This window comes from Dromaius novaehollandiae, chromosome 6, assembly GCF_036370855.1.
Source record: "Dromaius novaehollandiae isolate bDroNov1 chromosome 6, bDroNov1.hap1, whole genome shotgun sequence".
NCBI classification, from domain to species: Eukaryota; Metazoa; Chordata; class Aves; order Casuariiformes; family Dromaiidae; genus Dromaius; species Dromaius novaehollandiae.
Genome location: NC_088103.1, coordinates 48018478 through 48162656, shown reverse-complemented (window position 1 = coordinate 48162656; position 144179 = coordinate 48018478). Strand labels below are relative to the sequence as shown.

At 42.4% G+C, this 144179-nt stretch overlaps 2 protein-coding genes and 1 long non-coding RNA gene across 4 annotated transcripts; 1 reads left to right on the top strand and 2 right to left on the bottom strand.

The window, feature by feature from the left end:
• Positions 1-84253: 84253 nt before the first annotated feature.
• GLRX3 (glutaredoxin 3) lies at positions 84254-109117 on the bottom strand. Its single transcript, XM_026115894.2, has 11 exons — positions 108945-109117; positions 104090-104198; positions 101073-101147; positions 100251-100452; positions 92254-92426; positions 92102-92163; positions 89289-89346; positions 87384-87436; positions 86163-86202; positions 85988-86080; positions 84254-84533 (listed from the first exon to the last, which is right to left on the bottom strand). The coding sequence occupies exons 1-11, from the start codon at positions 109022-109024 to the stop codon at positions 84483-84485; spliced, it is 996 nt and encodes a 331-aa protein (XP_025971679.2). The 5' UTR covers positions 109025-109117; the 3' UTR covers positions 84254-84482.
• Positions 109118-109568: 451 nt separating this feature from the next.
• Positions 109569-118409, bottom strand: LOC112992687 (uncharacterized). 2 transcript variants are annotated; one of them, XR_010389810.1, is made up of 5 exons: positions 118238-118409; positions 112582-118005; positions 111526-111567; positions 110193-110294; positions 109569-109946 (listed from the first exon to the last, which is right to left on the bottom strand). It is a non-coding gene; the product is annotated as an uncharacterized LOC112992687 (long non-coding RNA). The 2 variants fall into 2 exon arrangements; XR_003261592.2 differs by lacking the exon at positions 111526-111567.
• C6H10orf143 (chromosome 6 C10orf143 homolog) lies at positions 118392-132043 on the top strand. Its single transcript, XM_064514407.1, has 4 exons — positions 118392-118574; positions 122943-123083; positions 123200-123265; positions 127031-132043. Exons 1-4 carry the CDS (start codon positions 118494-118496, stop codon positions 127058-127060), a joined length of 318 nt encoding a protein of 105 aa, XP_064370477.1. The 5' UTR covers positions 118392-118493; the 3' UTR covers positions 127061-132043.
• Positions 132044-144179: the final 12136 nt, after the last annotated feature.

The following is a 144179-nucleotide window of genomic DNA, read 5'->3' as shown; positions in this document are numbered from 1 at the left end:
TACATGTTACAATTATTTGGTTGTATCACTGTAAATATATAAGCAGTATATCAAAAGAGACCTGATGTTTACTGCTTTCTTCTCAGGTTGCTTTTCCCAGTGGAGCTTCCAAGCAGGTCTGAGGTGCATTTAAGAAATCCAAATTATGGACTAAATTAATAAATACATAAAATTATTCCAAGTGAAAAAACTACATTTTTGGGTTCACCTAGCACAGCCTTCCTAAGAAAAATCAGTCAGCTCCAAGAAGGAACCACATAGCTCCAAAGCGCAGCTGCAGCACTGAGCTCACTCCGACGTGGCTGAGAAACGGCCAAGCCTACCAGCCTCCAAGCAGGTCAGGCCTGGATTCAGAGCTTGGATATTTGATCCCAGCGATTTATTCAGAGCCTCAAGGAAGGCCACAGATGGATGGTTTAAGATCTCCCTCTTTACGACGCCGCAGGAGCACCAGGTGGGCTTAACCCTTGCTACGACGCGCTTCTTCACCGGAGCTGGAACCTGCAGCGATTTTATCAGGTCGCAAAGGGTCGAACAGGCGTTACAGCGGGAGTCGGGAAATTACCTCCATACGCAGATAATTTCCATTTTAGAACGCAGCCCAAGCAAAGTGGCGCTTACAGCCCTGGAGAAATTCGGGTAGTATCTCTAACTCCAAGTCAAGCTTTGACTCTCTGAGTCAAAGCTCACTCTCAACAAGAACTTGCAGTTCATCCTGGTTTGCCCCTTGAGAGTTTAAGTAGATAGCAAATAATTTAGTTTATTTAAGAATTAAGTTGAATATGGGACTAAGTAAATTAGTTACAGATAGCTGGGATCGATGTGTACAAGCATCAAGGAAGACCATAACAGGCAGAATTCCCTAAGATTAACTTGTGAGTATAGATCAAGTACAGTTAAGAGAATTTCTCCTCCAGAATTGAATTCTCTCTCTTACGCAGCATTAACTGGATATTGCAAAGACAAATTTCAGTAGAAAAATCCATTGTATTTCAATGTTTATTTAGCAGGGGCAAATGTGCTAAGACTCCTAAGCAAAACAAGAGCAGAGAGCTTCTGAAATAAGAGATTTCCAAATAAAGGACTTTTTAAGTTAAAATAGGTAAACTAATATGGATTCCAAAGATGTATGCTTAAAGACAGAGAAATTCTCAGCTCAGGAGAACCTAGCTACCACTTAGTTTCTGGTCAAAAAAAGAATCATTCAAGACGAGATGAGTTCATGAATGCATATGAATTCATAAATTGTATACTTTACAGCAATCTCTGCTAGGCTCACACATAAAAACCTAATAGTGTAGGTAGAAACCCCTAAAGTAGAGAGCAATGCATCGGTAGCAGAAATATTCTTTCCCACAAAGTTGCCAAAACTTCTTTTGAGAACAGACACACTTTCCATACTTCCACACCAACTTGAATCAAGATCCCTTTATGGAAAGTTTTGGTGGAACCTTTCTCCTTATTTCTGGAGCAAAAGGCTCAGTTAAATCAGAGGTTTATTTCAATCAGCTCTATCCCATATACGTATCAACTTCAGAGCTTCAGAAAGTGCCAAAAGGGAAGCAGAATGCCACCATTTATTTCAAAAGTGGCAGTCACTGAAAAGGCAAATCACGCAGATCTCCCCCAAAACTCATGACTGCCCATGCGAAGCTCTACAGGGTAAAACAGGAAAGATCCAGCACTTCCATTTCAGAACATTGACAAATCTCCAGTCTTACCTTTGCCTTTGGTTTCCTTTTTGTTTTTTACCCCAACAGCAAGCATGCACCACAGAACTATATCTTAAAATATCCTTGATTTGTTTGGGGGGATTTTTTTTCCCTCTTTTAACGTCTTACTCTGGACAGAAACATCTGAACTTTGTTTTCTTCTTTATGAGGCATTTTAGCAATGTTTTTTTTCTTCTAAATAGAGAAAACTCCAGTTGCAGTTATTTGTGGAAACAAACTAGGTTACTTCATGTCTGCCTTTGGATATTATATCAGTGCAATTAAGTGTTCAGACTCTCCCAGTTCCACAACTGGAACACAAATAACTGCTGGAAAAACAGAGAAGAGGAGTAGCAAATGCTTTCTCCAATAGCCTCTGCGGTTTTCAGAGCACTTCCAAGTGCCCATTTAGCCCAGTGAGCACTGAGAGCATTCCCGGGCTGTATCTTAATACATTGGACTGGTATTTATCTAGCCAAATTTTCTGTGTGTGACTTAGCAGAAAAAGAAAAGCCCTCACCAAACTGCCTCTAGAGAATATGTCCTCAAAACCATCTATCACTTAGAAAAGTTCATACCTACTTAGGAAAGTTGCTTTGAATCACATCTCACATAAAACTGTTCCATCATCACTGACCTTCCATCTCAAATCCCTCCTTTGGTTGGGTCTCAGAAATCTACAGAAACTGCAATCTACAAAATTCATGTTCTCTTCCATCAATTCTCTTATCCAGCATTCAGCTCGTGGTATTCAAATCTCATTTTCTCTGGGTATTTTATCACAGCAAGGGCTAGCAGAATAATACAATTAGGTCCAACGACCAGGAGTGCAGCACACAGAAGACAATGACATCTAATTTACTAATACAGCTATATAAGTGCTTTTCACTGCAGTCTTGGCAGACAAACCAGGAACTCAACCCAAGATCTCCAGCAGGGCTGCAGAAATAATTGATTTTTCAGTTCAGTAGCCAAACTGGAAGAGAAAATAGCCTGAAATGACCCAAAATGTTTGTTGTTGTTTTTTTCATTAAAGTAAAACACTGGGTGAGGATATGGTACTTCTCCTTTACCCAGTGGCCCAGCGCTGAGGTTTTTCATCCAAGAGGTAGGATGCAACTGCCCAACTCATCTGCCCCTGCAAGAGGAAGGCTCTCACCACCACCTCGTGATGTATTTGGAAGCAGGCTGCTCTCATTCTCTCACTGCTCTTTCCACGGGCTATTTAACTACCCACAAGAAGAGAAACACAGGTGTCCTTCCACCCACATAAAATGTCCAGCCACTAGATGATTGAATTACTCTTGGCGTTTAAGCGTTTTGCACCAAGTGAAGTACGAATAGCAGAGCTGTCTACCTCGAGGACTGGAGAGCACGATGGTTGAGACACTCTCCTGAGAGCTGAGCAGCGGTTTCAAATCCCTTAGGCTGAACACAGACACTGAGCGTGTCCCAAATAAAAACAGAGCCTTCCACTGCCTGGGACCCAGGCCAGTAACGATGCCTAGGGAAAAGCGTAAGAACAGGGAAATCCTGGGCTTTTACTTCTCTAGAGTACTCGCTCAGCCTCCAGCTATGAGCAGCATGGGGACTGCCTTAGCCAAACTGTTCCTTTCTCATCCCGAGGCCTTCGATGGGTACCCGTCCTGGTGCCTTCACCAGTTCAGAACTCCTCAGCCATTCGCAAAGTTGCTCTTAGCCCCTAGCTAAGGGGGCAGCCTTCCCCTCCTGAACGTAGAGTCTAGACCCTGGAAAGAAAAATACATCACGATTTTTCAAAATTTGACCCAAATTTCTGATTTTCAGGTAATCAACAGCCACATTTTTCAAGTTTTGGAATACCTGCCAACATGCGACAGCTCCAATGGCCGCTGTCTATCTGGAGCTGTGACAAAGCCAGGTCTCCAGCAGCCAAGTCCAGGAGGGAGCTCTGCATCGACCCGTTCACCATTCGGGCCACGTGCAAGCAAGAGAAGGCGGCGATGGCACAGGTGTGCATCGGCTTCCCAGGGACAACCGTAGTCCGTCAACCAATGCATCTGGTAGGCAGGCAGACCGGTACAAAGCAGCTCAAAGGATTTCCATTAACAGTGAAAAGATCTTCTAATTGAAGCCAAATACGTGTGTTCATTTCAACAATTAGGCCAAGCGATTGTTTTGAGTTGGATTTTAGTCACATTGTTTAATTGTAGATAGTAGAAGACTACTAACACTACAGAATAAAAATGATCTCTATTGTGAATCAGAAACAGTAGAGATGCAAATTACTATATATTTATTTAGAAATGTAATTTTCTGTAATATTAAAAAAGACATGCTTGCACAATTATTGAATATGTTCATTGAAGCACTTTCTAAAACCTAAACAAGTCAAACCTTTTATAGGGTTATAAAATGCCTTAAAGATCTCATAGGAAATTCAAGAAAACATATTCAACACAATACAAAAGAGTCAAGCTGTATTATGGCTATGGATATTTCAAAAGTACATGTACATTTTAATTAATCCCATTAATTTTTACAGGATTGCCTGCTTGTTTAACCTCGAAAGAAAGCAGCTTTCTGTAAGGAAATGAAATTTTAAGCTTTAAAGTATGTTTTTACACTAACAAGTGTGGAAAAACACAGGACATTTCTTGATGCATTGAAACCCTGATTTGCTTTTCTCATATTTCTTCACAGCAGTGATGGCAACCTTAGCATTATATACAGCAGGCAAGGACTATGCTATGCAGTACATGAAATATCTACTCATTTTATTATAGCTCTACTGAGGGAGCTACGTTTGAGGTTAATATGACAATCGGATGAACAGTATTTCCAGCTTCTTACAACTCTGGAGTGATAGTTCTTTCCAGATGGCATCTGTGTATCAAGCCCAAGATTGCAGGCTCCAAAAATTCAAAAAATATTCATTTCTTTTGCTGAATTGTACTCAGAGAAAAAAAAAATGTGGATTCCTTAGTTTTTCTTATAAATGGCTTTATTTACTTTCAAAGCTGAATTTAAGCGTAAGATTGTGAGTTCTTTAACATTAACCGCTCTTACTATCTGTAAACATTCGCTCTCCTCTAGGTTCCTCCACTAACTTACACAGGCAATTTCAGCTCTAAAAAAATATGATACTGTCTACAGCATGGCCATACACAAAACCAGAGTCACCATCTGAAAATCCACACGCTTCGTCAGGCTCAATGCCATTCCAAAAGACGCTGACTAAAGGCATGTAATCCTGTGGAAAGCAATAAATGAGGTATATCCAGGTGTTATTGTACCCAAACTGTAAGGAGATAACCTTCGGAGATTCCTTACGTTCCCAAATCCACACCTAGCAGAAGCAGTATCAGCTCTGCCTCAGCTATTCCTCATTTGTCTAGGAAAATTTCTATGGACGGTGACACTAAACTTCTCCAGATATCCTAGCGCTTAACCATCCTTCTTGTCAGAAAGAGCTTCTCTCAAAGTCTAAACTGAACATTCCTTATGGCAGCTCAGGCCTTTTACTCCTTGCAGCATCCACCACAGGCTTGAAGAGAAGTTTATCCCTTTCTTTCTGCAGCTACCACATGTATTTTAAGCCTTATGTTTGCTCCTCAGTCTCTACTTCTCCCTGGACTAAGTAACTCCAATTCTGTCAGTCTTTTCTTGCAGGTCAACTTTTCTAGACCTCAAATCATACTCTGACCTCTTTTGGACTCTAACACATCCAAATCTTTCTTGAAGTGAGTACTCTAACTTGGTCTCATATTTTATCAGAATCCGTCTCAGCACTCAAGAGTTAAAGACCGATTTATACATCCTAAAGAAATAATGTGTATTTAGCTTCATGGTTTTCTTCATTTTTCATTGCTTGTCAAAATTTCCTACGTTTAGTGCACTTATTAATGCTCGTTTCCACTCGATGAGCAAACAATGCAGAATTTTTGGTCAATTAAATAATTACTTGTAGTTCATAAGTATTATTTCAGACATACAGAAATTATACTGAGTGGTATGGGATAATTTCTCAAAGAACATTTTCACAAAGAAAAAGGTGCAAGAGCCTTATATAAAACCAGGTTAAGTTTGTTGCAAGATTTTTTTTTTTTTTTTTCTGAAAGATATTCATCCTTTCAGTTCACAGGGCACCATAAAAAAGTTTCAGGACTAAGACTGAAGGCTCAGCTTTCTCCTGGACACCGTATTCACCATTTTCACAGAAACACACATACATAACATCATACAATGTAGGTTAGTTAGCCAGACTTTAAAACCTTGGTATTTTATTTATGCATGCGCATACTGACATCACAGACAATGACAATACAGTGCAGGGCTCTTTTCCTAGAGATAGCACAAATCATGGCAAAATCCAACAGATCAAACCTTTTTTCCGAGTTCGCTGGCCTCCAGAACCTATGTGTGACTATCAAAAGAAAATCATAATCCACAATATTCTATGAAATCAAGACCGTTTTATTTAAAACAACTAAGCGGTTTTGCATATGTTTGCTTGTAAAAACCCTAACAATGAAAATACACAAATGCATTGCATTTTTTCCTGCTAAATATCCTTCCCAAAAATATAAATAATGATAATAAACTAACATCTCCAGGCAAAATGAAAAGGAAGCTTGAAAAGACTGCCATAGAGTGGCAGCACCATGTATCAGGAAAAACACCTAATAGCATAGGAAAAGATAACAACATGGCTTGTCATCTGTAATTAGGTGCTATGTATTAGAGTATGTGTTTTTCTGCCAACGAAAGTGTGTATTCTGTTTTTTTCACTGAACAAAAGAGATGCTAGAGAATGGCTAAATCGCATCACCTGCAAAGTTTCACACAGCGGCACGCAGCAGCGTTGCTTCTACTCAACCAAATGGCACGAGCATTTCACCAGTGTCCGGCAAGGGATTCTTGCTTCCATCAGGTGACGGCAACAGGAACAGAGATCGATCTGGCAGATACGGAGAAGACTCGAACCCCGAGCCAGCGATACGGTGACCGCCGCGATCTGCAGCCTCGGCTGGCAGCGCAAACGCTCGCGTGGCCACGGCGCTGAGTCCCAAGATGATAATGAACTCGCAAGCAAGGACAGCGCTGGACCTGTTCCGGGAAGAGAGCTTTCAACGCAATTAGATGACCGTGTAAACTTTAAACCTCAGCAGTCTCTCAGGGCTCTTCAGATATTGCAGGATTATTTCATAATCCCTTGGTATTTTTGTACTTCTACAACCTGAACACCGCAATGGTATTAGCAGGAATGAAGGAAAAACTCAGCACGGCCTGATCCTAAGCTCAGCCAACCTGTAGAAGTCACCCAGTAGACATCAACATCGAGTTTGTGCATGCAAAGAGTAAAAACTAACCAACAGCACTGAAAACCAAACGCTGAATTTTCAGTGGTGCAAGGGAAAACACACCAGAGAAGCTTTACGCTCCCCTGCAGACCGTCAGCAGACCCAAGCCCCAGGACTGACTCGGGGCACGTTTGCAGAGAGGGGCGAAGGAGCCGGATGCCAGGCCTGGCTGAGCCCCCTCTGCCACCCCGCAACGTCACCGCTCCCCGGCACTTGTCAGCTGAAACGGCGCTGGAGCCGCGAGCGTCCCGCGTCCAGCTTCGCCGCGATGCTCCGGACGCGGAAGGAGGGAGCACGGCATCACAGAGCAAAGCGGGCAAACAGCACGGCAAAACCACCGCTCTTACAGGCTATCGAGCTGCACGTAAACAAAAGCCTGTTTTCAACGAGCAGCTTCTTCCTTGTTCTTCTTAATGGCACAGTTTAAACTATTTGATAACGGGTATATACCACCCATACGGCAGCTACGCTGTAGCAGCAGAGAGGCTAATTTTTCGGACAGCTCAAGAAAGCAGAAGTTTATTTTAATGAAGAAACCCGTCTCTTTCCCTTAGGGCACTGCTTGGCAGAGATCAACAGTCCACAGAAAACAGATGGTCAGCAATTTAATAACGACCTGGCACACTCGACACGCTACCTGCTAGGATGGGGATCTGTGACAAAAAGCTAAAAATTACACGGCATAATGGATAGGAGAGGTTCGAACATTCAAATACATTTGCAGAACAGCTAATTAGATCTTAAGTAGCTGAAATACTTGACTGTGAGGTCTTTCTGGACCCTTGGCGCACAGGCAGACCTACACAAGCAAACAATATGATTTAAGCATTTACTGGAAATTATTTAAGGCTCACAGTTTCGACAGCAGTAGGGAAGTGGAAACATAAGCAACACAAATAAAGTGTAGATAAAGCTCATTACAAAGCCAGAATAAAGCTAAGCATTCCCAATAATCCAGCAAATTTTTAAAATACAGCACATGGTTTCATTGGCATTGAAGTAAAGCAGTCAGAAATAACCACCTGGAACAGAAAAGCAAAAAGCAATGGTGAAAAGAAAGAAGGGCAGAACAAGCATACTAGAAATACGCAGGAGGAAGATACCAGACAAAGCAGCCAATATGCAGATAAAACATCAAGATCAGAACAATAATAAATATGATCAATTTTAGGCAGGACAGAATATATTTTCTTAATAGCTTAATTCTCCTCACAAGCTTAAGAACAGCACGAGTTAGAGCTTGCCCAGCGAGATGCAAGTCACCATGCACTCCAGCCAAGACGAGTCGGTAACTTCAGCCAAGGCAACACAATAGAGTTGTCAGCCCCAGATGTCTCCTCCGATTATTTTTGGTCTGCTCACAAAAGAGTTACACCATACACCGAATGGATTTTTTTTTTTCCAAATTGAGACATTCTCATAGTATCATATCCGAGATCTCTTTCCAACACAGGAGGATCCTTATCTTGAGCCCTGGGTAATACCAGGCCTTGAGGTCGTCTTCTTTCACTGTTGGTATAGTAGGGAGAGCATTGTGCATCATCAGTGTAGTAGCCAGGCAGTTACAGCCAGAAAAGGTGAGATTTTAGGTTATTACACCTCCAGTAAGTAGCACTAGCCTACTCCAGGTCCAGTGCCCACACATACGCAGTTACCAGGACGGTTTTAGCTGAGTAACAGTTAACGAGACATTTCAAAACTAACCTGCTCTGAAACGATGGGTTTTGCCTAAGCCGGCTTCCCCGGGTTCTTATGGGCTGCCGAACACCATCGCAGATGTTTGCAGCAGCTGTGCACAGCTTCAGACGCTCAGCTTTAGCAATTTCAACTCCCCACTGATACATTTATATAATGGGAAGAAGAAGGGGTGCTAGCAAGCATTGCTTGGGCAGATGTCTAAGGAGCATTTTCCATTTTTTTTTCTTACTTCTGGCAAGCCGGCACTTCAAAATTTCATCTGTTTTATCCCCTACAGAAGGTCATCACGGAAGAAGCTTAGAACGAAAAAATCATCCTCTATCAATTCACTTTCATTAATACTGGTGCAACTGTTCAGCACTTTTAATGCATGATTTGGGAAAGAGTTACGGAGCAGTTCTTTGGCCCAGACCGCAGAGGTGCCTCTGCACGGGGACTCCGCCGGCTGCCCGGCTCCGGAAAGGGAATGCCGAGCCTGAGCCAGGCGCTCGGCGCAGCCACGTGCGAGCACCAAGCACGTAGTGTCCCAAGCACCCTGCGCCGGGATATACCCCCAGCGGGAACAGCCAAGCCAGGAGGAGGTCAGAGTTTGAAATTACGCCGTTTCCCGAATCTTAGGCAAAAGAAACACAAGATTCCTGCAACCAGTGCGAGAGCGAGCAAGGAAGATTCAGGAATTAAGTATTGTCAGCAGACATGAATTAAATGCCTGTGTGACATCGCTTTGGAGCCCAAAACCACTCTCTGCAAAGAGGTACTTAAATCACAGCCCTGAGTACAGCAGCTGGCCGGCTCTTCTTTATTGGTGGTAGCTGCCTTTTCTACAATATAATATAATAGGCTAATGGTGAGAGCAGTTGCCAGGGAAGAGGGACAATAAAATAAAGCCGAGCCAATGCTGAAGGAGAAATGTAATATTCATGAGACTAAAGAGACAGGAAAGAGGGAAACCAGGCTCTGCAGCTTAGTCGAATGGGCCTCCGGGAGCGGGGATGCCGGCCTGCGCCCTTCTCCTCCAGGCAGAAACGCCAGGTTGAGTATCCACAGCCTGGAAAGGACACGGAACTGAGGTCTTTTATTACCATGGCAAGTGCTCTAATCACTAGACTGTTATGTGGTCATGTGATAGTATTCTGTATTTTTATAGTATACACTTATATAAATTATATGTGTGTATAACTCTGTAAAAAATATATAGAAAATTCAGTAATGTTTGGAATGAAGCAGCTGAGCTTTGTGCTGTTCTCAAAGCTGCTGGTGTTGCAGAGCATCTATCACACTGGGCCCTCAGGGCTAAACCTTAGAAAGGAAAAATTGCAAAAATCCTTAACCTTGGTATGTGACAAAATACTCACCTCAACTACACAGCGAGAGTCCTGGATGCATCCAGTAGCCAGACATTAAACTCTCGCGAAACTGTAAACACTGGGAGTGAGAGTACATTTACACTACGCAGTGCTGCAAAAGCGTTAAGAGTGCTAATGAACTCAGAGCTAATCAACAGGACAAATCCATCTTAACAGCAAACGGATGCCTGAGCTCCACGTGCACACGCACAGCAAGCCGGTCTCCTCCTGCCATGCGTGCAGAGAGAAAAAACTGGGTCTAGGTCCAGCTTTGAACTGCAAATCAGGGCAAGGAGCTACGGCCGGGTACCGGTGCTGCACTATCACGGAAGTTAACCAGGCCCAAACTGGGCGCGAATCCTGAGTTCGTACGTTCAACTCCACTGTAAGCCCTAAAAACAACTGCTTCTCTCCATTTTCAGTTCCTTGCCCAAAGCTCCTAAAACAACATACGGGGATTTGGGAGCCCCATTTGAAACAAATTGTTTTAATTAAAATAGTAATTTTCAGCCCCAAGAGATGTAAACTATTAAAGAGTTGCCAGGAGGGAGATATACTAATGGAGAGCAATGAGCAATTATAGCCAATCTGCTGCAGATTCTTAGAGAAAAACACACTGGAATAACTAAAGCAGCTATTTGCCAATTGACCATTTATCACTATAGACAGCATTTAACGGTACACAGGTTTTTCCTTCCATAAGGCTCACCAAGTGCACTTCATTTTCTTACAAGTCATCAAGTCATTTTGATATAAGACAGGAGATGTGCAAAAGCAAATGGAAGAAACGAATCTCCTCTCCATTACATAGTTCTTCACCACCTGAAATAATAAGAGCGCAGAGATCAAGGAAGGCGGACAAAAATGTTTTTTTTCATGAAAGTGAAACCTCTCTCTTCAGAATATTCTGCTTTTTTTCTAGCAGATGTCTGGTATTTTAGGAAGAGTACTTCATTTGGGATATACCAGACTTAAGGAATACTTGGAAAACAAGGAACAGGTGATGGTGTTAGAGCCAAAGAGCTGAGGCTCTTGAGCAGATAAGGAAAGTAACTGCTTGGGGCAGGGAAGGGAGGTGAGGAGCTCACCATTGAACCAACTGGGGAAATCTGTCTGGCCTGAACCAAGCTTATGTTCCAGTTTCTCACACAAAGTCAAAATGCATTTCATCCATCCCCCCAAAACGGTCATGTGCTTCCCAGAATAGGCAAGTGGGAGCAAAAGGGAAAGTCTTCCTCCTTCCATTCTTCTCAAGCTAATGCAATATTGAGAAGATGGGGGACAAAGGCCCCCCAGTTGCATCCCAACTAACACTAGACAACAAATAGCTAACACTAGAACTGAACCAGAGACCGAACCAGATGTTTCTCCTTGCAGGTGAGTGCCCAAGCCATCCCACTTCACGGCTACAACGGGGGGATCATATCCACCCCCAACAAAGACGGCAGACAGCGTACCAGCCTAAAACAACCTCTACTCACGAGCCTCCTGACACAGGTCCTGCCAGCTAGCAGTCTCCAAAGCACTTCCCAGGCACCGTTTGCTGTTCGGCAGGCAAAATGGCTCAAGGGCAATGCCTAAATGGCAGTTCGCACAGAGCCACCGTGTTTTGACGGCAAGACTGTTCACACAAGACAAGCTGTGCCGCACCGTTTGCCTCCAAGCCCAAAATTGTTCCTGGGAAAGTTTAATTTACTAGTGTAGATGTATCCTTAATCTGTGGGCCAAATATCTCTATCATTTTTTTCCCCTCTCTTCCAAACAAAGGAGTCAAAGATCTCCAAAAAATGCTGCAAAAGCAGAATGTAATTTTCTCTTCTCAACAGAATATCTCCTTACACACAATTCTGCGTGCATGAAAACAGCACTGTCTCTAGCTCCTGGTAAGAAGGAAGCAGGGTTTCCCAATTAAAAAAATTAGTTCTGTCAAGAAGCATCACCTGGGTCTAGTATCTTGAGTCCTAAGCAGAGCACAGTTTGTTCAGACTGACTTTATCTGATGGTTTTGAGTAAAACCCATAGTTATGCAGAAATTCCGCCCTCCCCCAGATCACAACACGTTAAAAAAATAAAATGAAATGCAAGAACAGTGATACCTTAGGCACGTTCTCTGAGAGCCACCTGGCTTTTTTCCTAACTTAACCTTTACTGCTTTCATTTCTTATTCCGGACTGTAGTCAAATTCACAGAAGAATAGAACCTCAGAAGACAAAAATCGCTTGCAATTTCAAAGGTCCTTATTTTTGTTCAATACTTTTTTCATCTTTAAAGACTGAATCTATGCCACAAAGGTCATTTGAAGGAATTTAACTTAGGTTCCAAGTTATGGAACACTTCCTATTGCAAAGAAATATTGGCCTTTTGTTGTTGTGGCTGTTTTTAATAGGTTCAAGTATATAGCCATTCGCAGCTGCAATAACATAAAAAGAATATGATCAGCTAGAAATCAACAGTACAAAAAGACTAACATCCAAAAAGAAAAAAAAATTGCATTTTGCAGTCTGGTCTGAAAACTGAGCTACCAAAGTACATCTCCACATTTATGAGCGGTGTTACTGCTGGTCTTGGAGAGGCACTGAAGGGACTGCTTATCACTGAATTTTTACGCCACCTGAAGAGCCCATCAACTGCCATTCACTTCTGCAGTGAAGCAGGACACCTGTTAAAAATAACTGTATTGACATAAGTTCCAAAAGTCTTCAAGTGCAAATGTGGGGTGCGTACATGTATATGAATGTATGCGTAAGTATTTTCATACACAGATAAGTACATACGTGTTTGTACACACTGACTCACTTTACATCTCCAAAATTCGCTAGACTTACCATACTCAACTAACTGAAGATAATCATCTTGCATAAGAAGGCAGCAGATTTCACTTCGAGATGGAAGAAGATGAGAAAAGCTTTCACTTTGGATGGCGTTATCTTTACTGAAACAACCCTGGACAACCTATGTTTGGAAGGCAAAAGTAAAAATAAGTGAAAAGTAGTGTTTTTAGTATGCAAAACTTATTCCCACTGTTGAAAACAAATCAGTTTAATACTGAAAAAGAAAGCACATTAGCAAGCACAAAGCTTCCTGAAAAAAAAATTTCCAGAAGAAAAACTCCATCTTTTTCAGTAAATAACAATTCAACATGCCTCATTTTTCTATTAAGGAATAGCAGAGAATCTGCCTCTGCCACCCACAGACACCATGGAGAAGCACATTGCTCCAAGGAAGACGTATTCACGTCAGTGTGGTGACCTACTAGAGATATCATCAAGATGAAAAGTGTAATTCTTTTTTATAATTCCCTTCTCGCTTGATCCAACCCTCATTAAATCAAGAAGAACGTTAACCATACACTTAAGAATGTGTTGCATTAGGCCTTTTTTCAGGAATGCAGGCATTGTTTATTAATAACTGCATCGTTTGATTCTCCTGGGTAATAAAGGCTAGCAGATGACACTGACTGTATTTCACTCGTAGCTATATTGTAATAATTAAATAATATTAAGTAGAAGTACTGAGGACAGAATCACTGGAGAAATGAAGATTCTTGAAAGAATTCCACTGAAGGATGTTTAAACAGACATTCCACAAGGACAAGGAGATAAATTAAGTTTTCCCTTGGCAGTCTCTGCGACAACTGGAGAATACTAAATAGAGCGCGTAAGGGACGTGTTGTAGCAAAATGTTTTGCCTTATTTTTAATTTAAATGTAGCTATATAGATGAAGAGCCTAGAGGCATCAACCATTGCCAGTCAGAGCTTATATAATGAGTAGGTGCGCTGGAATCACCACTGCGCAGAACTGCTTGAGTCATCTCTGGATGATTCTTTTCCGGTACAGGCATGTGCAAAGCTGGGTGGGTTTTTTCTTCTAAAAATATGATTTCTCTTTGCCAAAGAAACTCTTTGAAGCAGTCCAAATAGCCTTTGAAGTTAAAATAGAGAAGTCATTTCATATTCATACATCCATTTTGCCTCCTGGTTCCCGAAAAAGAAATCATATAGCATAGTGAAAGACTTACCTAATGAAATAAGTGTACTCATCTCAGGACATCAGAAGCATTCAAGCAAACAATGTTCATTAAAAGGGAAGTGTGCAAATATAAGATACTATGATGCTAACTGCCATATTGGGAAATCAAGTTTAACTATTTCAGATGGACTGCTACAATCCGAAAGTCAGACTGCTGCAACGTTCCTGATAATGTCTGAAGCATTAATGGCTCAGTAAATACAAAGCACATGCTTGTGTTACACGATTGTCCTTACATAATTTTAACAAATCTAACTTAGGTTAAGTGCATGTTTCTTTGCTAAGTCGCAAAGACTATTAAAAACTCATGGAAGGGGTAGATACCATCCCATGCATTAGCAGCATGTTTTTAAAGCTGTTCTTTCCTTTCTTCCATCTCCATAATGTATTTCTCTCCTTGACAACATTTCCTACGTGTCTCCTATGTCAAAGATTTTCCCATGTATACCTTTCCAGAGCCTCAGAAACATCAGAATGTCTCATCTCACTTAAAAACTAAAAGCTTTGCAGTTTTCCTCTGTGGAATGATGAAAAATCCCAGAGGTTCAAGAAAACAATCAGTAAATACAAGCTCCTACTGCCATAAAATACAATTTGTTAAATACAAACAATCGCTAATGGAAAGTGTTTTACTGCTGCAAGTACAAGACTGCTTGAAAGATGGTATGATGTCAATAACAAAGCAGTAAAAGCAGTAGCACATATATATATTGGGGCAGGGCTGAATGGAAGGCATGCTTTGCTATTTTTGTATACCTTCTCCAAGAGTTGCATCTTTTCTGTTTATCTATCTACAGTACAGAAAGTCACATCTGCCTTCAACCTCTACTTGACTCTGGCAAGAGTTTCTTCTTATTCTACAACCTACCATTTTCTTCTCTTCAAAGATCACATAAAAAGACCAGCTAAAGTTTTAACCTGACTTGAATATTTTAAAGCCTTTTTTTTAATGATTCTTCTAAGCTAAGAAAAATTTGTTATCGTCCGGATACTTTCATCCCTTTTTACGCATTCTGGATTTTTGGGAAGAAGGACACAGTCTTCTTGAAAAAAATGGCACATACAGCAGGTGACAGAAATACTCATAAATCTGTATTTATACTGGAAGTAAAGCTAATTCACCAGAGATGATTTACTGAACGTTAAATGCTTAGGTTTTATTAACATTGGGAAGGAATATATTTTATGTTCAAATATTTAAATATTCATAGAAAGCACATGCAAAATTATTATTAATATTAGGTATTCAATTACTTCATGCTATCTCAAAATTCATTTAACAAATTTTTTGCCTGCAGAACAATGTGTTACCAAAGTCTGAGACTTGTACTCTGCTGATGAATCCCGTGAATTTGATGGCTTTATTCAGAGTGTAAGTGAAGGAATGTATGCATTTCTTAAAGCAATGGACTGGGGAGCAGTGCAGATTTGGAGCACTGGTTTCTTAACCACAGCACGTAAGGGAGCTTCAAAGATTAAAATTAGTTATTGGCTTAAACAGAAGAGCAGCATAGAGCAAATACCAGCTCCAGCAAAGGGTTTCTCAAAGACATACTCCATTTCCACGCTAGCCAGCCCTCCAGCAGCACCATCTCCTCCCACAGAAGTCCTTCCCCAAAATTCACTTCCAACGCCTCGCGAGAGCCCAGGTAGGGCCAGGCTTGCTGAATGGTCACGTAATGCTAAGACGAAAACCTAACTCCTGTGTCGCCCATGTAACAGCCATCGGGAAGCCAGAGCACTGCGATTAGTCCAGTATAATGCGTTCTCCTAAGAGGAGGAGGAGGATACAGGGAAGAAGATGACGACCTACAGCTCCTCCAAACGAGCAGGAGCTACAGCATCAACTTTCAGGGTATTCCGATCATTTGCACTAAATCTGTGAACATGAGAAGTAAAGATTTGTGACGCTCGCGCAGTCACTGTGATCACAGTTTCTGTCATTCCTAATGGATGCCAGCACGAAGGTGGAAGATGAAAGTAAACTGCAGACAACGTGAGCTGCTTCAGCGAGCTTATTAAAAACAGCAACAAAAAGTAATCATATAGGGTATTCAAGCAAGAGCGTGAACATTAAGACAGTGCTCTGCAAAACGAGGTAGGAAATTTTTTTTTACAAACATAGTCACTTACCATCTCCCAGGTTTCAGATTACCAAAACTACCAGGACACAGAAAGAAAGTCTTCTATACACAGAGTGCCGATGCACCCAAATTATTTTTATTTTATTCCAACCCAAAAATAATGTTATCATCAACAAAGTTCACCTTTTCAAGCCATATTGCTTTGTGGGATTATGCTGGAGGACTGGAGAGCACGCTCGTTCATCTTATTTTATTTAAATTGATCGTTATCTACCTAGCTGTCTTAGTTAGCCAGTCACAATGCTACTTTATTTCTCAGAACTTAAATAAAGAAAATGTTTCTATTTTGTAAATTATAGTTCTGAAATTTATAGTGCTATTTCAAATGCTGTTACCTCTCACTAAAATCAAATCAAATACACACATTAATGGTAAACCAGCACATCTGATGCAACCCTCCAAATGCGAAAAGGAGGAAACTCCACGAGACCTGTTAGGCACAACCTAAGTGTTATTGCAAAGATGAAGGATGTGTATATCAAGGCATGATACAGTCGCAGGGTAGGACTTCTTTTTTCTCACCCAAAAAGCACCCCAAGAGTTATTAATGTACCATCTATCGTCAGACAGGCAAGAGGTGGGTAAACTTCCACTCTCAGAACCACTGAAGGCTCCTATCATTTCCCCGTTCCTAATGTGTTTTGCTTTAAACTGTGAAAAACAACCATTGCATTTCATTAGTTCTGTATTTCATAAGCCTGCTAACAGATTTTCAGCAACGGGCTCGAGAGTAAAATATTTTTAATTGTGCAAGTTTAACCCAATGGTGAGCTAAAATGTTATAAAGCTTTATGAAGGAGCAAGGAACTAGCAGCTGTAGAAAAATCACAGAGGTACTTTCAGATTTGCACTTAGCTTAGCCGCGTATGAGCAAACAGCCTTTAGCAAAGTTTTTCTGGTTTACAATTTAACTGAGAAATTAGCTGCAGAAAATACTGATCTGAGTCTTGAGGAATACATATTTACTTTTCTACAGATTCCCTACCAATATTTTGATGAAGCGACTACCAAAAGCACAAGTGCAGGAGGCAAAATTTAATCCGTATTAAACCAGTGAAGAAGAGAAACCCAGGCTGTTTTTCTTCTCCCCAGCGTGTCGTCCTCTTCCACTTCCCACTTCCACAACTCGGCGTTGCACCACCAAGCAACCTGTGACAGAAGCTTTTATGGAAGCTGCAGTCAACTGGGACGGGACCAACTTAAAATGCTTCCTGGGTGTGACTTGTATTTTAGAGGACCTAAAATGAACTTTAGATTTTATGCTCACCTTCCTATTAAATAACGTGGGAAATTTAACACAGATTAATGCATGTACATACATTTTAATTCATGCTTTGTGGATACCTAAGAAACATCAGTGGCATATTAACTTATCCTACTTTTAACAAAAAGAGCCACAGACACATTTGCAATTATTCTGCAATTACATGCAAATTACTTTACGTGCTAATTGCTCTGACAGGTGCCTAACAGCTTCTCCAGACATGGGGTGAAAGTCAACCCGTTATTTTGCCTGACCCCCTTCTGCCTCCCTGAAAGCAATGGAAATAGTAAGTGCCGAGAACAAGCTGCTGCGCCGGAGGGCTTTTTCCTCAGCACACACACATGCACATGCACACATACACACACACGCTCGCTCCTTCTTCCCCGGCCGCTGCACAGCACCCAATTTCCACCCCGTCCTCCTCCAGCCGCCCGTCACGCGGTTGTTTTTTTTGACAACCGCTCCTTGAGTGAAAGGAGCGATCCGCTGTTTCCGAGAGATCCTGGCCACAAATCTCCAAGATTATTGAGGCTAATAAACCGTGTATAAACGGGTATAAATGGGTATAAACCGTGGCAACATTTTCCACTGAAGACAGATTTATCAATGCAGCTGGAGTGTGCACAAAACATAATTTTATACCCTACGTACAAGCTTACCGCGGCTCGGTGTGGGACAGGACAGGACAGTGCCATTCGCTCCCTGCAGTGTCACCAGTGCCCGTCTGAGAGCGGGGACACTGAGGCAGGCGTCAGGACACGCTCCAAGACCTGGTCTTCAGACTACCAGGACAACATTTTTCCGCTCTGAAGGCAGAGTGCAGCTGAATAGGGCAAAATAAATGTGGTTTCCATGCTGTCAGAGAGAGGAAACCTAGAAAAAATACAGAGGACGGTTTAGTCCATTTTGGACTGTTTCACTCCTACAGCATCACCTCTGCTGTGTGACCCGTCTGGCAGCTCTGGTTGCCGGACCGGATTGCCCGTTTTGGCCCGTTTCTGCTCCTGCCTGTGCCCCAGCCTGGTGATGCTCCTCACACCTGCAAGAGCTCCCCGGCCGTAGGTGCGGTTACGGTGCTTATTCAAAGCCCAGCAAGGAAAAACCCTCTCCGAATGCAAAGGCAGCAGGGAACAACTGAGTTTTAATGCTGAAACTTTTAAATGAGCTTTGCCTCTATCATGCTCCTTTTCAGATGCTTGGTAGGCTACACGTGTTCAGAGCAAGGGCCATTTTAATTTGCCAGACTTGCCCAAGTTATCCCACCGCTTGGGAACACCACATAACCTGAACTAATTATTCGCTTTTACTAGGATTTCTTAGAAAGAAAGTATGAAAAAGGAAAAAATATCTTTGGAAGAGATAATGTAGTGGTATCTTCCTTACTCAGGTAACAGCATTTTCTAATTAAATGAGGCAAATGTAAAAATCAGGGAGATCAGGAATTGATGCTAACTCAGAACTAGCAATGAAAATCAGACACCTTTCCTAGTGACACCTTCAGAACCAAAATTTCACTTTTTTTTTTTTTAAGAGTATTTATTGTGGTGTAGAGAAACACAGTGGACCTGCCCAGAATGGCAGCAGCCACCAGCATAAGGATTTGTGTAAAATGGGAGTTGTTCCCTTTCGCTTTCACGTACAGACACCGACTTCAGAACTGGAAAGACATGTTCATTTCTGCCTTAAACTGCAAATTAAGCTAAACAGACCTAGGGAGGTACCCAAGCTCCTAAACGAGACCTGAAGGCATTTAGGCTTTAGGTGAAGCAGTATGAGTATCTCTAACGCTTACGCTGAATCTTCACACTGTGCAGTCTATTCGTACTAGGTCTCAGGTTTGGACGAGCACTTCTTCACATCCCTTGCACTTGGGGCTTCGGAGAGGAGACAGAAGAAAGCCATGGGGACCATAAGGGCATGGGAAGAACCACCAGGAGCAGAGATATTCCAGGTCTGCGACACCCTTCTCTATCCGCAGTGGAAGGTCCTTCTCTTGTCCGCGTAAGCCAGCACATGACGTGGAAACCACACGTTTATACGACCATTCAGCCGGTGTGCAAGACCCACGATGCAATGCACAGAGGTTATGAAATGATTAAAACCAGCAGACATCTCCTCAGCTGTAGTTCACCAGTGACAAACTTTACAGAAGAGGCAACAATTTGCACCAGCTGCAGAGCTAAAGCTCCTCACTGCTGTTGTTCAATGAAAATCTTCAAATAATTAAGCTGATCTTTAATCATTAGACTTAGCTATAATGCTATTAGAGGTGTGAGCAAGCCATGCGGTAGGAACTCCCCTGCCCAAGTCACTTCTGACTGTGTCTGCAAGTAACTAAGCAAAACCAGAGAAGAAACAGCCACTGCAGTAACTAAAAGCCAGCAAGTGCCATTTCAATTAACACAAAGTGCTGTGCCTTCCTTCCCAGAAAACCAGTCTCCTGAGTACTTCACTCCTACAGCCCTTTTCAAATTGAAATTTTATGCACATAGTATAATATGAACCCCCATATGTTTAATATAGTCTCACTGTTAAAATGCTTTTCAGACTTGTTTGCAAACACTACGATTCTGAAAAGCAAATGCCAAGTCTTGCATTTAAATGAGAATATTGCCTGTAAAATTGTGACCCTTGTTTTATATATAGACATTCACAGCTGTTAGCCAAGATTATCTATACATCCCAAGGTGTATTTCATCTGAAATGCAAAGTATTTCTTTATTGTACGTATGGTTAGCTGGGAACACAACGTGTTTGTTTCCCTGTGTCTGAGAACTATTTTGCATGACTTTCAGATATTTAGAGGTGATTTACAGCTTATGTATTCACATCATGGGTAGATAAACAGGAAAACTGTACTGTGTATGATAATTACTATCTTCCACATCTGCTTTATCCTAAAGATAATCTTATATAAAAGTAATTCCATCTCAATTATTGCGAGTGACCTGATTTTATTTTCTTTCAATTTTTTACTTTCGGTGACCCAAGTTTCAGCTTTTATATTAGGCATAAACAGACTCTATAGCTATATCAACTGGTCACTTACTTGGAAAGATAAACTATAACAAGTCCTATTACTATATTGCACATCATATTCTTCATAAATGGAAAGTCAGACATTGACCATTATTGTCTTACAAGAAATACCAATTTTATGGATAATTTGACGTGTGAAATTCAGTTCAGTCTATCTCCACACTGTAATTAGGAAGGGCAACAGCCACTCCGTAAGCGTACTCCCATTAATGTTAATGTGGGCAGCTACACCAGTGAGAGCAGGGAAGGTACAGCCGCAGACTTGAGTACAGTCTGCGCACTAAAGCCATCAAGATCTCGTTGCAAAAGAAGACTTGCACTAAGCAAGCTGGACTAAGGCCGGCTGGCTATGCTTAACCAGCTGCAGTCGAAATGCATGTGTGCAGACCTGCCACTTGACAGCAGATGCAGGGGACACGGCACAGATGTGCGCTGGATGGCAGCGCTGCCCGCCAGGGCCACCAAGGGGTAGGTCAGTCCCCTGCAGCCGTGCAGTAAGGGCCTTCAAACACAAGAACTATTCGGTTTCATGAGAAAAAAAAGAGAGCAACTCTTTCACCACAAAAATTTAAATGGTCAACCTAAAGCAAAAATCCTCCTAAAAAAACTTGCCTTCTTTTTATTGGGGGGGGGATAAGAGGATGCAGAAGATAGCAGAACAAAGTCATTGAATCTACAGCCCTCCCCGAGTGCCCTGAAGCACATCTTTCTTTGAAAATTATTCGGACTTGCTTCAAAACTCTTGCAATTAACTCTATCCATCATTAATTACAGTACTTATGAAAAGCATTTGAGTGACACTGCTGATGACCCAAGACCTTTTTTGCAGGAAATGTGCACAGCTGGCAAATACTGGGATATGTATTTCATTAATTTATGCAACTGTGTCCAAAACCAAAAATAAGTATTCTAAATATATTTGAAATAATGTTGACCGGTTCTCATTCTTACTTGGAGAATTACCTTGCATTGCTGTTCTGTCTGGTAGTCTTCCTACCAGCTCAGTCTTAATACTGACTAAGTGAATGAAACTATGATACATTTCAATTGTGTCGAGTTCGGAACATTTTGTTTCCAATTTCCTCCTCGCAGCCTTGTTTATGCTTTGCGTATTAGTATTCAGCAGTTGAGCAGAATTGCCAAGCTCACTCCAGGGACTTCTAATGGCTCTGAAAAGCCTGGTCTTTGTTCCTAACGTATTAATAGATAAGCGCTGTGAAGCATTCACTAATAGCTTGTCTTTGGCTCAACATTAAGTAAAGATGCAACCGAAACCTTTGCTTCTAGCGCAGCTCTGCTATGCGCCCAAATAGGGTGAGGCTGCCTAAAAACGGCCAACTTGAACACTCGTGGTGACATTGCTGCACTGACCCAGGCTTGCCACTGCAGTGAAGACAATAACCAGAGTCTCCTTCTTAAAGCTCACTGAAATCTTCTTTATTCAGGTCTTTAGTCTGCACTCTGATATCCTCCAGTGTTAACAGTGTGTCTTACCACATGCAGTTGAATGTGCACAGAAGTTATCAAATCCAAGAAACTTTCCAGTTTTTCAGATTAACCAGGTCCCCACTCTCTCCCCACCCTTTCCCTCCTGCTTTACAGCTTCCTCCGGTTTGAGGTTGGCCTGAGAACCTCAGAAGACCTCTTCTACTGCTGTGGATCTCCATCTAGCATTCTGCACTTCTATCAGCAGTTCCACGTATGCTCAAGGCTGGTTTTCTCATGTTCTCCTTAAAAAGCTTTCTTCCGACAGCTGCAACCTTTCTATCATCATCCTCTAATTAGATAATCTGGTGCAAGTATCCTGTGATTAAGCAGCGTTGGAGAAGATCAGAGGTGCAGAAGTTATCGGATGGGAAAGGGGGGAGGACTGTGTACCCGTTCTGTAATTCACTTCTTCCCATCCCTTGCTGTTTCCCCGATTTCCCCCTTTCCCTCCCTACCTCCACAAGCCCTGATTCTGGTTGAAGGCCCATGCCCAACTGGCTTCCACTTTTCTTCTGGCAGGTTCTTCCCGCGTTCCCTCCCCTTTAATCTGCCGAAACACAGGTTTATCCTATCCCTTGCCTAGTCTGTCCTCTCTTGAAGAGGACCCTTGGAAAAGTGGCCAGGTAGCAGCAATGCACTATGCATGTTGACATGACTGCCTTTAGCAAAAAAAGATTTGTGAAGGTGTAGACAAGAACAATTTAATGAGGACATGCATTTTAAGAAAGGATGATTTGCTCCAAGGAAGCAGGAAGCTTTTTTGAAGTGGAATAGTATGGGTAGAAAGCAAGGGAGAAGCATGGATATGAGATCTGCTTGAAATACTATTTCTGAAGAGCAGTTTTAAGACTTTTCCATATGCCTCCCATATACAATACTGTGCAATTAATTAAATCAAGCAAACAGCATTAAAAGTAAAAAGCACTATAGGCACACTTACATTTCCATACGCATAAGAAATGTCCTCTGTAGGAGAAAAAAAAACACTGAAAGGTTCCATTTCATTCAGCCTTTGAAACTCTGAGAGCCCTAATGAAAACTCCTCACCCATCAGCCACCATTCACATTGCTATATACTTTAATATACAAAAACTGAGATTTGTAGCTTAATGGAAACAAGAGCCCACTGAAAACAGGTTGTGGAATTACCATTTTCAGTTTATTCAGATTGCAGTGAGCTACCAAAAAAGCAAACTCTGAAATGCTACCATTTTCCTCAGATGGTAAATATGGCTTTGTTACTGTACCAGTGGTTCCTAAAGTTATATTTTTTTTAATTCACTATAATAATTAGGATAACCACTTCAGATAATGCTTTTGGAATTGGAGACGGCTAAAGGTAATGTACTCACCCGGTCTTTGTAACCTGTAGATATAGATAGATAGATATACACATGGTCCTTCTGGCTATTTGATCAAAGTATCTTAAAATCCATTAAGTATCTACCAGCCTACAGCTTTGGCTGTCACTTTTTAGAAGTCACACGTGCAAGGATCTTCTTTTAATTGTACTATCTTCCCTCCCTCAGAAGATCAGCAACATTTTGTGAACTTGGAGCTGGACATGTGACACAGAGGTATTTAACTTTCACCCAAACAAACTTCCAAGCAAGTTTCCATGCTAGACCAAACCGTATTGCCCTTCCTAAGCTGCAGTGGTTTCACAGCAGCACCCACGCTTTGTAAAACCTGCTGTTGATCAAGAGCCACATAATGAGTTCCAGCACTGTGGCACCGTATTTTGGTACCTGGCACAAGACAGAGCATCCCTCCGACACACGATTCCCACAGCCCAGCGCAGAACCCTGCAGAACTCGAGCGTTTGCTTATAAAAATAAGCTTCGTATCTAAAAAATTACACCAAACTGACCATATTACATTATAAGGATTATGACTGATAACCAACACAGAAATACATTATCCATTGCAGATACTGAGGAGTACTGATACCACCAATACCATCATTAGAAGATGTTGAAAAATGACTACCTATTCCAGTGCTTTCACAGAAATAAAGGCGAGAAAGACAACTCTGGAAGTAGGAAAATCGTACGTAATGGAGAGATTGACAGAAAGGCAGACACAAATTTAAAAAAAACCAGTGACACTAATTAAAGATACCACTATCTTCAGCTCTAAGCAGTGAAAACGGAAACTCTAGGATGCTGATAATCAGAGTTGGAAAAAGAAAAATCAAACAAACCATGGGATTTTAACAGCAATCAGAATTACTCTGAAAAATAAATGCATGTCAAAAGCAACATAAATCAAAAGCATTAACGAGAAAATTAGAGAAGCTGGAGGAACTAGCTGGTAAGTCATTTAAATTTGTCTTTTTGTTTAATGTAAAGGAAAAGAAGTCTGGTAGGGGGTGTCAAAGAATGAATAAAATAGTGAAGTATTATTACAGTAAAACCAGGTAAATGCCACATTGCCATATATCTAGTTTGACTACTGGATAGCCTTCTATATTTCCTACTAGTTATTTAACCAAAAACAAACAAAACGATGTATGTTACTGCCATGTGTGTTCAATAGCATCTACAGGTTTCAGTACCGCTGTAGTAACGTCTATGCAAACATGACAAAAAGACAGTTCCTACACTGAAGGAAGAGCCCTCATCAGTCCCGCCTGCAGCCATATGAATGATTAAAGCATTCAGTATTTTTGCTTTTCCTAATATATCTTAAAATATTCACGCTCTAGCAAAACTCTCTTCTTAAAGAAATACAGAATTATCTAAGTCTGCCCTCAATTATTCAGGCTCAGTTGACATTTTCAGGGAAGAGACTGAGCGAATGACACCTAACTACTACAAAGATACACATAAGCAGGAGTTCAACTTCATGGAAAAGGTTGTCTAGAAGCAGTTGCTATGTAAGAACTGATACCAAAGGTCTGTCTAGAACGACATCCTTCCTTTGGAAACGGCCGCTAGCAGATACCTCCTGACAGTAAGAACAAGGAAAATACGGAATGTTATTTTGCCTCAATGTGTTTTCCCTTTTTGGCATGAATGTTTAATGTTTTTCTGAACCCATTTATACTTTTTGCATTGCACAATGGTTATAAATGCCACAATTTAATTACGAACCATGCGAAAAAGCACTGCCTTTTATTTTTAAACCTTATCTTCTGACCATGTCATTGGGCATCTTCTTATTCCGCTATAGAGAAAGTAAGCGTCTTTTCTCTTCTCCTCACCATCCACACATCCCTAGCACATCTTCTCCTCAAACACCTCCTTTGCAAACAGATGCGGTTGGTCCTACCTGCCTTCCGCGGCAGCCGTTCCACAGCTCTGGCCACCCCTGCCGACCTCACTGCAATTTTCCTAGGCATACCACACCTTCCATTTAGGTGGGTGATAAGAACCGTAAGCAGAGTTAACCACGCAGGCTTACCATAACCACAATGATCAACCAGATAGCTGTGCTTCGCCTTCAGCCCTCCTTCTATGTATTCTTTACCGCGTATCTGCCTTTCGGTCTGTTACTGAACATTAAGCTGTTGTTTCTCAGAGAGGTCCCCACGTGAACCCAGGGCTTTTGCCTGACCGGTAATAGCTCACTTAGCACCTACCAGTGTGTATTTAGAGCTGGTATTACTCCACATTCATCAACAGTGACTTTCAGCTGCCACTCACTCTCACCACCCAAATTGCCCGAGCTCCCAGGATCAGGAAATGCTTTCACAGCTTTTCTCCATCTGCTCTAGATTTTATTATCCTGAATTATGATTCAACAACATCTGCAAAACTTCATTTTTCAGCTTTTTCACATCAATTTTGCATACACAGTCCAGTTCAAAGGAATCCTTGGGGGATCTCGAGGACAGCTTTCCTCCTTTCCCAGTCCTGGCCATCATCTGCTCTTGCGCTTTGTTCTCTATCTTTTGACCACTTTTTAATCCATGAGAGACCGTTCTTATCTGAAGAAAGCTCCGAGTCTTTTGTAAGGGACTTCCTAAAAGTCTTTTTGAAAACCTAGGTTCGCATCAACTGCATCATCCTTGCGCACGTTGCTGGACCGCGTACGGGCGCCCATCGCTACAGCGACAGGACGCCTCGCAACCGGAGAAGTAACGAGCAGCCCCAGAGGCAGCGTGCAGTTCCCTCAGAAGACTAATTTTTGCCCACATCTATTGATAAATAATTCCTGAAGTGTCAACTAGTGAACAACATCTGATAGCACAGAGAAAAATCGGAGTTTTGAGGAGAAATTCTAGTGTATCAGAATAAATGTAACTGAGAACAAAAGGAGAGGGGAACAACTGAAGTTACGGCAACTGCACTGCTCCTTTTGCTCCTGAGAAAGTAAAATTCAAATAGGTCTTCTTCAAATAGGCCCCAAAAGATGGGAAACTTTTAAAGTTTTTTTTCTGTGAACACATTACTTCATTTGCAGTCACGGAAGAACATTTTATTAGCCAAACTGAGAGCTTATTCTTGCATTAATGTGACCATCCAAATTGGACAGTGCTTTGCTGTTCCAGAGTTTCACGCATCCTGAGTCTGTCTCCGTATCCCAAACAAGCTCGATACTCAGACGGGCTCTCGGTGCCTGGGAATGAGCCCTGCCAAGGTCCCTAACGTCACGCAGCATCACCCTCTAGCCAAGCAAGCACGCAACCAAGACACTCAGTCCACTTAAGAAGCCACCAGGCACATCAAATATTTTGCTGAAATGCCAAAGCTTGTTTTCAGTTTCAGCACAATATAGGTTTGCTTTTTTTATGTCTTTTCTTTTTTTTTTTTTTTTTGTACTTTAGATTTTTGGTTTAACATAGAATTGACCAACTTGGGGAAAATCACAAGTTCCTGCAATGTCCTGCCCTTCCCCTCGCCCTCGCCTACTCTGTTACGTGGTTCGATTACTCGGGTTTACGCCCAAGGTGTGGGGAGCGCTCCACGTCAAATCGAGCATTAGCATGGCACGTTCTGTCTACATACGCAGCAGCGGGAGCAAGACAAGTGTTTGTACTTTACTGCGCTAGCAAGCAATCCATTACTGGAATTTTTTGCTGCATCCTTTGTCAAGCCTATCAAATTAAGTAACATGTTCCATTTCTGTATAGCAGACGGAACAGCTTGTCTGAAGCGCAGCTTTAATTACGGTGCTCCAGCATCTCCTCTTGGTGCTGCAGGGTTTTTCTGATGGCAGAACAGGAGGGACTGGACACTAGATCTGAGACGGTGGTGATCCACTTAAGAAAAAAAGAGGGACCCAGCCACCAGCTAAGAATACAGCAGTGTAGAGCCGAGATACAGACACCCAAACGGAAACCCTTTTCCTAGAGGGTTCATCTCCCCCCCACCAAATAACCAGGAACAGCGTTACAAGCGTTGCACTGAGCATACAGTAGCTGGCTTCCTGCTCTCTTCCAGACATAAAGCTCCTTCCAGGAACAGCTTGGGTCACGATTGCAAAATGCTTGAAGAGGAGATATTGCAGAATTAGCCTGCTCCTGAGTGGGCCTCCAGATACGTTCTTCAGGGACTGAAAACCCCAGGCGTCAAAGAAAGATACCCACTAACTTCAACAGATCACAAAGACACATCTGTAACTATAAAATAGCTGCAGATACAATTGCTTGGATGCACTGTTTGTATGGACTGCTTAAAAGACATCTCGAACTATTAAAAATAATTAGGGAGAGCTCCACAGCAAGCTTAGAGGCGACAGGAGCATCCCACCAGCTGGGATGTGCTTTGGAGGTGTTTAGCTCAGACTGGAATACATCTTCTCAGCAGCGAGTCACTGCATTTAAAACAGCTCGTATCTGTGAAAGCTAATCTTGTGATTCAGGCCAAAATGTGTGGCTAGTTTCATCTGAGAAAGAGACAAAAGCATTTAAGAGTAACGTCAGAGTGGCATTTTGTTTTGACACAAATATGCTTTAAATATCTCAACCTAAGTGACAAGTCCAGTGACACATACCCGAGGTACGACGAGGCGGTCGTCCTGAGTAGCAGTAAGAAGAAGACATCAGCTGTGGTGAAGAGAAAGTCCTTTGGCAATGGACAGGACCAGAACAGAAGAACAAAATGACCAATTCTTTATCCCCCATCACTGGAAAAAGAAGGGTGTGCTCTCAAGTCTTAAAAGAATGACCATTTAAAAGTCTGACTTAAGCAGTACTCTGCTGGAGAGTGTTAAGGGAAAAGCTACAAAAACACATTACGGGGTTAGAAATATGACCACAGAGAAAGATTTGCGGAGGTCAAGCTATTTAGTTTATCAAAGAGAAGGTGAAGGGGGAACTTTGATCACAGTTTAGGAACCTTAATGGATAATGAAAATATGATACAGCAAGCACTTCAGTCTGGAGATCAACGTATATCAATTTCCAGGGGCTACAAGCGGAAAATCACCAGACCCGTACAGGAAAAAAGGAACTCTTGAAGTAATGGTGGGGATAATAAATGACTGGAAAAAGTTACCAAAGGTTCTTGCGGATTCTCTGCTGATGGAAATCTTTAAATCAAGACTGACTTTCTCCAGCAGACATGTTCTAGTTCCACCTGAGTTACCAGACCTGAATCAGCTCGGTGAATCCCACAGGCTGTAGTTCATCAAACTAGAACCCTGCTTTTCTATCTGACCTAAAAAAAAAAGCAAAAAAAAAAAAACCCCAAACCACACCACATCCTGGTTAAAAAAAATCCCTGGTTAGAAAGCCACCTCTGCCCAGTGACGTGCCAGCCTTAGCACCCATGCTCTTTCCAGAGCAGTGGCCAGATCTGATGCAACCTAAGCAACAAAAACTGCTGTTTTCGGAAGCCCAGCAGTTCAGAAAGTGCTCGCTTCCCAAGCAGAGGATCCGCCAGCTGCCGTGCTGTCTTCTCCGGGCACACGTCCACCTCCCGAAAGCACGTCTGCTGCACAGACGACAGAGTCGACCGGCTGGGACGCGACATGCTCTGCTAAGGAGGTTTCCCAGAGGTGGCTGCACGATTGGCCATCGCTGGCTCCATCCAACTCAAACTGCATTACGCTTAATTGATTCATTAAGGCAATCACTACTGTCACATCATGTCCTCATTACAAACAACAAACAAATTACTCAAAATATGTTTTCCCTTCTGAGCCACTGTATCCAACATATTAATCAAAAGTTGGTTGGCTGTTTCAATTGCTCATTATCCGCATGCCATTTATATTATAGAAAGCACACAAACAGACAACTTGCATCAGTTGTATATTTTGTTTTTCCCAAATGAGTTTTAAAATTTGTGAATTAAACTATTGGTTGTGCTCTGATTTATCTTGAGAAAGGTCTTCACCAAAAAGATATTTCATCCATGTGCAAATCTGTTTTTTATCCAGCCATTTGAGAGTTTTCAAAAACTCTGCCAAAGGCTATTATTAATGGTAGCAGGCAAAACAAGTAAGAAGAAGCCAAAATTTTCACATTACATACAAGAAAAGTCATTAGTGACTCACACTGACCATAATAAAACCACTATCTAAGAGTGAAAAATGACCGTATATGAAATTCATCTGAACTCAAAATGCTCCCCTTTCCCAAAAAAGTACTTCATGCACCACATCCCATGAGGGATGTGCAAAATTAGCATGTAACTGATGCACTGATGCTAAAGGTGTCATTTTCTTTGTACTGTATCCATCCTAATTTGGTATCCTCTGCTAGTACAGCAGAGGATTAAAGCCTGAAGACTAAATAACAAAGCAATGAAGTTATGGCATGGTAGTTTAAGTCGGAGCAGCTGGGAGAGCTCCCATTAAGTCAGCTCTGTGCTCCTGACCCGTCATGTACCAGCATCCCAGTCCCCAGTTGCATGTCGGCATGGTAGTTTAAAATCTACACAGATTCAACTAGATACTTATAGACATGCCTGAAATGATAGTGATTCCCGACATTTCAAAGATTAGAAAGTTGGAAGAATAGCGCGACTATGCCGTCTAAAGAGGAAACATTAATTCTTTACAGAATTACATCCATGCACTATTTATTTCCTGCCATGAGAGTTTTCATGTTTTCTCAAAATGGGATTCAGCGCAGGGGACGCCTCCTCCAAATCCATCAGGATACCACAGTTTGCCGCAGGTGTCCGTTGGTTTATATGGCTCATCCTACACTGTCTTTACATTAACCTTAACAAGCTAACAGGGGTGCAAAAGGCACCTTTTGTCGGTCCTCCAGGAAGGACCAGAATGCAAACTCCCGCTTACCTTCTGCCCCAGCGTGACAGAACCAACCGCAGTAGCAACCGCAGCCTGGTTCAGACCTCAGTGCGTATGGTCCAGAGGCTTCTGAGGCTCACGCAGGTGTAAGAGGGATTAATCAGCCCATTGGGGCCTGCCACGTGCCTGCCTGGCCACTCAAAGGCCCCAGCCACGAGCCAGAGGGTAAGGTCTGCTCACGATCGACGGCATGGCCGGGGGCCCTACATGACCTAATCAACGGGCAGAAGTGCACGCTGCCCATCGACACCAAGCCAGCGAAGGAGCACGTGCGGCCTGCACGCCTGCCGGGGCCAGGGAAGTTGCACTTCTGCGCCTTTAATGATGTTACGCTGCCATTTTCCAAATTTTCGAGCCAATCTACAGAGGAGCAGAGTGAGAGCGAGGGAGAGAAGTGTCAAGAGGGTGAGCGTGAAAGTATTGCAATAAGGAAGGATGAAATGAAGGATGAAGGAGATGGCCCGACGTGATAGATTGGCTGTCCTATCGATGATGATAGTTTTTCTACAAATCGTCAGAGCTGCTGCCTCGAAGACGGACTGCGCAATCCGTCTTGACGGGAGCGTCACCGTGCCGCCAAAGCGTAACAGGCTGCGGGCGCTGTGGATGCGGCCCAGAAACCACACGGGGAAACAGCTTTGCCCTGCTGGCTCTCATGATGTTTGCCAGTCAGGAATGCCAAATTGTTATTTCCTATCGCCGTATTAGCATCATCACAAATTTAGTATGCCAAGCATTCAAAGGAAATAATTATAGCGAGAACCAGGTCGGTGCCAGCAGATAATTATATTAGTGACACTACTAAGTGCACAATCATGTCATTCTTCACGCTGGCCAGTCAGCAGGTCAGTGGTGACCTCCGAAGTGGCAGCCTGTTTACAAAGCAAGGGTGGAAAACAGGCTGGCTCGCTTGCAACTCATCTAGAACCAGCCACAGCAACCTTTCTTTGCCTTTCCGGGTGATTTCTTGCCTTTCCGGGTGATTTCTTGCCTTCTGTGAAAGAAATACTTGGTCCAGCACGTTGTTTATAAAAATCCTGAAAACATCATCCCTTCATATTCAATGCTTTCTGAGAGAAATAAAGACATAAGAGCTGCTACTTCACGTTATTATTATAAACAAACAAAAATAACAAAACCATAAAGAATTACGGAGTCTACCACTGTTCTTGTCGTTCAAAGGAAGAGAGTAACAAAAAATTGCAAATCCTATAATAAAGCTTTGCTCTAACATTCTTTCTCCAACATAATCCAAATAATAACGCAAAGAAATCCTTCACTGTCGCCAGGGTCCTGTTGTTACTGGACAATACTAAACAATAAAATAGGCAAGTTAAATCAGACTGTAAGGTACCTAGGCAATGGGTGTTGTCCACAAGCAGACGTGTCAATCACACTGCTTGGGGATACAAACCATCTATTCAGGGAGAGGCAAAACCGCTTGCTGAGACCTGCTCTCGGCTCTTCACTTCGATTTCGACGAGACGGATGAGGTTGGGAGGGTGGAAACTTGTATCTTACCCATTTTGCGGTATTTCCTACAACAGCTTCAGCAAGCTTCATCTGAATGCTTAGAAGGACAAACCTAGTATTAGCCCATCAATCCCTAAAACCGATACCTTCAAAATGAGATAGCGATCCTGTAATTCACCTCAGGCACAAGCGAGTTTGCCTTCTACCATCAGCAAAGCTGTCCCCAAATTCAGCACAAATGGGCAAAGATAAAGTTCTTGTGGCATGGAGCCTCCCCGCGCTGCTCCTCCCAGCCCCGCGCGGGCACCAGGCACACCTCAGACACCACTGCCCTGCAGAAGCTGCGCTTGAATTTAGCAATATGAGATCATGGATCATAAGACGACACCATTGCAGCAATCCTAATTGTCACAATATTTTTCTTTGTTAACTATTAATTCATTAAATCATTTAATAGGAATATCAATATTGAGTAGCCCAAAGGCCTGTTTAGCTCATGTATCCCATTTTCAACACTATTCAGCTAGGGAAGAACGTAAGAACAGGGCAACTATGTACCAACGCTTCCCCAGAATACTCTCCCAGTCTCCTGGGGCTTGTAGTATTAGGGATAAGAAATAATTCTTTGTTAATCATATAAGTGTATTCTTTGACCTTTAGAAAACATGTAATTCTTTGGTGCAAGTCACCCTGGACAAGCAACAGAGTAACGCAGAAGTGGATCTGATGCTCTTGTGACAGATCTGTAGCTCCCCCCCTTGCAAATTAAACAGCGTGTTGACAACCACCAAGGTCCTTTCTTGAAAAAAATGAGTCTAATGTCCTTCATGAGTTACAGATTCACAAATATTACTGTAGGCCAGGAAAAACAGCTGAAACCTTGATCCAAATACGTGAAAAAGATTTTTACAATAAGGGTGAGGTAATATAGCTGCTCAAGGGACTTGCTAGAATTCTTTGAAATAAGAAGGAGATTTTGGCAATATAATTTATATAACTTATTCAAACTTTCAAGTATCTTCCACAGAGCATCGTGGAAAAGCATTAAGAAAACAAATTTTCAGAGGGCAACACAAAGATCTTCCACGGTTCAGAATGTAGTTAAGAGAGAAAAAAAATCAGGAGGGGTAAACGGCTGATTTTCAACAAGGCAAACAGAGATGTTTTCCAGAACAAGTACTTGCATTCAATGTACGACCGGTTTTGAAGAATACTTTAGAGATAAATGCGTGTCTTGGCAGAAGTGAGGAATACGTATATTTTCCTTGTCAAACTGACACATTATATGAACCTTCCCTGGTCATATGTGATGAGGAAAATAGTCCTTCATCTTTTTCGACCACCAAAAGATAAAGGAAGCTGAAAGCATAATTTTACAGACTTTTCCTTTTTCTATATAGAAGACATCAAAAACAGACCAGTCATGTAGTAACTGAGCATCGCACCTATGCAGTCTTCATGACCGTAGAGAGCTAACACACCACAGCAAGATTTGTTAAACTCAAGTCTACAGAGAAAGGCTCGGTTGGGACATTCCAACTGCTATTCAAAGAAAAATAACACATGCATGTTAGGAGAAAATATGCTATGACTAATCCGTTTCTTGGAGGAAGAATACATAAAAATACGTGCTACAATACTGTTTGAGTCTACGTGCTACAACTGAGTCATGAAAAGCACCTGATAAAAGTCATTAGCACTGCAATTTTTTATTATGATTACTTTGACCTTCCCTTTGAGAATTATTTCCAAGACAGCTAGCGAGAGAAGGCAAACAAGCCCTGCACACTTGGTAGCTTTCTACTGTTTAGTAGGTAGGACCAAGTTAGAGAACCACACCTCTTGCTCTCAAAACCTAAGGGCCAAAGATAAACCAACATTTTGTAAAAGATAACTGTAAACTGAGTTAAGAAATACCTGCAGGAACAAGATCTACCACCCGCACACAGGCAGACGGCAGTATCCTGGAAAGTGAAGGCACACACACGTGGCAGGGTGTCATTTAGGAGAACACGGGAAGGATCAAGCATAGCTTACTAGGAGTATAAAGCCAAGGAGTTCAAATTGGCATGTTAATTTTTCCTCCAAGAAATACTTAAGCTGAGAATTAAACATTTTGAAAGAACAACTAATTAAATTAGTCTTGCGACTCTGAAGTAAAGCAAACATCTTATTGATTCTGTTTGTGTGAGACAATTCTTTGAAACACCCTGGATTTTGTTAAAATAAATCTTCTCATGTATTGACTAATTTGTTTAGGTCCAAAGAGGCAGTAGTCCCCATCTTCTCAAAACCCCCTTATCACGCTGGAATAAAAAGATTTCAGGTCACTGTCTCCTGTTCCTAGCTGACTTACCTCAACCCGTGCCTCTTCTCTTTGGCTGGCGTCTGGCCTAACTTTAGTATAATACTCACTTCATTAGAAACACTGTCAAATGTGCCGCACATCTGGAGTGCTGTGTCCGATTCTGGACTCCCCAGTACAAGACAGCCATGGGTTCACTGGAGCGAGTCCAGCTAAAGGCCACCAAGATCATTAAGGGACTAGAGCATCTCTCAGATGGGGAGAGGCTGCAGCAACCCCGACTGTTCAGCCTGGAAAAGAAAAGGCTCAGGGGGATCTTATCATTGCATGCAAGGAAAACACAGTTATATTAAGCCAAAACCAATGTCCTTTTAATCCAGAAATATTGTATCACCTTCAAACTTCTGTCAACTACTTATATTTAGAAGCTTTTACTCCATCATTGTCCTGCTGTGCTAGAATGCAATGCCTCCTTGCCAACACGCCTTGAACTATGCAGAGCATGCTGGAATCTGCAAGCTCTAAGTTTCTTCCAAATTATGAAGTTCTTAACATTTTTAGAGAACAAAATACTCTGTGTATACACAGACAGGCAGAAGTTATCATGCTATCCATTAGCAACAACTGTGTTTTTATAAAGCCTTTTGCATTCCACTCCAGGACTCTCCTCAAGCCATTGCTTTAAGTCACTAGACATCCGTTTCACTCTCTTAATCTTCCTCTTGCTTCCTAGCTGCAATGTTTTCATACAGTCTACTGAGGTTACTCTTTGCCTCTTTCATTTGTAATTTTTGTTTGCTTGCTTGTTTAAAATTAGATACAGATAAATATCAGTATTCTCCAAAACCTTCTACTCCTGCAGCTACGGGCAAAAAGCGAGAGGGCAAGAGCAAAAAGACTGGTCACTGCAAGACCAGCAAGGGTGACCACATAAGAAGTCTCCCTGTTGCAATAAAATAAACTATTATTTGCTGTGTCTCTGTCCCTCTGCTACTTCACATGTTGTATAATAGGCAGAGGGCATTTAAAAATAAATAATAGGCTACAAGTGTTCTTGAGTTTTAGTATAAATTTGTATAGAGGTTTCTCAGTAGTCACCAAAATGTCAGTCCTGCTAGGGCCTGTCTTCACAGGATCAGGACACAAGACTAATTTGATGTATTGATGCCTGTAAGTCATGATAAATAAACCAGATTCAGCTCTATTCAGAGCAAAAGTTCAACCTCCCAAAAACACTGAAGTTTCATGAGCGAAATAACATTAGTGACTCAGTAGATGGCAATCTTCTCTTTGCATTAGCATTGGGCAAAAGGCAATCACATATTTCTCTTTGACCACATATATTTCTCATTAGAGAGAAGCTTGTGACCTCCGTGTTTATTAAAGATCCAATAATAGCTTTTAATAGGGAGTTATTAACTGAATTTTGAGCCCTTTCCAATCTAAAATCACATGCCATTTCAGCTGGAAAGAACGTTTTTCTTGTCACTCTTAAAACACTGTGCATCATTAAGATAGACCTCACGATACGCTCATGAGGAAAAAAGGCTTTTTAAAGAAGAGAGAAGTCTAATAAGCAAGTTCTGAACACCCCGAGTCTGCAGGGATTCCATGGCCCTTTATGCGTCGCTTGTACCTAGTAAGCGACCTTTTTCCTTAAACCTTTGAGTAGATAAATAGGGAAAAATTAGCTCTTAAAGGGTATTTAGATACCATTTGACAGAAGCGACCTGGGAGACATCTGACATCAGGTCAGATTTCTCAAGTTTCAGAAAGCAGCAAAACCCTTTTGCCAGTACTGTCTAGTGAGTCAATAACGTGTTCAATCATAAGAAAGGAGCATCTGTCCTGCAAGTCATAACTTGTCAGATAAAATACTCCTTTAGGATCAAAATGAAATTTAGACCTGGAAAGCACATCTAAAATTTCGCTCTTCAACAGGAGGAAGATTACCTGTGCACAGCTATTATCTGAAGCAAGACACTAATGCACTAGCTTGCTCTACTGCGGGAGCAGTGTTTCAGATAATAGCAAGTTTTTGAATGGGCTCTTTCTTCTGCAGGAATGTTTGGAATCTCCCCACGTTTTGGACTCCCCGCTACCAGCCACTGTCACTCAAGCAGACGTGTATTTACTCAACCATAGAAAGCCTGACAAATATCACAGGACTGCTTTCAGGACTGTCACGCTCCCGCATATTTCATCACAATTTCAGCTCTACAGAAATGACACGAAAGACAACACCTCTCGTGCACACGCTGCAGACCTTACGGTGCGACATTTCACTCTCGCCTTTGTTTTTGCAGCTGGTGCATCTTTTGTTTAACGTGCGTTTTACTGGTTAGGTTTTCCTGAGTAACACATGACAGGTAAAAAAATGAATCATATGGATTTGGGATTGTTGTATTCCTCATGTGCAGCATTGCTGCCAGCTGTGTGAAAAGCAAGTGACAGAAGAGCTGCATAAGCGATGCCCTTTCATACCCTACTCTTTACAACAGGTACTGTACAAAGAAACGTTTACTAAGCCGTTGTGTGTATACGTATACATGCATGAGCACATCTCAGCGCCTCTGGTTTCATCTAGAACAGGTTTTTCTTTATATAAAGTTTTCTTAAAGTCTAGTGTCCTAGGACTTTCCAGGTATAGTCCTAAAAAACTCCACGAGTCCTTCACAAGCTTCTCTTTCCATTTAACTCAGCAGGGAGATTCTGTTTTGACTTCATACATGCTCAAGGTTTGGCAGTAAAGCAACAGCTACGTGGATAACCTCCACTAGCAAGGACAATTCTACAGGACACGTCACCATCCTCTTTCTTCCCCTTGTCTCCATCAGTGCTACCAGCTGATCTAAGTTTACCGTGCAGATACCTCCCGATGAGAAAGGCCTTGCAGAGTTTGTATGAATCAGCATAACTGTCTGACCTTAAATTCTCAGAATTCCCATGTATAACATCTGGTACCGAAGGAGTGCCAAGAGAACAGCACGCCCAACAGATGGGATGCTCGTCTGGCAATCAGGAGACCTTCTTTGGGCCTTTAATAAACCATTTCAGCTGTTTCTATTTGCACTTTCACCTTTGGTCGAACAAGATCCTGTGTTGGTAAGTATGCTGAGCTGCAGGACTCCACAGATTGAGAGGAAAGGTAGCAGTCCATGCTCATGGACGAATTTTAATACGGAAAATACAGACCCTGAAGAAAATGGACAACTCTAATGACACGCTGCCAACATGCATGCAGTCCCGAACAGCGCTGAGATATGTCATTTAACAGACTGCTAAAAGTATCAGCAGAACAGGATCTCACAGCATCACCCCCAAATGTTTTCCCAAAGACAAAAGGACCAGCATCATAATGAGAATTGCTACGTAAAGTACGGGCAAGATCTCCTCTGAAGAGACTCATTAATCACCAGCCTGGTGAACTGAGACCGTCCCAGACTCAGCAGCAGGGAAGATGGACAGTTAGGAGACATTGCATTCACATTTCAGTGATCTGCACATCCTGCCATTTTGCCCTACCACTACCAAGACATACAGTCTATTCCCAGACTTTATGCTACTTAAGTTCACAACTATTGCTGAAGTAATTTTCTAAGGTGTTGAGGTCAGCAAAGCGCTAAGAAGAATCAAGACTAATGAGCAAGCCATCACTACTGTAAAATGAGAATTGCTGTAGGGCGATATGGAATACCGTTTTAAAATTGGCCATAAATTTACAACTGCCAAATGTTATCTATTTCATTAAGGGTAAAGTTTTTGGTTTAGCTGTGTTTTTAAAAACTAAAAAAAACATCTTTAGAACTTGGCCCAACCATCTGCAAGCATGTTCTGAACTCAGACTTTGTTCGTAAAGAGAACAAAACCAAAAACTAGAACTTTTAGTTTCAGGTTTTAATTTTTCTTGTACTTCTGGCCCTTAAACGATTTTGGCATCTACTGTCAGCAAATTATGTAGATGTTTTAACTATCAAACAGTGACTTCTCGGAAATTAACGTATTGTGCAGCAAGGGTCCTAGATAAGCAGTTTCTTAGGCTACATTCACAGTTTGGCTTAAAAAAACTGTTACAGCCACAGCTGCTATAATCCAAGCGTAGATCCGGACTAGCAAAAAAGGAAAAGCATTTCAGGTCACTCCGGACAGCTCGCTTTGTCGGGCACTCGTGTCCTCCCCGAAGCGCCGGGCCGCTGCCAGGGAATCCCTTCGGAAGCACAGCCTCTCCAGCCAGGCGACCCAGCCCTTGGGCCACCGCACTGCCCCTCTGACTTGGTTTGAACCGTTTGTGCTGGGCGTCCATCAGAACCGCGTTATACCAGCACAGACGTCCAAGAAGCAATAAAACGTCCTTCTCCAAATGTAGCAAGCGGCGATGACAAGCAAGATCAGGGCAAGTTTCGGTCTCTGACAAAAAGGGTTACTTGCAATAACTGGACTCAAAGATAACAGGTCCTTTAGGAGGAAAAATGATATCATTTCATCTTCAAAAAGTCAAGCAAATCAAAATGTGCTGTATTTTGTCACTGGCCAGTTCTTCCTGGTTTTCTTTGTAATAGCTTTATTTGCTCTGTCGCTGGATTTCTCTCTCAGAACTGACAGACGGTTAATTCTTACACCATTTCTGCTACCTAACTAAATGTCCAAAGTAATTTACAGTCAGTTCAATGGCCAGTCCTTGAATGTCATGAATTAACAGGATTATCCTGATTTTTATTTGCATCCCAGTTTATCTAGATACTTTGGGAATAAACATACTTTATTCGCAAGATGTTGTTCCTCTCCCACCAGTCTCCCCAAAACATAACCTAACTATACACCAGCCTATTTCGTAGAAGAAAAAAGAGGAAAAAAAAACAGGCAAGGGTTTAATGATAAAGTATGTCACTATCCTATGAAAGTAAAGAAAATAGTAATAATCCAGGAAGAAACAAATGGGACGTTTAAAAGAATTTGGTTCATACTAGAGCCTGAAGGAAAAAAGCACAGAGCTTCAGAAGGGGTGGGAATGCCACTCACTAAAACAAAGACTTTGAGACTTACAGGTCTTAATCCAGAAAAGAAGAAAATACTTCCCAGGACTTTTATTTCTCCAGAACCAACAAAAAAAGTCTTAATATTGAGGGTGCAGTCTCAAAATGGTGAGAAACCCTAACAGCCATAATGCATTCTGGCCACAAAAGAGATTGTCTCACAGTATTATGGGATTTAAAACAAGCAAATTTTGTCAGTGGATTTAGCATGATGAATCAGGTAAATTGGAAGCTGAATCATCACTATATCCCCAGGCATCCAACTTAAATCAGAAAGAGAAGGAGAAGCACCTAGGAGATGTTCAGAAAATCGCAGGCACAGACAATATAGAGTGAAAAATCTCACTGATGTGTAGTGTTTCCATCGGGTTTTTTAATGAGACATAGTGTTTGTGAGCTTTAGAGAGATGCAGCCAAAGGACTTCCGAGTCTCGCAGTGGCTAAATCCAATGACAATCAGATCACCCCAAAGCAGATTTAAGGGGAAAAAAGGAAAGAACAGAAAGGACCTCTATGTAAGTGATTAGATAGAAGCAGCAAACTCACAGCTCCACAGATGCCAAAGAAGGGACCTGAAATAACTGCAGCCATAGCAAACTGGGACGGCGGGACACAGGTTTCAGACCTCACCTACCCACTGCCCCAACTGTGGGGGCTTTACAGTAGGTGAAGTCATTTCCATACTCGCCATAGGAGCTTTCTGAACCACACAGATGTTTTCAATCTGTATTCTGGCTATGTTTCTGAGTGGCCGAGGTTAAATTTCCCACAGCAATGCCTTCCCCTAAATCCAGGCAGTTGCTACGTGTGATTCTTTGCCTGCGCACACTGCGTGCAGCATCTCTCCTATGCCTCCCAGACAACTTTCCTGTCCGATTCCGGGACGAAGAAATAACAAACCAACACAACAGCCTAACTGAACATAGGCCGTGTTCTTGAGAAACAACGAAAGGGCAAATCGTGTAACTGCTGCCTCCTCAAGCCGGGCACGGGAGGTTCGGCAGGCTCGCGGCTCGCCTCCCTGGCCAGGAGACACTCCACTCCCTTCGGAGCTACTGAGAAAGAATTAAAAAAGATTTACGCTTCATTGAAAAAAGCAAGATAAACTGACAACCCAAGAACAGCAATCCTTGGATTTAGTCCTTGAAACAGCGAGGGAACATGTTCTCAGTCTGCAACCAGTGGACTCCTTCATGCAGAAGCAATAAAAACACATAAGCACTTCGGTTTGACACTTTTCCTAAGAAGCCTTTTGACCTTCAGCCAAGCATCAGTTCATTAGCAACAGGTCAAGGTCACATAGCATTTTGCTCTGGATTAAATATCACTCTCACTGGAAAGCCGTGGCATTAACATATGTCTTGTAACAGGAAAGGAAGAAAGAGGACAACCGATTAATTATTCCTCTTTCTTCTATCTTTTCTTAAAGATTGTCATGTGAAATGAAAATTCATTTCGAGTGGGAGAGGACAAGCCTCAAGGTAGAGATGGCAGTAAGGGGAAATACAATTCTTGCTTTTCTCCAGAGCTCTGCCCTCCCTTCATTTAGACTGCAGGGAAACCAAAGGAACAATTTTCTTCTGGCTGAACTGACTTTTCATTTCCTTGCAGCCTTCATGGATCACAAGACTTAGTTACTACTAATGCAGACTGCAAACCCACAGGTCATTTCCATACGGACCGGTTCTCGTCTCAATTACAGGTTAATGAAATGTCCTGCGGTAAAGACGGTTTGCACCAGGACAGTGCAAACATAACACATATATATGAACTTCCACTTTTTACTTGCATGTTCTTTGTTTAAAAATAACTACTCATATATTCCTCCCAGGGTTCTTACACAATTATAAAAACTGCTCCGAATGTGTTGCAGCATGAGTTAAACAGGACATTCAAACTTTGGGCTCTGCCATCTTTTCAGGCATGTAAAATTGAAGGATGCTGCATCTGGGCAAAACGATTCCCTGCACTTCCCAGTTTCTCAGCCGATGCCTATGTACCACTCCTTTTCACATTTTGCAAAAAATATCCTCTGGCCTGGTGACAATCTGAGAATGTTTCAAAGCTTTAAAGCAAAATGAACTATTTTATCATTCTTTTAGCACAGTAAAATTACAGCTCTTTCACATTATATTAAGAATGTTTTGACTATTATTTTTATGATAAAAACATTGATATTTCTTCCAGAAAGCTAACAACTTCAAGGATGCAGCAGCTGATGCTCCTGCATGACACATTAATGATCATCTTGATCAGAAGTTATAACCTCGGCTTTTCATGATGCAACTCTTAACGGAAATTTGTTGAATGATACCAGTTTATTATTTAATCATTTCATTATACGTATAGAAATGGATGTGTGTGTTCAGTAATAGCTGAGTGGAGCGTGGTAGAGCAGATAAACACGTTGTAGGTTATCCAAAAAGCATTGTGACCTGCAGATACTTGTCTTCGTATAAGAAACATAAATTTAGAGACAAAAGTCAAACTGACAAGATGTCATATGAGAAACCAAAAAAGCATTTCAAACATAAAGCAAACTAACTGCATTAAACGTACACACAGCCACCAGACACTCCCAAAGTCCCTCACATCTGCTCACACGCACCCCTCGACTATCAGCGAGCAGGGAGCCAGGCCCAAACTGGCTTCGGCATTCGTATCTCACGGAGCCTAGACCAGCTTGGCCTCCCTGCCTCTGCTGTTAAGGATAGAGGCTCCCCATAACATGCCCCACAGAGACCCTTCCATAATTTAAAGGATAAATACATTGCTCTCACCTCCCCATTGGCGAAACATAGGTTTAGCGATTCTGTATCTGAAAATAAACGCTTGAAACTGGAAAACAACACACAATGCAAGAATATATATACATACACACAAAAACATGTATATGTAGCTGTAATATATATATTATTGTATAAGCAAGGAGACAGAACTGGCAGCTAGCGCAAAATTAAAAGGATGTTATCTGCCAAAATAATTGATGGCAACTCTTCTGCTGTAAAAATCGCGTGGTAGATTATACATACCCGCAGCATCTTCCTCGGCATGTCTATTCTGCTGCACACGTATCATGTAACTTCTACCTATACGTGGAAGATGAGCTGCTGCAACGGAGCTGTCGGTTTCCTAACTATTGCTTAAAAAAATCATGTGTGTGTGTTCCAATGTAAAGATGTAATTTAAGACTACAGTTCTTCTGTTTCAAGTTTTATAGGCAAACTCTCAGCACCACCATTGCCACAGTGTGTAGCAACGCGCTGTCTATGAATGTCTCTGATTTCACAGAAAAGAGTTTTATGAAAACCAAGGATTTGTGATTTTTGGAAAAGGGCTTATTACCCCAGTAAACCATCAAACGCAGGAGTACCATAGAGATAAAACTGATTTGAAGGTTGTCAGGACGTTCCTTCAGGTTTTACAAATAGCCCTTGAAGGCGCAAAGAGGCATTCAAGGCTTCACAGTGGAGGCAAGAGGGGATTTTCCCCCCAGTAACACACCACAGCTACTTACAGGCACAAAACAGTACTGAAATTCCTAACTGTGAGAGTCGGTATTTGACACCAAGCCTTCCACAACACCCACGTAGTCTCTAGACTTCAAAAACACCTGACGCTGTTAAATAAAATTTTTCTTTAATTTTGACTACTACCAATTCTAGAAGGTCTCTCATTATATTAATGGTTCTCCTCTATCACTTAAACAGACAGCCGTTTTCTATCAACTCTGTGATCAGAGAGTAAATGATCCTGACAAACCTACTTCATTTTTGATGTCTTTCTACATTATTTTTTTATTACTGAGTTCTGGTTTCAGCAACATCTCTCTGATTTAAAAGTTATCAGTCTGTTTAGTGTACATTATCTTAGGCAGCAGCCAACATAATTTAGTATCCGGCGTGTACACATAGGCATGAACATTTTTGTGCAGGTGTATGCATTTCGTGTACGAGTGATGGCTGCTGTAAAAGCTTTTATCTGCTGGAAGCATGCCTCTGCACCCCGGCACTCCTGACCATCGAGGATACCTACACACAAGGACTGCGTTAGATGTTTTACAGATAAACGTAATGGTCCAAATCTTATTCACTTCTCCGTTATACCAATTCCCATGACAGCAACGTTGAAAAACTTGCCAAACTTGAAGAAAACCAAATTCTTTATATTAGTTTAGAAACAGAACAAAAATAATAAGTAGGTTTCAGGCATGGAGACTGGGAATGTGTAATCCATAAAATGCATATAGAGTACGCTGTGCGTATATGTGAATTTACTTAGTACCTGGTTGTTCGCAGGTTGAACTCCCCATTTTTCACCAAGCGCTTGATGCCAAAATCCCCTTGCAGATTTAGAGGCCTGAGCCTTTCGGTTTCACTCTGGGCTTTAGCTTTCCTCTGAAATGGCAGAAATCTGTTCTTTCATGAGAGCAGAGAAGCTGTACAAATCTCGTGATCTCCTTCTGCATGAACGTTGCCAAATATTGCAAGACTCTCAGCAAAACCACGGCGTTGGCAACTGCATCACACTGAGCAGGGGAGCTAGTGTTACAGGTTACCATAACCTTGAACTGCTGTTTTGTCCCTGTCGCCCTGCTACGCTTTCAGGGACCCCAGCAGCGGTGTGCCTCCACCCAGGCCTCCCCGGATCGCCCTCGGCACGTCTGCAAACCGGGGGGTTTGCTCCTGCCGCGATGCCTCGCTGGAGGCCGGCCAGGAGCCCGACCAGCTTGGGGGGTCGGCCGGGGCAGGGTCTCCACCCCCCGCTCCGTCACTGCAGGCAGCTCAGGAGCTCTCAGCGGGCCAGCCAAGCCCCCGACAGATGCAGAAGCAGGCAGCAGAGCTGAGCCCAGCCTCCGAGCAGCAGCTTAAACCTCCCCTGCGGCGCGGCACACGTCGATGCTGTCCCGACGGTGCCTTCCCGCTGCAGCTGTCACTGCCGGGTTCGCAGCTTGCAAGGCATCTTGCTGCTCTCATCGGGGCTGTTTCCAGCGCTCGTTTTTCTCAGTTCCAGTTATCTCGCTCAGATGCCACGAGTGCTGGCGAGCTGTTCGGACCAAGCACTTGCGGCGTTCAAGCTTCCCGAAAGCAGAGTGGTGCTCAGCCTCCTCCAGAGCCCGGCGAAGCACCGACGTGCGCCCGCTGCCTGGCGAAGCACGAGCGCAGAAGCTGGGTTCAGCAAGGCTGGCCTCTCCCAGGGCCTGGCTTGCACCTCGCCCAGGAGGAGATCCCCAGGGGTCTGAAGAACAAGCCCCAGCTTGGAGGGAGTCCACCCAGGGAGGAACGCAGCTCCGTGGCAGCCCGGTCCCCAGAACGCGGTCAGCGTAACCTGCGATCCCAGAGCGCTGTCACCTACACGGCACGTCCGGGCCGCTCCGTCCTGGCTCCATGCGAGCACGTCTGGAGAGGGAACCGCAACCCCAGAGGCACCGCAAGGCACAGCCGGTATCCAGACGCTTGGAAGGTAGCTGCCTGCAGCTGACCAGCGGGGATAAATCATGTCCGTAAGGAAAAAGCACGAGGGAGGGAGGGAGAATGCAAGGAAGGATGGAATGGAAAAGAGCGTGAGAAGGCACAGAGGAGGTCTGCAGGATGCTGTTGGTGGAGAAGTGTGAAGAAGAGGAGCAGAGTTCAGACAGTGAGCTCAAATTCCTCCGACTTCAGAAAAGACTGAACTAATGGCCATTTTGATAGCAAAGGGGAGGGGAAAGAAAAGAACAAAAACGTTTTTGTAAAACTAAAAACTAGAAAATTTCCAAATTTTGCTTTAAAGAAAAATATCATGGGGTCAATAAAAAATAGAAAGGTTTCAGCTCGGTTTCAGGTGAACTTTTTCTAAAGCCTTAACAAATATAAGGTTGGTTTTCCAGTGAAAAATTCCACTTGGAAACAAAAAATCTGAAGTGTTTCTAAAATGTCAAACAAATGTTTTGGTACTTACGAAGCAAAATACCTCTTTCTTAAACTGATTTTTTTAAAACCTTTTCTCCTCTTTTTTTTCCATTCAAGGCCATTCATCTCCACCTCTTCTTTTCTCCTGAAGTTCTATTTTGGGACAAATTTACAATTTGCCAATAAAATCTCCCCCGGTTCTGAGCTCAGTTCAGCACATCCTTCTCATTCTTCTCCCTCCCATCCTTGTACCCCTTTTTTGGACACCGTTAACAGCGACAGCTCCTGGACCTTCTTCCAGTCAGAGCATCTCCCGGGAAGTCTGCCGTTTCTGTTCTTTCTTAGAAAAGACATTTACACAAGCGTGTGCAACGCAGTCAGCCCACACTCACCACGGACACATCAAAGTAAGCTTTTCAGGGCAAGGACCTCGTGGCCTGCACATTTCAGGCCCCAACATACTGCTGGCACTAAATGAGGTTATTCACAATAAAACGAGAGCCTAAGGACCAGCAGAGAAATTTCAGTGACTGGGGCAAAACAGTAAATTCAGTTACAAAGCACCGTAATCATTATTTACTTACGTCTGTGTGTCAGGTCAAGCTATTGCTGCTGAAGGAGCCTGTGGTTATTCGTACTGCACGTATTTGATGAATTTGGAGTTCAGGTGCTAGCGTGATACCGCTAATGCTCAGTTTGAAGAGCTTCAGTTCAGCTCTGCAGTGACTAGTCCAAAACACCTTCATGCTGGACACGTACTAAGGCACAAACACGAGTCTTCAGAAGAAGCAATGTTTCCCCAGAAAAGCCCACGACCTCCGTGGCAATACATTCCTACCGTTCTAAAATAGCATGTAAATCCTCTTCTGGGGAGCGTCAGCAGCAACAACCAGTGCTCTGCCATTTCTTCCACCATCTCCCATCCCACCGTACAATCTTTGGCTACGAAATTCACAGCTGAAACCCTGCTGCAAGTTGGGATTTCAGCTCTGCAGTGTTAAATTGAGCCCTCACCCTGCTCTGCTGCCTCACGCCCCTCCTCCACGTGCTGACATTTCAGCTCTAATCCAGGCACTAATCCACCTAATCCAGCTCCCAGTGCAGCTGCAGTGCTTACAGCTCAGTTAAACAGGTGAGGTACCACATTCAGTCCTCAGCAGCATTTAGCCAATGACAACTTTTAACAGCACATAGCAAATATTATTTTTGCCACCTAAGAGCTTCATGCCTCCTTACAGGCTGGGAACTCGCTCCTTACTGAAGCTATCCAGCTGGGAAATGGCAGAGACTTTCCTTACGGTGCCTTTTCGGTGCTTCCTGTAACTCGCAAAAAAAACAGTCCTCTCCCGTTGTTTTACACCTAAATTTATGTGCATGCAGAATGTTTTAACAAAGCCACCAAAATACATGTTGATGCTGAGAAACACCTATGCTTTAGCACAAATTAAAATATACACACGCACATTTCTCTTCCGAGCATTCATTTAGCTCTAGAAAACGCGTCGTTTCCCTTTTGTAGGCCACCTCATTTTCCAGCTCCCTATGAAAAAATCAATTTATACTCCACTCCGTTTTTACGGGAACCTATTATTAGCCTTTGTCGGTGTTTATCGCACTGGGAGCTCTTCTCAGGCTTCCTCCCCTGGGTCATTTTAGCAGAGATGCCGTGCAGGGTACCGCCGTCTCTTCTCCAAGCGCAGCCCTCACTCACCGCTGTCCTGGCCTTGGGGTAAGCGGGCCAAGGGGTTAGAAGTCTCTGCATGACCGACCCCCCTTCAGTATTTCTGCCAAACTTTGTCACCTAGTAATTTTATCACTTGTGAGTTTGTATTTAAAATATTATTAAGAATATATATGTTGCGGGGGAGGGATGGAAGAGCTAGCACTGATCATAAGGAATGCCACTAGGAACAGGATTTTGACAGCGTAACTGCTCACCATGTATTATATAATTCTAGTAAAAGTAGTAACGCACACTGCCGAGCAGTTCCAAGTCTGAGCCTCGTGTACTCAGAGCGGGGCTGCTCACCCCAGAGCAGCCTTTGGAGCTCCGCGTAGCTTCTCGTCGATGCAGTCTGTAGATGAAAGCACCTGAGGAAATACGGTGCCGACTGTAAGCTATAAACCAGGAAAATCCATACACAGTGAGGATTTTGTCAAGGAAAAGGGGTTTGTTCTATCTTGCATCTTAGCTTTGTGTTTCTGGAGTAGTTTCCAGGAGCAGAGACTGAAATCCTCCGTCCGGCAGCAGAAGAGCAGGAGCAGCCACGAGCGATGCCATCGTGCGTCCCCGGAAACCTGCCTGCTCTCCAGGCTCCTTGGGGGAGCCAGGACCTTCCTCTGCACAAGCCCGGCAAGTCCCTTCAGAGGCAGCGAAGAGGAACATGTTTGGGATGGACTTCAGCAGTATTATCTTCATCTGAATAAACAGATCATTGCAGGCATGGTATTTTCTGAAATGTTCTGTATTAAAACCTTTGTCTTAATTCATAACCAAAAAAAGCCTGTACCACCCATCGCTCAGTCATTGTGCTACAAGAAGGTCTAAGTTTTACAAACAACTAGTAATGACTTTATAAAACTGTACCGAGAACTAAACAATCCATCATCAATGAATGATTTCTCCAGCTATTGAGTAAATATGTCATCTTGGGAAACCGGGCCGTGACTGCCTTGCAAAGAAGGAGCAGCCACGGACAAAGCAGGGGCTGTCCCTGTGCATCTCCCACCCGTGTGGCCAACCCTCCTGGGGCCGCGGCTCTGAGGGGCTGCCAGCACCATGCCAGGTGCCTGTCGTCTTCAGGACGGCTTCAGTAGATGTGGTAGGAACAGTCTCTCTTCCTAAAGGTGCTGGTGCAGTCTCCAGCCCTTCTCAGTTCCTAACATGAGTCATCTAAACAACTGCCCACCCTTCTCCGGGTTGGGTTACTTGAATAACCAGCATTTAGCACGAAGGCGTTTTCTGTCTGCTGAAGACAAAGAAGAACATCTGAACTTTTCAGCTTAGCACAAAACGTCCCTGGTCAACGCAGAAAGTAGTGACTGAGGCAGTGACTGAATAGCAGGTACCTTTCAGTCCTCTCCCTTTGAGCAGCAACAGCAAGAACAACAACAACAACAAGTGGTGAAGCAGTCGCACTAGTCTGCATAGGAGGAAATAACAGAAAATGGCAAGCAATTCTGAAACAAGCGCTGAGGGATTTTTTTCCAGCTATTAAATCTCTCAAACACATAAAGGGAAAAAACTCCAGCTCCCTCTGGCTAAAAAGGCTTTTTTTGTGGGCCCCTCTATGGTCTGTTCTCCAGTATTTTATAGCACAATCGGAGGGGGGAAGGTCCCTTCCTCCCATAACTATTTACTTTTAGATTTATTTTCTGTCTTTTTATTCACATTCCTCAAATTCACAAGAAAAGCTTTGAATTCAGCACCTTCCGGGGGATTTCATCGCCGCATAACGTGTTCACTACTGCCAACACGGCCACAGAAATCACAAACTGTTGCAGAACTCGGGATTTCGTCAACGCAGAAGGATGGATCAGAGGGTACATACATTTCCAGCGTTCCCGAAGGGAACTCGTCTAGGCTGCCCTGGAAATCCGGGTGGTGATGGAGGCAGCAAAAAACAAGCAAAGAGCGGCTCTCCACTTCAATCACAGCTTTGCAGCGAATATGCCCAAATGCGTATAGTTCCTTGCTACTAAACAAGCCCTACATTTCTCATCAGCTCCAAGGCACTTACATGCTCCTCTCATTACTTTTGCCAGGCTTTTCTGTTTTTTACTGCGCGCTGCTCGTGCGGAGGGAACAGAAAACAACCTCCCCTCCCACCGAGAACACCACGACGAATAGCCCGAGACGGGCTGAATTTGAGCATCCTTGGACAAATCTAATTTCAAAGCGATACGGCAGAAAGGCAGCGGAGTCAAACACGGGAAAGGCTGATGCCAGCTTAGAGTATCGCAAAGACAATCTCATCCAAAGATGAGCTACTTCAGGAGACAGGTACTCAAAAGGAGGAGGAAATGTATTTTTGGTTTATGACAGAACTGTTTTGGGGGCTCTGATATGAGAGCTAAGAAGCGCAAGAAGAGAGAGAGAGAAAAGCATAGAAGTTTCTCTAATTTAAACCTGGGCTTAAAGTGAGCTCTCCCCCTCCTCGCTGTTTTCCAAGCTGACGTTCAAGCATCATCTTTGCACCTACATTCTGGTTCCTGCCCTAATAGCGAATCTTGACTCAGGAAATCTTTTCCCTGAGTTCAGACACTGATTTCCTAGAGAGCAATTTTATTTTTAACTCACATCTCCTGATTCACTTTGTATCCCCTTTAAGACCGGTTCTGCTTCATGCAATGATCTCTGAATTTAAATGATCATTTATCTCAGCTGACACAATCTGTAAAGACAACTCCTTGTAAAAGGCCACCATTTCTGTATCACTCTCCAGAGCAGAGCTGCCAAAGAAAGAAAATTGTCATAACTGTTAACACACCTGCTGAAATTTCTGTATGCTTTTTTTCGGTTCTTTTAAAAAAATGCTTTTGAGACCCTAATGCAGATTGTTTATAGCTTTTACTACGGAGATTAATGTAGGTGCTGATACAACTGTGCTGCTGGTCACGATTAATTATCCTTCTAAAGCAGCTGTGCAGCGCTGGAGCACAGCTCCCTTAGCTCGGTGGACGCTTCCTCCGGACCTGTGCTAGGTGCACTTCATGAAATGGAAGGTCTCTTTTTCCACAGTGCTCACTACAGAACATTTGTCAGTATTCAGGCTCTGCTGCTTCTTGGACTCTTTTTTTTTTTTTTTAAACACGGCCAAAAGACCTAAATCATTCCCTCTGCATTTCCACGACTCAAAAGCAACAGGAAGCATATGCCAAGATTGTTTCTTGTCTTCAATTTTGAAATTACTTCTAAATTGTCACCTCGATTGCCAAGTTTTTGCCCAAAGCAACTTTCTATTGCCATGTTATCAAGTCCGGAAAATAAAACCCTCACAAAAGAGTATTAACAGACCTTTATTTAACCATAACGATGGTTCTGCATCCCATTGTCACACATTTTACCTACAATAAAAAGCTTTCGAGACTGTCTGCAGTACGTTCAGCCTGTATCTCTCTCCTTTCCTGTGCCCAGACTTGCAGGAGGAGGCAAGCTCTCAATTCCCTCCGCAAAAAAACAAAACTCAGAATCCATCAGAAGCCCCAGCAGCTGCACGGTGGACGCTGCTTTAACCCAGCGCTGGCTCCTGGGCGGAGATCACGGCACTGGCTGAATCCACCGCTCTCTATCACGAGCCAAGTGCGCAGAAGGGGCTTGCACGAGAGAGGAGGATAACGGGAAAGCAGCTAAAAGCCATCGCAGAGTTTGTCTAAAGGATCAAAACATATGATGAATGTTTTCCTCAGCATCCTGAAAAGAAAATGCCTTTGGGAAGGGTGGCCCCAGGAGAGCTCTCCTTCTGTTCACACCTCGGTCCTATCTGCTCTTTAAATCCTGCAATACTTCCAGTTTTTCTTTCCTGTTCTCGGGAGACACAAGGTGGGTAAGAAGTCAGATCTCACATCATCCCAGAGGTGAAATAGTCAACTCTCCTGGAAAATCCTTCTCCTGAAAAGCATTCACACTCAGATTTAGGATTTTCCCATCATCTTGGAGAGAATCGTTTCCTGCTGGTTTGTTCTTTTTTTGCCCCTCCAGTTTTTTTAAACTCCTCCATTTGCAAGTGAGTCACAAAGCAGTTAGTACCTTGGCCACGTAAAAGATGCTTTCTCACACGTGCCAGTAAGACTTGCACAGGGAGAATAGAAACTATCTGAGAATACGGCAGCCCCTGCGAATAATGAAGTATTATTACTTTTCTTTGGTTGCCCAAAAGAAATTTCCTCAGAGTACTTCCCACAGAGAACAGCATCTGTTATCCGTTTCAACATCTGAGGAACTAAAACCAATATTTATTTTGATTGTAGCTAACTGCATCACAGGATGCTGGGTGCTCTCCCAGCTATACCTGCCGTAGCTACTTGGCCGGGCAGAATATGCACTATGGAAATAGCGTAAGCTACCGGCCTTCCACACAGCAAGCAAACCAAACACATTACCCCCAAAGGCAAAGTGTTTTCTCAATTTTCTATTCTAGCCTCAAGACGTTCTATCAAGATGGTTGGTCTGCAAATTTTAATTTATGTCAACATTTTTGCAGACTACAGTTACACGGCATCACACTGCATACTTACATGCAGTATGGAGCCAGACCAGGGGGACTAAAATTGCAGATCAGCTTCAGCATTTAATTGGACACGGTAAATGTAATGAATAAAAAAGAGTATGACCATCAAAACAGCAACACTTAGCGCATGATAATCATACTATGGAAAGAGAAAGTGTTAGGAAGGAAGGGCTCCATTAATGAAAAACACTTGTTCATAATGGAAAATTTACTCTAATCCAGACTAGGTCACTGCTCGTGAGAGATCCAGACCCTGGCTCATTAGCTCACCCATGCTTTGACTTGGATAGAGAAAGCCGATCCTACAACCTACCGATATCAACCGAGGAAACTGCTTGCAGCGTGGAAGCAAAACGACCAGAGAAAACACAATGTACGTTTTCATGCTGGGTACAGGAGCTAAGGAGAATGGGCGAAGTAAAGACTTCCAGAAGTTAAGCCTGGAAAGCAGGTGTCCGGAGTGGCCTCTGCGGAGAGCCTTTGCAAGCCGCGGTGCTGCTGCGAAGCGCTAGGGACGGGGAGCAGCGAGGATGCAGACGCAGTGCTGGACTTGGAATGAGGGAAGAGGACCAGCCATGGAGAGGCCGTGCCAGCTCACCAGTGACGGCCCTCGCTAGCAACGTCACTACGGGTAACGATACCAAATTATTAGAACCGGGTTCATTTTCCAAGGGACTGGAGTAGAACAGCACAGGCCACGGGCAACATCAAGAGCAGCATCTTATAGCTTTTTGACTCCTATGCCAAATACTATATACTGTTAATGCATTTTTCTAATCAGCTGGCCAAATATTCTACATGATGTGCAGGCTGACAGTCAATGGATGGATTTTAACCTGTATTTCTCTGGTACTTCCCAAATATAACCACCCCATTCTCTCTCACGTAACAGCGTTTACACCAGTGCAGGCACTGCTGCTGTCTGCAAGAGTTCTTGGGGAACTCATCTCTCAGCAGTCGTTATTGCTACCATCGGAGTAAGAAATATCAAGCAGCAATTTGTTTTTTTAATCTACAACACCTTCCAAAACAGAATGAAGTTGTATTTTTAACACTCCAAGATTGCTCCTGCATCAGCAACGAGAAAACCCCTAGTAGTCTTGAAACTAATGTTTTCATTCTCTAGCAACTCTAACATCTCAGTTGGGGGAAGTAGCAGAGGCATTAATATAAAATACAATACTTGACCAGAAGGAAAACATCTCAAAATTATGTAGAAAAGTCTCTCAAAGGGCACACTGTGATAAAATACATATGTTTAAAAATGAATTATACTTTAATATGTTAACCAGAAACAGAAAAATCAGTAACAGCAATTTTAGTTTGCAACTAAAAAAATAACGTGCTAGAGAGTATGTTTAGAATGCTCGTCTTGCCATCTGGATGTTTGATTATACATTTTTAAAAGCTTGATTTGAATATACACAAAGTATAGGATTTTAAATGGATTTTAAGAATCCAGAGCTGTGCTAATCCCTTTGTTGAACTTTGCTTAGCACGTATATAACTACTCAGCACCATTTTCAAAGATAAACAGTGTATCAGACAAACTAGCAGCTTTTTTGTCATTTTTTAATTTGATGACACTTCATTTTTAGCTCTTTTAGGAACTGGACAGATTATCATATTGTGGTGGGGGTTTTTGTTTGGTTTTTTTTTCGACACCAACTAAAGAGTTTATAAACATTTGTTTTAAATTTAGAATGTCAGTGAAGGCACCGCTCTCTGCTTTCCTTTGGTAGGCTTAAGATATTTCATTGCAAGTAGTACAAATAGAGCAATCATCAATTGCTGTCTCTCTTCATCAGCCCTGTTCCTTAAGGCAAACAGACCTCACCTACCTGTGCTGTCTGTTCTCCCGCTTTTCCCCAACACTCAGCTCACCGTGTCTTTGTTAGTGGTTTACTGCCATATTCACATTTCCCCTTGTATTTCACTGTCTTCCCCACACTGGTTTCCACCTTGCTCTTTAGTAGAGCTACTTGAGATAAATGCTAGCGGAGCAATGTGGTCTGAAGACCACTAAATTAGTCTTCAGATTCGGAACAAAGACTATAGTTAGCATAGTCTATCAAGAAACCGTCACTGCTTTTTTTTGATAACCAACACATTTCATAGTTTTTCAAACAGGCTGAGGGAACTTCCCATGAAGTCAGTTCTCCACGGATTCAGACACCTTCGTTTCTAAAAGCGCAACATGACCTTCTTTTAGCGTTAGTTAACACAGAAGAGGCTAACAGGAACATAAAGATGATGTTTCTTTTCCACAGGTTGGACAGGAAAGAACTATTCCTTTGATCCAGAAAGTTTCCAAACCCTGTGGACTACAAAGAACGAAGGAGATATGTCTGTAATTAAACAGCACAAGAGCCAGCTGATACAAAGACTGTCCTTCAGCAGTCTGAAAAAGATTCCTGCTAACCAAAGTAATAACCACTGGCTTTACAGAAAACAGCATGAAAGTTGGAGCTGATTTTGCTGTACATGTTAATAAAACCAGGCCTCAAAGGGGAGGATATTCACTGAGAACAATTATTCTGTGGTGTTTGATTCCACAAAACTCAAGCTGAGAAGGCAGATCCACAACATGGAACAACTAATACTGAGTTTTTTGCTGAATGTCTTACGAGCACACAGGACAGGTCAGTGACAGATTCTAATACCTGCACTTCAAGGCATGAATGGCAAGGCCACTGCTTCCTTACTCACAGCATTTTCTATCATCTTACAACTCCACCAACCTTAAGCAAGCACTCTTTTCCAAAAGTGCTAATAGAGGAAGACTGAAAACAATGTTAATATTAATGTCTTCTTATCCATTTTCCAAAAGCCTGTTAAAAACACGCATCCCACAAGCATCCTTCCCTAAGAGCAGAGAGACCATGATTGATATTATCTTTGGTAATTTAAAGTTATCTTGAAATCCAAAAGTCAAGGTAGGAGTAGTAAACACTGAAGCAGAAGTTAGGTAGGCAGTGGTGGCTTTAATGCGGGAAGTTGCGGTGAGTTAGAGCAGCACGGACAGAGAAAGCTTTCTTGTAATGCTTGGACAGGCTCTAGCTCGGTAATTTATTCTGTGTTATTCAGACTCTTCCCCCTTCACCACCAGAGTTCCTGAAGGCCCTCCAGGAGTGCATTAAGGGCGATAGTCAACATCTGTCTCAGGCAGTTCATCCCGAAACTGCTTTCAGTCTGGGGAGAGCGCTGACGAACAGATTAGTTGCACCAGGGGAGCCTCGTTGACTCTGAAAGATTATAAATGACACCTCAAAAAGTGGTGAGAGAGAGGGGAAAAAGGAAAGAAACAGAGCAGCGGTGGCCACCGTCACTCAGAACGGAGGGGACGAGCAGCTTAAGAGCTTAGTGTCCGCTGGCACCGGGATCTGCCGGGTAAAAACGGAGACTTACTGCAGCAAGCCATGGGGAAGCATCCCTGGAAAAAAAATGGGGGTAGATACAAACTGTCACACCTTAATAGGTATCACTGGCAGCTGACACTGCCCAAAGACCTGCCTAATGGGCTTAATGTGTCACCACCTTCCAGTGCTTGGTTCTGGGGCAGAGCAGAGGTATGCTCTTGCATGCACCTGTCAGAAAGTACTAACAAAATAGCTCCAAAAGTTTCAACTTTTTGCACTAATGAAAACGTCCTTTCCCTTTTGCTGCTACTGCAGATAATCCACTAGGACACAGCTAGGTCAACACATGATCCACTGATCTCTGCCTAAAAGATATCTTTCCCAAGGCTGTTCATCCAGCAGTTTCCCAACTTAAAACACCCATGACAGGACACATTAACCACAGAACTGGATGGTGGTGGCAAACATTAGAAAAAGCAAAATGTCAGAAGGCCACCAGTGAGCTTGGCCGAAACCAACAGCAGGCTCCAAAACCAGGTTTTGCAGGGAACACCACAGACAAGCATCCCACGAGTAGCCGAGGTGCTACAGCAAATAGAAGGCCACAGCCTCAAGGAATAGTACAGTTTAAATAGCTTCATGAAATGATGCCAAGTTTTGGAATGGTATGCAGAAAAAAGTTGTTAATGACTAGGTGTAAAACATCTAAGGAGATGTAAGGGAAGAACGAGCACCACATGAAAGTGATTGTGTGTGAAGAAACACACTTATAATTACTACTGCAGTGGTGGAACTTAGTGATCCAAAGCATCTTCTTGACCTACTCAGTTTAGTGAGCTGAAGCTTTTTTCTGTCTTTTGCACTTTTTTACTCCTTATTAGCATATTATCTGTATTATCACAACTCACTGTAATGTATGTCTTGGTTTTACAAAAGTTTGGCTAGCGTAAGTTAGAGAGTGAAGTACTATACTATTTAAATAACCCTTCAGTAAATCTTCTTGGTCAGATTAGGAAACAATAAGTTGAATATTTATCTAAGCACTACACATCTGAGCAAGAATGGCAAAATTAACTACTACTATTAGATTTAAAAAAAAAGAAAAAATAACCCATACACATGCTTGTTTGGCTGTTAAAGGAGAAAAATGTCCAGAAGAAATCTCTAATGGAAACTCCCCCAAATCACCCTACCTTCTTTTAGGACAGGAGCAATTCCCAGACCTCTTCTGTTCCAGTCTACTGCACTCACAGGAGCAGCAAGCCTGGGATATTAATATGGATGATTCCTGCCCACTACAGCTTGTCACCTTCCTCCTCTTCTGACTGCAGACTTCTGACAGGAGGGATTGTACTTACCTTTTTTACCAAATCCTCATTAAAACCCTCAATACTCTGCGACTTACTCGTGTTACTGACAATTACCCCTGACAATTATACTTGTCCTGTTGACCTCCCGTGCACTAAGCAACAAGACGTATTCTGCACACAAATGGCCTTTCGATTCTCTAGGTGAAATCAAGCCCATACAAGGAGACTCTAGACAACCTGACTGGGAACCACAAACACATCCAAGTCCGTGATCGACCCTACCAAAGTCAGCCTTACGCATCTGCCAACGTGACACACCAGCTTTATGGCTGAAGTACAGCACCAGCAACACAACTCCAGTCCCTTGCTCACATCTACCAGGACAAAAGAGTCCGTGAATCGTAGTCCTCAGATTTGTTTCACCGATGCTTTCTCTGCAGTAATTTTTTACTCGAGAGATTCAAGGGAGACTGCTGATCGGAAGCACTATCAATTCAAACCAAACCCATCTTGATTCAAGAAAATTCCTTCTTGGGTGAATCCGTCTGGCTGAAAGGTGTGTTTTTCCAAGCTGTCTTTATCGTTGCACCACCACCACAATAGACATGACCAGGTGTCAGCAGACACACTCTGTACTCTGTAGTCCTTCACCTGCACTTCTGGTTTTACACAGTTTAAAAAACAGGAAAGAAAGAAAAACATTCAAAGATAATTCATTAGCCCCTCATTGTAATCCAGAACCTACAGAGTCTAAAGCGAAGTAAAAGTCACTTTATGTACTTGAGGGACAGCACAGCATGCTCTGAAGATGGTCACGTCTTACACTTCCACGTCAGATGATCAGCAAAAGAAGTGAGATACGACAGTCAAAGAGATTTCAGCAATGGATAAAATAAAGAGTGGGGTGACACAGACGGAGGCACAGATTCTGCCCTGTCCCGACCAGTAACACCCTGAGTAGCACTAACGCACGCTTCTTCTGCAAACGCAAGCTCAGCGCTAGCAGGGGCTCACGTGCAGGGAATGCTAACGTTACTGATACCCCAGAATGACAGCGCACGGCAAAGGGCCCCGATCCCGCATCTCAGCAGCCTCACGTTTTCCAGGCACGTTTTGAGGACACTCACCTTGGTCAGCTACCAGCAGGCATGCATCATACTCATCAGCTTTGCTAGGGGCACTCTTTTTTCTTAATAACCCCTTGAAATGTTTTAAAGAAACACGTAGAGCCCATTTTAAAAGTACCACAGCTCCCAAACCTCCTCCGCCTTGCATAGCAGCATCCTGTACCAAAGCACTCTGCTGCACATATCTGGACATTATCTATAGACCCATGAATCAAGTATAATTAGCTTTTATTCTAAACAGGAGCAGGTGCTTTCGAGCTTATTAGTTCACGTGGAATTTGACACAGGAAGTTAGGTTTGTTACGTGCCCAGGAATTCTTCCACCGTATTAACCACCGGTATAAAGCGAGACTGAGTTACTGTACGAGCACTTCAGCATCTGCATGATGTAACGTATTCCAGGCCCTCTGAGAGGTAAATAATTGATAGGAAACCACACATTTTTCATCTTCAGAGCTTTTTTAAATCCTTTTTTAATGTACATTAGAGTATTTCTAGAACACCACAGTGCTAAAGGAGGCAAGTTTTGTTCAGGCAACTAGCTAATCAGCACTGCAGCAGAAGCCATCCCACACTGCACATTTTAATGGGTGCTTAGCAACGTAGTCAAAGCTAGCTTCATTATTACAGTATTTTCCAGAATTATAGCATGTACTAGCAAAGCAGGAAGTTAAATATTAGGTACAAATGCCAAATCAGAGAATTACTTTCAAACTTCTCTGACGAGGGCAAGCCTACAATCAACTAGGATACAGCATAAATACCAGCACACAAGGTACAGCAAAGGCAGATCCTCTGATCTGGGGCAATATTGAGGCTCTGAGAGATGCTGGAAGACTTGCAGACAACTGCAAAAATATCAGAAAGCAGTAAGATTTTCTTCTCTTCCTTTTCCCACTGCCTTGCTCTTTTGGCTTTCTAATCTCTGGTTAGCATGCAGTAAATACTGCAAGACGAAAAACAACAGAAGTAAAGCAAAGTAGGTGAGGAAAGCAGAGCGATGAGGAAAAATGAAGGCCATGTGACAGAGAGAGAAGAAAGTGACAGCTCAGATTTCCTTTGTGGCAGTTTTGTGAAGAAAAAATAGTGTCATACAAAGGATCAACTAGACTCTGCACTTCTGATCAATGCACCCTTCACACAGACTACAAAAAATCTCATAGTATTAGAGGTTCACTCTATGCTCTGTGGGAAACCTAATTACACATACGGTCCCAAAGAAAGTTCTTTCCGCTCAGAACGAATCTCCTTGTGCCTTGCAATTTTTTCCAGAAATTGGTGCATGCAGTGATTCACGCTACATCCAAAGGGACTTCCCACAGTCCTCTGAAAGACAAAACCAGACAACTCAGCTTTCTTTCCAGTTTTCTTGCTTCAACAGTAACAGTTTTAATTAATCAGAGAGGTGGAGTGAAAACTTGCTGAACTGCCAGGCTCAGGGGGTTGGGACCAGCGGCACCAAGGGCAGCTGGAGGCCGGGCACTAGCAGTGTCCCCGGGGGCCAATACTGGGACCAGTACTGTTCAGCATCTTCATACATGACCTGGACACCGGGGCAGAGTAAACCCTCAGCAAGTCTGCAGATGATACAAAACCGCATGCACCAGCGATGCACCCTCAGAGCAGCAAGGCCAACAGCATCCTGGGCTGCATTGGGAAAAACGTTGCCAGCAGGTCAAGGGAAGTGATCCTTCCCTCCGCTCAGCACCAGTGAGGCCACATCTGGACTACTGGGTCCACTGCTAGGCTCCCCAGTACAAGACAGCCATGGGTTCACTGGAGCGAGTCCAGCTAAAGGCCACCAAGATCATTAAGGGACTAGAGCATCTCTCAGGTGGGGAGAGGCTGCAGCAACCCCGACTGTTCAGCCTGGAAAAGAAAAGGCTCAGGGGGATCTTACCAACGCATGCAAGGATCTGAAGGGAGGGTGCAAAGACGACAGAGCCAGACTCTTCTCGGTGGTGCCCAGTCAACACACCAAGTTCCACTTGAACATAGAAGAGCCCATAACTGTGACGGTGGTTGCACCGTGGTGGAAAAGGTTGTCCAAAGAGGCTGTAGCATCTCTGTCCTTGGAGACATTCAAATCCCAACTGGACAGTCCCGGGCAACCCATTCCAGCTGACCCTGCTTGAGCAGGAGGGTTGGACCAGATATCTCCAGAGGTACCTTCCAGCCTCAACTATTCTGTGATTTTACTCCTATGAAATTCATAAAATTTGTGTGGAAAAAGAAGAAATGCAAAATATCAGCCTCTTGAATGACAATTAGTGACTGTGTATTAAAGTCCTGTCTTATTTACATGTACCTTGACAAATAACCTGATCTAATACAGCCTTTACACCAAGATTACTCAGGACGCTATGCTTGTTTCATTTTTCTTTTCCCTCCCATTTTCATTTCTTTTCCTGATTCCTTCCTGCTGCTGTGCAGCACGTAATAGGCCACTGAAGATCCCCAGGCCTCAAACTGACAGAAGGAATATTGCCTTTATACCGCACTTTCCATCCCAAGACTTGGGATTTGGAAGGGTCTGACATGCCGCTGTATTATCGCCCTTACAGCTAGTCAGCTCTCAGCCAAGCATTTACAAACCAGCAAACATTTCCCGCATACAATTTTTCCTCTGCTCTTCGCTGAGTGTTTCTGAACATGCTAGAATAGGTGCAGAAGAGTGAAACTGCTTCTAGTTGGCAGCCTCATAACTGCCTCCATAAAGAGCACGTATACAGAATGATCTCCATATAGGAGTCGAGGCTGGCAGGAAACTGATTCAAAACTCACTAATATTGGAAGTAAAGTAAAATGTAAACAATAAAACACATATTCCACAGAATATTCAAGCTGTTGGTTACAAAAGCGTCTTTTAAGCTACACGACAATTAAAAGATGATCATATCCCACACCTCTCAAAAAAGTTTTTTCAGTGAATGCTATGAATAAATTCCATAATCCTTTCTTTCAGCATCTCAGAGTTATTATCTTGCCCTGTCCAGATGCACAAAACAATAATAAATGGAGCAAGACTGGAATACCAAAAATCCCTGGACACTGTTTTACTGACTCACTGCTACATAATTTTTTGTCCTTCGTATTTGCCATTCAGTTCCTGACTGCACCTATTCCAAGCTTTATACAGGGGAATAAGTGGAGACAAAAGGCTTCCACTAGTGCACACCTCCCGCGGGCAAGGGCACCACCTCCCCAGCCCCAGACTTGGCTCAGACCGAGCTCCTGGAGATCTGCATCCTATTTCTGGAGCTCCGTCTGACTCAAGGCCTCTGATGTGCCAGGAGGAGTTGCTGCAGCTGGTCCTGGCAGCCCTGCCCTACGGCAGGTCACCATCCTTGCTAAGCGCACGCTGTCCTCAGCAGAGGTTTTTAGCCCCTTCTGCACAAACTGCTGCCTCTACTAGCCGCACTCAAGACCTGGCACTTATGGAGGCTTCTCCCTACCATCTGCCGAGAAGGCTTGATGACCCTCTCTAACCAGGACACAGCTGGAACAAAAGCTCAGAGCACCCTTTGATCAGGAATAGCTGACAGAGCTCATTAAAAGCTGCTAGAGCTCACTAAAAAGTCAACACCTCCTGTAGCTACCCTTTCCTGCTGTTCTGACGTTCACGGGAGTCCTCCAATGGTCCCAGAAGTTCCCAGAGCAGAGGATCTAGAAGATCTAGAGGCAGAGCCAGAAACTGCTACACAAACTGGATGCAATGACTGAGTTACATGGGGAAAACAAATCTAATATAAATGCATATTGTTTATTTATTCCATGCATATACACAGAAATGGAGGAAACAGTTCCTTTAGCTACTAATAACCTACCTATCACCATCTATTATCAGTCATTTGGAACTGTAATGGGTAGAGGTGGTTCTTGCAATTAGCCGAATGCAAGACTTTCTACTGCTCCCACGGCTGTCGATGACAGATGACTTTTTAACCAGTTTCAATGGAAGCCAGTCCCAACTTCGAGAACTTACTAAAATGCATGAAAAACTTGAATAGTACCAGAAAATTAAGAGCATCATCTCCTCTAGGATTGTAGTCTATGACATCCCTAGTGCCAGTCCTGTACAAGGGACAGTACAATAACTCAGGCCTTCAGAAAGACTAACAGCTCTTTCCTTCTCACCTTGGCCTACTGCAATTTAAGAGAAGTACTGCTGGACTTTAATGACTTCTGTTGGATTTTGCTTTTCAGCAGGATTTTTACCTAGGTGTAGGATCAAGCTTTGAAAACCAGGTACATACTTAGTTCTACTTCTCTTTGCAGATATAAAACCCAATGCCCAATACTATTTCAGTACAACAATCTTCTGTTTACTTCTATTATCAATATTAGCCCACTGATAACTAACTACACAGTAACACAAATGTGCTGAGAATTTCTGTATCTTCTAGGACTAGTTTCAGTGAACTGCTTAACAACACTGTTTCCTATTTAAGTATCTTTATATATTGGTACACTGATAAAATTCTCCCTCATGCCGCATACATTCTGCTTTGTACACTTTCGCATATTTGCGACTCTACTAATCAATTCAGCCTGTTCTCCTTTAGGGTTGAATGAGATGTACTACATTAATCAGTTGATTGTTATTAACCTAGTTACATTGTGTCTTTGCATAATGCTGCTCCATCTCTAAATCCAGGGTCTAATCAGGTATTACGACATACATTTAATTATACTACTTGCGTACTTCATAATAATCCTCTTTTTAAGTGACTGCCTTTTCATGGTTTAAGCCTTACTGCATCTCAGTAGACCAAAGGATGGGAAGGATGGTCTATAGGTCAGGATCAGGCACATAGCATACAGGGCTGCTCTGTATTGCAAAATAACTTACACCGTCGCATTTCCAGAGGACAGAAAAACACCACTCACTCACTCTCTTCTATTTCCAGGCCAGAAGAGGCAAAGAATTGCAGTGAGGCTGGTTAAGCACTGAAACAAGTTTCACCCTACAACACACTTGTCTCCATCCTGGGAGATGTCCATGACTGAGCCCAGCAAAGCCCCGCGGGTTCTGCTCCAGCCCTGCGCTGTGCACGCTCTGGTCTGCACACCTCCGTAGGTTTGCTGGGGGAAGGGGGAAACCACACCTCGTACGTCCGCAATACAGTAAATCTGTGGCTAATAGGTGATATCTAACTTGTGAAGAAATGGCCAGCAACACATCCAAGATCAGAAGCAGCTTGTCAAGCCGAGAATTTCAAACTAGCTCGCCCTGTCCTCCTTGTGCACAGTACCTTCAGCTGTCCCCGATACAGAGCCTGGCTACCGCAAAGCATCCTCCTGCCCGTCAGGAAAGCCAAGGCGTCCTGGCTTATGCCTTCCATCACCTTGCCAATAAATAGCAAGCAATGTGGCCTCCAGGTGCTGGTTGTTACTGTCGCTGCCCCTGTCCTCTATTTTGCAAAAGAAACAGAAAACAGAGGTTTATTTTGCCCAGGTAGTAAAAAACAGGTTCACCTCTTCCAGGGCAAATCGCTCAATGAGCAATGATAGGGGCCGGGTTGTATCAATAACCACCACAGCGCTGGTGCTCAGCAAACCAAAGTATAAATAACCAGGGCCAAAAACAAATCCACAGCAAACGGGAGAGATAAACGACGTAATTCACCAGCAATCAAGCTAACAATCAACGTCCTCAAGGAAGCGACATGCATCATAAATTAATAAACACAAAAAGATGAATAAAAGAAATGGCAACTAAATCCTGAAGTAACAAGAAAAGGCTCAACTGCAGATCAATGCCTTGTCTTCCCACCGTTTGTTTGGCTTAAACACAAATAGTCCTGTTTCACTCAGGGGATTACTTAAGTACTTGAAGACATGAAACTGCCTAACTGCGATCAAGTCGCATTATCCCTGTCCCCCTTTTATCTGAATTTTGGTCTAATTCTGTAAATTTTGGAGGTTATGAGCAATTTTAGTCAAGTGCACGCGTCTGTTGATTAAAATTATTATTCCTCAGCCTCAAGTTTCACATTTGAGTTTGTTTCTAGGATCACAGTCTTGAACAGCAAGTTATTTGAAGCAGGTATACCTCTGCCTATGGGTCTTTCCATCGCAGTCAGACGCACTTGTGAAAAGCACAGAGGAATGTTGTAGTATGCGCCCATGCTTGGAAGCATTCAGCTTAAAACATGCACAGCTGTTTGCAGGATTTGGGCATATGCATTGATATTTTTTTTTATTCCTCATACCATGGTAAAATAACAACATGTTTAAGCTGTCATCCCTGGTTTTTCACAATAGAAACATCTCACAAAGATCATTCATAGAAGTAGACTATTCCGTCAGTGCGTGCCTTAAATATTTTATTCTTTTATTTTATTACCTGCAGGTCTAATCAGAATTTTGGCAGTGCAGAGCCTGATAACAAATAATTTAGCTACCAGACATCCTTATCCCATAAAATGATTTTGGGAAAGCACACATTAAGTGACACATGAAAACTGTCGTTTGCAGAAGTGTTATCTTTATACGCTTCTTTGCAAAACGTGCAGTTGTGAATATGAAAAAAATATGCTAAACGTGGAAAAAGGATTTTCAGTATCTGCATGAACTTTCTCGGAATCATTAATGTATTTTAATAACCACTGCCACAGTAACCAGAGGCACACTATAAGATGTACATACTGTTTAATTATTAACATGTTTACAACCGTTTTGCAAATAATGAGCTAATTACTGCAATTATGTATTTTTCAATCAGCTGAACCTGCTCAGCTTCAGTTTATCCCCAGAATGAGGAAGTTCTCCGTAGCTGTGCATTCTCCAGCTGCAACACGGACTGTCCATCAGGGATACAGCAGGGATTTCCCTCTGCTCCTGGGAACCGTTCCTACTTTGGAAATCCCAATAGGCCAAGACCCTACTGAGACAGGCTAGAACTTGGGTAGAATAAGGATCTCTGGGAATACACAGCTTATGTTACAGGGAGAGTGGATTCCTTGGGAAGGGGAAAAAGAAAAGAGCAACTATGCCCAACATCACATGTGATAGAAGAATGACTTTGGTCACCTGCTCACCGAAAGGTGAAATATGGGCCCCTTGACTTTAGAAGATCAGGTCACCTAGGGCATTTTCAGCACCAAGCCCTTCCGCTGAAGTCAAATCACAGTCACAAGCATCAAACATTAGCATCATGCAAGAGCCAGAGATCATGAGCGTGGACCTTCCCCGCTGCCAGGGAGCAGTTCCCACAAATTCCCACAATTCCCACAAAAGCAGCAGCAAAGGCTTCATTTCCCAGGCCACCGCTTATTTTTGTTGACTATTGATTTTGTGCCAGAACTCAGTACGGTTCAGTTTTAACTGATAGTCTTGTAGTTCATCCCGGCTTTAAATTATTAATGAGCACCATGTCTCAGGCATCTGTCTGCAGCACTGCAATGCCTCGGAAGGAACTGGTTTCAATGTATAAATATCAGAACAGCTGAACAAAAGGCGAAATATTTTACTGTGGTGGCTTAGCATGAAGCTTCTGCTACACCTGAACTGCTACAGTACGAAGGAAAACCGGGCTGCTGTCAGTAAGCCAAGGGCAGCGTGCCGCAAACTGCAGGGTTCAGAAGGCGGTGAAAGTGGGGAGACGGATGGCAGGGAGAGGCGGCAGGTCTCCCTGCAGCAGCTCCAGTATTTCTGCCCCCACTGGTCCCCCCCTCGCAGGAACAGCAGGCCCAAGCAGCGGATCGGAGAGCAGGAGAGTCCACGGCAGCTTCTCGGCCACGTCAGTCAACAGTCCTGGAGAGAAGCCACCTTCATCCATCCCCTAAACCAGAACATTGCGCAGCGGGTTGAAGAGACTGAAGTGAAAACACATTTTTCCCTGCATTCAGACCTGCAGCAGAACTTCCAGAAAAGGGACGGGACAGGCAAAGGCAACGTCTCAACCTGCAGCAACGTGATTTACCAACAGACATCCACCAGAGCCTGCGTTTCTCACCGTTAAGCTCTGCTACTTTGTCCTACAGGCCGCTACAAAAAGCAGGTCACAGACATCTTCGCACGTGGTTAAAAACAGTTGGCAATAATGACCGGCCTGGTGTAAGAGTTTCCCAGCAATCTTAAAGAGAAGCGGAGGAGACAGAGCTCTGATGCAGGAATGACCGTGACCGTTATTCACAGTTCTTGTTAGGGGGGTTAAGTCAAACTGTTTAATGGAAAAAAAATGTTTAACAGCATTTACTGTCAAACCAAGCATGAAAAATAAGCCTCTGAGTTCTAGAGCTCGGAATTATGTGTAAACCAATATAATGTGTTCAAGCTGATTATAATGACGGCAACGGATTTTGTCCGAGTCAGTGCCCGATACTACACCCGTTGTGCAGTACCATGCGTATACGAACGCTCAGTGAAGATACACATATAACAATCCAAGTACGAAAATCAAAGTCATGAACTAAAAGGCAGCACTCCCTCCGGCTTGAAGCACTAGAGATGCAGCCCTCGGTATTTTCTGGGTTTAGCTCTCCTAAGCCGTCTAATACACCTCTACTTTTCTTTCCTTCTGAGGAAAGCAAGGTTTTGTAAGTTCAATACGAAGCCAATTTTCTGGCTTAGGAATAAAGAAAGGCTTCAGTGTGAGGGTGCTATTTCAGACAGAAGGGAAGCCAGGCTGTGTCAGCGGAGGAAAAAGTGCTAGGGTCTGTCCTTTGCAGGGACAACGTCATTTTGACGGAGGTTCCTTACTCAGTTTTAAAATTTCCTATAGGTCTCGCTGCTTGTGAATAACCGCTTTAGCATGGGTTAAACAACAGAAAGAAAGGGATGGTGCACCTTCTGAAAGCGTCTCTGGCTTAGCGCCCGCTAATTGCTCCAAGGGGAACCTCTCCACGTCCTGAAGCACACCAGGCCCGTGCTGCCAGCCCGCTGCCCAGATCGCTGCACCCAGCCAGATAAGGAAAAAACACTAATATACATCACGCAGCTTACTGGAGGAAGGTGATGGAAGGAAAGAAGACACCTTCATTTAGGAAGAAACCTATCCTACCTACCTTAGGTAGAATAAACCGAGCAGTTAAAAACTCGTAGGAACGTGCAAGACCAGGACTGTGTTTGAAAGCTTTGCCATTAACGTGATTAACATAAAAGACCTCTTGGACTGAGGGACTTCAAAAGATAGAGAAGATGAGGTGAGTATGGCATGCTGGGGATCAAAAGCTTGTTTAACTCATTCCCAGGAAGAGCCAGATCAAATGTTTTCTGAAGCAAAAGAAGAACTGGGTGGAATACAGAAAAGAATAACGGAGCGGGTTACTGTACCGATGTATTTGTGTGGCCCTGTAACGTTTTGTAGCACAGGCTAATCTGTGTGGACCTCAAGGGACACAGCAAGGCTTTCAGGTAAAAAAGTATTTTCTTCTCTCCATTAAGATCAATCCAGACTGACGACTTGATTTTGTCACATCACATTCTACATGACAAAAAGGCCAGAAATCTTATTATGGAGATAATAAGGAGGATTTTGCAAAGCTCTTGGGAAGAAAAAGCTTGGTATATAACTTAAAATCCTGTTCATGAGAGAAAAAACTTTGTGAGATCAGGATACCTGCTAATAACAGTTTATCCTCTTGTAGAAAGTAAGTAAATAAGTTGGACGTAAAAAACGACTTCAGTTCTTGAGGCATATAACCAATTTTAGAAAACCGCGTGAGGACAAATTCAGAATTTACATGCGTTTTTCTTTGAAACATCTGGCAATGCTTGCTGTTACGGCAAGAGTAACGAACGGAGTAGCCCATGAATCGAGTCCATTAGGATGGCTCATATATCCTTATGTTCCTGTTTCAGTACTTTGCATCTCCTTGACAAAACACCACTTTGGGAAAAACCTATTAGTTTCATTTGCCATTGGAAAAATCAGGGCTTTACATACTACTTATAAAAGACTGTTTTTCGAAACAGATAGAACATTAAAACAAGGTAGAATACCTTACACAACTCCTACATGGCATAGGTAAAATTAAAACTTAGGGACAAGTGTTGAAGTGTTCTTAATCTAGAAAGAACAGGTTACTCCTATGGACCTACAAGTTTAAGCGTATTACAAAAGGGTAATGAAGCTCCTTGTAGGGGAATCTAGCAGAACGGCCCTGGGACGGTGACTGCACGCCTTCTGAGGATAACCACACTGATGTTTAGTCCAAAAATTTCCCAGAGCTTCTCTAGCTTCATCTCACCGTAGGAAATCTGCCCACTGCAGACGCAATGACTCAAGAGGTCTCCAGTAACTCTTCTGAGTGAGGAAAACCAAATGCAATCTATTTTCATTTCAATGCAAGTAATAGAAAAGGAGATTTTAAAAACTTGGGAGGAAAAAAAAAATCAGTGGTCTCTCATATAAAATTTAGATACGATTAAGAGGGACAACTACTCCAATACATATCTATGTCAGTTCAGTCATCAGGGTTATTTATTAGAATATAGGAACTTTACTAAAACAGGAGTTTCCGTATTCCTATGGCATCACAAGCTTCACAGGAACAAGTCGTGTCCCAAAACAAACAAAAAACACACAGTAACTGGCTTCGTATCAGGAGCAGTCATTAGAAGGATATGATCTGGAAATAAAAGGCTCGGGTTTTGTGTGAGTAACAGCTTTACTCATAAATCAGAGCGTAATTATGACACCAAATGCAAGAACTAGGAAGTCTTTTTTTTCTAAGTAATTTTCTTATTATTACTCTTAGTAAGATGTACCAGGCAAAACTATAGTTAGGGAATTTACAAAATACAGAAACATTAAGATTTTACTAGATTATCTCATTCAACTCTATTGTTTATGGCTAAATTCAACGCACAGCCAATAAGTCCCTTCTCCCCCGCCCCCCTTTTTTATTTTAAGTCCAGGGAGAACTTCTGGTATTTAATAAAAATACCTTGTGTTAAGCCAGCTGTTAAAAAGAGCTTCTTAAATTCTATACACACCTGCATGTTTGGATTTTCAGATGAAAAGACATTAAATTATCTAATAGGTATTCTAAACTCTACAATTTCAACATTTAATCATTTACTAACATCCTCATGTTTTCATTTCTGGACTGAACATAAGAATCAGTGTTTTTAATCGTCTCCTCGTTTGTATATTCCACACTCGCTGTATTTGCTTTGTACTTACGGGGTTACTGTAGCACAAAAAGGGAAAATCCTCGCAGCCTGCTCCCTCCCTCAGGCCTTCTCGACCCATCGGCGCTTTCCCGCTTTAACCTGATGCGATGCCATAGATCTATGGGACTGTGCTTGCAGCTTATTCCTGTTTTGGGAGAGAGACAAGCTACAGAAGTGTAATGCACCCTTAAACCTGAACAACTGCACCCACGCTGGAGGTAATTCTGGTAGAAGTCTTTCTGTAAAACAAGCTACCTCTAAGCAAAGCTATTATAATCACCCAAAAAAAGCGCCCTTGCAGTTCAAAGCCCAGCGACATTCCGCAAAAAGCTGCTGCCACACGATTATTTTCTATCGAGACGTGAAATTCAGGAGCAGAACGAAACCACACACAGAATATCCACGGTGGATTGTCCAGTTCAGAGGCCACTGTACACTCTGGAAGGAGAGCACCGTGCTTACCGCTGCGTAAGACCATCCAGAGACCATGATGGAGAGGGAGAGATGGAGAAGGCCGTTTTGAAGTGAGATGCAGATAACGCATTGCCCATGAGCTGAACTTCACCCTGTGTTTCATGCTTTCTATGCTTTTAACGTGTTTAGATCAGGACTTCCATAAAGTCTTCCTACTATGCTTGTTTAGAGGACATAAATAGGACTTTGTCCTCCTTAAAAAGCACCAGCAGTGCCAAGTTTCAAAATGAAAATACAACATGCTTCACCTTCCACGTATGTTTTGACAAAATCAACAGCATGGGGGGTGAAACCAACCCCTCAGTCCTCAAGGAAGGGAGTATATTATGCCACTCTCTTCTCTCTTAATTGAATATATGTTAAAAAAAAAGACAACATTGTCTAGATAGAGTATTCTTCCATAGGAATGAAGCAGAACGTGTAGGGCACCCATCAAGCAAAGGCAATGCATATTCTAATGGCTGACTTCTTGCGTGATGTTTCATGCTAAATGTTGAAGAAAATGAAATCTTTTTTGGCCTCTCAAGCACACAAAGTATGCAAGTTTAAAGGGCTCTGGTGACCCAAGAAAGCATTAACAAACCTTTGTGGTCCATCATCAGTTGGCACAGATCAAGAACTGCTCCTACTTGCAACCGTGAATCAGAGCAGAAGGTGTGTGTAGTGCTTTGGTGAAGAGCAGAACAACTTATCTTCAATTTTTAAGGGAGACACCCTCAGATCCTAGAAATACGCAGATTATTTCCAAAACAAATATTAAGATTACTGGATTTCAAATTTTAAAACCACTGCTGTGGCTAAAAACGTTTCATCTTCAATTCTTCATCCGTCAAAAACCAGAGTAACCTGTGAGGAGACATACTGTTTCCAAGATCATGCATCAACAGCCAGATGGTAAATCTGCCTACAGATTCCGACAGCAGCGTAAAAATATTGGGGCTTGAAATGAATGTCACCGAGCATTTTGTCAGCACGAAGTTTATTATGAACTCTGTAATTTTCAGAGCTATTGTAATCTTCTTCTGATCAGCGAAAGACCCACTACATGTAACAATTTGTCCCTAGGAGCATTAATTTTTTTTCTATCAGATTTTAATAAGCTTTCAGCATCAGAAAAAAAAATCTGCCACCAGCAGAAATAACTTTCTATTTACAGGAAATAGGTATTGTCAGAAAAGAGCTCTTAAGACCGAAATCATATTTCATTAAGTCAATGACTTTCTGAACAGACCTCATATTGCAGTGTACAAGAGGATTTTTTGTTGTTTGCTGTTTTGTGTTTTAGTTTACCAAAGCACTGACACCTACTACCCAGATACACAGAATCACAACGGCGACTCTACGACCCTTCTTTATGCACAAGGCTGCATATGGCTGCAATACTGTCCTGATCTGCACGGACAGACGACCTCATCGAATTTCGGCCAAGTATTGCATCGGCGAAATTCAGATCTCTAGGACTTAGTGGAAAACAAGCAATACAGAGCAACATCTTTTTGACAGAAAGCACCTGAAATATCAAGATCCTAAAATACCGGTTTTCCAACTCAAAGTACTGACAAATCTAAGTTACCATTGGCCACGAGGGTCCATGGTAACAAACTGTCTCATTAAGTACACAGACTTTGTGCAGATAGAAAAACATGATACGATTTAACATTTCAGTAGACCTTCAGAGGAAATAAACGTGATGAGAAGGTGACAGCAATTCTCCGTGTTTAAATCAGATGCTCCCATTCCATATTTGCTTCTCCAAAACGTTAATGCCTCCTGCATCTTATTTTATGTTTTAAAAATTAAGGTGGTTTACGAATGCGAAGCCACCTCCCTTCCTTCCCCGCCACCACCATGATGCTTTTCTATTTACCTGTTCTCCTTCAATTAACCGTGTTCCACAACTCCCAGAAGTATCTTCACAGCTTACAGCTCACGGTTTATGAGATGCTTTCAAGGTGCAGACGCAGCTCTTTGCTGGAGCTGGGAGAAACTTTTCAGATTTAGATCGCTCATATGTCAAAAGTCACTTGAGAGCAGCAAGCCTGTGCGAAAATTCAAATTAGATTTTCAAATGCTTTGCAGATAAAGAATTCAGAAAAGTTCCCCAAAAGGCAGAAATTTTAGTGATTGTTCTCAAAGTGACTGAAAATCAATCAATTCTGGATAAAATTTGAGTGAGGGAAAAAAGGACACTTTTTAAAACAAAACATTTTTGGTAAATTTCCATTCGATCCGAAACTAATTATGTCCCTCAGTTATTTGGCTGTCCTGAACCCAGGACTTTGAGCTGCTGGTTACCTTGGCAGTGCTTCTCCACACAGTTGTATTACTGTTACAGGGCAAGGACGAAAAAAACATACGAAAAAGCTCCTAGATGCTTCGCACTCTAGTTGTTTACCCTAATGATACATTAACCATCACAAGCCTAAACTAGCTTTGCAGGCCGTTCTCACACAAAAAGAGAGACAGACACCTCCGCACACAATGCCGATGCTCAGCTTTGCGCTACCACCTTCAAAATGCTCCCAGTGAAGACCAAAAAACGCATTCCAGGTTCATTCTCCCAACTGAAAATATCTAAACAGACAGAGCATGGCAGTGATAGGCTAGAACTATGCATCAGTTTTAGACGGTTTCTTCACAGTTCAAGATCAGGAACATTGCTGAGATTTCTGCCCAATTCTTTTAGCCAAACGCACAACAGAATCTTTGCAGTTCTGGGCTCTTTAAACCCACTCTTAAGAAGGTAAACGTGCGCTCTGCATTGCTTCCCACTGCCATCTTCCATGTTTCTCCAGATAGGACTTTCAGAAATTCTGCCACTTACTAACCTGAATTCCTTGCTAAATTCATAAAAGGGCTTTCACCACACTCTAAACATACAACTTGTTTCAGATTAAGAAATAATTAATGTGCTGAATTGAGACATTACAATAATCTTTCCCTGTCCACAAATCAACTTCTCCTTTGCTGTATTATCTGAATTAATTGCTCTACGAATTTAAAAGAAGGCATTTTAGAAAGTAATGGAATGTTAACTTTGAAGATATTGGATACCTGAAAGATCACATCCAAACAATGATCTTCTAATTTATAATTTTCAGTGATTTCAGCAGTGCTTTGTTATGCTCCCACCCCAAACGCACTCCATAGCTGGTCCTCTTTTCCTTTCCTTGCATCCATCATGTCATAAAAAGCACTCTGTGCTTCCATTTCCAAAGCATCTTACCAGGGAATAGCTGTCCTTGCTCTCACATTTTATTCTAAGTCACTTATCCTTCCTCTGTAAGCCAAATTCTTGTAAGGAGCCTACACATCTGTTTTTGCCCCAGTGCAGACAACCCACGCTACAAATAAAACCCAAATAGTTTTGACCACAAGAGGTATGAACTGATTGATGGATTTGATTTCTTTGATTCCTTTGCATCCTTAATACATTAGCAAAACTTTATATGATATCAGACCTAGGTACAAACCATGAACAAGACAAACTGGTATAATATGCGAAAAGCTGGGAGTTAAAGAGGAAAAAAAAGGTCGGAGAACACTCCCTGAAATTCCGCATGTATTCCTTAACGCACCCAATAAAACAGTACAATTTAAATCCACTAGCTGAGTATAAGCAGTAAAATCCATTTTATCCAATGGGTGCAATTGATAAAGCAGCAACGGAGGTTTTAGAAACAAGAACATTGCACCAGGCTTTTACCTCCCCTCCCTTACCACCAAAGCTCACTCTAGAAGACAAGCCCAGGCCATGGACTGAACAGAGCATGCAAATGATGTCTCATTTAATGAGTGGCAGAAAAGTACGTGATCTTGCCCACTATGATACAGGTAGAATCGGAAGTGTAAATTTAACTAGACTTTGGCTTCTTCCTTCACTGAAACACTTTCTGAAGCAAGCAAGCTCGGTGTGGCCCACTTGTTTAATGCCTGGCATGAAAGAGCCCTTGTCCATGGCCAGGGCTGTTGGGATCTAGTGAAAGCGAGCTAACAACTCCTTCCAGATTACTCCATGTTTCCTCTGCTTAAATTTCGTACAGATGGTCAGAAGCTGTGAAATACTTTGGGTACAAGTTAAATATAGACCTTGAGAATGACAACGAGTGAGAAGTTAACGCTTAGGACTGCACAGACTCTTCATACCGACGCATTTCCCGGCAGCTCTTTGCCGCAGCACCTCGCCAGCACCTCCAAAACGCCAAACTCTCCAGCGAGACCCTAGAGCAGCAACCGCGGCAAACTGCCTCCTTTGCCTGTGAGGATTCCTTCCTGGAGGGAGAAGATACCTACCACTTCTCCTTTAGGTTGTGTGTCACCTATTCACATACTCCAAAGACACTTGATGAAGTTCCTACCTACCTAAAGGCTATTAAGGAAACACGGTTACCACGGAGTGAAAGATAAGTCTTGTCATGTTTTAAAACAGGTTAAGAGATAGGAAAGAGAATAGAAATAAACGGCCAATTCTCAGCATGGGAAAAGGTTAATAGCGCAGTGCCCGAGGGAGCAGTCTTCGGTCTGCTGTTTTTCAATATATTCATTAGCAAGTTGAAGGAGGTGGTGAATAGCAAGGCAGCAAAGAGCATCTGACGGGATTATTTTAGGCGAGTCGCAAGTAGGGGACGTGGTGCAGAAACCCGAACGACTCCTAGGACGTAAATGCCCAGAGATCAATCCAAGCTGTGCTGCCCTGAACGCAGGGGTGTAAACGCAGCGGGGAGCGATCCTATGGGTTCTGCCACTGCTTGACAGCCGCAAGCATGCAAGAAAAGCAGCTGAGAGAGCTGCAGGAGCTTACGTAATGCTGTACGTGCCAAGGATCTGCTTAGGAATGATCAAAGTGGACAGTGTAAAGAAAAAAAATCTATATAGACACAAAAAAATTATATAAAAAAAGTTGTTTATCCCCAGCTCAAGTACTATCATTAAGATTTTTTTTAATAAGATGACGAAATAAAGTTAGCAGAAACCAAACGATTTTGAAGTTAATCCCTGGGCTCATCTCTTCCACACATCTTTGAAACCTTGACCTTTTGGTCTGCTTGATGCTCTCCTGCCTCTACAGACTTCTTACAGGATATCTGAAAATTATCCTTTGAAAATCACCCTGACTCTCATATTTCTGGTAGCTTGTGTCTGTGGTATTTTCTCCTTTACTTCTCTATTAGTAATATCATTAAGATTAATAAAGGCAGCACATTTTTCATTTGCACAGAAAAGCACGCAACATTTGATGACAAATACTACAGCTCGACCTGGAAGTCATTGCTTCGCACGGAGTCCTGGATGGAGATGAGAAGCTAGTTCACACAGAGACACATGGGAAGAACGTTTCAGAGAAACCAGTGCCACAGAGCGAGGGGAGGTTGGCACAGGAATGGCGACGTAGCCAGCGAGATGATTTACAGCAAGAGTCTTTGGTGCTGCAAGGGGTGGGGACGGTGTCAGCTAATCCTCGCTAAATGTTTGGTCCTAAGAAACAAGCAGTGTAAAAAAGTATGAACGTGTGTTCCCAAATCAATCTGCTGTTGTAATCACTACCTACAAGGCGACTGATCTCTTCAACACACTCACACTCCCCATCAGGGTGTCATCAGAGCACCTCAGAACCCATATGAAGAAGAAAATTCCACCATCCCTGATGAGAAAGACGCACTGATTTTGCTGGGAAGAAGGTACCCAAACACAGGAGTCAGATACCCGAATACACACAAGGGTTAAATGTCACGCAACTCTAACGGGATTCAGTGCTTTCCGGGGGTGTCCAAGCAGGTTAGGAATAAGCTAGCACCGGGTACTGGAAGTCAAGTGGTCGGGTTTGTGCTTTATACAGCTACATTTTCATAGCACTCCGGCCAGGCTTACCCCCACACCTCCATAGAGCATCGTGACTTAAAGTTACCAAAAGTGACAACAGAGAACAAATGCAGCTGAGCAGGATTGAAGTCAGAGCTCCAGAGCCCCGGGCTGGCACTGGAAGCACTTACACATAGCTGAAGGCTCTTAGACAACCTGATCCCTCAGACACTGAAGGATTTTAAGCAAAGACACCTAAAATGACAAATTAAGATGCCTAAAGGAACTCACGATCTGTAGCTTGCAGGTGACTTAAATTTGCTTTCTCTTTAACCTCTGGTACGAGTGTTCAGATCCTAGAATCACAACTATTTTCTTAGTCAAGCTGTGTGGCACTTTGAAAGCATTATTACTACCAAGATGGAGACAGCAACGTTTACATTATTAACAGCATGTTCCATATCACCACCAAAATCATGGGTAATAAGTGTTTTTAATATTAAGTAAATCTTATGAGCTGGCTCCACTATCCTTTCTTTGCCTTGCAGCATAACACACCGATACACGACTGGGGTAGAGAGTAATAAGGGTTCTGGAAAGAGGACGGATGTCAACTTTGACAAATCACTTCTTCATTTGGTTGTACCAACCTTACAAAGGGCGATTGACAAGCTCTGATCAGCATACGAAAGTCATGTTCGCCCCAGAATTAAGGGAAAGCTACAGTAAAACTGGCTTGCGTATCTGATGACTTATATCATGTCACTATTCGTGCATTTGTGAGTTTTTATAGAAAACTTTTCCTTTAGTTAATGTTCTTGGTATAAACACGTGTAATTTGCCCAAGATTTGTTTTATATTTTTGTTTTCTCAGTATCCTATAAACATTCTGAATGTCAGCAACATGCATCCGTTCTTTATATGCAGTCTAAAATTTGTAAATAATAATTAAGAAGATATGGTTCATTTCATAATGCTGCTGCAACTTTGTCTTCTTGGAAACGAGTCTTCTGTAATCCACTTTCTTGGTTTCAGAAGCTCTGTGTGTGTGCGGAATGCTGAAATTAGTCTGCTTCTTCAGGAATAATATTCAAAAGAGCTTCCCCATGCAAAAAAAAAAGCAAAAAAAAACCCCAAAAAGCACTACTGTATCATTTAGAGAGATCAGCAGTCAGTGCACTACAAAATCACCACCAAAGCTGTAGTACACAATAATCAGCTTATTAAGAAAATGTCAAACAGTTTATCATATTTTGAATAATCTTCCTAAGAGGGATCGCTGCAGATGGTTGTGGAAACCTTGCACCGTATTTCCTTTCCATTGCCGCCAGGGCGCAGATCGAAGCCACGCACGTTTGTAGGGCAAAAATATTCTGAGCATGTCCATACGCAGGCACGCATTCTCAAAAGGTGGAAACATAACCCTTTTTCTATGCATACCTCAATTTTAAAATACTTCTCTACGTATATTTAAGCTTTAACACTGCAACTCTTAATTCTTACATGCTATGTATTTTTCATATAAAAGGAAATACTACGTGATTTCCACCTTCCATAGGTGCAGGGAGGATTTTACCATCCTATATTTCTCATTAAATAACACCATTATTGTCGGTGATATTTAGATTAACAATTTTAGAAAATTCTGCTGTGACTGAAGAACGCCGCTCTGAACTCGTCCTACTCTGTCCTCTTCCTCCAAAGCACAGAAGGCTCCATCTAGTGTTAATCACACTTCATCCAGGTTAAAAAAAGAGTGCACGCACCATTGGTAATAGTTGCTGTAGATTTTTAATTTGTTCTAGCAGAATAATTGGACTTTCCTGACCACGTTTTTTCATAGGCTTGCTCTGGACATTCAACCTCCAGGTGGGCAGCAAAGTAAAATACAACGAAACCAAGCAAAAATACGGAGTACGCTGGGGTATACAGGGCCCTTCATTCCCCTGCATAAATCCACACACACAAATGGAAACTATCACATCCGATAGCATAAAAATGGGAAAGAAGTCTGAATTTATACTAAATGGGAAAGGTGCCAGGAACCAGGCTTGCAGCAGTTTTGACAGCACGGCAAGCGCTATGGCTGCAGATATGTTAAGGATCACAGCTGGGAGAAGAAATGTGAAAATGGGTATTGTGCCTCGTATCTGGGAGTCGCAAGGAGGATAAGATGTGGTACATCACCTCGTCCCAGGTGAGTGAGCGCAGAAAACGCGTACATAAGGAACAGCCCAGGCAGAGCTGAGGACCAGGTTCCCCCATCCTGACTTGCACCTAATGCCGTTAACTCCGCTGCCATCATTAATTACACTAAAAGTTACGCTGTAACTGAGGATTTTTTGAATAAAGTAAGTTTCTTCACGAAACCGAGCCCTCTAGGTATAGTCTTAGATAGAGCAACTAAGGTCTTGAAAACCAAGTATCAGGTGCCGAGGCTCAACCCAAGCGCTGCCTCCCCTGGAGGCCGCTTCAGCCTCCGCTCAGGCCGTACCAAGGGCTTTAGAAACCCCGTCCTTGGGGCGGCTTGGCCAAGACCCCCGGCTTATTTATATTCCCGCCTTAATTTCCCAAGCACACGCTTCGTCTCCCCGTTGCCGGTGCTTACTGGTGTCCTTAAACAGCCAGTTATCAGCCCCCAGGGAGCCTCAACCCTCTGCCCTCGACGGCCTCTGCTCGCCCAGGCTCCAGCCTGTCCCTCCGGCAGATCCTACCGCGGAAAGTGCCCGCTCGTGGACCCCAGGGGCTCGGCTTCCCTGTTTGCACCGCTCCCCGTCCCGGCTGCCTGCCACCGCTGCTCCTGCCTCTGCCCCCACCTCCTGCAACAGGCTTAGCAATGCTTTACATCTCTGGTTCCAGAATAAGCAGCCCTTCTGCGGTCCTCACCGAGAAAACAGCCATTTGGGCGATTTACCAGCAACTGGTGGCAGTCTGGGGTTTTTTTCAACTCGAAACTTAAGCTTAAAAAAATCCTTAAGAGTCCAAATTCTTCTTTAAAAAAAACATATAGCAGCACTTCAAGACTGCTTGCTATTAACCTGATAGCCGTATCAGACTGTATGCTGAGCTAATAAACTCCCGTGGCCTCACCGCTGACGAGCTCGTAAATAAGCAGCGCCCTCAAGTCGTGCTTAAACAGCTTCCGATTCCTCTGCATTTCGTTCTTTGCCGCTCGCCCTCCGCGACTGCAGCCTTCAGCTGCTTTCTCGGAGCGCTGCAGTCCCCACGAAACCCCCCTGCTTTCCCAGCCCTGCTTTACAGCAAGACTGCTGCAGGGCCGTTGCTCCGACACCGAGGCGTTGGCATGCGAAAGACTGGGAATATTTTCCTGGTTTTATTGGTGACCCAGAAAAACAGGAGACGCGACTACAGCTCGTGGCTGTGCGAGTCGAGAGCAACCCAGAAGGTGCCAAAATGCTGAATAAGCCCCTCTCCTACCCCCACGCCCTTCCCAGACCCCCTGGGTGGGGGGCTTGGTCCATACGTCCCGGAGGATGCTGTGACGGGGGATGCTGCTAGCGCAGCCCGTGCCCCAAAACACAGGCGACTTCTCCCCGATCGGTAACGCGCCAAGCAAGCCTACGCGTGCCGCAGCAACGTGGCACGTCTGGTCCCCCGGAGCCGTCAAAACTCTATCAAAAGCAGTGATTTTGCTGTGCAAAGCGCGTTTCTGCCGCTGCTGGTTGGATCCCGCGGCCAGCCCGGGACGCCGTGGCAGGAGGCTCGGCGCGCTGCCCCGTGCACGTCTCGAGTCCCAGCGACGCGTCCGGCCCCTGTGTCAACGGGCAGAAACAGGCGGCTTTGCGGAGAAATTCATGCCCCGAGGCGGTGGTTGGGCTGCGAGTGGTGGTTGGCACCTGTGCCTCAAAACGGCGTTACGGCCGCCGGGACGTCTCCGCAGAGGCCTCGGGGGGCTGCAAGCGCGGAGGTGGGACTCCAGGACGAAAGAACGTGCGTCCACGGGGCACGTTTTATCTTCTCGTTAGCCACCCGTCAGCCAGGTTTGCCACCCGTCCTCTCCCGGGCGCGACAGGCCGTGCCGGCGAGGCGGCCGGCTGCTCCGGTGCTGACATCTGCTGCGGAGCTGCATTTTCGCACGCGGAGGGTTGGTGCCTGCGCCGCTTGCTGCGGTGTGCAGTTCCCTCTCGTGGGCATCCGCCAGCACTGCCAGCTCCTCAGCGAGCGCCTGGCTCTTGCACACCGAGGGAAGAAAACACAGCAGAGTTAGGACTCTTTTATACATAACGTCTGTGCTTTCCAAAATACTGGTCAGACTGCTTCTTATATTAGTGAATAGGCATTCCTGCACACAGTATGAAAGTATTCTTGTTACGTATAGATAATCTAACTTCTCTTCTGGAGCACTGAGGAAACGATGTCTGAAATATGCTTAATTATTCATTATTTTACTAATGTTTGCAGTGTTCACCTTGAGATTAGTCCTATGGTGGAAAAGAATTTGCCAACTCGAGATGCACTGGGCGCTCGCTTTTGAGGCACAAAACTAGCAATGCAGGGCAGCTGCTTCTAAAAAACCCAACTTCGTCTTCCCTCTGCCCTGACGTTGCGGCGTAGCTCACGCCGTCGCAAATCTGCTGGTGCCCGCAGCTGTGCAGCGGTCAAACTGCTTTTCGGAATGACACACTTAAAACGCACATTGAAATAAAACCCATCAATGCAGTGCTGGGGAAAGCTGGACTATTGCTGAGGATAACAAAGCTAACTAAACTAGACATGGGACTGGCAGTGAGGTGCCCTGTACTACCACTGCTTATATTGGATAAGATGACACAAGAAAAGAGGCAAAGGTTTGTGGCTTCTTTTGAAAATTCATCTCAAGAAACTAGTGCGTGTGCAAGCCACCACATTTACCATGGACATGGCCGTGTATGAGAAAAGATTGCTGTGAAGTTGAAGCAAATGATGAACCAAACGCTCCGGCATCCCAACACGACCCGAGCGAGCAGGCCTGGTCCTGCCGAGCGGCTCCGGTTGCTTCTGCCGACCCGGCCGGAGCGCAGGCGGCAGCAGCAGGGCTGCTCCTCCTTCCCCAGGGCCGACACACACCGGGTCCTGCCCCGGTGCCAGTATCTCATGTAGGAGATCCTACCCAGTAAGAACCAGTCAATCTGCAGCCTTTCCCCATTTGAATTTACGTTGCCTCCTCGTCAGCTTTTACAGGAAGCCCTTGCAGGTCTGACGAGAAAACCCTGCTGACATCTGCGATCTGTGCTTCCCCAGCCCTTCCCATCACCTACAGAAGATTGGAGCTTAGATCTCGGCTTAAGGTATGAAAGAAGATGGGAAACATGTCAGTGGGAGAAGCATTTTGAGAAACTAAATGGCTGTGGAACAAAAGTGACAGTCCTCTGCTCTGATGACTCAAGACCAGTGTCCTACCTGACTGTGCTCTACTCAGGTCAATGAAGTGACAGAAATGCCTTTACCTCTCTCCCACACTTCAGTTTTGCTTCGTACTACTGAAAATCGATTGCTCTTTGAATAGGTTAGTGGCCTGATCTGAACCGACTGCCTGGAACTACAGCTTGGGGGGAAAAAAAGGCACTAGTTTTCTCCACTTCTGTCTCAGTACTGTAAAACGAGATACTCTATCTTACAAATTACCACGCATGAACTATTCCCCTAATTAAAATTAACTGCATCAAATTTCTTTTTCTTCATTGCACTATCAGAAGCCTTTAACCAGTATTCCCATACATCCATATTAATAATTTTTAATTCAAAACCTATATTGCATTACCTCTCTCAGCTATATAGCACTTGCCTTTAAAGAACTGGGTCCTTCACAGTGTTTTCAGTAATCCTCAAGTATTTCTTGCTCCACTATAGAAGGAGTGACTGGGGAAAAACAGTTCTCTGTCTATGCAAAGGTAATATATAGAAGCTAGTATCATTATCATACAGGAATTTATCACTGCAGCAGGGCAGATAATGCTGATTCCTTGGAGGGCTCACGTATTTTGGCCATGTGAAGTGAACCATAGGTACTGTTCAACACCTCACTCTACTACTTAATTTAAAATCACAGAATAATTCAGGTTGGAAGGGACCTCTGGAGGTCACCTAGTCCAACCCCCTGCTAAAAGCAAATCAAATTAGGTCAGGGTGCTGAGGGATTTGTCCAAGTCTTGAACACATCCAAGGATTCAGATTCCACCACCTCTAGGCAACTGTTCCCAGTGTTTGACTACCCTCATGGTAAAAATTGTTTTCCTTATACCCTAATATGAGAGGAAAAAAATAACTGAAATCTTGGGGACAGACGGGCAGGGGGGAGAGAGAGAATATACAAAAAAAGGGTACGTTAGGTAATATTGACTGCAGCCAAACACAAATGCCAAATGCTTCTCCTCTTGTAAAAACTAATGGATGCTAAAGATCCCATATTAAAGTCCAAGACCTCACTTAACATTTCACCTGGGAGCCTTATACTTCCAATTCTTTATTGCCTCCTTCCTTTCCATGCAACACACGGGTTTTTCTTTGGATGCCTCCCAGCGCAGCGCTAACTGGGCCTGACCGCATTCAGTTTCAGGGGCCTGGTAACACCACATAAACTGTATTGCTTAACGCATTCCACTGCAGGAGGGTTACAGAAAACAGTTGTGCAACTCGGTCTGTAGTTTTCTATTAAGAGCTAACAGCAGTGACTTGAGAACATTACCAAGAAAACATGTTTATTTGTAGAAGACAACACATGTGAATGAGTGTGCGTGCAGAAAGCTGAAATAAGAAGCAACACGTGCACCGTTTATGGAAATGAACAGTGTAAGCTTTCCTAGGGTCTCTTACCCCTCTGCTACTTCGTGTTTCATTGAATGCAACTAAATCATCTTCATCTCATCATGACTGGAGACAAACTACATGACCGTTGTCTTTTTCATTCTATATAAAGTCAAAATTTTAATAGAAACAGTCTATTCCAAAGACAGGAGGACAATCTATTTCCACAAAAGCGCTTCAGTCATCCCTGCAAGGCAGAAGTGGTGCACCAGCAACACCCCTCCTCAGCAGTCTCTTGAATTAGGGTTTTAGCCATAAGGCTGAAGTTGTTTTCAAGCCCATTTTATACAGCTGCAGATTTGACTACTCTTTTTTTGTAGTACCAAGGGATCGTAGGCCACCTGCACTCGCGTAATGTACAGTTTTCTACCACAAAGAGGCAGCCTCCACCAACAGATACAGTGTGTTAGAACTTAACAGTTGCACAGCTCTTTAGACACAGAAAAAATCCTGATCAAAATTAGTTACCTGGCATTAACGTCCCCACATACTTGGTACAAATTCTTAAATTACACAACTGTAGGGGCACACCTACGCCATGCAAAAGTGCAAGCCCTATGCAGAAATACTACCATTTTCAAAAGCATTTTAACAGTAGTAGCATGAAATTCAGGTGTGATGCCTCGCTCGTGCCATTAAACTGCTGAGATATGATGTTCCAGTTCCCATGCGCACGGCCACGGTTTCGCAGCGGCCTCCTAAGCCGCACGGCACGGCACAGCACAGCGCAGACACTCCCTGGGCACTCTGAGCCCAGCCGCAGATGAGACTCACAGCCAGAAACAGGACGGTTTAGCAGAGCTGGTTCTGAGACTAACCATTTTTAAAGTGCTTGTTTCCAGAAAGTCTCTTTTGTCTACAGAAACATCAAAGTACTATATTTAACTTCTACAGAGCTAGTTTACACTGAATTTTGATAAAGGCGTTACTATGAGATGTATCAAATATTGCTAATCACCAAAGTTGGAGACCCACAATTTAGCACCATGAAAAATTAAGAGACTAATCACTGAGGAAGAATAATTAGTCAGGGTTTATAAAGTAGCATAGTAGTTTTACTGCAGTAATAGATCCCATACTGGTGTAAGCAGCATAGCACCAGAATACGTGGAACATACGCTGTCAGAGAAACAGCTGCTATTCACTGGTAGTCTTTCATACTTCTCTGAGTATTTTGTGCAGACTCTAAACCTTTAGTAGTTAAATTCTGCTATAGTGAATTCTGAAGTTGTTTTTTTTTAAAAAAAAAAACTTTTGCAGAAGAAACAACATTTTGCATTGAATCTTGCTTTTAATTAAAGCTTCTAGCTCCTAATTTGACCACAGGGATGCTACTTTTTGGTATAATTTTTTTTTTTTAATGAAGTAGGTTATGTTTACTACTGACAACTGCCTGGATGCATTTGCAATTTGCTTTGAGAGATTAATTAAGGCTTGTTTTCTGGACAGGGACAAATTTTTTACGATGAGATTAAAATTGTTTTTAAATGATAACATATAATGATTTTAAAGTAGTTACCAGAATTATTCCTAGAAAATTAACACTTGGATTGAATTAAATATCAGTCAGCTTAAGAATTCTGTAATGTGTATAAACACCTCTTCCTTTGCAGTCAACCATTACTAGTCAGGGACCAAGTCCAATGACAGTTTTGCTTCAGGTTCCTATACACATAGGTGGAATTCAAGCAAAGCCCAAACTTAATTCCAAAACCTTCCTTCTCAGCTGCTGCCTAGAACTTTGCACCGCAAAACTCATTGGGGATTTCTTCCAGTCCTATTTTAAAGGGGGAGTGTTCAGTCCTGGCCGTCCTGAGAGAGAAGCAACTCTCCAGGGAAGACTGCAGCCCAGATTCCCGGGTAGACACTGGTGTTTCTCTGCAAACCCCGGTAGCACAAACATCAGCAAGGAACAAGCTTTGAGCAACAACCCTGGCTCAAAATTTATTATTAGAGAGGGTTGGGAACTTCTCTGCTCACCACTATTTTGTTTTCTGGGCTTCATAAATGGAGTTTACTCCTCTTCAGGTTCTAGACCGCTAAGAATATGGTGTCCTTGTCCTTTTCATTGACTATAGCCAACGCACTCGAAGTATTTTAAACCAGCACGTCACAGCTAGAAGTCAATAGTAGCTGAAACTGCTATCATACACAGCAGTCTACAGGTAATTAACTGGAAATATTTTCATATTTCATAAACACAGACAAAAATGGCCTTCGAAATAAATACCTCATTAGTCTCAGCACAGAGGCTAAGAATCCAAATGACCTAAAAGCAAATGTTATTTTTCCTGAGGAAATGGTCCTCTCCAGCTCAGCACTGCAGATGATATGGACTGTGCTGTATTTTGATGCAGCTGTGTTTAATTTCTCCAAAGATAAAACATATGGTATATATTTGCAAGTATACACGTGCTGTTGCTGGTTTGACAGTTAACCTATTATTAGACTCTGTCCACTCTAATTAATAAGTTTGACTGAGTGGCAGAAATTACAGGTATTGAAAGAAGGATTAAAAACAAATTAAATCCTCTGAATACAGAGGATCCCTACACTGACACAATCATATAAACTGCAGAAGTCACGGCCCAGAAAGTAAATGCTTCCTTCTAACTGAAGTAACATTGATGATATACCAGAAGACTAGCCTAATCATTGTGTTTATTGGCTCATTTCCATTGTAATCTAAATATGTCCAAAAATCTATGTTTAAATAGGCTGAAGACCTGAAATTACTGTACATATTTAGATAATGAAGATGCATAGGATACAGCTGAAACTCATTAATAACTTCTTAATGGTGCACTGGATTACGGTTTCAATAGTACTTTTCCTGCTCACTAGACATGAAAACAATTGTTAGCAAAGACACAGAAAATTATTATGCTCCATACTACAGAAGTATTCCCAATAATATTCTCCTAATGGAAGCTGAGCCCAAAAACAGATACAATTTCATCCTATAGTTGCGCACTGGATAGCAGTCATTACTTCACTGTTAAACATCTAGATACAATGAATATGTACAAAGAGTGTAATAAAAAACTCCAAACTTTTTCAGCATTATTTTTTAATTGAATTTGAAGATGTTGACAATTTTATATCTTCACCAAAAACATGTATTTTCATATGTAGCATGTTCTTGTGAAATATATAGAGCCAGTAAGAAGCCTTTATTTACTTCCGATTGGTTCCACGGGGCTAAGTCATGTATTCCTCCAATATAATCTATACATGAATAAGTTTTCAAAGTATTTCATTTCCCATTGATGTCCTTTTGCATTAATTCTCTCCTTTCAGAATAGGCAACAGTTCACCATTTTCTTTTAGCTCCTGTAAAAAAAATACACATAATTATTTTTTTAATACATGTTTTGTGATTATACTAACAAGATTTCGACTGGGATGGTTTGCGGACAAGAAAACAATTGACTGGCTATTAAAGGGATGAACTAGATGACCCACTAGAGGTCCCCCTCAAACAAGACTATTTAACATTCGTAATGCTGTATTTAAATTCCATTTAATGTCCATTTAGGAAAAGGGGAAACTGGGGGGGGGGGAGGGAGGAGCTCCTCTCCCGCCACCCCCCCCCCCCAAAAGAATGCCATGTTACTACTTTACGAAGTAAATTATTTCCCCTTGTAGATATAAATTTCAGATATATTTTGTAGGTACACACAAAATTCTACAACATTCAAAATGCCTCCCGTGAAATGAAAAACTGACATCCATTGATAGAATTTGTTCCTACCACACATTAAAACAAACAAGACAGTGAGAGATTCAGAAGTTCTAAATAAGAAATATTTGCTTGAATTAGCTTGATGGTTTAATTCAAACTATATAGCTTTTAACTTATTAAACAGATAGAATTCTTTCTCTTGAGATGCTGGAAAATAATACATATTCCACAACATGTTATATTAAAACCATTTACTGATATTCTCTATCTCAATTTTACTTCATATTATGCTACATTCACCTACCCATACAAATTAGTCAGCATGACCAGAACACAGTCTAACAATGCAAATAGAAAAATTGTATTTAAATAGCAATGAAAGTAGTTTGCAGCATCTCTGCAATGCCCAGGACTATACTTACTGATCACTGAAATAACCCATACACTTGTTAAATAAATAAAATTAAAGTAATCTATATAATTTAAGTAATACCAGTATTTTTAGAACTAAATGAGATTTATTGATTGTATCTTCCCAAGAGTTACAATGTCTGAGGAATTGGCTATAAACCATTCAGACAAGAATAGGCTCAAGAGTATTTGGGGTTTAGAACACTGTGCCTGCTCTGTTACGAAAATCAAAAACCACAGTAACAGATGCAGATCTATTTTTGTTGCTTCAGGGTCTGTTCAAACAACTACAATAAACCTTACTTTTTTCCAGGAATGAGACTGTTTGCTAGGAAAAAATGTCTCACCCACCTTATTTGAGAAAAGCAATGTCAAAAGTAAAACTAAGAAGCAAGAAAAACCTGTAAAAATGCACCCACGGGGTAAAAATGGTCTTTACAGTAAAGGTAACTGACTGCTGTCAAGAAAATACATTTCACTGCTACATCTTAGCGTATAGGAACACTAGAGATTTAAAGCTCCTTTCAACCATGTGTTGAGATAATGGAAGTCACAGTAAAAGCAACCAAGTCATTCGATTTCAAAATCTCAGGCCACTATACAGGAATTTCTGTATATTATAGTCAGAAAACATTTTTACAGTTCAACAAATGGTCAATTTACATGTCAAACAAAATTCTCCCAGTCTTACCTTAACAATATCCAACCCTCCAACAAGGTCACCTTTTACATACAACTGAGGATACGTTGGCCAATTTGAATAGGTTTTTAGTCCTTGCCGCACCTAAGAAAAATAATCTTAAGCATAAACTTTGGCTTTAGTAAAAGTAACAACGAAATATACAGCATGGGAAAGACTTAATTACCTCTTCATCCTCCAATATGTCAAACGTCTCATAATCAACACTAGAAAGAAAAAAAAAAAAGTGATCTGCTATGGACTTTTGCAATGCAAGACCCACAAAAATTCAAAACATTTATGTTTACAAAGCTAGCTTCCAAATCATCAAGGATATAATTTGCACATATTAAGAAACAGGAAAAAAAAGTCAGCTACTTAAACACCGAAATCTAATATAAAAGATGTCTAGATTAATGGGAAACTCCTTATAATGCAGATGACACCACACTGTGCTAAAAATGGAGCTGTATACCTTTGACTCTTACTGTGCAAAATGTGTTCAAAATAACTTTGTTCACTAAATAGCTTAAAAAGAACTCTGCAAGTTTTAACAGAGAGATCAAACAGCTGCAGCTATTTCATTTCTTCCTATATTACATGTATAAAGACACCAAATATATCATGCCAGTGTAAATCTCAGTCCTGAGACTGAGGCCAACTCACATAAAAGAGTTTTGGTACGTAATTCCTGGTACTGCCAGTCCTGGCATTCTTTAATAACTGGAAAGCACCTGGACCCCTGTAGGTGCACTAGGGCCAATGACAGTGATTTGAGTAACTACTGCTTAGTTCCAAATTGTACACTGATATATACAGGTCTGCTCTACTTGGCTGTTATCTCAAGAGCTCCTTCTAGTGATCAAGACAACTGCTTAACCTCTAACTAGCAGTACAAAAAACATGGGTTTATTCAGAGGAAGACAACGTTAATCTCTCACTACAAAAAGAATTGCTTTGAAGAGAAAAACTGAGTCTAGATAAGATGAGAGGCTCCAAGATTAAGGAAAGAGATCAAGAGGGACCTCTAAGATGAGTTACTTATCAGAAAAGGTTTTTTTTTTCTTTACAGTCAACAATCACAGCAAAAACAAGAAATTCACTCTTGCAGTAACCTCCCAGCACACAGTGTTAAATCAGAGCAAGACGATCACTATGAAGCAGTCATTTTTCACAAGTATTCAAGCAGCATAACATCTGACACACCACATTTCAACTTGGTATCCAAGCAAAATGTAGTAGGGATTTACACTAGTGGTTTCTACGCAGGGATAGTTTAAAATACTTTCAAACAAAGAAAACGATTCTTTTGTAAAGGCTGGCACGAATATCTTCCAAATGCTCTCTATTTACAAACTGCAGTTTTTGAAACAGAACTGGCTTCCTAAATTAAATAAAGCTTACATACCCAGTACTATTTATGATTTCTATAATTTGCTTGCTGAAGCCACATTTTGCCATCTAGAATGCAGAAAAACACACGTTAAAACATATTTTTGCTAAATTTAGTCATTTCAACCCTCAAAATTCCAGCTCCTCAACTTACACCACAGCTAACATCAATTTTTGCTACTAACATCCTTACTAGATGAGCAGTACTACTAATCTCTTTTTCACTCTTCCTTACACTTCACTGTTTGAGCTTTAAACACTACTGAACATTTCTTTATATACTTTGCTAAAGTAAAAGAAAGTATTAAGAGTTGTAATCACTACTACTTCAGTCATGGTGAAGTGATAGAAGGTGAATCTGCTTTCCAGGCTTGGCAATACTATCTTGAAAACTAATCAGGCTTCATTATTTTCTGAACATTCAAAAAGCCAAAGCTATAAGTAGGTTGAATACAAATGCCTAACATAAATTTGTAAAAAAGATGTGACTTATTTGGAACATACTCCACCCTTTACTTACCAGTTTGGAGAGAGTATCCTATGGTCAACTGATAAAGTGTGTGCATGTACAGCAACTTCTACTTTCCATTTTTAATTTCAATTATCTACTGCGAACTCTTTTCATATTGGCAGTATAGTGCCATTGAATGTCTAGAAAATGATGGGTACTGTACATTTAATCCAGACTACCCTTTCTCCTTGGGGATTTAACTCTGCCGGGAACTCGGGCAAAACCAAAACACGTATTAAACAACTTTCCCAAACTCTGCTTTCTTCAGGGAAGACACCGGCCTTCTAAACAGATGCCCTTCTAGTAGTGCCTTTAAAAACTAAGCACAACTAGCCAGCCACCACTGCTTCAGCGAGGCAGCATAACCCACAAGGTTCCAGCTGTTATGAAATGGCTCAGGAAAACAGCCTATAATACTCTCACAAGTATCTCTTGTTGATGTACACAGAGGGCTCAGGGAACAAATGAGCAAATGAAATGGAACGAAATCTCATGAATGAGCTCAGTTTCCTACCTCTGTATCCTTCTAAAAAAACATGTTGCCATCTTTGTATACATTGTATAAACATGTCTCCAAATCTGATCACTACATACAGTTATGGCTTAGGGTACATCACTCCAATGAAAAGTTTAAGGTGAGTTGGGAGCTGTTCAGGTAATTTTGATAGAAAGACTTGCACTGCCTTGCTGTTCAAAAGGGAAAAATTTATCCCCCGGTTACCTTGTATAAGCGTGCAACACAAATAAATAGGATGACCTTTCGGTTTACAGTCATTTGCCATTATTTTAATCCTAATTGTAAGCAGTCATCTGTCTTAGGCCACTATCTTTATTTCAGTGTGCAAGACAGATAATTTATGCATTAAAAGACACCAGGTGTTGACCACTCCATGCATGTGAGAAGAAGAGTGGATCATTTACGGCACGTGGCGTTATACGTTAGTCCTGAAAACATCTAGCAGGTTTTTTTAAATGAAATTGTGCAAGCATAATAAAGTCAGAGAAATTAAAAAGTACAGGACACTCAATCCAACTAGGTCAGCAGAGGGGAAAAAACATGGAATTAACATGTTGGGTAACAGTCAAAGTGTACACCTCGAGTATGGTAGACTTCGGGAGCAAGCATTCAGAACATCAGAAGAAAATTCACTATCCATAAAGATCATCAATGACCAAGACCAAAAGGACTTGCACTGTTGCTATCAGTATTTCAGCAATATATTTCAATCAGGTAAAATATGAACTGCTCTTCTATGACTTATAGAAGCACCAAACAAAAACACAAATAACTTCTAATAACTAAAAACAACTACTAATTTTCACTAACAAAGGAAAAGAAGGTAGCTGCCACTAAGTGTTGCAGAAAAACAGTTCTATTCACTTCTATTCAAACAATTTATTGAACCTTACCTGTTTATTTCCCTTCATAAAAAGCATCACAGGAGCTTTGTTTATCAAGGCTTTAAGCCTACAGAAGGCAGGAAAAAGGAAGACAGAACAGCGCAATTATTATCCTATGCTTTTGTCCAACAGGAAAACAAATGCAAAAAGTAGAAAGATAACTTACACATTTATCAAATGAATTTAAAGCAGTACTATAACCAGCTGTATTCATTTATATTGTTCAATTTCATTCACTACAGTTCTAAACAATCCTGTTACTTTTAGAGCAAAAATTTACTTTTATAGATTGACCTGTAAGTATCAAGCAACAAATTTAAGGAAAAACATTCTTTCGGATATTTTTAATACCATATCTATATTCAGTTACATATCACTAAATAACACACATCGTTTTTCACATACTGAATATAATATTAACATTTCTTATTCTCCATATGAGACAAAGCATTTTGTAGAGTAATAGCCATAGCTGCTATCCATCAGTCAAAAGATCAGGAAGGACTACACACTACCGAAATTCAGGAATAGATCCACTTCGTCCCATCACGCCCTGTCTTCTTCTGGCTTATCCTTGGTCTACCCACATAACACCTCAGACACTTCTTTTCTTTCCGTCTCCTTATAGAAAAGATTTGCTGGGACAACTGATGGAAAAAGTTAGCAGAGCCTCCTGCTCAACAGTTCCCTGCTAAAGGTAATTTATCTTTTATAAAGCGTATGGCAGGTGGTCATTTTCTGTAAAAGGTCACTTTGTGCCACTCGCACAACACAAAATGATTCTAAACTGGAGAATACAGGCTCTTTGCAAAATAAAACTAAATGAAGTTTTGTTGGTGACCTACAGCCTGTGCATGTGTACACCTAAAAACAAAGACAATTTTTCCAACCAAGTTGCCTCTTGGGGAAAAAGCAATGGTAAACAAACAATTACACCAAAGGTGAGCCACAGGAGACTAGATCCCCAGCTGCCAGAAAATCTGTTTGGTGAAATCAAGCCTATTTGCAGAGTTCATTTTCCAGGAGATTTTCAATTAAGCAGATACAGTTCATTGATGGGAAGAGATCAAACATTGAGTGAAGTAACAGAATTTAGCACTAAACAGGTTGTACTACTGATATTCCTTCATTTTGTTAAGTCTTAACATGCTCAAACAGCTAGCCCACAGATTTTGTTTATTTTTTAAATGAGTGACTGTCCTGGTAGAGTGAATATAGTTGGAAAGAGAGCTAGTTTCCCAGAAACTACATACAAGGGTAAGTACAAAGAAAAACTAATTGGTGCTACAGAAAACCACTTCCTAGTTGTCACTAGAAAACAGAAGACAGACCTCAAAGTGCTATGCATTAACCTGAGAAACAAACACATCTACTAAGAAACAAATAACAAGCTATGCAACAAGGAGCAGCCTGTGACTTGCCCAGTGAATTTTCTACATCAAAATTTGAGAAAATTTCACACATCTGTCCAGGAGATGCTGCTGCTTCTTTGGGGAGACATCTAGCTATACCAACAACTTTATTCTATTAAACACATTAAGTAAGTGGAGGACAGGTCACATTACCTTCTCTTCCCCCAAAAGACTAAGCAAAACAAAAAACTACATATAAACTCAATGAAGTTACATGCTTTGCCAGTTTGCCAAAAGGAGGAGAGACCAAGGGACTCTTCCTAAAATAAGTTTTAAAAAGGACACACACTGAGACAATCCCATCTTTACATGTAATTTAACCTCAATTAAGCTGCAGACAGTAGTAAGTGATTGCTTTTTGTGGTCTCAGAGAAACAATTTACTAATTGCCCTACCAGGGTAACAACTGACCCTTCAAGAGTAACAACATGTGAACCTCAAAGATAGAACAAATTAAAAGGCATCACACACCTGTGAAAGTAAGTGTAGTTCATTACTGCATAAAGACAGCTTGCTTTAAGTTATTTCTCAGCTGTGCTTCATCAAGGCAAGAGGACCAGAACCAGTCACCTCTAGAGCTCTGCAAGACTTTTACTCTCACCATCCTCAGACAGCAGGCGGGAAATCTATGCTAACATATTTGCCTTCAAGGCACAGGCCTACTTCTTGTAAATCAGCCTTCCTTTGCATGTCTCAATGGCACTATTCACACAAAAGCTAAAGAAAAATGCCGCCATACACTAGCAACTTCTCTAACAATGATTTGTCACATATCTGGAGCTTGTCTGCCTGAGGTATGGCAGAATTTCAAACAGTAGCATATCTTCAAATGGGAAGGTTAAAGGAGGACAAATTGGCTTCTAGATATTACATCTGACTTGGGAGGCAACACACTTCCTATTGATGCAGCACACATTCGTACGGTCAAAGTGGAAGAAAACAGGAACTGAAGGACATGGGTAATCAAGAAAAATGGGGAGACGAGCCTAGACACTTTGTCTACACCAGCGTCACAGTTATGAAGGTAAGTGCATGTCAAAAAAAGCCAACAAAAGCTACTAGTGTGTTTAGAAGAGTGTTTTCTGAGCTACCTTTAAAAGTAAGTTCTTAAAGAAACAAGAAATCTACATATTCCTGTTATAATTTAAAATTAACAAACTACAACTATAATAAAGCTTATTAGAACAGTATAGCCTAATACTATATAAAGTGATGTTTACTGTATAGAGAACAGAACATATTAAACTATTTGAAATAAAGAGTACAGGAGTTCTGTAGTTAAAGAAAATCTTGGTTTACTTCTGATAAAGTCAAAGTAAAGGAATTTATATAGCAGATTGCCATATACAAATGAACAGAGAAGAAACCTCAGAAATGGACCCCTTTTTAAATAAAGATACAATGTCATACTTGTCCTCCAACTTGCATGCCTTCGGACAGACTGTGTCCAGTTCTCCAGAAGCCTCGAGTTCCTGGGGAAATTATACAGAGCAAAAAAATCAGATATGAAAAAGAACTGCTTCGCATAACAAGCAATATTAAGAAATTTCTCAGTTTCTAACCTTGACAATATCCAGTCCACCTATAAGCTCTCCAGCTACGTATAACTGTGGATAAGTTGGCCAATTAGAATATGTTTTCAGTCCCTGACGAACTTCTTCATCAGAAAAAATATCAAAACTGCTAAATGAAATACCGTGTTTGTTCAGTATCTCCACCATTTGTTTGCTGAAACCTGCAAACGTAAAAAGAGGAATTACATATAATTTTAAACAAAGTGTTCCCATGTCTGTATTAACCTTTATTCATTAAAAAATGCAAATCTTTCAGACAATAACTTCTCACCAACAGCTCTAGTGTATTGTTCATTGTTGTGTTAATATCCCCAAATATTATAAAGAGGCAAAAAATAAACATAGATTTTATAAGCCCAGTAATTAACCAAGTAATTGAACAGTTCAGTAAGTCTAGAGCTTCTCCATACAGAGCGCTACATGGTAAGTAACCTTCACGCCCTGTTGATCCAAAATATGGTTAAGGCAAAATTAAATGCATTCCCTTATTCCTTCTCTTGCCAGCAATTCCTCAGCCATGAAGAAGAAAACCTCCTCAATGACTCTAACTGTATCTTCAGTAGCCTTCCTTCACTTCCTCTACAGTTACTTGCACACCATTTTCTCTGCCTGTCATTTCTTCCTCCAGCTACTAATACCCTTCTTCCACACCAAAAGTGGGTGAAGTTGACACAAAACAGGAACTATGATTCAAATCCACTACCGTGTCACTGATTTAACTTCTTGAACTTAGAAACTTGGCTCTACTTTTTTTTTTTTTTTTAAACTACCTTGACTTCCAGAGCATTTCCTTTCTACTTCACAGTGGAACACAGATACTGTTTTACTTTTTTTTTTTTTTTTTATGTTTACATTCATGAGTAAATAATATAATTTTACTACCTTTATGACACTTACATACACTTATGACACTTTCCTTTTGTAACCCATTTGCATTATGTCCTATTCTGACAATTTCTTGTCAGGATAGTAAGTGAAAGTTAAGATGTAAACATCCTTATTTTATAAAATTATTATGTAGCCAAACTTGGAGAAGAGTTTTTCCCTCCTGTAACTAAGAAAAATACAATATTATATGTAAAAAGCTGTATGTATGAAGATTGGGATACTATAAAATTTGCAGTCTAGAAACACAAATCATCTTCCACTGAAGGGAAATTCATACAAAATTTTGTTTTCTGAACAACTCTCCTTCTTCTCTATTTTAAATGCACCGTTCTCAGTCATTAAAAGTGAAACCTGAAATTCAATCTTTTTTAAAGGCAATTTATTTTCTTTTTAAAAAAATATTCTCTACAGAAACTCTTCTTAAAAAAAAAAAAAAAAAAAAAAACCCACACCACATAGTCTGTACCCTTCATATCAATATCGCCATTCTTTCTGGGTAACCTGAAAACCAATATTAGACTTTGCCATCCAAAGCCACCTTCCTTCACTTAGCAGCTTCCACCGACAGCATCACAAGTGCTCCTCTGGAGAGGACAGAGCTCACTAGATCTTCCAGAGTAGACTGCAAAGAGTTACTTCACAACAGAAACGGATATGAAGGTCTGCTGTACTTTACAACACAAGGAAGCCAAGGAGTCGATCTTTAGGACTGATGATCAAATCTTGATTTGCAATTCCTCTGTTCCCCCACAGCTTATCCACCCTGCTATGAAAACAACGCTAATCAGGAGAAACTGCTAAATACCTAGCAACGCACAAAGATTCTGAAGTTTTGCCTCATCTCTAACATCTGGTCTTCACCTTGAAATATTTTAACACCTGCCACTGCTACTTTCATGCACAACCCTTCTGAGGAAATAAAGGCTTCCTAGATAACACTATTACATGGTTTACAAAAGTGATCCATGACAATTTGCCCACAAATCAATGTGATAATAATGTACGTTTTATATCTTTGCCAACTCATTCTGCTTTGGATTCACATAACCTTGCGATCCTTCCAATTTCCTAAAAGAATTCCAGCAAATGCTGTGCAGACAAATAAAAACCTCTACACAAATATATATTAAAAAACCCACAATGCTTAAAGGCTTCAATAAAGAAAAGAAAAAAGAATTCTGAAATGAGGAAAAAAGAATCAGTGCCATACAGGAATAACCTTTGATTTCAGCTTGCAAGACCACCTATTAGTTTTTGAAATATGGATTTTTACTACAGCTTTCTGCAGTTTTCATGATCTGCAATTTATTGAGATATGAAGTAGTAGTATTTATATGTATGGCATCTAAGTTGCTTTTCTTTCTACAACTGAAGTGTTAAGTTCATGTACAGCCTGAAGTAAAACACAGATTCTGAAATTTTTCATACATCTGGGAGTTCATTAGTAAACAGCTAAAGGCTGATTGCTGATGGTTATTCCATTGCCAATATATTAACTCATTTCTACTGTAAGAGACTGGGGGGGAAAAAAAAGCTTTATTTTAGCTGTAGGCAATTACATGCAAACTAGAAAGATTGATTGGTTGTGTTTCATTTTGAAGGGATACAGTAGCAGTCTGGAAGTGTTATGCTTAGGGATAAAGTGCCAGAACAGCTTTACTCTCATAACAAAAGATTTAGGTTGAATTCCTGAAGAAATACCATACATGCATTACAAAGAATAATTAAACCGTGAGCAAAATGTTTTAAGTGGTTATCTAGACAACCACAAATGCCACTCTGGATTCTACCCTGATAATGATACACTACATATATTACTGTATTGATGAAGCAAATAAACAAATACAATTAGAGTCCAAAAGAATCTGCTGAAATAATACAATGTGCATAGCAACCAGATACAACAGCCAGCAAACACAGCCAAGGAAACAAACCTCAATTTACACTACACTGAATCAGCTTTTCCAGTGAAGCAATTATAAACTACAAAAAGATCTCAATACACTGCTGGAGAGGGTTCCACATTCCTTGCCAACTGCATTCAAGATGCCGCTGCCAGTTTGTTAGCTGAATCAAAATAGATACAATTCACCAATATGTTCACCTTTAGAGAGGCATGTCTCCTTTAACTTAATTACATTGTTAATACTCCTGCTACTGTTATAACAAATCCGTATTATCTTTGGCAAAACGCTAAATGTTAAGCCTTGAAAAAGAGTTTGTCTATTCTAGGAATTTTAACAGACCCAACTTACTAATGTCTCTCAACTACTGCCAGAAGCTATCAAAGCAGCCTAAGCAGGCACAGTATTTAACTGCAAAATAAAGAGCTGTAAGTTCAGATGATTTAGTGTGTGGCACTACATTTTCATACTTACAATTTTAATACATAAGTCTATTTAGGTAAGCACCTCCTGCACACTTTTCATAGGGTACCAGAGATCAAACACAAAAACTGCAAGCTTGAAGAAATATCTTTTTTATCATAATATTAACACACATGCAAATGAACCTGTTATGCTCTTAATTCACTTTCCATGATGAGTTTTAATGCCTTTTTTTTTTTCTTTTTTTTCATAGCCTCAACTCCCTCCCATCAAAAATCAAATACCTTAAAAACTATAAGGGGTTTTTCTTTAGGGAACTTCAAAATCTGCCTGGAGTTCTGCTCAATACACTTTAGCAGACCACCTCTCTACTGGATGTCTACAGAAACCCAGAGGAGAAACGGTTTCTGCTCCCTTTGAAGCTAGACGCCGATTTGCGCGTAACGGAGAACCTGGGCACACGAGCAGGCCAGAGCACACTCATCGCTGCCTGCACAACCCTCGCTCTCACAACGGCACAGGGAGATCCGTGCTCCACCTGCACAGAGCTCTGCACCTACAGCTTCCCACGCACCGGCCAAACCCGCAACACGCAGCAGGCTACCTGCTAACGCAGCAGGTAGGGCTACACTGGTATCCAACGTGCTTCAACCTACCCCACCTGTATCTGAATAACCAGACACCCCAAACACCAGCTTGTGAGTATTAGGAGATGGTGAAGTGCATCAGAGCTGTGCTCTGCTACATACAGTTACTATACAACGTATCCGTGGCTGCACTTCACCAGTCTACTTCAGAATAAGCCAAAATTTCCATTCCTATGATATCTAAATTCCTATGACCACATGTAACTTCTGTGCACCTGTAATATGTTGTTAAATTATGCTCCTACACATAAACAGAACTTGATCAGCTCATCATCTTGAATAAAAGAAATTCCATGATCATATCAATATACTAATGTCCAAAGGCACTTCGACAAAGTTCTTTGACAAAATTCTACTTCCTAGTCTCAAACTCCTTCGATACTAGGGGAGTCAGAAAACTGCTGAGAGCTTTAAGTTCAGGGTTTGAGTTTTTTAATGCATGCAAGAGGAAACTTTTTTCCTGCACTTAAAATAGGAAGAGCTATTTTGATGAGGGGAGTGGGGGAAGGATGCAGCAGAAAGGAAGTTAAAAGAAACAGCTGCAACATAATTTCGTTCTGTAAGTTATCCCTAAATTCTCTAAGTTAGTTTGCTAACTCATATTTAGTTATATGCCACTAGGCATGAGACAGACTGTGAAATGATAAGAGGGGAAGAAACACCTTAGTCCACTACACTGCATCCCTGTTCTGTCTCTCCAGCGTACACCTCAACCATTCAACGCTCTAAAAAAAATATTTAGACACGGCAAGCACTGTATGTTAGAATGAAAACTACTATTTAACCTCACCCTCAATTTCATAACGACCTAAAAATATTTTTCAGACAAAAACAAAAAATGAGGAATGACAGAAATACAAAGTAATTAAACATATAAGGTACTGGTTGGAACAGACAAATCATTAAAACTGTCCCAGCTCCTCATTATTTCTCAGAAATAAGCAAATGCGTACGTGCAAAGTGTCAGACTTCCAAGCTAACAAACAACGGCACAATGAAACAGGGAGTTTTGAAATCTGGGGTTATTTCTGGAACTCCTTCTACTGAAAAGATACTGAGAACCTACTAATGCATTGAAATGAAACAGCAGCCTTGAACTCAGGAAAGCAGAAAACAAGGGGAAAAGAATAAGGTGTGCAATACAGAATGAGGAGACTCAGTATATATACGACATTGCACTTCCCCTCATATTTCTGTGATCTTTTCACAGCAACAACAGGAGAAGAAAATCATAGAACGGCATGCAAGTATTTTAAGAGAGGCTGAGAGGATGTTTAGCTACCAGGGGCAGAGCCAATACAGCAGTTGCACACACACCATAAGCAAGTACTTCATCAACCTGAAGTAACCTGGGTTGTGCTGTAAGACTCCCCTCGTTCTGTCAGGGCAGGGTTATTCTCCACAGCCCACGGTTCAACATTTTGTTTGACATGCTTTAACCACTACTTCTCTTTCAAACGTTGTTTCATGAGTTTCATACATAAGCCATCCTTCCAAAAATAGGGCACCATGTACTATACTAAACTCCCTCCAATTAACACAGCTTGACAGATACAGACTTTCTTCCTTTCCTGCCCAAGACAAGCTGTATTAGTTCAAAGCTTTTCTTTGTAAGTCGATGCCACTAGGGCCAACTGGCAGCTTCACTGCTGTCACTGCTCTTGTCAGCTCCCTCATTTGTCAGGAACTGGGACTGATCCAAAGTCACATGAATTACTGTGGAGATTCTTATTTACTCTATGCACCTAGTCCCAAATTTCAATAACTATAGATATGCCTCCTGTAATATAAATGGCTCTCCTACAATACAATGTCTACACAGATACAATGCAAAACAGCAGTGGCTATATTGTAAATCACGTCACAAACCTGCATTACTCTCACTCCATCAAATCAATGTATTCCTCGTTATTATCCTTCCCTTCCCTCATTTTAATAGCACACGGTAATACCACAATCTGCATCTTCCAGGGTTAAAATAAATAGACAGATCATGTAAAATCAGTTTCTTTTAGGTCCTTCTATACTATTTCCTCCATTATTTACACAGTTCTTCTCAATTTAGCTTCTTTGGGGAACCTCATGAATACATACCAATACAAAGCAAAAGGCAGCTAATGAAGGCATGTCTAAACTTGGAGCTTGTTGACTGAATTTAATACTTAATGCTGTTATAACCTCTTTCACGGCTAGAATATAAGCAGTGCAAGCACATCACAAGGATATTTGGCAATTAGGTGAGTATCACATCACTAAACCCACACACCATATCAACGTTTCAAACAACACACTTGCGGACTTCAGTCAGAGACATAAGGCACCATCCTGCCTCTGGGCTGCATGCTCTGGGCCCTTTCCAGACAGGGGGTCAAACAGAATAGTGCTGTGAATCCTCATTTCATTCTCAGCAAAATGTTTTAAGCACATTTAGTTCACATGCATCTCTGCCAGATACAAAAACATTTATGACCCTATATAGGAATCTTTCAAGTGAGGATATTTTAACATAATTCATGTACAGACAGACCAGAAAAAAGGACTTGGACTTTCACTATTTGTTCTTGAACACAACCAACTGAAGTTTTCCGTAACAATTTAACTTCATGAGCAGTAAACCTCTCTATATTGGTTCTGTAAATATATGCCATATGCCCATCTCCAGCAGCTTGGCCTGTAAGGAGCTAGCTGTTTCTAATTCTTTTTTGATTCTCCTGTTACACTTTACAATCCCTTCATCTTTTTGGCCCTAAGACGTGGTTAGTATGATTTGCCTCATAGGATACACATTCACTTAGCAAAGGAATACTGTCTTAGTCATCTCAATGTGTCGGCTACTGTGGAGAAAGGAATTGTGACAGTTGCAACATTTGATCTCTAGACATCTCAATTTGGGGAGAAAGAGGAGGCAGAAGAAGTCAAAGCAACATTTTTTTCATTGTTTTCACACACACAAGTTTAGAATTCCAGAATCCTATCTTAAACCCCTATCCCCAGGATAAGATCTTCCCAGTCTTCCCACTTCCAGTGCAGCTCTCTCAAGATAAATGATGAGGAATGGTAGGTTTTCCACATTGCATTTTGCTCCTTGTTCTTTTCAAGATGGAATACGGGCATTTGGGAATAGGTGTACATGAAAACAACAAAGCAACTAGCAGCTAAACGTTCACTTCTGTAAGGTATCGGTGGAAAAAGACTGGTGGGTAAGAAGCAGACTAGCGATAGGAGACATACTTCAAACAAGCTGTTATCCTGAGACTCGTCCCCAAAAGGCAGCCCGGGATTATGCTCAAAGCAGGCAGTGTAGAAAGCGTTGTGTTGTTAACTGCCAAAACGATGCCCCCAGCCCTGCCTTGGAGCAAGAGGGAGCTGCAGCCAAGCCCTGCCGAGAGGTCTGCACAGCCACACAATCTCCTACCCACATCAAAGTGGTATCCTTCCGTTTGCCTCCCGCAGATCACCACAGTGTACCCTACAAATCAGTTCTGCAAAGCAATTTCCTAAGCCTGCACGGGCAGAAGGACGGCAGCTTCGTAGTACTACAATTTTAAACATTTGTTTATATACTTTCCCAATACAGATCAATATTTCAGGTCAGCTAGGAACCAAGCACTTTAAACCGTGAGCAAGTATTAGGACAGTTAAGCTGAAGAAAAGGCATTTCTTCTATAGTGGCAACACAAGGTACTGGTCTTCCAGTTTTACTAGTTTGGGTAGTTTTACTTTGTTTTTCCAAATGGCAACAAGTAACCCAAGGTGTTAGTCAATTCTTGCTTTTCCTTGAATTGAATAGTTCTCTTCAAACTATTTTACATTTTTAACATGTAATTCAATGCGTAAAACGTCATGATTAAACACTGAGCTAGCTCTGGAAAAAGCATCCTAGTACAAGGACAGCATTACACATGTTCTTTGGAAAGCCCCTGATCTCTGTGACCCTATTCCCAAAATTTATATAAGGGAACAACAATTCTCTAACTACATATAAGCAATATGAAAATACTTTTGTATCATTTCTAGGTATGCAAGACACTGTTACAATGCACATCCCCAAAACTGAATGAATCTGACAGCTAGCCCAAAGCAAGGACTGTCAAACTGAACAAGAACTTCAGAAAACTCTTACCGCAGCGAGGCTCTTTGGGAGACCCTTTCATAAACAACATGCAAGGGGCAGCATTGATAAGCTTCTTCAGACGTACAGCAAGATCTTCTTTTGCAATGTCGTTAGAACCAGCAGAAATGGAACTGCTAGATGCATGGCGCTGGACTTTTTTGGTCAACTCTGGGGCATGTGCACCGTCTAATCTGTCAACTTTCTGAGAATTCTAAGGAAGCCAAAATACAGGCTTATGTTAACAAGTTAAATTCAGTATTTGTACTCTAATTAAAAAGAAGTAAAATTATCATATAAAATATAGATTTTCAGATGCAGGGTGGATTAGTGTATTGATCATTTAACCAGTCTTTAGTTCCAACAGAGACTCTAGACTTACACCATCCTGTGGGCTAGCTCCTGTTAATGCTAGCAAAATTTGTTTTTAATGAATTTAAATATTTTGAATTTTTTAATCACAGGCAAACACAACCCATACAGACTTGTCACTTCTACCAAAAGACTATTTACCTGGGTTTTTTTTTTACTGTGTTGTAGAACTATAGCTAGACCAGAGAACATCACTGAAAAAACTTTTGACCCAATACAAGGTATGATAGCTAACATAAAAACCTTATAGGAATCCCAACACAATTAATGAAGTTCTGAAATACTAAGATTAGGTATAAGAACAATTTCTGTCTACTTTTTTAGGATCCACTATCCAGACTTAAGCGGGATACACGTTTCTTCACTGTGAAAGTTCCTGACAAGTTTCTGCTGTTCCAGTAATAAAAGTACACGCTAAGAGCCGACACAGAATCCATTTCTTTTAAATCCATTTGCTCTTACCTTAAAGAATAAGAATGTTGGAACAGAACTAATTTCATATTTTTCAGACACTTCAGGCACAGCTTCGGCTTCCAGCTTAAAAAAAGAAAGAAAAAAAAACAGAAAAGACGGTTTTATTTTCATAATCTTCCTTAAAGTTTGACCATGCATGTCAATCCTGCCTAGAATGTTCTTCTAGGCATTTTATACATTTAAAAAGGATTTTGATGCAGAAGTTTGTGACACATTTGCATTTAAATGAGACTCACTAGGTTGGTGTGTCATCCACCGAGCCTACACAGTGTCAAAACAGGTTCAGAGGTTTTTATTTTGTTGCACATTTCAAAAGATGCCTGGAGGCTGCGAATAAAATTTTTGGTGCACTAGTGACCTAGTAAATTTTCAATCATATGCAGCTACTACTATATTGAAATCCATAAATCATTGACCCCAGTTATGTCATGATTACAGTGCTTATTTTCTGCCCACAGCAATTCTTGCTGTTTGCTCTATTGACTAATTTCAAGGGGCAGTACATCATGACTGACATTTGCAGCCTTCTGCAAATTATGAAGCAAAAAGGAGTGTTTCTTCAATAAACTATTGATGCCTAGTAAATTTTATTTTTAACTCCTGAAAGCCTCCCAAGTATTGAGTGGAAAGCTTGTTTAGATTATTCATTCCGAGTTTATTCAGCCTTCACATGCTTACCTTGAAATTCTACAATGTAACAATTTACCATGAAAATGGATCTTTTAATTTAATCAAGTTTGTGATTTTCTATGCACGGTCTAGAAGCTTATTTTAGTGACAGAGCACAAAGCTGTTTAAGTTGCTAGCTCTGTAACAACAGCAGTAAGCAACAAAATAAAGTGGTTATAACAGATATAAATATTTTTTCAGACCCTAAAACACAGAAACCTGTGATCCAGTGCACAGAAGAAAAAGATTTTCAAACTCTTACTCCACAGACCATACAATGACAGTTCAACAACAAGCACCTGCAGAGCTACTTAACAGTTTGCTCCTGCTCTCACCTGATTTGTCCCTACTAACCTATTTTAGAAGACAATCTGTGATGGCTCTCACTATTAACTGAGACATAGCGAGTCTCTGAATGCTCTAGTATTACAACATTATGTTTTGATTCACTCTAACCATTAAGGCTCTTAATGAATTCACTGAGCACAGAAGCAATCCAGCGATCAACTCACAACTAAAAGCCCGAGCTTCATCTCTGTTCCCATAAACCAATGCTCCACCAGGATCAGCGGAGAAACTTTCTGCTGTGTACAATTCCAATTATCTACTTGCTTTCAAGTGGCAAATGATTAAACAAATTATACTAAATATATTAATTTTCTAGTAGAATTTTCTATCTACCTGGATACTTATGTTCTGCTCTGGTGAGGTTCATGCATAGAGAACAGATTTCATTTCATATTTCAATAACTCGCTGTTATTGGTACATCTTTCCAGAATATTCTGTTTCTAACCATTTTTTGATTAAAACCTTTTCATTTTAACCAAGTCAAAGATCTTAGAATTAAGACACGCAACAACTAAATGCAACAAATGAAATGTGAAATTGTATTCAGAAAGACTCCTTAAGATTATTAACAATTTTCTGAAGTTCATCCCATGCTAATTAGTCCTGTTCTGGAATCCACCTGTTTATGCCTTGCGAGGTGCTACACTGCTCTTGGTTAGTCATCTGCAACCGTCTGGCAAGTGACCAGGTTCTTGCCGACACAAAGTCTGGCTATCCTGGAACACAGATCACAGTTCTGCACACCGAGTACTTTCAAAATTAAAGATATTCCTGGTGGGGAGCAAAAAAAATACCATATCAAGAGAATTTGCCCAAGTCTCTCAGTAGCTTGTTTTCTCTAAATGAGAATGCCATTATCGTAGCTTTGCAATGCTTGACCACTGCATACAGAAACCTGCTATTAAAAAGTAAATAAATTGCTGCTGAATAATAAAGAAGCAACTGAGAGGTTTCAAACTTTCTTTGGTCTACTAAAAGTTACAGCAACTCTATACAAACAAATACCAAATATCTCAAATTTCAAAATGTTGAACATTAGTCTTTGGACGTGCTAATTAAAATGGTTTTGTAAATTAATACAGTTGAAATAGATCCATCCTTCTGTTTTACAAGAAAAAAAATACCAACTGAGAGGAATCATTAAAAACAAATCACAAAACCTAAAGGCTGTAAGAAATCAAATTAAAACACACACACAGCTGGCTGTTCCATTACTCCCTGCCCTCATAATCACAGAAGTGTCTCATTAACAAGGGAAAGTTGTTTTAAAATGAACAGCACATTGATGAAGTGCATTCATTTTTCCCTCCGCACTAGTTCTCTTACTAGGATGTGATGATCTCACAAAAATATAGCATCTCATTTGTGCTTACACCATCCAGCATTATACCACTCCCACTCCCAACCTTGAGTGACAACATTGCACAGACTTTAAATTTATCTGCCCTTAAACTCCATAAAGATTACCGCTCTTTAGTAACAGACAGAAATGAATCCCAAGATCTATTTGACAAACCAGTAACATCATGAGAACAAATTAAACCTCTAACAAACTTGAAAAAGAACAGTGCTGCCATTTTAATCTCAAATCCCCCGGACAAAAATCAGGCTTTAACAATATGGATAACTACAGTACTGAAGTCATTGCAGGAACAGGGAAATTTAAAAGCCTATTTGTTAGATGAAGTAGCTAATGAAAGAAATGCCTTCACTGTATCTTAGTAGCCCAACTCTTTTCTTTCTTTTTTTTTTTAAAACAGCAGTGTAAAAATGAAAGCATTATTTAAGTCTGCAATATCAAGCTTGCAAAGGTGAATCTAGAACTTAATCCTACAGGTTTTTTGATGCATCTCTTGCACATGTTCAACTCATCTTCAAACAAAGCCAAAAAGGAACTTCAAACACAACTTTATTCATATGTTTTAATAACAGCTTTATGATGTCTTTCGTTTAAAATAGGATTTACTGTCCAGTAACAAAGACTTACCTTCACAAACGTAACCTGCGCATGTTCCTTTGCTAGTGCCGCCATAACTTCATTCATTTGAGCACACTGAGGAGCCCATGGTGCCCAAAAATGGACAACTACAAGAGACCTATTACAAAAAAAAAGAAGTGTTCATTTTTTAAACTATTATTCAGTTTGATATGCCATGCAAAAAGAAAGTCTTCCTGAGAAGAAAGATAATCAAGTGAAACTGGTACCATTATCTATGGCTCTCACAGAGAAATTACTCATGAAAAAAGTAAAAACTGAGGACCACTAGTACTTTTTTCAGGAAATATCTCAAAACACAAACAAAGAAATATGCCATCCTGTATTCTGGTAATAACAGATCACATTACATGAATGGCAAGCAGGAAAAGAATGAGCAGAAATATTAAAGATCAAGTCATACACTTCATGGCTGCAGATTTTGAGGCATCCACAGCCCAAGCGCACAGACCACTCTCAGGGGTCCTGCATTTCTTCCAGGCAGGTCTTCTATTTCCAGAAGCTCTGGGTACGCCACAGCTCAGCAGCTCCATGCTAGAGGCTGCACCACTGCTTTTCTCCACTCAATGCCACTCATATTTCTTTACTGTCTATCCAGGAAATAAGATAGTAATTTTTCAAGGCAACTGGGACTTGCCTAAAAATGGAGTATCCTTATATAGGAACATTAGTTTTTGCTTTTAGTAGCTTCAATTTCTTATTCCTTTTCCAGCATCAGTAAGATTTCCTTGAATATTTAGTATTAATCAGACACTATTTAAATATAAGAAGTCACACGTGTGAACGAAAATCCCAAACTGGGTACCATGACGTATTTCTCATGAGCTTAACCAATAGGCTTCAATGACAACAGTGACGAGACATTTGCACTTAATCTTCAAGTCTGTTTTCTAGGTTCGCTGAAGTTAAAAGCAGTAGATAATAGAGGATAAAGAATAAAAGACATATAACATACTGCTTTTAATCTACTTCGAAAGAGGTATAGATATCAAAGCAACCATACCCTAAATAACTTTTAGGGTCTTTTATTAGAGTGTAAATAACAGAAGCTCACTATAAATTTTAATAGTCTCGTGGGCAGCACAATATATTCATAGTGGAACAAAAGCGGTATTACCTGACCACATACTCTGAATACAACACCAAACTCAATTCAGATGCAGAACTGTAAAATTCATATGCTTTATTTTCCAAAGCAATTCTAGACAACTTCAGTAGAAGTATAATAGGGTAGTCTTTTTGCCATAACGTGATCAGTCAGCACGCGGCTCTGCTTTGAAAGCTGATTAGACCTGGCGTAGTTTACAGGCTAGTAAAACCTGAAATTATGGAACTGCAAGACAGTTCCATTTTTCTTCAAGGGCCAACCTTGCAAATTCAGACCTGAATTTAGGAACAGTAACACATCTTCTCCAGGGCGCTCCTCTGTATAGATTCTTCCAAGACTTCTGTACAATCACTCACCGATAACAACGATCCCGAAGACAAATGATCTCCCTTGAATTACAACAGAACAGCCATATACTTCTTCAGACTAATTTCACTGCACACAATTGACACTAACATTTAAACTCCAGTAAAGGCTCATTTAAGTGATTTATTCTTTACTTAAAAATGGCATATGCGGATATGAACTCCTCGAAAAACATGAGATCATATGCCACTTCTCGGAGTAAAAATAACTCCAAAATTCTGCATTTCGGCACATAAACTTTTCTACCAACGCTCTTCTTGGAATCTGTCTACAAAGCAGATGAAAAGGCAGATTATAGCTCAGGCTGCCACATTTTTATTAAGACTTTCGAGCCAATGGAGTCTAACATGGCACACCATGCTGCAACCAATTTTATTTTGTTTGCCTTATTTAGATGCATCTTTTATGAGGTAAAGACAGACCAGACAAAAGAAAACTAAAAATGTTATATTTCTTCCACTTTCAATCATAAATAGAACACAAGAAGCTAACTTACAGGCCAAAAGCCACAACATAGTGAGGTGATCATAACTGGTTGGGAGGCAGAGGGAGTCATTTACATGTATGACAATACCCAGTCACAACAGATAGAGGATTAAAAAAAACGAAAAAGAAAAAGAAAAAAAAAACACAACAGAGCAGCAGTTTGGTATTTCAGAATCCAGACCAAGCTCTAATGCAGAGAATAATCAATAATTTTGCCCTAGGGTTATTTTTTCTGCACTTGCCCATCACAACCTTTATTTGATGTTACAGTTTTGAGACCTGCTCCAATACTGTTCTTTATGTACATACTGGTTATCTACACTGTTAAGAGTTCAGGAGACCTGTTATAAACAGATCAAGGAGGATCAAAAGTAACTTCACAAAAATAAAAGTTTTGTGATGTTACTGTACTCAGCACAAAACAGACGATTTTATTTTGATCTATTAGAGCTTTTACAATTAATTATAGAGAATAAAGTTAATTTAGTTGTAAAGCTGTCATTGCAGCTGTACAATGCAATGCCTGCTTCACATTTAAAAATAATTTGTGCATCTGTTAAACTTCAAGTAGGACAACGGAATACCTCCACTAACTTAAAAAAAAATATATAGATATAGATATAGATAAAAATGAAGATAGGAAATATATTACTTTTTGCCTGCCACCAAGAAGCATTTCACAGGTGCTCAGTTTAATTCAGTGTGCATAGGGGGGCACATCTGATCACATGAATGTCACCTGGTAACAAGTACAGAAGTAATAATCACATTTTTTTTAATCCTCATTTCATTAGAACGTATTATTTCCTTACCAACATACAGCTGTGATACACTTTAATTTAAAATACAAGTTTCACGAAGATAAAAATAATTTGCACTAAGGGCTGTTTTTGCCAAGTTCATCCACAGAACAAGTCTAACTAGTTTTGCAATTACACTGCTCCCTCAGTTTCTAAGCATCTTAAATTAAGCTTGAGACATGACAAGAGTAATTCAAAACAATAAGGAAAAAAATTAAGAGTCAACAAAATAAAGCGTGTAAGAGATTCTAAACAAAGTATTTCTTGCATTCAACCACGCTATTTCTATAAATTCGACCATTAGATAGTGGTTATGAGAAAGAGAACAGTAATGCAAATGTTATAATGAGTCCCAAAATTTCTATTCCTATGTCATTTCACGTTTCAAGTTTTGGTGGAGGAGTTTTGGGCCCAAAAATAAGATTCACTTCTTTCATCCCTAATAACTTTTAATAAACTTGACTGGAAGCAGAAGAGCATATCATGCATTCTCTATGGAGAGATGAAAAGCCCAGTCTTCTTTACTTTATTTAAAAAAAAAAAAAAAAAAAAAAAAAGAGAGAGAGAGAGAGAGAGAGATTGAGAGAGCGAGCTTTGCTTGAGATGGAGTCACAAAGCATATCTTTAAAGTGAAGATCCTATTTACTGCAGAACCAATACAGTGAGACTTTGGCTGAATGAGAAAATCCAAAAAATGATTTTTCCATAGGTCAACCCCCTTTTAAGCTAAGATGCAAGTATTTTGTAAATATTTATATGCTACCATTGACAGTTAATGCAAATAAAATAATTTTATACGCTAATCTTTCTAAAACATAGCCTAGGTAAAAGAACAGACTGCAGATAATAAAAGTGGTTCAGTAATTTTTGAAGACATTGGCTCTGTTCATCTCATGTGCCTATGAGATCTAGACATGTTTTGGAAAAATGTAAACCTTAAAACTTATACTTACTCCATAACACCAAGCTTACTAACAAAACGGATGTAAGATAGATTAGCTCTCTGAAACAAGAGATCTTAAGAAATTAAGTTGCAAGATAAAATGATGGTAGCTGTATCTCAAAGGTGGTAATTCTATTAGTTTGGAAAAGTAGGAAGTTCATCCAAACAGCAAATGTAGTTGTAAAACAGAATTAGGCCTGTCCTTAAAAATTCAACATATATTTTGCCTTAAGCTTTAACTTTCAAAAGAGAAATATTTCCTTCAATAGATTTTCTCCTTTCTCACTTCATTATTTAAAGCAATGTTTAAAGCTACTTTTCGACACCATTAATTTTCAAAATCGCTTTGATAAGCTAAATACAGAAGGTACCTTAAGCAAACCGATTTTTTTTTAATTTCTAAATTTTAAAATTCACCATCAAGAGACGATGAGACCATAAGAAAAACTTTAATTTGGGGAGTTTGTGTGGTTTTGAGTGCAAGTTTGTTGGCTTCTTCTGAGTGTCTTAGTAATAAGAAAAAAAAGAAAGCCCAATATTTTTGACCGAAGCAGAAAGGAACCGTCAGTACTATCGGTTCGTGTTAAGAACAGAAGTAATTAATGAAATCCATTAAGGAGAAAACTGAACTACGTTTCAGAGGACAGAGGAAAAGAGAGATCTGGCGGGGTTTTTGTGGCAAATATCTTCAAAATGCTGTACTTGCTCCTGAAGCCGCTCTCGCTACGCGTTTCCCCCGGGATATCCCCGCGGAACACCTCGGCCGAAGCGCAACGCCCGCAAGGAAACTGGAAGTCACGCAGCAAGCCCCAAAGCAGCCAGCTCCAGAAACAGGGGAGCCTTCTTCCCGCAGCCAAGAACGTTGCCCGCAGGAAAGCGACGCTGGCAGCTTCGCAGGGCCGTTCAGCCTGCCCTCCGCTCGCAGATCACAGGGATAGATGGAGGTTTTTCTCTTGCCCCCGCCCAGGACCAACGCTCGAGGTTTCCGCCGCTCCGCGCTAGGAGATACCGACCGGGGCGGGGGGGGGAGGGGGCTGCGCGCCCGCCCCTCACCTCAGCGCCCCTCACCTCACGGCGCCGCGGCCCAACCGCCCCCCGCCTCACGGCGCCGCGGCCCAACCGCCCCCCACGCCCCCCCCACACCTGTCCTGCTGCTGCAGCAGCTCCTGCAGCTGCTGGGCCGAGCCCGCCGCCACCACCGCCGCCACCACCGCCGCCGCCATGGCCGCGCGCACGGAGCCGGGGGGAAGTGGCGGCGCGCACGCCGCCGCGCCGCCCCGCCCCCGCGCATGCGCATGCGCAGCACCGCCGCCCCTGCGCAGGCGCAGCGTCGCTCCGCCCACTGCGCAGGCGCGGGGTCATGGCGGCACGCGGGAAGCCGCCTGCTGTGAGGCGTGTAGGGAAGCGCGTTGCCCTCCGCAGTGGCGAGGCGGGTGTGTGTGTGTGTATATACATGTATATATGTATGTATGTATATATATAAAAAAAAATATGCAGCCATTGCAGTTCATGGCACTGGAGCTGGAATTACGCCAGCGATGAGGAACCGTATCACGGGGAAATGAAACGGGATAAGAGTGAATGTTTTGTTTTGTTTTGTCTTAATAATGCTTACGTCCTTTTGATGCAGAAAGAAAATAAAAACCTTAAACCAAAATGCTATGCATCTTACCCCCATACTGTTAAACAGATGATCATAAAGCACCCTGAAGAATGTCTTTTGTCCTTTTAAATTTAACTTAAAAATCTTATATATTTATCATCAATAATATCTTATCTGAAATATCAACAAGCAAAATAGAAATTTATCCAAAATATACTATTAATGATTCTACTGACTCAGCATGTTTCACAATTAACACAGTGAATCAGGCCAATAAAATGTAGTATCAGCTTTAAGGTTGTCCCTTGACCACTCTAAATCTAAGCAGAGACAGTGAGTTTCTACAGAGACTTTCATAGTATGAAGCGGTATTTCGCTGAACAAGCATCACTTCTTTTTTTTGGCTGGTATTTCTATTATCGGTTGTTGTTATTAAAGCTATTTATTTCCTGCTGTTCCAGTTCCTGGAGATGGCTCAGAAGGACAGTGTGTTAAGAGTTGAAAAATTCGATAAACAGTTTTCTTGACTTTTCCTCGGTTCACTGTTTATTAATTGAACATCAAAGAGAAAAAAAAAATTAGAAATGCCTTTTTCAATAAATTAAAATTGTTTAACAAAATCCTAAACAAAATACATGGATCATAAAGCAAGATCACCACAACTGGTTCACCTTAACAGGTATTTGTTTATCTTAACTGGTATTGCAATAAAAGCAGCAATTCTTTTAAATTCTTTGTTTCTCAGGCATATAAGAAGGAGAAAGTCCGTTCTGTTTACTGATCACTACCTCTCTCAGATGATTTCAGATGAGTGGAGGGAAGAAAGTGTGATTCTGTGTATCTCCTCATTTATCACCGAAGTCCATAAAGCCAATATTCATAAAAGTTACCTAAATGCACCAAAAGAACTGTCATTTTAAGCTAACAGAAAATACATAATCAAAAACTTGCAAGAACAGAAAATCTTTGCGGAAAGTATATTTGAGATTTTACATTGTAATTTGCTGAGTTTCAGAGCTTTCAAAAATTAGTGTTCCTTTCAGTCACAAAACAAGGAAAACCCACTGATATTTGCTTGATGTTTATTTGGAGTAACCTAAGAACATAATTTTGGCTTGAAATCCAAATTCGTTCTGTTAGACAAGTATGTCCTACAGATTGCCCAGATTTTATTTGATTTCAGATCATAAAACACTCACATATTAAATAACCTATAACATAGAGCAAATATCATATAACCTCCATTGCACCTGTTCCATGACTAATAAAAGGCACTAGATTGTGTAGAGTGGCGTAGGACGTAATGTTATGACATAGGACTATACATGTAATTCTAATAGTAAGTCTAAGAAGACTACAATATGTAATTCCACAAACAAATCTATTTACTCTTGGCAAATTCTTTCTCCTTTTAAGTTACCTGGTACCATGCAAAATGTTCACTCTGTTTTTATCTAATAAATATTGATGTATTATAGATAGATCTATATTACTGGAAAAGACTGTAAATTTTGCAATAGTACAAAAACGGTGTTATAGTCTGGTTACCTCTTGTAAATAAGTCAGATATTCTCCATACTGTTGGTCCCATTGCTTAACCCATTTTGAACAAATGAAGCTACTTTTTTGCTGCAAAGGAATTCAACTCATGATAGTAGCCTATATGCTGTTCAAATCACCCCAGTATGGAATTGAGGGCTAAAGTACTCTCCAGTCTGCAGGCCAAAGCTAAATGACACAATTATATTTTAAGAATGACTCACCCTACGTCACCTGTGGGATGTAACTTCTCAAAATAAATGTCTTCCTCTGTAGCCTATGTCAACTACAGCTATGTCAGGTAATTTAAAACCTCATTCTTTAGTAAGGTTCACAAGACCTTTTCAAGGTTCATTTGGAAGGTAAAAACAAGGATTGCTGTTAAAAACGTATAGGCCCATTGAGACATAGGAGAACTAAATCTCCCTAACATTAGGCTATATTTCTGGGCATCCCATATGGAGTATTTGGCAGCACAGTCCCAGGGAAACCAGGGCTTCAACGACTCCAGATTGAACAACAGGCAGCAGGCCAAATTAATCTGGCAAACCTCCCACAGTGCCCAGTTGATCTACTACTCACCTCAAGTTGCAAAGAACTTGATTACAGAGGCAATACCCAAACCTGGATAAAACAAAAGCTGAAGATGCAGCAGAGCTAAAGTGACATGGATGCTCTGGAGTGCCACTAATATTTTCTTGCTCTGCCTGAATACATTAGTTTACAAAAGAATTGTGTATTGGCTTTACATTTGCTAATAACTATATTACAGCACTCTGTTGAAGTACTGAAATGGATATTCCTTACAGGCACAGGTCTGATTATATTCAAGCTGGGAATTTCCCATAAAATATTGATGTGTTTTAGCATAATTCTAGTTCTATACAATCCCTGAACACACTACTTTATGTGTGGCAGAAAAGTTACTGGTGCTTTATACTGTTTTCCTGACCCATGCATAGACAAAGATGGAAGAGACAGTAGAGATACTACATAATTCCAGTTTAAAGAAATTAAAGTAGCTGAAAGTTGCTAAGTATTCAAGATATACACAAGCTATTTTTTATACAGAAATATTATGTATCAGTACAGGTATAGCAGCATATGTAAAATAAAAATAAACAGCTTTAGAATGTACATAAGTAACACCTTTTCTTATTTTATCTGGTTACAGCCTTTCTCTATTCTGATATATCACCAGCTATACTTTGGGGAATCTAGTCTGCCCTTTGCTCCAAAAGACTTTTTATTATGCACAAATTTGGCATCTCATTTATTCAAAGTGATTAAGAATAGTATATTTTTGTTGATGCTTGCAAAAAAATAGCTTCTTAAGTGTCTGAACTCGTGGGATTTACAGGACTGTACAAATTAAGATTGATCCTAGGAAAAAAACACAGTTTGAGGGAAATGGTGGTTCCATTCAAAGACAAAATCTATATTAAAATAGATTACTTTTATTGATAAAATTATTTTATTTTTGAGTATTAGTTTTTCATGAGGGCCCTTGACTGTGAGCCTTATCTATTGGGTGACATGATTATCACACAGGGATCTTTCCTTCCTTAAAAAATCCTTATAAATCAAGGCAGAATCGTTTATTCATGTAGCAAGAGATATTCAAGGACAAAAACCTACCTGGACTGAAGCAAAGGTGAGATTCAGTACATAGTGTGCAACCACATCTTCCCACCATTCACATCAGTTCATATAAGGGGGTTTTATTCTTCCCTTTTATTCCAGGGAGTTGAGGGTGGCTTGAACATGATCAGAAAAAAAAAATGCTTAGCTGTGGTAATATGATATGGCAAGAAGAGCTAGGCAGAGGGTACTGACAATGGTAAGAACAGATACCGTAACAGAGTCTGAGAAAACTTTTAATGATAAGCAAAAATACAGAGAAAGACATTATACGTGGACTTCTGGATGCATGACACAAGATCAAATGAAAAACACTTATATTCTGAAAATGTATAGGTTTGGGTGAAGAAGATGTTGTGTTGTGTGAACACTAAAAAAAAAACTCCAAATATTCTTGAAAAGAACAGGAATTCACTTTAAGACATGTCCGGGCTCAGTATAATAGGAATGGAAAAAAGCTGTGAGAGATCACTAGTTTTCTCAATGAAAATGTCAGTAAGAGTTGTATACGCAGAATAAGACAAAAAGAGGGGAAATTTAGCAAGAAATACAGCAAATGTGGAGATACTGATATTTTCATCTAGGGAAAAAGCAAAATTAAGGTTCCAGTCTAAGGCCTAAGGATACAGACCTAATGTCTGTAATTGCAGAAGTTCCCGCAGTCGTAAGGGTTTCTCCAGCAGCACTCAGCAAGACGTAAGAGGAAACAGGCTGGAAGGCGTGACAGGTTTGTGATCACTACATCTATTTACTAATGGTAAATTCTTTCTCAAGTTACCTGGTACCACACAAAATGATGGAAGGAGTTAAGAACAATAGAGAAAGCATAGAGAAACATTTAGCAACTGAGCTTAATGGAGAAATGGGAAAATTCCTGAGTAAACAGAGAGAAGAATGAAAATAAAGGTACAGCTATTCGTGGACTGGAGGTCTTTGAAGACCATGATGTAGAACCAATAGCCAGAAAATGCCTGTGCAGTGACAAAGAAAAGGAAGTTAGTCCTACAAAGAAAGAACAGGGTGAGTGAGAGATGAAAGAAGGAGCAGTCCTTGCCAAAAACAGTCTGCTGAGTTTTTGGATCATGCATCGAGAGAAATCTCATGGGACTAGTTCATAGGGGGTACTTCTTTAATGCTAAAACATAGACCTATGAGCCCTCAGTTTCTCAAAAGAATGCAACAACGCCACAACTGAGAATGTGATTTTGGGGGTGATACAAAGTAATTCCTCTACGTATGATGCAAAAAAGGGCAAACTACTCCAGATAAAAGTCATAAAATGCCCAGAGGCAAAGGTCTGACTATGAGTTTAGCAACTGTGAAGACGGTTGATAGTCTGTAGATGGCAACAAGCTACCTCTGACAAACAAACTAAATCTCTGCTCCTCTGCCGGAGCTTTTCTTCGTCAGGTCACCGGCAGAACGCAGGCTCGGGAATTAGTGTCCGAGACCCTGATAAGGATATCTGCCCTGTTCTCTTATCTAGCACTACATATTAAGACCTGCACTAAAACAAAAGAGAAACGGGTAGTGCAGTATGTCACCCACAACACTGAGTACAATAAAATCAGGAAAGGGCTTGATTTTTTAAAGATAGAGTATTGTAACTTTCACCTGCTCCTGCCCCGGTACTATGCGGGCAGACAACAAGCTACTTCTTACCATACACCTGTCTCATGCTGCCTTACGCAGCGTAAGCTTTACTCTTGGTTTTGTGAGTTTACTTATGTCAAGTTAATACCAGATATGGTCTAATTGAAAGCATAAGACATTGTATCTGGAGATGTATCCACAGAAAGAATTAACATCTCTGTCATCCCTAGCCATTTAGTCCCCAAGAGGTCTTGAAAAGGTTTGTAAATTATCTCTCCTCTACCTTTGTTAGTAAACTGCTTAAATCTCACAATTGTACCATTTGCATTTTTACTTCAGGCCACACAATCTTCACAGCACACACAATTAGTCACTTTACAAGATTACCCTTTTCTGGTGTGTATGAATATGTTTTGCAACTTACTAAAGTGAGCTCCGAAAACCTGCAAGGTTTTTGTACCCTTTACAAAGCTAAACTTTTTCTTATTCAGCAAAATATCCATGGAGGGAAAGAACTAATATTAATCCTGCTTAGATAGATACTACTTAAACTTTGAAGTTTGTATGTCAGAAAAAGCTTTTCTAATGCAACTGACATTTCCAAATCTTGCACCTGCAAAAAAGGACCCCCTGCCATACGCTGACACATTTAGATGGATGTATCACAAAATGAATGCATTTTATAGTGCATCCCATTGTTCTAAGCATGTGAGTTTAAACGGGAAGCCAGTTAACAATGCTAGTTATACTGGCAAGAAGCGTAAATAGACTCTGGGGGTGGAATGGGAAAGTGGTTTTGAAATAATTAAATAAATCTGATTTGATGTGAATAGATTTGGGTTTGGTTCAGACTCCAAAAAGACTTCTGCTTCAGATGTTCTGCAAACTGGATTACCCAGATTTAGGGTTATTTTGCTATCAGGCATGTCAAATGCTAAATTAAAAAAAAGAATGTGTGGATTATTTTTTGTGATACACCCTCAGGCTCAAAGAACATAATAGAGAATATACTGTAAGTACAACTGGATCCCTGGTGAAGAATAAGCTCTTAGGAGGGATGCCAGGGATAACCTGACAATCCGTGTGCTCTCCTGCAGAATAGTTTGGTTCAGCAGGGCAGAAGAGACAGGCAGCGTATCACACCCTCCAGACTGAGGATATCGGTCTGTGCTGGCGCCAAGACCCACGAAAAGCAAAACAAAGGGCTCTAATTGGCATCTGGGACGCAGAGCACCAGTGCATGCCGAGCACTGTTGAATCCCGCTTGGTCACACCTCGAGAATCCTCTAGAAAAGAGGATTTTGTTGGTTGTTTTCAGAGCAAATGTGAAGGTGGAATCCGTTCCTTTCGGGAATGCCTAAGCAGTTTGTGAAGGCAGGTCCCAGCTCCAAACCAGTGCTAACGCCCTGGTATTGTGTTATCATGGGTGGGAATTAGAAGATGACCCTCGGATGCTTCCAGAAGAGTCTGTTTGGAAACTGGACATTTTCACATTGAAACTCAGATATTTTCATGTGACTTAATCTGGAATAAGTATGGAAATGAATAGCTTTTAAATTGTGTGTTCTTAACATGCAATGGAAAAGCAATAATAAGGATAAAAAGTCAAGTTCTATAAAGTCATTCTTATTCCATTTTCTTACCCGCAAATAAAACCTTGTCCATTTATTTAAAATGATGGAATAAGAATAATAGTATTGCTAAAGGACTGCCTATATATGCCTTGAATATATATGATATATATATCATTATATTCAAGAGAAAAAAAGCTATTTTCATTTGAAAAAAAAAAACACTCTAAAAAAGAGAAAGGAATAAAGCTGATAAGCCACAAGGACTATGACATGGAAAACTATCTTGTCTGAATAAACCTCATGTCATTCTGGTCCAAAAAAGAAATCTACATCATGCTGGGAAGATGAAAGAAAAATAACCTTAATTTCATTTAAAAATACAATTTATTAAGAAGCAGAACAAATGAAGACTATGGATTTGTGCCCTACTTTCTTTACAGCTCTGTCACAATTATAAGCATAGGAAAAAATGAACCAAAATCTAAATTTTAAAATAAGGATAAAAATGGTAATTGGAGTTACTGTTAATAAGCATTGAGCTAATTAAATATTGTTAAAACACTACAGAAGTAAAAACAACCAGAGACAACCTTAGATTATGTACAATGGGTTGATGTTGCCATATGAAAGATACAGATCACTTGTTAGTAGCCTCTTGACTTTTCAGTTTGGGCACATTTTGGAGCATGCTTGAATGCTCAGCTATTAAAAAATATATTTCACAATGCTTTTGACTGTTTTTTTTTGTCCAAGGCTTAGACACAATGGTGCACCATATTAGCAGTCAAAACCATCACCTTGCAAAGGAAAGGGAAAGTCCCCTCTGAGAAGGAGCACTTTGTGTCCTCACATGCACACGTACGCTGGAAAAGGAAGCTAAAATGGTTTATATAGTTGTCTGAATGTATTTGTTAACACAAAAAAATATAAAGCTGCCCGTGGTTATGTGCTCCCTTGTGCATCCAAGAGCAGGGAAGAGCCAGAAATGCTCAGAAAAAGTTACAGGAATAAATACCGTAGCATGCTCTTCACTAGCAGAGAAACCATACTGCTGAAAGCCACAGTGCAGCCTTACTTACACCGCCTTGCTGACTGGAGGTACAACTTCTGGACCGCTCCATAGCCTTCCACCTCCACCTACGGGGTCACTTTTACTAAACAGGAAAAGAACAATACGCAGCAACCAGTGGAGATGACACCACGCGAGCAGTAAGTCCCTGACATTCATTTATGGGAATGTTTGCAGGTAGACAAAGGTATCTGACTTGAGGTCCCCAATCCTAACGTCGTAGTCATTGCTCTCAGCGCTGCTCACACTACAACTACACCATAATTCAGAGTTCTTTAGTGCATCAGCACGTGGCATTTGAATGTTTCTTTCAGAGAAGGACAGTTTCCAAGAAAAAAAAGGGAACCACATCAATATTTTCTTGCCTGCAACGTGTTCAGCTATTGCTCCTCAACCCAGTGGGCCATATTTAAAAAGTGAACTTTTGATTCCTTGCACTGGTAACACGCGTGATACTGGGCCTGGGTAATTTTATATCTATAATTTCCACCTGGCTCCTAATCTTCTGCGGCACTTTAAAGGAGGCTTACTCCTTTAGAAAACACCTAATTACAGAACAAGATCTACTTAATGCTGGCAACAACCTTGATCACATTCTTACACTGCTGCAAATAAAAAACAGGTTAGGTTGTGCTTTATCTTTCATGATGCTTTCTTTGGGCTGCACATAAACAGAGCGAGCCTTTTCCGCTTCCCTGGTTAGGTCTCTCACCGCTTTTTTTTTTAATCTACTGTGTCCATTTTAAAGTTTTCCATTTACCCTAATGCAGGCAAACTCATACTTCCAGGTGGGTTTTGTTCTTTGGTGCTATGGCATTCCCACAGCTTGGAGGCACAGAAATTAGACCGTAAGTTACACGGAGTTATGCACACACAAACACACAAAGGCCTCAGGTAGTATCTTCTTTTTGTCCTAATACCTTCAAAAATGAGAGAAATTCAAAGCGAAGAATAAAAGCTACCTGCATTCAAGACACCATTCCAGCCTCCTGCAGCATTGAAAGGAGAGGAACATACAGGATCACCTGATATGTGAAGACCACTCAAAATTTCCTTCCCAACTTTTAGTTCTTCTGTTACCAACTTCAGAAACACTCGGGAAGTTACAGAGATGAAACACGAATTCACAGAAATGATCACGCTGGGCTGAATACTGATGTTGCTGAAGAAAACGTCAGATTTTCACTGTAAAAAGAAAAAAACAAACTACTGTAATGCAGCAGGAGCAAAAGCAAGCTGGAAAGCTGACGGGACAAACCCCGCCTGCTGAGACAGAGCCACTGACATTCATTACCCCCGGGAGGCACGTAATTATCGGTAAAATAAAAACTGCAGAAGGGTTGCGCAAGGCTTGCGTGCGATAATGTCTTGTGCGCAGATCTGCGCCACGCACTGGAACATTTTACAAGCAAATAACCTGTTCTGCATGTTGACAGCACCGAGAAGGCCGGGCCCGCCCCGCGCAGCGGCCGCGGAAGGTAAACGCCTCAGAAGAGCAGCGAAACGGGAGCAGCCCCACGCGGCCTGCAGCCGCCACAGGGCTCCGCGGCTGCGCGGCGGGGAGGCCGCAGCGGCCCGGCCCGGCCCCCGGCTGCGGCGCCGCCCCAAGCGGGGCCGGCTCGGCCTGGCCCGGCCCGCCGCGCTGCTCCGCGGGGCCGGCGGCCGCCGCCGCCATGGAGGCGCTGGCGCTGCCCGGGCGGCCGAGGCGGGCGGCGCTGCGCGCGCACGAGCCGCAGCCGGGGGAGCCGGAGCGCGTGAGTGCCGGCGGCGGGAGCGCCCGGGCCGGGCCGGGGGGGGCGGGCGGTGCTCGGGGACCTGCCGGCGGAGCGGCGGCGGCGGCGGCCGGGCGGCCCCAGCAGCGCGGCCCTGCTCTTAGCTGGCGGGAGCGCGGGCGGCCGAGGCGGCGGCGCGGGGACCGTTGGCGCTGAGGGGGCAGCGCGGGGGGGAGGTAGCGTTGGGACCGTTGGCCCTGAGGGGGCACCGGGGGGAAGCAGCGTTGGGACCGTTGGCCGTGGGGGAGCACGAGGGGGGAAGGTGGCGTTGGGACCGTCGGCGCTGAGGGGGCAGCGGGGGTGCGGGGCAGCCGTTGGGACCGTTGGCCCTGAGGGGGCAGCGGGGGTGCGGGGCAGCCGTTGGGACCGTTGGCCCTGAGGGGGCAGCGGGGGTGCGGGGCAGCCGTTGGGACCGTTGGCCCTGAGGGGGCAGCGGGGGTGCGGGGCAGCCGTTGGGACCGTCGGCGCTGAGGGGGCAGCGGGGGTGCGGGGCAGCCGTTGGGACCGTCGGCCCTGAGGGGGCAGCGGGGGTGCGGGGCAGCCGTTGGGACCGTTGGTGCTGAGGAGGCAGCGGGGGTGCGGGGCAGCCGTTGGGACCGTTGGTGCTGAGGAGGCAGCGGGTGTGCGGGGCAGCCGTTGGGACCGTTGGCGCTGAGGGGGCAGCGGGGGTGCGGGGCAGCCGTTGGGACCGTTGGTGCTGAGGAGGCAGCGGGGGTGCGGGGCAGCCGTTGGGACCGTTGGCGCTGAGGGGGCAGCGGGGGTGCGGGGCAGCCGTTGGGACCGTTGGCCCTGAGGGGGCAGCGGGGGGTGCGGGGCAGCCGTTGGGACCGTTGGCGCGGCGGCGCGGAAGCCTCCGTCTCCCCGGCGGCGGCGGGGCCGCGGCTCTGCGCACCCGCGCTCGGCTCTCGCGGGTGCCGCTCCGCGGGCGGCGGGGGCTCGGCCGGGCCGGGCAGCGCCGCGGGCTGGAGGCGGCGAGGCGGCAGCGCGCGGTAGCAGCGCCGCTGGCGGGGATTCCCGCGGGGATGTGCGTTAGGTGCATTAAGACCCCGCGGGAGTTTGAAATACTTTGCCACAGAGCTGTGCGCGTGAGGGATTAATGCGGAGTAGGCGTGCGCCTTCACTGAGCAAGCATCGCTTCTTTTTTTGGCTGGTATTCCTCTTAGCAGTTGTTGTTATTAATGCTATTTATTTCCTGCTGCCCTAGCTCCAGGAGATGGCTCAGAAGGACAGTGTGTTAAGTTTATATGTTGTACTCCCAGAGCAGGGGTTTTCCATTTTATCCACGCTTGTGTGCATATATTTCTCTAATCAGATTCATTCCAACAAGTTGTCTCTCCTCTGCCAGCTAGTAAGCATTTCTCTTCCTAATAAGTGCCAAGCCTTTGAGAGAGTTAACAGGAGCTCCGGGACAACTTGTGCTGGTGTTCATGCTCTTCCCTACCGTTACTTGATCGTGACTGCACGTGTGTGACATGAGCAAAAATCTATCTAGTTAGGGGCTAACCTTGTTTATCAGAGAAATACTATTTACAGGTAAAGAAGAAAAACTGTTCAGTGAACTTTCAAGTTCTGACTTAATTCATTTACACAGGAAAGGAGAAACCTGTCTTTCTCCCTTTTTTGAGGTTAGACAGCCAAATAATAACTTTCTTCTGGCTCAAGAATTGCCTTTTGTCTGCTAAGAAAAGCATTAATGAGAGGGCTTTCTGGAGACGGGATAAAATTCTTCTCTCAATCTCCATGACAGATAGCAGCTCAGAATTGCTGTCACTGCCTCTGTAGACAGCAGAATATCTCAGTCAAGATCTGCAATGCAGCTTTAAAAAGAGAACTTTGCACATTAAAATTCAGTAAATTTGCTATATAGAGAATGCTACACCGGAGAATTTTTTTCATAACAGCAGTTGTTTCAGTTCAGACACAGTAGAGTCATCATGACTTAATGAGTTAAGTGAGCAGTTGAGCTGCAGTAGTCATGTACTATCACAAATGTGAGGTGAAACACCTGTGCTTAACCTTTTTCGTTGTAGAGATGATGCGTAGTAACTTAATTGTGCTCCTTATCTTATAGTACCTGATCACTGTGGTGCAGGGATTTTTTAACTGCGTAATTGAAAATATTTTCTTTTTTTTAGACTTTAGCTGATAGCATGAGCCCTAGTGGCAATGGAGGTAAACTGCTTTATTTTATATTTTACACAATGCTGTACGCAGTTTTGCACGTTTCAGTTTTCACATCAGAATACTTGTCACTCTTCTCCTTGGGGTTATGTCCTTCTGGGGTTTTATGCTATTGTTGGTACTGGGACTTAATGTCATTACAAACACCCTCGTTGGCCTGCGAAATGTTATCACTAAATCAACCACCATGTGTGGGAGTGCAGACCTCGGCTCCGCTAACTGACGCAAACAGGGCCAGACTGGTTTTTGTTTTAGGAGACAACTGCTTTGAATAGCCTCTCTTAATCATGGTCTTATTCAGTGCTGCTACCGTGTCCTGTTCCGTGCTAATGGCTGTTGTACATGGGAAAGATTCCTTAGACTTCTCTCCCACAGCTCCTCCTGTATGTTAAATATGTGTATATATGATTTCTGTCTTTTGTATACTAATACAGTTATTTGCCTGTGCTTCAGAAACTTATTTTACCATTGCTCATTGGTGTTGCATTGGTTTTAAGGCATTTGGGTTCAGAGGCCAGTAAAGAGTCAAACCTTTTCTGGGCTAGGGCTATTCAGACAGCTTGTTCTGGGCTGCCCTGCAAGCAGTTTTCCAGGACAAAGACCTGCAGGCGCTCATGTGTGTTTTGCTTTCCCAGTCCATCTGCATCTCTTTCGGTAGGGAGTTGGGTGCTAACAATGGGGAATATCTGCAGGCTACTGTCATTGTCCTGTGTGTAAAGGTATCCAGCAGAGCTAAGGATGCAAGATTAACAAGCCAAATTTTTTCTGATGTATGGCAGTAAATCATTTTTTCCTTTTCTCCTTCATCTCACACATCTTGCTAGTTATGCTGCTGTACCACCATGCTGTAGCTTTTAATAAAGGACGAGTTCTGCAGCAACAAAGGCAAGAGAATGTTTTCCCAGTGGAGGGCGGTCTATCTTTAGAGGACTTTCTCAGACTTTTTGTTATTATATTATTCACTTTCTTACTACAATACATATTTCACTTTTTGATTTACCTCCCATACAAATATCTTGTATTCCTTCACACTGTTCTTGTTTCAACTGTTTTCCACTGAGGTTCCTGTTGTATTGATTCATTTTATTTTTACATAACGTACTCAAATTTTAAATTTAGTTTCCGTGCTTCAGTAGTCTGTTAGTTCTGTGGCAACTCATCTTCTGCCTGTGAAATTGTATGCTTGCAAAAGAGATCGAATATTGTTATTCCTAAAACAAAGTTTGTACAGAAAGGTATCAGAAAAAAAACCAAAAACATCTATATCTCTTTGGAATTCTGTCAAGAGCCAAACCCTGAAATACCTGCGTCATTTTGAAAATTTCCCTTATTCTGTTAATTTGATGCTACACTTTCAAGGAGACCCTGGGACTTGGGTAGTCCTCCCACTGCCTTGGATAGCAGTCACAAGTCAAGGATAGGCTACGTAAGGTTTCCTGTTGGAAGATCTCTTCCACAGACTTGCACTTCAACCTTACTGCTTCCTAAACAGGTTCTTACAGAGTGCTAAAGCAGTACTTTCTGGAGACCTTCAATCCTGTATTGGGAAGTGAGAAAGACATCCCTGTTTAGGATAACCTGTTCTCTGGAGGTTGAGTGCTTTTGATATGCGATCATTCAAAAGTCATTCAGACTAGACAACAGATCAAGTGAAAAGTAGGAAGTTAACTTATTTTATAGCATTAGCTTTAAAAAGGTGATGATATTCAGAAAAAGATGTAAAGAAATCATTACAAAATATGTCTTCAAAACTGTCTGACTTGGCTTCAGGGTTTTCCTTCTGCTTCCTTGTTTTAATTAGCTGTTTCACACAGCTTCCCATGATCTGCTCCTTTGATAAGCCACATTCTAAATTATACACTAATGCATGGTGAAGTGTATCCTTGCATCTTCCTTTCCCAGTGGCATTTTATACCCATTTTATGTAAGTGATGCACGGAGACATTTAGTGTTATCTACAGACTTCCCTGCTTATCCTGCGTGAGACACAGAGTTAGCTCTGAAATTTTTGAGTTCTGTAGTAGTGTCTGCTAGGCCTTATTCTACATACAAGATATTCCAGCAGAATGGGAGATGTCTGTCAGTCATAAACAATAAGAATACTAAAAACTTGTACTCAGTGGCCTATACCTTGCAAAGATATGTAAATATTGCTTTTAATTCTTTCAGAAGCGAGTATGCAAGCAGTTAGAAACCATTCCAAGTGAGGCTGATGTTTGCTTCATTGATTGTGCTATGGAGCTGGATTCTAAACAGAAAGTCTCCGCTGACTGTGTTCTTCAAGCTGCAAAGACACATCAAGATTCAATGGTAGGTTTACATTGTCAACATTGTCTATTTATTAGAAGAATATATTTAAAATATGTTTTATAATAAAATTGCAAGTAATTGCTTTTTGATGGTTTTGATATGTTTTTGTTAATTAGATTTTTGAAAACCATGGAAGCAGAGGTACTGCCCAGCCTTGCCCAAGATGTATTGCTGGAGAATCTGTAAGTGTATTAACCTTCTTTCCATGACATAAAAGATAGACTTGTTCTTAAGTATTAGATCCATAAAACATAAAGTTAATAAAAACCGCAATTACATTTCTCGGGAATAAAGCATGTAAATAAAAGAAGGCAGATTGATTTAGCGCTTCTGAAGTATGCCAGTAGAGTACAAGCTAATATGTTTCCAGCATCAGTTGGAAAATATAGAGACTGCAAACACATTTTTCAAATTCACTCTAAAAAGCAGAGTTTAGGAAGTAACTAAAGCCCACAATAACATACAACTTCCTCTACCCCCTTTTTATCTTTCTTGATTTATCTGATAATGATAAAATATTCAGAAATTCCATTCTATCTCTTTTTTTTCCTCCTCCCTCCAACTCAATACTTCGTTGCCAAAAAATAGCAGCCTAAAAATATTACACTGTAGACATACTCACACTAGTTTTAAACTAGTTAACTAAAGAACCGATGGCAATCAGAACTCAGCACAGACAACTTGAGTTTTCTGAAAAACAAGGTAAGTACCTGGACAGTTAAATAGTGCTGAGTTCTGTGCTGCTACAAATAAGCTTCTCTTGATAACCAAGTAAGCTAATTAAAATCTACTTTTTTTTTTTCTTTTTTGTGTATTTATGTAGGCTGTAATCACAGCTGTGATTTGGCACAAGGTAATATGTCATAATACTGCAGCAGTAGCACTAGACTCTCCCACTAACAGATGATCTTAACCACTGTCTTTTTCCAAGGATAAAAAGCTAAAGCCTTCAAAGGATCCTGTCTGGGAAACAGTGAAAGAGATTATGGTGTTTTTACAGTTTCATTTTTCGTGCAAATTGTCTAACCAATGTTTAGGAAGTCTCTCAGACTGTGAGCTACCATTAACTTCTGTTTGAATCCTCTGCATCCTTTTGAACCATCACAGGGGATTCTTTAGGGAGTCAAAAACAAGGAGAGGTTTGGGGAATGCCGTGCATTTCTTTAAAAAGACTGAATCTTTATAGCAAAATCCTTGATCTGATGGAATTAATGGCAAAATTCCCATTGAATGCCATAAGACTTCAATTGCTCTCATAATTCAGGCGTTGTGACTAAAAAGACATTTGCTATCTGTATTGATTTATTTCTACTCATCTGTAAAAACAAAATAGAAGCCAGATCCATGGCTGACTCCAGGAATATAGAAATTTGTGTGGCCACATATTTGAATTACCAAGTTTGAGCTTTTCAAATGTGTTTGTTCAAATGTGTTACCATCTTTGAGGGCATGGAGATCTTAAAGAGCATCTTGGGACTGAAACCCAAGTTGGCACATTTGGGAGCCAGTTTTGTTATTGCAGAACTACAATGCCTATATAATGGTTTGTAAAATTCTTCTATAGTGGTGACCAGTTAATTTGGGAAAGTTGTGACTGGTTTTATGTAACATGAGTATAAATATCTTTATTTCAAATGACACCATTTCTATTGTAAGTCAGATTAGCCTGAAATATTCTTCTTCATATGACTTACTAGTGAACATGAGATCAAAAATACAAAGCCAAATAACTTGGAGGGTAAAATTCACCTCTTGCACAAGCATTGATGTTTTGAAGTTTGGTATAATGAATGGCTTTTATTCTGATCACTTTAAATGTTTTCTAGTTGGCGAGATCAGCTACAGTTACGAGAATTAAGGAAAACAATTTCTTAGCTTTATGCAGTAAGAATTGGGTTCCTTAAAACTGAACCATTTTTTTACTTGACTCTTTTTGTGCTTTCAGTACATTGTCTGAAGTTATTGCTATAAAAGTCTGAAGCTCCTGTAGAGCTACCTGCTAGACTCCTTGCTAGATTTGCCACGTATTATTGACTTGAAGTGGGAAAATGCTTTACTCAAAGCAGGGTGATTTTTTTAATATGACTGAATCAATGGAAATCAGAGTTTCATCTGTGCGCCCTGTAGTAGAGAACGAGTTTATCTGTGTCTGTTACAGGAAAGCATGTCAGATACAGATTAGAGTTTAAGGATTAAAATAGAATGTTTGGTAATGGAATAAGGAAGTTAGTGTATATATTCAGTTCTCTAACCTAGATAAAAGAAAAACATGACTGCTTCTGCACCGATAGCTTGCTCTTGCAGAGAAGAGAGGCTCTCTTTGGCTCCCAGTTCCAGGTAGGAAAGTTTGCTAGTTTGGACATAATGCCACACGAAGGCAGGACAGGAGCAGCTGGAATCATGTTTCAGTATAGCTGAGTTCACATTATGTTGAGCTCAGAAGACTATCTTGATATAAGCTGGCTTGTGTGAGTGTGTTTGCATTCAGAGCATAAATTTGCTCATAACTATCTACATACGAGTAATGAACTAATCTTATAGATTTGTTCATTCTGTTCTCTTTGGATAATCAGTTGTTTGTAGTCATCATAACAAATGATATAGTTATACTTTGATAAATTTGTTAGGAACTACATTAGTAAATTATTTCATTCTTAAAATAATACAAAGCTTATATTAAGCAGATAGTGCTTAGTAAACTGGTATTAGCTCAGATTACTTTCTTAAGTTAAAATTTCACTTCAGGAAAATCGGAGACTATCACAGTAGTTAACACATCATGGAAACCATTTGGAACAGCCAAAATGAACATGAGAGAGGAGCCTACAGGCAGAAAAAGATTAACAATGTTGCCATTTATTTTCATAATCAATAACAGTGTGAAAATTCTGATAAGAAGCTGTGTTTTCTACAGACGATAGGGAAATTCAAATAAATAAAGCATCCAAATTGGGTCATGTCAAACACACAGCATGTTCAACCAAGACAGTTTTTCATGGCTGTAGGTAGTCTCATCAGCATTGTATTTTGCATCAGGAAGTCCTAACATTTATGGAGCTGATAGGTAATGTGAGTAACTTCACTAGCATCGGCATTCCTGAACACATTCAGGTCTGTTTCACTCCTCTAAGTACCTTGGACTTCAATATGTATTTAAAGGCAGTATCATTATTATTATGGTTTGCTCTCTTAATCTTTAGGTTTGTTACCTACATTTAATGACTACCACCTTTCAGAAGGAATTACAGAATTGTATTAAACATGAACTTGAAAAAAGAGTACTACTTCAATTCTTGGAATTTTTATAAGCTTTCGTTGGACTAATGATATTGACTATTTAAGCAAGGACTTAGAAGAAGTGCTAAGTAGAAAAGAAGGAAGCTAGGTAGGATTTTGGTGGGGGAAATGCCATCATTCTTAAGATTTTCCTGTGTTACATGGTAACTGAAGGTGAATTTTCTTGTTTTAAAAGTAATACTGTGAATACATTTTTTAAACTGATACAGAACTTTAAAATGTGATATAAACAAATGCAAACTTAAGTTTTAAATAACATTCGCTAATCAAAAATAAATTTCTGTTCTATCTTCAAAATCTTTAAACAATTAGTAGTTAAATAGAGTAAAACATCTGGTGTTATAGATACCTGTATGATGCTAAAATTGCCTATATTCTTTGTAGGCATAGTTTAACCTGATGTGCAAAACTACAGTCATAATGCAATCATGCTCCTTATACAGATTACACTGAGAATTCCCTTTACTCTCCAGACTCTTGTAATTGTCCACAGGTTATTCAGGGAGAAAGGGAGTGTTGGTGATGCTGTTAGTGGAACTGTTGCACAGTTTCTTTTTTTAAAAAAAAGTTTGAAAACGTACATTATTAAAAGAATTAAGAAAAGTTTTTAATCAGCTGATTTTTAATGACATGGGACTTTGTCATTTCAGGGACACTTCAACCATATTCTGGGCTTCTAGAAATTGAGAGATGGCAAATCAGCAACACTCTTTGCATTCTAAGGATGCACATGTGAACACTGTACTGCTGGATATCTGTACCTCCATTCTACTACTGGCGTGGATTTGTGTGTGTTATTAAGCATATAGCAGTTTGCTGTATGCGTTACTCTTTCATTGCACTGTTCTGTATATCGTTGTTTTTACACTTGAAAAATACTTCTGCTTTTAAGATAGCTCAGTATGTGGGGAAAAAGTGACGCTAAGCTTGGTTTAACTTTTTAGAATAGTTTAGTTGATTTGGCTTTTGGCCCAGTCTTTACCTGGGACTGGGCCAAAGGCAGTGTTGATACAAGACACTTTCCTGTCTCTCTTACGTGCTTTCCCTGATAGATCTGGGGAGTGATCCTTGCGTTTACATGGATACAGGGCCTGCAGTTGAACCTGAGCTGTACATAAGCAGGCAGAAATGGGAGGACTCTCTTCAGTTTCACAGAGAGACCTGTGCAGCTTTGCACCTGTACAAAGGACAGTTAAAGTCCTATTGAAGCCTACGCTTTTTGAAATTAAAATATGCATCCAATTCAGGTATCTTATATGTTAAACTTTTATTTTTTTTAACAAACGCAGTGCGTGAATGTGGCGGGTAAGCAGTTAATAGAAGAAGCAAGATTATTTGAACAACACTCTGTAATGCAAATGAACGGTGATTCAGCTCTATGCGATGTTCTCAAAGCTGTTAAAGGTACCATCTGACATTCCATGAATCTCTCTTTCTCATCATTGCGATACTAGATCCAAACTGTTTGTTTGAAAGGTCTTGAACTTGTTAGTCAGCATGATTTAACTGGCTTGCCTTGCCACGAACCATTTCATCTACACTTTGCTAATATTTATGACTATATAATTTTTAAAGATGTTCAGATTTTTAGACTTTCTGAGATAGCTGAGTTGTGGTGTTTGGGTTTGACATTTCAGTGGATGCTCTGGGACGGGCAGAAGCATTCCGAAAGCTCAGAACCAGCAGGCAGTATGTTACCCCTCTGCGTTAGACGCAAGTTGTTGTGACCTCCCAGATGTTGCAAAGAAAGCCATCCCCACTGTCTGGAGAACTGCTGAGCTACAGCTGTGCCCTGCTGCTGCTCAGCGTTCAGGTGCAGTTCAACCCAAAACAGATATGGCTGGCGTAACAGCATTTGGCTTCTCCTGTTTGGAGAGCAGTTAGGAACCAGTTTAAATTAAAATGGTAGCTCCAAAGTCACAACAAGCTAGTGACAGGTCTTTAAAGGTAGGGTTTACCGGGCTATAGAATGCTTAGATGAAGCTTTTTTTCGTAGTCCTAGAATGCTTTCCATATTGTGTGTGGAGTTGTAGCCGGCACTGAGTTGGCTGTTATTAAGAAGATACTCTTCCTAAATAAATTAATATCATATCAACATTGAATTCAAATAAGTGATAGATGAGAAAATCGGTCTATAAAGCAGAGCTGCAATAAATTGGCATCCAAACAGTTTTGTTAGGAAAAAAAAAATTCTTCCAAACCATTATAAATTTTAGTTTAATTGAAAATAAATCAGAGCGTGAAATATTTCAAACATTTCAAAACTTTGTTCAATCAAAAAAAAATAAAGTACAATCCGGTCAAAGACCAAGTCTGTAAGAAACACAATGGCTTTTAAAAGTTGCATTGGCACTGTTACCTTGAAGATACGAAACTCATCCTGAATCCTCCCACTCCCAATACAGATTGATAAATGCAGTAGTATCTATCCAAGCTATAAAGGAACTTATCCTGGCTTGAAAAGATGATAGTGCAAAAGCAAATTGCCCTATGTTGAGATCAGAGTTTATGAATTAGTGCGAAGTAATACAACAAAATGTATTCTGAAGAGACTTGTTTACTCCCAAAGTACATATTTCTTACTACTATAACTATGACAATGACTATTAATAACTAATATAATACTAATATAATTATGACTGTTTTGTGCACAAATTGACACATTGTTTTTACTATATTTTCCAAACCTTTTTTTTTTAAATACAGGTAATAATAGGAGCCAAAAAACAGATAGACATCAGTTTCTATATGTAAGAGCTCAAATAGCTGGTTGAAGGTAAAAGGCTAAAAAGTATCTGAAAGGTTAGTTGCTGCAGAATGACTCAAAACCTGGTAGGTTTCACTGAGTAAAATGTGTGACAAGTAATGGTGAGTAGAACAGTATATAGTCAAAAATTAGGATAGGCAAAGAAGAAAATATCAAAAGTAGACTTGGACTCCATTATGGAGAAGTTTTCTGCTAGAGCATATTAGAGCAAAGCAGCATGTTATCAATTTTAAAACGGGGATCATCAAGCAAGGATGTTGTCTGTTTAAACAATTCAAATTTTGTCATGTTAAGAATTTACAGATAGGACCGATGCATGTATTTTTTTCTGTTTGCTTTAAACTTACTGTGTTTTAATCAGGTAGGGAACATGGCAAAAATTAGAATCAACTGGTTTTCCTTATGGTCTCTGTAGTTTTTATATCATACTCCTTCTAATTATTCTCCTTTTAGATTAACTGTTATTTGGTTTTTGTGAAGTCTCATCTTATATAAATCACAGGATTGGTCATAGTTCTTGGCTGCGTTACAGAAGGCTGATGAAGTCATACTAGTGTTCGATTTTGATGTAATTTTTAATATCAGTCTTCTCATTGTTACTGTACACTGTGCAGATATTTTATTACACTGTCCACAGTGACTCAAAACTGTTCTTGGAGATTCCTGCACCTATACAGCTCAACAAAATAGAGCTTTATACTACTTTTACTCTGTAATCTGCAACATGAACATGGGCCTGTTCTTTACATTGTTGCAAATGTAATGGTTTCAAATCTAACTGATTAGTAGTTGTTATTCACAAGTACATTTTGAACATCTAAATGCTATACTATAGAATGTAAATGTGAGTAAAATTGTCACAAGTAATTTTTTTTTTTTACTATAACATTTTCTATTCTCCAGGAACACCATATAGGATAGAAATAGGGTCAATTCTATAATAATGTTTAATTAAAAAAATAACTATTCACCTAACAATCTGTCTTGAGAATGAACGCGAGAAAGGGCTGTAGAAATAGATTAAGAAGTGGAAAGTTAACTTCCCCTCATTTTCAGCCTATCCCAATTACCGTTGTCATGTAGTTACACTGAGTGTAAATAAAATGCATTAGTACAGGAAAGGAATGAAAAATACTTGGCAGTTACCATCTCTGCTGCATCGTTACACAGCTTGCAATGAAAGAGTGATTACACAAAAACAGCTTTTGATACAGAAGTATGATGCCTCTCTTCCTTAGCAAAGATTTAGAAGGATACCTGTCTATATCTTTCTATTGCTCCAGATTTTATGAGTGTTTTAACTTCTGCATCCCTAACTTCTCAATTTCCAGGATAATTTTCCCCAGTTATTTAACTGCAAAAGTACCAGACTGGGCCAACTGAGATCACCTTGTTCAACATCCTGTAAGCTCTAGTGACTAATAGTGAACACATGGAGAGAGTCATCTTAGACTAGAGGGGACATGTTGAGTGGAAACATTCTAAATGTACACTAAATCAGTATTTTACACCAGGTTTGTTGTGGGCATTGCTTCATTTCTTGCCTGTTAGCCTTGAACATCAGCTATTACAAAGACACTGAAAATGTCGATAGTTTCCAATGGCATTTTTGTCTTCGCAGTTGATAGTTGATAAAAATGCATTGGCCCTCAGGAGACTGTTAAACTTGACTTTTCCATTTTTATTAAGCACTGGTGTCTTTACTATGTAAGAAATAATTCCTGTACTACTAGAATTCAAGTGTGTGTGTGTGTATACTTATATTCATTTAATTCACCTGATATAAGTATACTCTGTCTAGCATTTGTTAAAAATAGCTCCTTTCTATTTTTTTCTTGAGTTGGCTTACATTAAAAAAAAAAGAAAAAAAGAAAAAGAAAAATTAAGAAGCCTGTGAGAACTGCAATTTAAGGTAGGAGGGAGAGGAAGGGTAATTTTTATTGAGTGTTCTGAACTACTGCTCATTACATGAGGCCAGAAGTCCTAACAAAAACTTGGCCAGACTTTACTTACTTTTCTGGGAATGCTACTGCTGATAAAATACTCTGTATAGATGTAAATTTGATTATATTCTATGTAAAGTTTCTAAATGTGAAGTAACTGGTGGTGTTCACTTCATGAATCTAAATCCATGTGCCAGCTCTTCATTTCTTTATGGGGCAAAGCAGCATCTGCTGTGTATCATTGCTTTTGCTTTCTTTGGTCCTGGTCAAATGGATGCTAGTCTATTCATTCTGAAGTGTTAACTGACATTTTTGGCCAGTTCTTTTTAGAAACATCATCATTATCCCTGATTTTTCACAAACGAGTTCATACATTTCTAGATAAACTTTAAAGTGAGTCTTTGGGCTAGAAAGTATTTGGGTGTTTTTTTCCCTAGTGTAGTAAGGAGTGCATTTATAAATCGGCCAGTGTGAAAATAAATTGTACTTGAAATAGTTTAATATATTGAAGACTTATAATAGTGGTATTTTTTAAAATAGGTATACTGTATTTGTCATTTGTTTCAAGGTTTGTTGTTAGTCAGAATCATAAAGCTCTTGTAATAGGTACAGATGAATGCAGTACAGGTTTGGTCCGGTAAATATTTCTTCAAAGCAGATTTGCGTCAGATCTGCAGTAGTACCACAAAATTATTTTTGTAAGACTTCACCTTGTAATAACTATGGAATTTTTCTTTATTAATAAATTTTATATGCTCCTTATATTAATACTATGCTTTGTACACACGGTAACTTGAGTGATACTTTATTTACATGTGTATAGTAAATTAGACATACAGCCTGTTTTTAAATCAAGTAAAAATGATACAATCTAGTATTTTTAACTTTGTATTTTGTAAATTGTTACTCTCAAAAGCAGAATCATTAAACAGCACTTTGGCTACAGTATGAAATTGACTGTTTTTCTTTTGTTATTCTATTAATAATTGAATTGTGTTCTGCAGACACCAAGGCATAAAGGTAAATAAAAACTGATTCTGGTTCATATTATGTAAAATGCCATTTCCACAGTATAGCCCACACAGTTTTTCCCCCTCACTGGCCAGACATATGAATGATATGCAAAATCAATATTTTGAAATGAAGTAATTCCTCTATAGGTTTGGTTTAATAGAGTTAAGCTTTAGTATTCTTCAAGTGTTCCTCTCCCTCTGTTTCCAGATTCTGTTTTTCCTCAGCTAGCTGGAATATTGTAGGATTAGATCTAAGTTCCTGTAGACTTCAGTAGAAAGGTAGGTGCCTAGATACCTTTGTGAATCAAAGCTGTGATCTCTTTCAACTTACAGCTTTATTTAGGTGATCATTTTACTTCATATAGTGTGATTTTTGAAGCAAATTCCCCAACCGTTGCCATTTACTGTGAACGGGTTCGGCTTTTAGCACACTTCTAGAGCCTGTGTAGCAGCTCCTTCCAGAAGCAGCCCAACCGAGGATCTCCGTTCCAGGTGCACATCAAGTGTTGCCCAGCCCTCGTGGGACCACAGGAGTCTGAACCAAGACTGGTCCTTCGGGCGCTTCTGTCCGGTGTGGCGGACTAGACAATCTGGTCTGGAGCAAAACCCCCAACTACATGTAGCACAGGTGTAGGGGCCTCGACACGAGCCGCTTCCGCGGGCTGTTCACCTGCTGCACTGAATCGCTAGCCAGTGCAGACACAGCCTTCGCTGTCCATCTAATCCCAAAAGAGTCTGTTGCCCTGTATTACATAGGCCCATTGTAGCGAGGCTTAATGAGGAACGTAGATGCAGGGCATTCACCTCTTAAGTCCTCGTGAGGACTCGGAATGCATCTGCTGAACCAAGTGCAGGATACACGGCATTTTAAAGCCCTTACTTTAAATAGCCATTTCTGCAAAATCTTCAAAAAATGTAATGAAACTTGTTTGAGGAATAAATATATGTTAATTTATTTACACACTTGCATTTTTTCCAGTTGTAGAGAAGACTTCTGTTAAATGGCTGCCATGGAAAAAGGTAACGCGTGCCAAACAGTGCAGTCCAGCGGTCCTGGGACAGGGACAGTTGCGCTCAGGAATGACGATGCTGAAACCAAGGGAGGGAAGATGACGGCGTAGGTGTTTGCTTGCTTTTCTGCTTTTTTTGTCACATACATGTGACATACATGCCTGCATGCACTGAGTGTAAAGTAACTGTGTCTATTTATGGATGAACGCAGGATCTGTCTGGGCAGAACTGTACATACATTTTGTATAAAGGTAAGCAGATGAAACACTTTTCAAGAGAATTGGGCCTGGTTTGAAGTCTGAAGTAGCAAGAGTGAATGTGAAAGGGGGCAGGATGAGTACGTTATTGATGAAAATAATAAATACATTATAGATGTTGTATAACATCTTGTACTAGTTTTAGTTGTTTTAGACTATGGTAATAGTGTTCACTTAATTATTCATTTGCTAGTAATTACTTGTTGGCTTCATCTTGGCTGCTAACAAAAAACAAAGAAGTTTGTTTCTGGCATGTGGGGGGTTTAAAGGCAGTCTGTATTTGACTGGCCACGAAGCCAAGAAATTCATAGTTAAAGCATACCTATTGAAAATAACACATTTGAAAATGAATGATGTTTATGCCTATATTACTAGGGAAAACTGAATGTCAGTAAGACCTTGGCAGCTCTCCTGAGAAGCTGATAGGCTGGTTCCTGAGAACATAATATGATATCCTATACTAACAGATTAATAGTCACAAATTAATAATACTGTATTTGCGTTGATTGCTGGCAGCAGTTATAACAAAAGTTACACCTTGACGTTTTATCATGCATGAAACTTCTGTTGAAAATAACTGCATATAAAGACTGGTAGACACGGCTCAGATAAGTACCAGGAGTTTGCCTTGCTGGCGAGACATTTTACTGAAGTGTCTTGTACAGAAAACTAAAATTCACAGACATAGCTGGAAACCCTAGGAAGAAAATAAAGTGAAAAGCAAAGTTCTTTGGGCAAGACTCTATGGCCCAGGCTTCCCCATGTCTCCCTTACCTAACGTATAACGTAGTGCCCTCCTAAGTGTTGCCTACACCAACAGGTTCCTGCTCTCCGAGATTTCTCCGTCATGACAAGTTTTACCGGCTGTGGTCCCTGCCAATACTACCGTGCACACGTTCGATAAATGATGGATCTTATTCAGCACTAGCTACATACTGTATTAGCTTCTGAAGTTCACACTATTTAATACCGTTTGCTTTGTAGAATCAGGTGTAGTGATATTTGTGTATGATTATAGTGTTGTTACTGAAACTATAGAAATCACTGCATGATATTTGCTTGCAACACAGGGTGTCATTCATGAGTTATACATAAATGGCAGCTTTACATATTTAAAAGGAACATGGACTGCTTCATATCTGAAGTATGTTTCCCAGGAGATAACACCACCATTTGATCTATTTTTGATTAAAATGTAAAAATTAAAAATTAAATCAAATGGTAGTATAATTCCTTAGGGAAAACATACTTCAGTTATGAAGTATTCCCCATAGTAACCTTGAGAATCTTACAGCTGTATTGTCTCATCTGTAGGTGGTCTTTTTATGTCTCACATAATTAAAATGAATTGCTGTTAGAGAACCCATACTACTGCATACAGATTTATGAACCTTGAGGCACCTCCGTTCGCAGACAAACAGCGGTATCAAAAGCTCACGCAGCAGCCGCGCTGCAGCTGGGCAGGTACCGGTAGCCCAGGTGGCTACTGGAGGGCGCCGGCTACCTGCGTCTCGAAAGAGTACGCAAGGAGCCTATGGTGAAACAACACATTTCCCATAAAAGATGGTTTCTGAAGAGCTGCTGTGTACAGGACAGCTGCATTATGCTACACGGTGTTGTAGAACACAGTCGTTAAAATATTCAAAGAGCATTTTATATACTAAGGAATGGCTCATATGTCACCAGAAAAAAATTGTGAAATTGGATTTACTAGGAAAATGTGCTCTGCAAAATCTAATGCAACTTGTGTATATCAAGCAGCTTTATCAGACTGACTCAGAATATGGGAATGTGTATTTGATAAGATTAGAGAATAGTGGGGATCAGAAAAAATAAGGCTATAGAATTTGCATTCACTTTTCACATATCTGAAGGACACAAGTGTCATTTATTTTTGTTTGGTTTTGATTCTCTTAGCCCTGTTAATGCTCTCCATAACAATGGCTTGTGACTGTGCATTCTCTTCAGACCCTAATTAAAACTTCCATAGTTTCAGTAAAAGAAACTGCAACACCAACAAGATGCCAGGATTTAATGTTTAAATAGAGCAAAAAAAATTCTAACAATGAAAACGCGAAGTCTGAGAGTTCTGCAGTGCCTCGCAGAAACATTTTGTAATAAGCAGCAGGAGTGTTCACATTTCAATGTAATACTTGAAAGAAAACGTCTCTGATCTTTGAATTTCTTTAGAGAGGAGTTTTTAATGTATAGTCAGACTAAAATCCTCCTGTAATTGCACAGCGAGAGGCCTGTGAAGCTTCCCGAAGGCTGCGGAGGCAATGCGGCCCCGCAGAAGCCCCGAGGTGTTTCGGCGGAGGCGGCCGTCGTGGAACTGGTCCCTCTCCAGATGGAAACCACATGGAGAAAGGAACCGACCGGCCGTGTGCCGTGCTGCCAGAGCTCCCCGCGCACCCGGGAACAGACGTCTGCCCTGCACCGAGCTCCGCTCGCGCGGCCTCCCGGCCAGCACCAGCGGTGGCTTTGAGCCATTTGGAAATGTGGCAGAGCACGTGGACTTCTCCTTCCTCCTCCCTTCGCGTCCGCCCGGGCAAGAGGGAAGCGCTGGGACTCGCGTTGGGTCTGATGTTCATGTTCACACTATTCGTATTTTCACATAGCTGAAGGACAAACTGCCAGCTGGATAAGAAAGCAGAACCTTCTAAACTAAAAACACTGCAAAAAAGGAAGAACGTTCCCAATGGATTTCCCACGCGTGTCCCAACGCCGGGGCAGCTCAGTGCCGCCTGCGTGGCACCAAGTGGCTCCTCGGTGCCGTCCAGGTGCTCCCGGAGCTGCCGGCCTGGGCAGCGGGGCTCAGCCCCTCGGGAACCCACAGGAAAGGCTCTGCGAAGCTTTAAAAATGTGGCTGTACAAGAGAGGCTGATTGCAAAATGAGCCAAACAAGGGATTCAGGCTGATGGCAATCGCTCTCGGCGCTGCCGCTGACGGGGAATCGACGCTTTCCCGTGCCTTTCTGCGGAGGGCAGCGGCTGCCTGCTTCTGCTATCGCGCGGTTTGCAGTAATTCGGGCTCTTCAGCGGACACGGCGTAGCACGGGCCTGGACACACAGGGAGACCAGGCAACAGAGCTTTTATACGGTTTAAGACTAAATAGGTCCAGGTAAAATAACCGGTCTGGAACTCACCACTGGGTGTAATTTGGAGCTGTTCGCACATGAAACAGCATCGGCTGCGAGCGGCATCAGCAGCAGTGGCTGGCACCATCCGCCGTGCAGCACCGGGCGGACGGGCGATTCCCCCACGTCCCTAAGCATTTGCAGAATTACCTTGGAAAACAGGGAAAATCTCTTAAAAGTTGTAACGGGGCACACGACAAATAAAAGCGAGTTTTCTGGCTTTGCGGGTTTTGAGGAGCGGACGATTCAACGGCAGCATGAATAAATAACAAAAGGAGCAGACTACAATCGCGCTCCCGTGTTCAGGCAGCCCTGTCTCCTGCATGTCACCGACTCGTGCCTGCACGGTGCTGCAAGCTGCGGGTCACCTGCAAAACAACAACCCTCCAGGCCGCCGGCAGCTTCGCCAGCACTCATGCACGTGCTTTAATTTCGGCAGCGCAGCCGAGGCCGCGGACGGCACCGGGGCTGCAAACGCTCCCCTTAGGGCCGTCAGCCGACAGATTTCAAAGTAGCAGCGCTGGCACCGTGCAACCCCAGGGCTATTCATTACGCCGCACCGCTCCCCGTCTGCTTTATGAAAGGTGGAGATGTACATTACTGTAGTTTGCAGGCTGTAATTTCCATTAATAATCTGATCCACGTCTTCAGATTATTTTAGTAATTACTTCACATAAAAAGACTACTGAGTATGATTACAAATATGTCTTTGTTTTCATTGCCTGCTTCGGCGGCGAATACCAGATGTCTGAAGTTCCCGACTTTGTTTAACAGTATAAATAATGTTCGCTGAGGTTTCCCGGCACCCGGCTCCGACCCCAGGAGTATACGGCTTCCGAGCGCAGCGCTAATAAACTCATCTGCAAACTGCTCGAAGTTCGGAAATCCAGCCTCATTTGCACACAAGAAACACGTCGGGAGAACACCGAGGGCCAAACACGGTTCGTTTGAAGCTCGGCGACGCTCAGACGTGGCGTGGTTAATTTGCACCCGCGCTGCACGCTCTCTTCAGCGATGCTGAGAGAGAAACGTAGCCAATGTGCACGATGCGCTGCAAGCTGGTTGGGCTGGTTAGGTGCCTGGGCTGAGGCGCAAACCCACTCCAGCCTAAAAAAAGGTAAAAAAACAAAAAAAAAAAGCAGTGCAATTTGTCTGAATGAAACCATACCTGCGAGAAGAGACGTGAACTGCTGCGCTGACCCGTCCTGCATCCCCGTCCCCTTCCACGCTGCAGCTCGAGGCAAGGAGCAGTGAACCACAAACAACAAAAAAGGAAGGAAAACATAGCAGAGAAAGGTTTTTTATGTAAAAATTAAGAATTTGAATAAAAGTATGTTCATATGAGCATTGCTTAAACACACGAGCAGAGACTGTGTATTTTTCGTTTAGCAATAAATATCACCTGGTTTCTTATAAAGACAATTTTCAGTTCCACTACATCACCCAAAGGGGACAAAACTTTCTTTAGGAGAACAAAAACAGTACAAATGCGAAGCAAAATGAAAAGGAAAACCACAATTACTTAAATCAAAGCTCCTCGCTTTTCTGATTTAAGTCATGATTAAATGCAGTTATTTGGCTCCCTGATTTGAATCACTCCACTCTCGGATGATCTCAAGCAGTTAAATAAGAAAAGGGGACGTCATCAATAACCACCTGTGTCCCAGCCAAGCAAACCGCCCCACGGGGGTGTCCTCGCCTCCAGGGGGGCCGCGAAGCCCCGGGCAGCCCCGACGGCAGGGCTGGGCGCCGAGTCCCTCCCCGGAGCGAGCAGCGACCGGGCTCAGCAGCCGGCAAGCGCAAGCGAGCGCCAGCTTACGCTCACTAAATGGGTCTTAGCGCTTCCTTATTAGCACACGTATAAATTGCATGTTTCGGGAAAATGAGTTTTCCTGCTGATTCCCCGCCCTGCTTTGGAAAAACCCCGGCGGAGGCGAAGGGCAGGCTGGGGGAAGCGCCCAGCGCCAGCCTGTTAGCTCCAAAATAGGGGACGAGAGCTGAACATTGCACGGCTTTCAGGTTACTGCTGTGGGATCGGTCTTCGTACAGCCAAAAAGAAGGAGAAATGTAAAAAAAGAGTTGAATGGGCGCTCAGCTTGGGACAAACTTCTGGCTGAGGCTCCTTCCAGAGTAACCGTCACAGCAAAAATGCCAAAAAAGCAGCTGTGCCTGCTTGCCTGGAAACAGTCATTTCGAGCAGTTTTGACTTTTTCCCCGAAATTTTGTCTCCGCGCAGGTGGCTGCCTCGTTGCCTCCCCGCGAGCTGCTTTGCAGAGCAATCCCGCCTGGCGGCAGGGACGGATTGGGTGGCTGCGCGGGTCTTTTCCAGCATTAATTGTCGCAATTTTAGAGCCCTGGAGGGTGAAAACTTTGGAAAGGAGAATTTGTGGGGAAGGCTGTGGGGAAAAGGTGCTGTGCCGGCACTCTGGGGAACAGCAGTGCATTTCCGAGCGGCCCCGGACCAAACAAGGATTAAATCCCTTCGGTTCACAGGCTGGGAAGTCCGGGAGAGCCCGTGAGACGCATCCACACGCTTAAAGTTCATGTGCAAACAAAGAGTTGTCCCAGAGTTGGTTTGCAATCTCTTTAGGCTATTTAGGGGTTTTTTGGGTCCTGCGACAGGCTGAGGAGCAGCATCGCCCCGAAGCAGCGGGAAATCACTGCACCTCGCTCCGAGCACCGACCCGTGGCACCGGCTCTGCCGAGGACATCAAAGGTCCCTTTCCAATTCACTTTTCCTGAGCAGAAACAAGGTGCGAACGTGCAGAGCGCGTGTGTGCACGTGCGATCTCCATCGCCTCCTGCGCAGCGCTTCGCCCGGCTCAGGTGTGTGCTGAACATATATATATATATATATGTATCTATACACCTGCCCGAGGAGTGAGCTCGCTCCCGCTCCCTGCCGCGGCGAGAGAATTAAATACAAAATCTTCTGTAGGAAGCAATTGTGAAGTGTGGAAGTTTCTAGTCAGGCAAATAAATTGGATTTAAGTATATTACAGTCATAATCTTTTTCTGCCTCTCTCCAGACAGCCTTTGTACATGGAGAAATGAGAATGTATTCTCAGACAAATCTTGACCTGAGGGAGAAGGCTGCGGGAATCTGGATTTTCAATAACATAAGACAATAAAGCTCAGACTTCTAACCTGCCGCAATATGGTAAAAGTATAAAGAGCTTAGCAACTAATAAAAGAAAAGGGTCTTCCAACTCATATTTGAAGATCTCGACCCCCAAAAGGACACTTCATAAAGATCATAATGGGTTAGTCGGTGCCTAACAGATACCGTGTACCTTGTTGACCAATTGTCTGACAGTTGTCTTCTGCCGGCCCCGGTATTAATAAGCCGCGTGCTGATTTCCTCGGGGTGTTTCGTCTTCGTAATTGTACATCTACTTGTTGTGACACCCGGCTCGCTATATATTTATTTAATGCGATTCCTATTGCCGAGCCGCGTGCGGGCTTGTTTTCCGTACCAATATGCATACGCCGAGGTTTCCTCTCCCTCCGCGGCGCCGCGAACCAGAGCGGCTCGGGGCGAGCAGCGGATCCAGATGTGCTCCCCAGAGGTGCGAATGTGTCCTGCTCCTCGCGTCGCGCGGGGAAGAGGGAGGCATGCAATTATCACCGCATTTCTATTTCTGATAACCACAAAACTCGCTCTGGAAGGTTAAGTAGTGCTTTGACAGGTAACGCTGGTGCAAAGGAGTTGTCAGTCCGGCCGCGCGACCAAGGAGAACGCGGGGAGATCACAGAGCGGCTCCACTTGGCCCTGCTCCCGCCCGCTGCTGCCGATGCAGCCACAGAGCAAAATGCAAATATTTACAGAGTTTGTGTCATGTATAAATTGCAGTTTTCCATACCTTCTCAGACGCAGGTGTATTTTGCAGCACCAAGCAATAGCGGCGGAGGCAGCCAGACCCCGGGGTCGCTGCGGCCCGGAGCCCACAGCACGCGCATCGGGCCCGGCACGCTCTCGGCACGCGGCGATTTTCCAGATAAACGGCCGGTTGCTCCAGCGGCTCCGCTGTGCAAGGCCAATGATCCATATAATGCGGCAATTACGCAAGCATTTCCACTGCAGGCTCGGTGACCGCTTTTGGAGCGCGGGACAACGAATAAATGGTGGAAAAGGGGAGACAACCACCTGCAAGCGCTGCACGGGCGTGCGCAAGACCCCGAAGGCCCCTGCGATTTCGGGGGGGATCCGCCGAAGCCGCAGCAGGGCCCCCCCGGGACCGTGCCTCGAGGCGAGCTGCCGCCCCAGTGCACGAGACGCAGGGACACGGCCGCACGGAGCAGCCTCGACGGTGGCGGCAGCCCCCGGGAGGGAGCCGGGAGCCGCGCAGGGGCCTGCTTCAAAATTTAAGCAGATTTGGCTAAAAAGCAAAAAGGGAAGAAAGGAAGAGGCCCGAAATGCTAGATTTCAACCCCATACGTGAAATGAAGAGATGGGCTTATCACTACCCCAGGCAGCTGTCTCACCTCCGCTTCCCGCGAGCGGGAAACGTGAGCTGCCGGCTGCCGAGGAGCAGGGCGGGAGGCAGCAGGGAACGGGCCGCGGCCGCACACCGCGAAGGAGCCGAGCGGAGTGGGGGCACAGGAGAGAGAGGTGTTGCCGACCACAGCGCGGGGCAGCATCGCCCGTGCCGCGTGAGCAAACCACCGCAAGCGTCTCCATGCGAGAGCGCGCTCCGGCCCGTGCAGGCTATGGCGTGCGTTCGCGGTCTTGCAGGGTCCTGCAGGGTTTTGCAGGGTCTTACAGGGTCTTGAAGGGCCTTGAAGGGTCCTGCAGGGTTTTGCAGGGTCTTACAGGGCTTTGAAGGGCCTTGAAAGGTTTCGCAGGGTCTTGAAGAGTTTTGCAGGGTCTTGCAGGGCCTTACAGGGTCTTGCAGGGCCTTACAGGGTCTTGTAGGGTTTTGCAGGGTCTTGCAGGATGTTGCAGCCCTTCCCATCGCCCGCACCACGACGGCTCAACATCACAACCCCGCTGCCCCGGTGTCGTCGCGAGGAGGGTCCCAGCCGCGAATGCTGCTGCAGCCCTTCGGGCCGCAGACGGTGTTTAGCTCGGCTCAGGCAGACTCGAGCCTGCGCCAGGGCATTGCCGCTCGCCCAGGGAGTCGCCGCTCGTGCGGACGAGGACGCGGTGTCGTCCCTCCCCGGCCGGCCGCAGAGCCGCCTCTCTCCCCGCACCCGCGGCCGAGCACCCCGGGATCCCGTGCAAGTGCTGCAAAACTCACCCAGCGCAGCGGAGGCGGGAGGGCAAAACCCACCCGCGGGCGCTGCTGCCGCCGGCCGAGGGGAAGCGCTACCGGGCGCCAAGGCGTTTGCTGGCGGCTCAGGAGCGGCCCGGGCCCCCGCACCTCCCGCTGCCGGCTCTGCCCGTTGCATGCGGCATCATGCACGTTGCATCATGCAAAGCAGGAAAATGCCATCGCCGTTACAGCCCCCTCGTTGCAGGCGCGTGTTGACCGTGCCGTAACGAGCACCGGGAGTTTCGGGGTTGTGTGTTTTAACGAGTTTGCAATAAGCAAACGAGGGCGAGTTGCATGTCGCAGCAGCGCTGGGGCGGGCTGTTCCACGGGAGAGGCCGCCCGGCGCCGCAGGCTCTTGGCCCGACCACGCGCGGGAGGCCGCACGCGTTTTGGGCGCCCATCGCGCTTCGCCTGGCGGGATGAACCCGGCCTGGGAGGCGGAAGGCGACGGGACCGCAGAGCCCCTGGCAGCGCCCTCGCGGGAGCCGCTCGGCGCTGGGGGACGTCGCCACGGGAAGCCCCGCAGAGCCGCCCCGTGCAAGGAGGGCCCGCGGGCACTGCACGGGCGCTGCACGGGTGCTGCATGGGTGCTGCGCGGCGGCGGCGGCGTGCGGGCAGCAGCCGGTAGATGGCAGGCCTGCAAAGCCGGAGGAGAGCGGCCCGCTCCCATCAGCGCCGCTGCCTGCCGCAGCCACGCGCGCCCCGGCGTTCGGCACCGGCGGTTTTGCGCTTTAACGGCCCAAACAGCACCCAGTCGTGCAGCTGCAGGGCCGCTTCGAAGGGGCACGGCTGCGAGGTCACGGCGTGCCCACGCCGGCGTCCCGGCCCCGGGAAGCACCCGCAGCCGGCTCCCTCCTCGGCCCAAGCCGCCCGGCTCGGCTTCTCCCGCCTCCCTGCGTTGGGAGGAAAGAAAAACTAGGAAAACTGTGTCCCGGCACGTCAGGTGGGTGCACAGCACCCCGTGAGCTTCACGGGTGACACCAGCACCTCCAAACCGCCCCAGAGCCCCAGGAAAGCGTGAAACAAGGGCAAAATTTGGAAATAAAGCTGTTGCTTAGAGAAAGGAACACGGTGAAACGCATTTTCAGCGTTATTCCTTAGTACCTATAGCAATGCACAGATAACTGTACCAAAACCTAACGAAACTCCTCTGAAAGCTCCTGATGCTCAAGGTGCCCCAGCAAAGTCACCAAACTCCCCCAGGCTCCTGATCTCCGGCAGCCGCAAGGCCCCAACACCGGCTGCGATGCCCCGACGCTGCAGCGCAGGGCACGGCGCTTCGCGGGGAGCTCGGGCGGCTGCGTGGGCGCCCAGGCTGCAGAGGTATCGCAGCACAGTAAAAGTAACGCACAATAAATGGGCCCTTAAATAAATATTACGGACTTCTGCTGGCACCAGAGCACGTGCGCCTGGCAGAAGCGAGGCGCGCGGCGCGGAGGCCAAGGCCGCCGGCTAAGCCCGGCTTTGCAGCAGCGAGAGGCAAACCGTGGGTGCAACTGGCTCCGAAGCAAAGCGGGCGCAGAAGCCGCGCTAACGCGTTACTTCCGCGGGGCGCGGAGGAGGGGCCGCGCCGCTCACCTGGGCCGGGCCGCGCCCGTGCGCGCCCGCGCCGCCCTCCAGCCGCGGCGCCTCTCCGCCGCCGAGCGCGCAGGAAGCAATTAAAACTCCTCCTTTCGGATTAACAACCCCAAATTGATCGATGTGTCGCGAACGGCGCTGATGGATGGCAGGTGCTTATTTCCGCGGTATGGGGAATTTTATGTGCTCTAGGTGAAACCGAGTTCACCCGGCTCCGGAGCAGATTGATGTTTTAATAAAAATAAATAAAGGGGCAAAGCGCGCCCGCTCCGCGGGGACATCAGCTCTCAAAGCGCGCAGTCGGACTAACAAATCACCTCGCATCCGCTGCGCGTTTCGGCTCCCGCGGCCGAGCGGCCGCGAAGTTTCCGCGCAAGTTCGGGGGACCAATAACACCCCCCCCCCCCCCCCGCCGCGGGGCCGCTGCGCTGCGCGGGGCCGCTGCGCGGCCGCGCCGCGCCTGTAGGTGGCACACGGCGCCCGCGCAGCGCCCCGGCGGCGGGGTCGGCGCTTGTCCGCCCGCCGCGCAGCGCTGCGCGGGGCGGGGAGTTTCCGCGGGGCCGGGCGCGCCGCCGCTGCGCCCCTCTCCGCGCTCCCCCCTGCGCGGCCGCGCCGCCCGGCAGCTCCTCCCGCAAAAACCGCGCATCGCCGCGCTGCGGCCGCCCGGAAAAGTTGACTGAGCGGCTGCGCGGGGCGGGACGCGGAGGTGCGCGGCGCGCAGCGGCCGGTGCTGCCCGGTGCCCGGCCCGGGGCAGCCGTCGGGCGCCGCCGCGCAGCTCTGCGCAGCTTCGCGCAGCCCGGAGCCGCTTCGGGCCGCGCTGCCCGCTGCTCGGGGCGC

Excerpts from the sequence above, each read along its gene's own strand:
- GLRX3 (XM_026115894.2), bottom strand. The coding sequence starts at position 109,024 with ATGGCGGCGGCGGTGGTGGCGGCGGTGGTGGCGGCGGGCTCGGCCCAG. Across the intron at positions 92,427-100,250 it reads TCCCAAAGAGCCTCGCTGCG|GTTTCAGCAAACAAATGGTG; the intron begins GTAAGAGTTTTC and ends TTACGTTTGCAG. Across the intron at positions 89,347-92,101 it reads GCATGCAAGTTGGAGGACAA|GCTTAAAGCCTTGATAAACA; the intron begins GTATGACATTGT and ends TGCCTTCTGTAG.
- C6H10orf143 (XM_064514407.1), top strand. The coding sequence starts at position 118,494 with ATGGAGGCGCTGGCGCTGCCCGGGCGGCCGAGGCGGGCGGCGCTGCGC. Across the intron at positions 123,084-123,199 it reads AGACACATCAAGATTCAATG|ATTTTTGAAAACCATGGAAG; the intron begins GTAGGTTTACAT and ends TTTGTTAATTAG. Across the intron at positions 123,266-127,030 it reads GATGTATTGCTGGAGAATCT|GGACACTTCAACCATATTCT; the intron begins GTAAGTGTATTA and ends TTGTCATTTCAG.